Raw genomic sequence first — 144179 nt, 5'->3', positions numbered from 1 at the left:
AAAACTGAAGAAATTTTATTTTATTTTTCAAGAAAATTTCATTTTATTTTATTTTATTTTTCACTCCCTGCCCCCCCTGCCACCTCACCTCCTTGACCAAGCTCTCCACTTCTCTGGGGGAGAATAAAAGTCATGCATATTGATTGCCAATAAAAAGCCAATCGTGTCCTCTACACCTGGCGTGGGAAACCTATGGCTCTTGTTCCAGTCAAGAACACAGAATATCATCTGTGCTCCAGACATTCACTCACCAGTCAGACTGTTTGATTAGGAGCCAGGGAAGAGCCGTTTGATAATTGATCCAAGACAGTATAAGGGATGGGCTAATTATCTACTGTAAAGCTGTCTTATTATCAAGTAAGACCAGAAAACAGTATATTTAAGACCATGGTGGCTTATCTCTTTTTACAAATGCCTCAACTACCAAAGTCAATATAAAAAATATTCACAAAATTGCTTACATTGTTCATTATGTTACTCGGTATCACTATTTAAGGATTCCACCCATAAAATTTGTAGAATTTTGTGCCTGGAAGTATCTAAAGAGTTTTATGAAAATGAAAACTACATAATCCATTGCATATGCCTTTATCCCTTTGGCTGCCGGGAAGCCAAGGGATACAGTTAAAGTAACACTAAATCAAATTCAGTAATCACTTTATGCCAAATTCTTGGCACAATTACTATAGTCCTTTGTTCTAACAGGCTTCTGATGTATCTACTTAAACTTTTTGTAACTGTGACTATCATGAAACACTTTAAATCCTTTCTTGAAAGCAGGTAAGGTATTAATTACAAAATTAAATTTTCACTGCCAACTTAAACATCAGAGAGCATTTGCTAAATACATAACTTTAGTAGAAGTGATATTTTTAAAAAGTATATTCTAACATCACATAAGGTTTGAAAAGTAATTCTTAAAAAAAGTCACCAGCTCACCACCTAACAATCACCAGTACCATTTTTGTATTATATCACCTAATAAGCAACCAACAGTGCAGCCGTTTCCCAAAGCCACACTTAGGACTAGCACGTACCCTCAAGCAAAGAAGGATGTTATGACCAGACATGTATCTAATAACTTAAAAAATTATTTAACTATATTAAAAATAAAGTGGTACACATAAACTAGGACACTGCCTTGTTTTACTGTACATAATTCTAATCCCACTAATCAAGACCAATCTTTCCCTCCAGTTAGTGCTATGACGTACAGACTTGCATAAAGCCTTTAAAAAAGCCCATGAAGTACACTTAGATTATACAGCTCGGTCAATAAACAGTTCAGTGAATCCCGAAAAACCTTAATATTATTCTTATGGTTTCCTCTAAGAGATGATAAGTTAGGCAGTGATGGATGGTAGAAGAATTGATGGTGTTTCTGAAACCTGTTTGCTCTTAATATCATCTATCACCGCAACGAAGAGTAGCGCCAGCCGGCATGCAAACACAGCCATAAATAAATAAATTAATAAATAAATTTATATATATATATATATATATATATATATATATATATATATATATATAAATCATCTACCAGGTGGAAAGACCCGGTTTAGCAATTGAAAGGGTAACAATCCTTGTTCTTCCCCTCTAGCCAATGGTAGGTCCTCCAAATGGCTTTGGGCCAATGATTCTCCCAGCTGTTCTGGGGAGGCCAGATGACTGGCTATGTCCATCCAGTGAGAAAAACTGGCTTCTCCTTTACCCTTTCCTTTAGCATCAGACATAATTGCATCTGACAAGCACAAAATGTTAAACATAAAATGGAAATAAAGTGAATCTAAAAGTGCCTTTTGATTGGTGGTATTCTTAAGAAAATCTCAAGAATTTAGATGGATGTTGGCACGTGCAAAATATATGGGATTAACTAACAAAGGTTATAGTTCTTAGGAAAATCCTAGGCAACCAAGGTTAAAGTCATCCCCCTCTCAGCCTATCCAGAGTAACCAAATAAACCAAACTTATTTAACAATATTGAGTCCAAAAATTTAGTACATATAACAAGAAAGAAACAGACTCACAGATATAGAGAACAAACCAGAGGTTACCAGTGGGGAGAGGGAAGGGGGAAGGGGAAGATAAGGGTAGGGGATTTAAGAGGTACAAACTACCATGTATAAAATAAATAAGTTATAAGGATATATTGTACAACACAGGGAATACAGCCAATATTTTATAATAACTATAAACGGAATATAACCTTTAAAAATTGTGAACCACTTTGTTGTACACATGAAGCATATAATATTGTACATCAACTATACCTCAATAAAAAAAAATTTAGTACATTCAGAAGTTTCAAAAGCCAGATGAATACTGTAACAGCAAAAAATTTAAAGAAAATACTCAGAGTTGGGCAAGTTACTTAACCTCTGAATCTTAGTTCCTTCATCCATAAAATGGGGATAGTAAGAGTACCCCCTCAGAGCAGTGTTGAGGGGATTAAATATTAGATGTGTATAAAGTGCACAGCATAGGAACTAGCACATTTTAAGCATTCACTATTTATTAATTAATATCATCATTGCTGATAGCAGAACTCGTTCAACTTTTCTAGAAAGCAAATTTGGCAATAGGTATTAAAAAGCCTGAGAGGGACTTCCCTGGTGGCACAGGGGGTTAAGAATCCGCCTGCCAATGCAGGGGACACGGGTTCGAACCCTGGGCCAGGAAGATCCCACATGCCGCAGAGCAACTAAGCCCGTGCACCACAACTATAGAGCCTGCGCTCTAGAGCCCGTGAGCCACAACTACTGAGCCCATGTGCCACAACTACTGAAGCCCGCGTGCCTAGAGACCATGCTCCACAACAAGAGAAGCCACCGCAGTGAGAAGCCCGTGCACCACAACGAGTAGCCCCCGCTCACCGCAACTAGAGCAAGCCCGCACGCAGCAAGGAAGACCCAACGCAGCCAAAAAAAAAAAAAGTCTGAGAAGTGGTGTATACCCTTTAACCTAGTAATTCCCCTTCTAGATATTTATCCTAAGGAAATAATCAGAAACAGTCAAAAGATTTACATTCAAGAGTTTTCACATAAAAGAATCAGATCAAAACTTTTAAATATGTAATAGAGACTTGCTTATCTAAAATTATAGTAAAACCATGACAAGACTATACAGCTATTTAAAACCATGTAGACTAAATATTAAGAGAAACTACTCAAAATATATTGCTGAGTGAAGAAAGCTATAAACAACCTATCTTACTTTTTTTAAAAAGTACATAAACAAACATCTGGAAGTTCATAAATCAAATGTTAAGTTTATCTTGGGTGGTGGAATTATTTGGGATGTCTTTTCTCCCCTCTGTCCTCTTCTATATTTTCCACATTTTCTGCAATACCATCACCACCCCTTACCAACACTGTGAATTTGTTAGACAATTTTCTAATAACTTTACTCCTATCTCATTTAATTGTCACAATAGACTCTGGGTAGATGCTACTTTAGAGATGAGATTACTGAGGCAAAGAAAGGCTTAGGATTCAAACCCAGCTTCTCTGATTCCAGAGCCTGAACCTTTAACCTCTCATAGCTATTTGTGTGTGTCATACACCCACATATATGTATGTATGTTTCCTCAAAAACAGGACAGCAGGGGCTTCCCTGGTGGCGCAGTGGTTAAGAATCTGCCTGCCAATGCGGGGGACACCGGTTTGAGCCCTGGTCCGAGCACTGGTCCAGGAAGATCCCCCATGCCTTGGAGCAACTGAGCCCGTGCGCCACAACTACTGAGCCTGTGCTCTAGAGTGCGCAAGCCACAACTACCGAAGCCTGCGCGCCTAGACCCTGTGCTCTGCAACAAGAGAAGCCACCTCAATGAGAAGCCCTCGCATGGCAACGAAGAGTAGCCCCCGCTGGCAGCAACTAGAGAAAGCCTGCGCACAGCAAAGGAAGACCCAACGCAGCCAATAAATACATTAATTAATTAAATCTATATATATATGAAAAAACAAAAACTAAAAAACTGGACAGCAAAGGATGATCCTGACTTCAGAAGAAAGCTACTCAAGAGAGCATCAACCCCTGAGATTCAGCCAAATTGCTGCAAAACGGTCTCATTGAGGATGGGCTCTGCAGTTCCCCATCTGATGACCCAAAGCACCTACTGAGCTGCCCTGTCCATGACCTTTAGATCCCAAGAGTCACACGGGGCAGCAGTTACCACTTATGCAGTGCAGAAAAGCCAAAGGTTGGGGGAGGGAGGTAAGGGGAAGCTCCATAAGCAACATATTCGATTATGTTCAATGAAGATTTCAGAACATCTAAGGAACCAAAAAGCTAATGATTAAGCCAGAAACAAGGCAACTTAACCAGTCAGCAATTTTCCACATTGGGCTTAATCTTATCCAATGTTTCCAAGCATGTTACTGTCCAATTGTTTAAAAATGAATTCAGGGGCTTCCCTGGTGGCGCAGTGGTTGAGAGTCCGCCTGCCGATGCAGGGGACACGGGTTCGTGCCCCGGTCCGGGAAGATCCCACATCCCGCGGAGCGGCTAGGCCCGTGAGCCATGGCCGCTGCGCCTGCGCGTCCAGAGCCTGTGCTCCGCAACGGGAGAGGCCACAACAGTGAGAGGCCCGCTTACCGCAAAAAAAAAAAAAAAAAAAAAAAATGAATTCAGCTTTTTATCTCAGGGAAGTACATTGGGACTCCTGCTAATTCCGATAAATCAATCAGTAGAACATTAAAGTGTTCTCCCCCTCCCCTCTCCCAATATAGCCTCAGGTCCTGATGTGTTGCACTAGGCAGAGGGTCCACAAAGAAAAAAAAGTCTTTGTATTTTTTCATGAAGCATAGGAAAAGGACTTAATAGTCACAGTTCTCTAAGGGGAACCAAAAAAACCTCTAAATGAAAAATCATTCTTGTCCCCTAGCTATAGTGCCACTTGCAAAGTCTGGTCCTGTTTTGTTTTATTACAGCCCATGAGTCATAATGCTGTGGTTAAAGCTAAAGACAGCAGCTCGGCTAGCCTTTCGACTAAGGTACTGCCTGGTTACAAATGGCATCAGTGTTTGCACTATCATTTGCATCACAACCAATGGTACAATGATCAAGAATCCAGAAGGAAGCTGTCCACTACAGATGAATGCTCTTATCAGCAGAGTCTACAAAGGATAGGGGGAGTTACACTTTGGTAAACAGTTTAAAGAAAGAAAAAAGGGAACAAAAGCATTTAGGAAAAAATGTTCAAAGCAATCTTCACTAATTTAACTGATTCATTAGGTTTGGTGTAAACTTTCCCCTTAATAGAGGACTGACTGTAAGACTGTGGGCACTGCTCTGATTTGATCAACAGGGTACCAACGAGAAACACAAAAAAACACCTAACAGAACCAGAACATGCTATGTTTAGGTGGAAGGGGTATTGAACGGATCAGGTGACCAAGCTATCTCTAAGATGGCCCCAAGGTGCAGGAGCACGGTAGAAGTGCGGGGAAGGTGCAAATTTAATTAGCAAAGCAATGAAAACAATTCATTGCAATGCTCTATGCATTCCTGGCCTTCCACTCCATGACCTTTTCTCGATTATCTTAATATTCAGGGATAAAACTGTTTCCTAAATCCCCTGCACAACGTTAGAAGTGGGCAAGTTCAGGATAGACTTTGGTACTGAAAAATATGCTTTTGTATTGTCTAGACCAGTAGCTACACTTGGGAAGATCAAGGATTCCAGAATTAAGGTTCCCTAAGATTTTCTGGATGGCTCAAACTGAGATGCTGGCAATCAGGATGCAGTTAATGCATCATTTTATCCGAGCAACTAGATTTAACTTAAGTATGGCTCCGAGTCTAAAGATGTGAAAAGCCAACCCTTGCCAATCGAAGGGAAGTCCTCAGTATTAATTTTGGCGCCCTCAGTACATAATGTCAAATTCCCTCAACAGGAAATCCGACCGACACCGTTTCGAATTGAAAAGCTACTTCTTAGACTCTAGGAGAAGCACTACGAGGGCGCAGTACGCAGTAGGATCTCCCAGGCAAGCTGGTCTAAGAGCTGAAGAGAACCCAATCTGGTCTGGATGGCTCAAAAGCGAAGCGACAAAGCCACGTGTCCCCACTGCCGAGCCTAGGCGTCTTTTCCCTCTAGCCACTCTAGGCAGCGTTGGGTCCTCCAGCCCTTGCCTTCAAACCCAGTAGCTTCGCCTCCTGCTCCATCTTGACTCCACCCAACCGCACGGTGAGAATGAACGTGACCCTCCCGCGAGAGGTAAAATAACGGAAACAGCCCGTGGGGCACGCTTGCCACAGAGCTGCCCCGTACCCCACCCCCCAAAGCCGGCCCTTCAGAACTCACGCGGTGGCCCCATCCCCCTACCCTCTGCTGCCCAAGTGTCGCCTGGCCGCCCCGGCAGGTGAGGCCGGTCGGGGTCCCAACTTCATCCTCACCAGGTCTCCTGGTTGCTGAATTTCTTAGTCACCACCTTGCCCAGCTCCAGGCCCAGGCGGTCGGCAATCTTCTGGGATAGGTCCTGGTGGGAGCTGCCGCTGAAGATTTTGATATTTGGCATCTTGGCCAACTACCCTAGGCACTCTCTGCTTAGTAATCGCTGCTGCCGCCGAGACCCGAACCGAGTCGGCCCAGAGACTCAGTACTAAGCACTTCGCATTGCTACTCCGCCATCTTACATTCCCGCCGGCGCGCGGCTCTAAATTGCCTAGCGCCGGGTAGGCGGAGTCAGCGGGGAAGTTTACACCCCGCCCTTTCCGATTAGCTGAGCGCCGGCGAGGGGCGGGTCCTTGTTGTAGTTCCGCCTACCCCCGGCTGTCTCAGGGATTGACTGGAAGCCCTGAAGGGGGCGAGGCTAAGGAATCGCCCCGCCCCCTATAGCGAGGCAGTCCGAGAGGGCTGACTAAAAAACGCTGAGATACCCGCGCTTGGCTGGGGGTGGAGGGGTGCTGGTGACGCGTAGGGCCAGATCTTTCCCGCAAGTCACGCTTTTTTTTTTTTCTTCAGCACCTGAAAGCAAGCCTGGCTCTGGTTTACAGTTTCTTTTAAAAATATCTGTTTATCAGGATGGCAGCCACAGTTCGTCTGAATGAAGGGGAGATTTCTCAACGTGATTGAGTTTGCATGTTTCTGAACATGATTTTTGTCTTTTTGTAAGGATGGGGCTGAATTAAAGCACGTTTGCATCACAGACAGACGCCCATAGCACAGGCTCATCCAAAGGGCAAACAAGCAATTTCAGTGTCGCCTTTGCCTGGCAGACAAGTCCCAAGGGGAAAGTGACTGAGGGCAGGCTACCTGAGTCATCCAGGGACACTGCAAGAGAAGTCTCATTTTGTTTTCAGCGCTGGGACCAAGTATGTTCAAACAAGTGATGAAGTATGGATTTTCCACGATATCTGGGCAATAAAGTTCTGATTTATCTGACCCTTGGAAAGGAGAGAAAATTTAGAATACTTATGGGACTTCAGATAAAGAACCCCGGAGGAATCAGAAAACCTGGTTTTTGGTCCTGTCTGCCTCATGTTGTCCTCAGCATCATATTCTGCGTGTTACTAATGTGTCCTTTTACACCACTATTTTATTATTTTTATGATGATAACTGCTAATTGGACCAAAGAGGGCCTTTATTCTCACCACATTTTCATTAAGCATATTCCAACCATGGGTTAGAAGTAAGAGAAAAATCATACAATTTTAGAATCATACAATTTTAGTTATGAGTGCCATAATGCTCATAACTACAAGCTGTAAAAATAAAAGGGACTTCAAAAATCATCTAGTCTGGGCTTCCCTGGTGGCGCAGTGGTTGGGGGTCCGCCTGCCGATGCAGGGGACACGGGTTCGTGCCCCGGTCCGGGAAGACCCCCCATGCCGCGGAGCGGCTAGGCCCGTGAGCCATGGCCGCTGGGCATGCGCGTCCGGAGCCTGTGCTCCGCAACGGGAGGGGCCACAGCAGTGAGAGGCCCGCGTACCGCAAAAAAAAAAAAAAAATCATCTAGTCTACTGGCTTCATTTTACATACGGTTGAAACTGAGACCAGAGATGGGAAGGAATTTGTCCAAGTGGCAAAGGCAGAAAATATTTAAAGCAGCATCCTAGCTTTCCCTTCCTGCCATTTTCAGCAGTGTCCGCAGAGGACCTCTCCTTCTGACCTTTTGTCATAATTTTACGAGTTCAGAAATGTAACATAGGCCTAGGTGTATAGGGATACTTGAAGAAGGAAGTAGACTGCAAGGCAGAATATTAGTAGTCTTCCATCATATTTCATTCATCAAAGATTTACTGAGTGCTTCATTGCATACAAGGCAGTACACTAGGCACTGAGGGGACTATAAAGTATTTGCCTCCAAGGAATTTGTTCTTTCAATATTTAATGAAATATTTATTGAATACTTCTAATGCACCGGGCCATGTTCTGGGCACTGAGAATACAGCAGTAAACAATCAGAAATCCCTGCTCTCATAGAGTTTACATTCTCAAACAATAAACATGTAAATGAAGAAATTGTATAATATATCAAGTGGTGATAAGCGATGTGGAGAAAAATCAAGCAAGGAAGTAGCAAAATGTGCCATGATGGTGGTGAAGGGGAGGAGTCTAATTTTAAATAGGATAGTCAGAGAAGGCCTATCTGGGAAGGTGACATTTGAGCAAAGACCTCAAGGAGTTAAAGGAATGAGCCATGTTGATATCTGGGACAAGCAGAGGGTACAGCAAAAACCCTAGGACGGGAGTGCATCTAAGTTGTTTGAGGAATAGTAAGGAGGCTAATGTGTCTGGTGCAGAGTGAGTGTTGGGGCCGAAGGGGTAGAGCACACCAGTAAGAAAAAATAAGATCAGTGAACTAAGAGCAATTGGTGGGAAGGTGCCAACCATGTAGGACCTTGTAGGTCATTTTAAGGAGTTTTGCTATTACTGAGTAAGGGTGTTTACCAAAGAATGACATGATCTGACTGCTCTCTTAAAAGGAATAGAGCGTAGGCAGCAAGATAAGAAGCAGAGAGACCAATTAGGAGATGGCTTCCTAGTAGAGATGAGATTTATACAAATATTTATAAGACATGGCACAATTTAATACACTACCATAGAGAACCCTGTGTTTGGGTAAAGGGTAAGCTGCTGTAACACAGACCCTAAAACACAGTCGCTCAAATAACACAGATTATTTCTCTCTTGCATAACATGCTCCCAGGCCAATGCGACAATTCTTCTCCATGCTAGGTCATGAGCACATCCATGTTCCAGCCCATGGGAAGGAGGAAAGAGAAGAGGCAAGGGATTTCTTTTTAAACAAGTCACGTGGAATTTGCTCATTTCATTTTCCATCACATCCCTTTGGAATGAGCTTAGTCACGTGGCAAGAGCTTAGTTGCAAGTCACACCTACCTGCAGGAAAGACTAAGAAATGTCTTGTTAGGTGGCCCTGTACTCAGGATGCAGAGGAAAAGGGGATTTTGGAGGTACAACTAGACATCCGACCCAAACAAAGTCATATGCAGACTCAGCAGTAAAAAATATCACCTCTGCCTGGGACATCCTGTCCAGATATCCTGGAGGTATTTCTGGCAGTGGAAGCACATGAGCTAGGCCTTGAAGGATGGGCAGGGTTTTGACAGTGATGAAATAAAATGCATATATTGTGGCAAGACTAAATGTTTCTCTGCCCGTTTGGGCCTCCTCCCTCCCTTTTAGTGTGTATTGTGTATCTGCACTAACCAGACCTCCCTAGGAAATAACCTTCCTTCTCAGTCTTGTAAGGGTTCACCATGACCCACTACTCACTTTGTATGCACAGATCAGGATTATGTAAACTGTCAATATATGACTTGATGTATAACCCTATGTCTCAAAAACTTATATATAACTGTGCTTTGACCTTTAATGGGCTGAACAGTCCTCACAGCTTTCTGAAATATTGTCTCCCACATTATAATCCTCAGGTTGGCTTGAATAAAATTTTCCATTTCTTTCTTAATTCGATTAAATTTTTTTTGACAACAGGCAATGATTGGCAGGAGGTGGTTCTCCCCTGGCAGGAAGCAAAGGTGAAGAAGTAGAGGTTTTGAGGAAAGGGAAGTAGTCTGCTTTGGCTGGAGTATCAGGTACCATGTTGAGATTTTATTCTGCCCGTGGTGGGAAGCCACTGACTACTCTGGAATAAGGGAATGACATGATCCTAATTGTGCTTTTGGTAAATTTAACTGTGTGAATTAATAATAGGGAAGAGATCGGAGGCAGGCAAATCAGGTTGGGAGGGTAAGTTAGTAATGTCCTTAATTGGGCCAGTAGCTGTAGGGTTTAAGAAGAGGGATGAGAGATGTGAATCTCAACCTTTTGGAAATCATGGACCCCTTTGAGAACTTTATGAACACAAGGGACCTTCTCTCCAGATAAATGATCAAAGAGCCCTGTGCTCATTAGATTAAAACTAATAATCCCATTAGGGCAAAAACTAAGTAATCTAATCAGAGAATTCGAGAATATAAATGTATGTGGGAAAAATGCTGTTGTCTTTGTTCCTTTTGTCTCTACCTAGAAAGGTAAGCAATGTTAGGGCATGGGAGATAGGTGTCTTAGTCCATATCTAAGGTAAGGTAGTCCTGAGGAGAAAGTTTAAAGGAGACTTGAGTTAAAGTCATCTAGGAAAAAAATGTCCTCAGACCTTTAGGGATGGATGAACGTGGACAAATTAGGCCATCAGAATAGGAACAATGTGTGCGAAGCTGGCATAAGGATCCTAAGATGTGAGGTTTTGAAAAGAGTATGCTGAGTTATATGTAAATGGTGATGGGTTCTGTAAGTTTGATATCATTCAAAAGAAATGTGCTGTGGGGCTTCCCTGGTGGCGCAGTGGTTAAGAACCCGCCTGCCAATGCAGGGAATACGTGTTCGAGCCCTGGTCCGGAAGATCCCACATGCCGCAGAGCAACTAAGCCCACGCGCCACAACTACTGAGCCTGAGCTCTAGAGCCCGTGAACCACAACTGCTGAGCCTGCCCTCAAGAGCCCGCGTGCCACAACTACTGAAGCCCGCGTGCCTAGAGCCCGTGCTCCACAACGAGAGAGGCCACCGCAATGAGAAGCCCGCGCACCGCAAGGAAGAGTAGCCCCCGCTCGCCGCAACTAGAGAAACCCTGCATGCAGCAACGAAGACCCAACACAGCCAAAAATAAATAAATTAAATTAAATTAATTTATTAAAAAAAAGAAATGTGCTGAGATCCTTCTATATGCCAGGGCCTCTGGAGGGTGGGTATACAGAGAATGAACAGTACACAATCCTTTCCCCCTAGCAGGCAAGACAGATAGTTACAGAAATAAGGTTAAGTATGGGGGGTGGGGAGTGAGAAATGCAATCAAATTGAGAGGATGTGCGAAGGGTCTTGCAGGAAATGGGCCTCCTAAGACCAAGGATTGCAACCTTGAGAAGAGGGTTGTTGCAGAGAAAGAAGGGGTGCAAAAGGATGGTCATGTCCCAGGTCTCAGGTGAATCCCTGGGACGAGCTGCCAAGTATGGGTTCTTGGCTTTGCGCAGGAAAGAATTCAAGCCATAGTAAAGTGAAAGCAGGTTTATTTAGAGAGATACACATTGACAGAATGCAGCCCGTCTCAGAAAGTGAGAGCAGCCTTGGAAGAAACATACTTGACAGAGTGTGGGCCCTGAAATATGGGGTGGTTAGTTTTATGGGCTGGGTAACTTCTAGGCTAATGAGTGGGAGGATTATTCCAGCTATTTTGGGGAAGGGGTGGAGATTTCCAGGAATTGGGTCACCGCCCACTTTTTGGTCTTTTATGGTCATGGCGCTCGTGGATGTGTCTTTTTATTTTTTTGGCCTCGCTGCACAGCATGAGGGATCACGCAGGATCTTACTTCCCCAACCAGGGATTGAACTGTGCCCCCTGCAATGGAAACGTGGAGTCCTAAACACTGGACCACCAGGGAATTCCTGGGTGTGTCATTTAGCATGCTGACGTATTACAATGAGCATATAATGAGGCTCAGCTTCTAGTGGAAATAGCATCTTCCACCATCGGCGTAGTTGGTTCTAACCAGTTTATGTTGTGTCCTCAACGGCTATGTCGTTCTTTTAAAGGTTGTGCACTGCCCCCTTCCTGACTCAGGTTTATCAAAGGCCCTGGGGAAGGCGAATGCACAAGTGGGGTGAGGTGAGGTGAGGGAAGGTGTGTTGGGAGCTGAGGCCAGAAAGGCAACTAGAAGCCTTTTATGTATCAACTTGTCTGGGCTGTGGTCCCAGTTCCTGAATCAAACACTAATCTGGGGGTTGCTGTGAAGGTATGAGGCTTCTCTAGTTGAGGCACATGGACTCTACAACACACGCAGTAGTTGCGGTGCGTGGGCTTATATTTGCCCCGAGGCATGTGGGATCTTAGTTCCCCGACCAGGGATCGAACCTGCGTTGGAACGTGGATTTCTAACCACTGGACCACCGGGGAAGTCCCGGTATTTTGTAGATGTGATTAATATTCCTAATGCTTGTCTTTAAGTAGAGGAGATTTTCCTAGACAATTTGGGTGGGTCTGATTCAATCAGTTGAAAGGTCTTAAGAGCAGAACTGCAGTTTTTCTGAGGAAAAAGCAATTGCAGCCTGCCCTTCCTGATGGCCTGCCCACAGATTTCAGACTTGCTGAGCCAGCCACACAAAGGTATAAGCCGATTCCTTACAAGAAATCCCTTAATATACACTTCCTACTGGGTCTTTTTCTCTGGTTGACCCTGACCTATACAAAACCAGATTGTGGAGAGCTTTTTTTTTTTCTTTTCTGTACGCGGGCCTCTCACTGCTGTGGCCTCTCCCGTTGTGGAGCACAGGCTCCGGACGCGCAGGCCCAGCGGCCGTGGCTCACGGGCCCAGCCGCTCCGCGGCATGTGGGATCTTCCCGGATCAGGGCACGAACCCGTGTCCCCTGCATCGGCAGGCGGACTCTCAACCACTGCGCCACCAGGGAAGGTCTGTGGAGAGCTTTGAATACCGGTTTCCGGGTGCTGAAGGTAAAGGGCTGGAATCCTGATCCCCAAATTGGAGAGGAAGGGAGGAGCAGGAGCAGACTATTTTGTTCTAGAAAAGGCTGAGGAATGCCCTCTTGTCCATATTTCACATTTCCAACTAACTCCAAAGCTCAGACCACTGGGAGAATTTTGTAAACACCCACCTCCTTGGAAGGGCCCCCTCCTTTCCCCTCCCCGCATAGGGTAGGTATGGCTTTGCTTCCTTTTGAAATTCTAGGCATTATAGGAGGGTCTAAATTCATCCATTTATTCAATCAGTCACTTCTTCTGTAGGTATTTCTTCGGCAGCAACTATGGGCAAAATAACAGTGCTCAGCCTTTGGATTACAGGAATGAATAAAACACGACCTTTTCCTTGAGAAGCTTTACAGACTCATAAATGACTACTTAACAGCAGGCAGAGAGAAAGAATTCCCCCTGTAGGACTAGAAGGAAGGAGTTGCAGCAGAATCTTTCCTGGGCCTGCCACTTCAATCCCAGCGCGCAGGACTTTTTTTTTTTTTTTTTTTTTTTTTTTTTGGCTGCACCGCGCGGGCTTCTGGGATCTTCCCCGACCAGGGACTGAACCCTCGCCCCCTGCAGGGGAAGCGGAGAGTCTTGACCACGGGACCGCCAGGGAAGTTCACGCAAGGCTCCTTCTAGCGTCACCTTTGACTAGCTGGACCTCCTTGTCATCTTCAAGCAACCTTTCCTGCTCCTTTTGGGTATTAGCATTTCTTTCAAGACATTTTCTCTTTTCTGTCTACTGCCTATGTTCAGATTTTTCCCTCTGGAGGCCAATGTGGCCTGTCATTATTCATATCCTCAGCTTCGAATTTTCAGCCAACTCCTAATTCAATGCCAAATTGATGGCAGGTGGGCGTCTCTCTTTTGTAAGCACATCAGAGGGCTTTCAGGCCACCAGAAAGCACATCACATCTGTAGAGACAGCCCAGTGTGCTGCAGCCCACGCTGAGAGCACCAGCTCTCAGGAGTCAGCCCTTGCATTAGGACCTGGACTCCCAAACTTATGTCCTCTGTGTCTTCAGCAAGCATGCAAGCTCTTTGAGGCCAGAGACCCTGCATTTCCCACAGCCTCTTGCACAGACCCTCAAAGTAGATGCATTTTATTTTATTTATTTATTTTCACTTGTGGGAGTTTTTTAAAAGGTTTTTTTTGATGTGAACCATTTTTAAAGGCTTTATTGAATTCATTACAATATTGCTTCTGTTTTATGTTTTGTTTTTTTGGCCACAAAGCATGTGGGATCTTAGCTCCCTGACCAGGATCGAACCCACACCCCTTGCATTGGAAGGTGAAGTCTTAACCACTGGACTGCCAGGGAAGTCCCTGGATGCTTTCTATTTTATTTATTTTATTATTTTTTTTTAACAGGGAAGTCCCTGGATGCTTTTTATTTTATTTTTTAAAATTATTTATTTATGGTTGTGCTGGGTCTTAGTTGCGGCATGTGGGCTCCTTAGTTGTGGCATGCAAACTCTTAGTTGCGGCATGCATGTGGGATCTAGTTCCCTGACCAGGGATTGAACCCTGGCCCCCTGAATTGGGAGCTCGGAGTCTTAGCCACTGTGCCACCAGGGAAGTCCCCTTGGATGTATTTTATTTTATTTTATTTTATTTATTTATTTTTTTTACATTTTATTTTTTATTTATTTATTTTTTCTTTAATATACATATATTCTATTCATAAATTACACATATATACCACTGTAAAAATACATCTTTTATGTATAAAACATATACAGTCGTCCCTTGGTATCCACAGGGGATTGGTTCCAGGATCTCCACAGATACCAAAATCCCAGGATACTCAAGTCCCTTTTATGAAATGGCACGGTATTTGCATATAACTCACACACATCCTCCTGTACACTTTAAATCATCTTTAGATTAGTTATAGTACCTAATACAGTGTAAATGCTATGCTATGTAAATAGTTGCTGGGTACATGGCAAATTCATGTCTTGCTTTTTGGAACTTTCTGGCGTTTTCCCAAATATATTTTTTTTTTATTCATTTATTTTTAATGACTTATTAGAACAAATACCTATAGATATCATTATATATGATATATAAATTAATTATACAATATATCATGTATTAATTATTAAAACATACTCTGGTAAATATTATATATTCAATATGAAACAGGAGGAAAGGGGGCAGGGCACAACCTTTAAAAGAATTACATAGCCCGAGGACACAACATAAACTGATTAGAACAAAATAGGTCCAAGATGGCGGACGAGTCTACTTCCACTAGACCTTGAGCCTCAGTATACACTCATTGTAACACATCAGCAAGCTAAGCGACACACCCACAGGTGCCACGACAGTTCCAAGGATGACCATAAAGGTCAAAAAGTGGGCGGTGGCTCAATTCCTAGAAATCCCCACCCCTTCCCCAAAATAGCTGGAATACTCCTCCCACTCATCAGCGTATGAAATTACTCACCCCTATAAAACTAACAACCCCATACCCTGGTGCTGCCCTCGCCTTCTTTTTTTTTTTTTTATTTTTTTTTTTATTTTTTTTTATAGGTATACCTGGATTTAATTCTCACTTCTACCGCTTGGTAGCTGGATAGCCTTAGGCAAGTTTCATATCTCCCTGAAATTCACTTAATTCAGTCTGTAAAATGGCATAATAACTTATTATAGCATCCTTTTAGGAATTTTAAATCAGTTCTTGAAATAAAAGTACACAATATATAGACAAGTATGGATTCCTCAATAGATGTTTGACCTTTCATTTCTCCAGTATCCCACCCGCATCAAATAAAGAAAAATACTTTTTAAAATTTACGAATATTTCATTGTTGTAAAGTTAAAGCCATAAAAATAATCAAATGGCCTACTATCATACCATTAGAAGAAAAAAAAAAAAAAGGTGTTCATGAGAGTTCCATATTAGAATACAAGTTTTCCTTAGGCACCTGTTTATGTATGCTATTCTGCTCTTTACAATAAATAATTAAATTTAAAAGACTTAATTCCTCACTTTTAAGACCTTATTAGTTTACAAATTACATATTGACCTATGCTAAATTTTATACCGACCCATGCTAATGAATTCAGTACAGAAAACAAAAAACACTGCACTCAAGCAAACTACATATATATATATATATATAACTTATATGAGAATTGCTACTCCAGCTTTCTTTTGGTTTCCATTTGCATGAAATACCTTTTTCCATCCCCTTACTTTCAGTCTGTATGTGTCTCTAGGTCTGAAGTGGGTCTCTTGTAGACAGCAAATATATGGGTCTTGTTTTTGTATCCATTCAGCCAATCTGTGTCTTTTGGTGGGAGCATTTAGTCCATTTACATTTAAGGTAATTATCGATATGTGTGTTCCCTTTCCCATTTTCTTAATTGTTTGGGGTTTGTTATTGTAGGTCTTTTCCTTCTTTTGTGTTTCTTGCCTAGAGAAGTTCCTTTAGCAGTTGTTGTAGAGCTGGTTTGGTGGTGCTGAACTCTCTCAGCTTTTGCTTGTCTGTAAAGGTTTTAATTTCTCCATCAAATCTGAATGAGATCCTTGCTGGGTAGAGTAATCTTGGTTGCAGGTTTTTCTCCTTCAACACTTTCAATATGTCCTGCCACTCCCTTCTGGCTTGCAGAGTTTCTGCTGAAAGATCAGCTGTTAACCTTATGGGGATTCCCTTGTGTGTTATTTGTTGTTTTTCCCTTGCTGCTTTTAATATGTTTTCTTTGTATTTAATTTTTGACAGTTTGATTAATACGTGTCTTGGCGTATTTCTCCTTGGATTTATCCTGTATGGGACTCTCTGTGCTTCCTGGACTTGATTAACTATTTCCTTTCCCATATTAGGGAAGTTTTCAACTATAATCTCTTCAAATATTTTCTCAGTCCCTTTCTTTTTCTCTTCTTCTTCTGGAACCCCTATAATTCGAATGTTGGTGCGTTTAATGTTGTCCCAGAGGTCTCTGAGACTGTCCTCAGTTCTTTTCATTCTTTTTTCTTTATTCTGCTCTGCAGTAGTTATTTCCACTATTTTATCTTCCAGGTCACTTATCCGTTCTTCTGCCTCAGTTATTCTGCTATTGATCCCATCTAGAGTACTTTTAATTTCATTTATTGTGTTGTTCATCGTTGCTTGTTTCATCTTTAGTTCTTCTAGGTCCTTGTTAACTGATTCTTGCATTTTGTCCATTCTATTGTCCATTCTATCTCCAAGATTTCGGATCAACCTTACTATCATTATTCTGAATTCTTTTTCCGGTAGACTGCCTATTTCCTCTTCATTTGTTAGGTCTGGTGGGTTTTTATCTTGCTCCTTCATCTGCTGTGTGTTTTTCTGTCTTTTCATTTTGCTTATCTTACTGTGTTTGTGGTCTCCTTTTCTGCAGGCTGAAGGTTCGTAGTTCCTGTTGTTTTTTGTGTCTGTCCCCAGTGGCTAAGGTTGGTTCAGTGGGTTGTGTCGGCTTCCTGGTGGAGGGTACTAGTGCCTGTGTTCTGGTGGATGAGGCTGGATCTTGTCTTTCTGGTGGGTAGGTCCACGTCTGGTGGTGTGTTTTGGGGTGTCTGTAGACTTATTATGATTTTGGGCAGCCTCTCTACTAATGGGTGGGGTTGTGTTCCTGTCTTGCTAGTTGTTTGGCATAGGATGTCCAGCACTGTAGCTTGCTGGTCGTTGAGTGAAGCTGGGTGCTGGCGTTGAGATGGAGATCTCTCGGAGATTTTTGCTGTTTGATATTATGTGCAGCTGGGAGGCCTCTTGTGGACCAGTGTCCTGAAGTTGGCTCTCCCACCTCAGAGGCACAGCACTGACTCCTGGCTGCAGCACCAAGAGCCTTTCATCCACAGGGCTCCTTAATTTGGGATGATTCGTTGACTATTCAGGTATTCCACAGATGCAGGGTATATCAAGTTGATTGTGGAGCTTTAATCCGCTGCTTCTGAGGCTGCTGGGAGAGATTTCCCTTTCTCTTCTTTGTTCTCACAGCTCCCAGGGGCTCAGCTTTGGATTTGGCCCCGCCTGTGCGTGTAGGTCGCCGGAGGGCGTCTGTTCTTTGCTCAGACAGGACGGGGTTAAAGGAGCCGCTGATTCGGAGGCTCTGGCTCACTCAGGCCGGGGGGTAGGGAGGGTCACGGAGTGTGGGGCGGGCCTGCAGCGGCAGAGGCCGGCGTGACGTTGCAGCCTGAGGCGCGCCGTGCGATCTCCCGGGCGAGTTGTCCCTGGATCCCGGGACCCTGGCAGTGGCGGGCTGCACAGGCTCCCCGGAAGGGCGTGTGGCTAGTGACCTGTGTTCGCACACAGGCCTCCTGGTGGCGGCAGCAGCGGCCCTAGCGTCCCATGTCTGCCTCTGGGCTCCGCACTTTTAGCCGCGGCTCGCGCCCGTCCCTGGCGCTCTCTCAAGCAGTGTTCTTAATCCCCTCTCCTCGTGCACCAGGAAACAAAGAGGGACGTAAAAGTCTCTTGCCTCTTCGGCAGGTCCAGACTTTTCCCCGGACTCTCTCCCGGCTAGCCGCGGTGCACTATCGCCCTGCAGGCTGTGTTCACGCCGCCAACCTCAGTCCTCTCCCGGCGCTCCGACAAAAGCCGGAGCCTCAGCTCCCAGTCCCGCCCGCCCCGGCGGGCGAGCAGAAAAGCCTCTCGGCTGGTGAGTTCCGGTCGGCCCGATCCTCTGCGCTGGAATCTGTCCGCTTTGCCCTCCGCACCCCTGTTGCTGTGCTCTCCTCCGCGGCTCCCAAGCTCCCCCACTCCGCCTCCCGAAGTCTCCACCCGCGAAGGGGCTTTCTAGTGTGTGGACACTTTTCCTCCTTCACAGCTCTCTCCCGCTGGTGCAGGACCCGTCCCTATCCTTTTGTCTCTGTTTAGTTTTTTCTTTTGCCCTAACCAGGTACGTGGGGGGTTCCTTGCCTTTTGGGAGGCCTGAGGTCTTCTGCCAGCGTTCAGTAGGTGCTCCGTAGGAGTTGTTCCACGCGTAGATGTATTTCTGGTGTATCTGTGGGGAGGAAGGTGATCTCTGCGTCTTACTCTTCCGCCATCTTCCCGGAAGTCCCCCCTTGGATGTATTTTAAACGCTTAAGGATTTGAACTGAAAAACTGGATTTACACCGAAGATATATTAGGAGGTGAGTATTAATGGCTTTTCAAAAGGATTCACTTTAGGAGTCCTTTGAAAGAGCGAAGGGCATACATGTAAATCATGGTTTTATTAACAAACGAGTATCTTTTTTGTGTGTGTGCTGTGTGGCATGGCTTGTGGGATTTTTAGTTCCCTGACCAAGGCCCTTGGCAGTGAGAATGCAGAGTCCTAACCACTGGACCACCAGGGAATTCCCAACAAAAGTCTATCTTAAAAGCAGCCCTGCCTGTTCCAGAAGATTTATCTCACAAAACAAAGTTCGCTGTTTTACCTTAGGATTTGCCTGGACCCTTTAGATGCATTTCACTCTCCTAGGGTGCCTGTGAGTTGGTTTCCTGTGAATATAGGCTTTATTGTACAAGTTCAGTATCCCAGTGAGTTAGAATCATCTGGGGATTTAAAAGAGATGGGAGATTTCAGCCCCCCTTGACAGAAGGGAATTAGATGAAAGCAGCAGGGCCAAGCAGGCTCTGTGGTCTGTTCTGGTGCTTAACTTTTATGAGTTGGGGAGTTCTCCCAGTTTAATTACTGATCTGAGGAGTGTTTGGGTGATGCTAGAAGTACTTGCCTTTGTCCAAAAAATGTTTAATGTAGAGAAAATGTGCTTTTTTTAAAGCTAAAAGGCCCTCTAGTTCAACCCACTCCTTTTATATGGCAAGACACTGATACTCAGAGAATGGAAGTGAATGCCCAAGGTCACACAGCTAGTTCTTGGAAGAGCTGCAAGTAGAACCAAAATCTCCTGGCACCTAATGCAGCTCTGTTAACAGAGCCAAGCTAGCGTGGGCTCAGGGCTGCAGAAACTGCAAGTCAGATCAAAGCCTCTTCCATTGTTCAGCAGGAGGAACATCTGTCTGTTTTCGACTTGGCTCTTTGAATTTTTCCAGGTCCCTGGAGGCATACATGCCTGCTGTACCAGGTTAGAAAAGGGGCAGGAATGCTTGTCTTTGCTTCTCTTTCCTAGCAATTCCCCTGTCCTTGGGGGCCAAGGGTCATGCCACTGCCATATAGCATTTTTTCCCCTTTTTTCCTATAAACTGTACTAGGAAGCAGGAATTGTAGTTACCTCCAAGAAACTGCAAAACAGCTTGCCCATACTGCAGATTTATCTTCCAATTTAAATGAGGGGAATTCCCTGGCGGACCAGTGATTAGGACTCCGCACTTCCACTGCAGGGGGCACGGGTTTGATCCCTGGTTGGGGAACTGAGATCCTGTATGCTTTGTGGCTTGGCCAAAAAAAAAAATATTTTTTATATGAGGTAGGGAGAGACAGGTGGGCTTCTGAGTTTACAAGTGGGCAGGCTGAGGGATTGAGTGATTAGGGTTCTAGAGAAGGCGAAGAGAACACTGTTTACCTTGGTGGCTCAGACCCTCCCCACTGGCATAATCCCATCACTGAGAGAAGGGATTTCCAGCAGCCCCGTTACCAAGGTCACAGGCATGCATACCAATTAAAATATCAGATTCATTGCGTCCTGCATTGGATATGACTAAATCTCACTTTGTAGGAAGCCCTGAGGCACAGCATTATTGCTCTGTGTGTTAATCAGATGGCTCAAAACCAAACATATGCCCATAAGACCAGTTTTTACTTGGGGAGAGGAAGAGGTCATTTTGAAGGGAGAACAGGCCTAGAGGGTTATTACCATGTAGGGCATTGAGAAGCCAGAAGAATGCTTGAGGGCCCAGGACATCCTGGAGAGAACAGGGGGTAGGGAAGGAACCAGGAGGTGGGAATCGAAGCCAGCTTTGCCTTCTAAGCCATCTTGCCATGATCTGAGAACTGAACTACCCCTGCCCCCCACCATGGGTCTTCAAAAATCGTTTCTCCGGCTGCCCTTGGCATGCTGCCATAGGTTGGCAAACCGCTAGGGTGGGAGTGGGATGCACGGGAACTAAACACTGGGCACGGTAGCTAGAACTCGAAGCTGTCACCGGGAAGCTGGCTGAGAGTTTGGAGTTGAAAGCCGTTTCCTGTGACCTAAGCCTAAATGATGAAGAAAACCGAGAAGTTCAAGCCTCCTTGAATTATAGCTGCTTCTAGCGAAGAGGATGAGAATGAAGAGAGGAGAGGAGGGTGTCAGAGATACAAGCTGGGGTATTGGCCAAAGGCCAAGCAGAGTCTTGGGTCTGCCTGACTGTGTCCACCCCAGGACGTGGGTCTTTACTGAGGTAGCAGGTGGGCTTCCCAATTTCAAAAGAAAGGCCCAAGAGGGAGGAGGCAGGCCTCAAATATGCCTTTTTTAGGGGAAGGTGGTTTTGACGGAAAATAATGGATATTTGAAGGAAACAGACACCCAGTTTTCTAGTGCTAGGCTCTTGGTGCAAGCTTAATTAGTTTCTGTGGACCAGCTGCAAACGGGGCGGTTCAATTTGTACTTGTTAAGCTCATATGGCTAGGATTTGGGATTTTTATAGCGGTTTTATTCAGCACCACATCATTAATCCTCCGAGCCTCAGAGAGAGGCTGAAGACTCAGTCATCTTCATTTTAGAGAAGAGACCCAAGCAGGTGAAATGACTTGTATCCCATCATATGGCAAGTCAGCGGCTGGGCTGAAGATATGAACCAAGCCCTGATTCTAGGGGGAATGGCTCACCTTAGCCCACATGGCCTCCCTGCTTTGCTTGCTCATTACAGATGCGGAAATCTCGGCTGGCACAGAATCTGGCTCCCCTCAGTCTGTGCCTGGAGCTGACCCTGTGCTAAAGTGTATAAGAGGCAACACTGGGACTGAGAAGGAGGCTTTGATAACGCTGCCCCATCTCCTTCCTGGCATCCTGTTATGCCAGGTCTCTCATCCCCAGAGAAGTGCCTGACCCCTACCTATGCCCAGATCCATGGAAATAGGCCAGTCCTAGATGTCCTCCCCTTGGGGCCCACACCACTAGTTAGTTCATCTGATGGACCCTGAGTGTGTCCAGCATTTCCACCAAAGCATCTCTGGGGTAGAGGAGAGTGAACCTGGACGCTGGGAAGGTGGACATGGGAATGAAACCAGAAGTATCAGGCACAAGTCTCAAGTGTCTTTGAAATGATGTTTTCTTTACAGGGTGTGCAACTTCTGCATTCCGATCCATATTTTTACATAAAAACATTGAAGATATCATTTGTGTGATATTTGCCTCCAAAATCTTTGAGAAAAATGCAAATGCATAAGGAGTATGGGTCACAGCCTTGGGAGCTCAGACCCCAATTTGAGGAACACAGGGGGGTCCCCTCATTTTGATGGTGCCTTTTTGGACACAGCTGCTCTACCCACAAATTTTCATGCACAGATACCACTCCACCCCCTGGTTCTGAGAGGCATGTGGCACTAGGGCCGCCTGGTGAAGAGAGTCAGGTGGGCTTGCTGTATCCCACACCTTACACCCCAATGTTACCAATGTCTGGTTACCCACAGGCTGCCTGTACCCTGAACAACTGTTACAGGTTATCCTCTGATGAGTGTGGCTGCATCCATGCCTCTGTTTTCAGGGGAAGGGCTTCAGAGGCGGCACTGGGCTGAGTACTGCAGGGTAGCAGGTGAAATCTTGGGCTGGGCTTGGAAACCAACTGGCTTACCGCTTACCAGCTGTGTGACCTCAGGATAGGGATTTAGCCTCTCTAGGCTTCAGCTTTCTCCTAAGAAAAGTGGATATGCTCATAGTATCTCTCTCAAAGGATTGTTAAGGCGATTAAATAAGATTGTGGGGAATTCCCTGGCAATCCAGTGGTTAGGACTCTTTTTACTGCCGAGGGCACAGGTTAAATCCCTGGTCGGGAAACTAAGATCCTGCAAGCCTCTCGGCATGGCCAAAAAAAAAAAAAAAAAAAAGAAGAAATAAAACTTAAAAATAATGAGATTGTGGGGCTTCCCTGGTGGCGCAATGGTTAAGAATCCACCTGCCAACACAGGGGACACGGGTTCGAGCCCTGGTCCGGGAAGATCCCACATGCTGCGGAGCAACTAAGCCAGTGCGCCACAACTACTGAGCCCGTGTGCCACAACTACTGAAGCCCACGTGCCTAGAGCCCATGCTCTATAACAAGAGAAGCCACCAGTGAAAAGCCCGCGTACCGCAATGAAGAGTATCCCCCGCTCACTGCGACTAAAGAAAACCCACATGCAGCAATAAAGACCCAACACAGCCAAAAATAAAAATAAATAAATTTTTAAAAAGTGAGATTTTGCATGTAAAGTACTTAACACAGTGCCTGGCATAGGGTAAATGCTTGTACACAGTTGTTTGTGCACATTTAAGGGCAGCAGTCAAGTTTTCTGTGTTGTGCAAGGCTCCCGACCTACTACAGCCACGTATCCCTTTCAGCCGAAGCAGTGAACATAGGAATGAGGAGTCAACATGCAGAAGGACAGACATCACAGACAGGAGGGCAGGGAAGCTCAAACTGAGCACATTGCTAAGTGGTAGGTCTAGAACCTGCAGCTGGAAACGTCAGCGAGGGTGTCAGAGGATGTCCCTGTGATGCTGGGAGCGTGGGCAGCACTTGATGCGTGGGCACGTGGTCATGAGTGGGAAGCAGTTGCTAGAAACCCAAAGTGAAACAAGCAGTTCTGTACTTGTGAGAAGGCAGGCCTCCATAATTTCCACCTAATGGTGGCTTCCAGGAGGTCAGGGCATTGAAACCAAGAGACCCGCCTGGAATCTGGAATCCAGGACATTTTGCCCCGGCCCGAGATTGAACCCTCAGAGGCCATTTCCTCCCACTCCATGGAGGACCTCCTCCTTGCTCCAGACACACCCACACTCTGGCTTCCAGCCTACAGGATGGGGCATGGGGTGCAGTTATTACTGCCATCCTAGTGGCTGTTTGGAGGAATTTGATCCTAAGACATTATGCTAAATTCATGCTTCTTCCCAGTGCGGGCAGCTGATCCTTCCCCGCCCCTTGGGCAGTAAAGCTCTGGCTGAGGCAGGTCCTTTCAAATCATTGTTGATGAAATTGCCTATTATCCGCAGTGCCTTGACAACAGCTTGGAAAAAATGTGACTGTCCCAGCACCACAGGCATCCTGGGCCCACACCAATAGCATGAACCCATTTTCCTTGAATGAAATGAAGTTGGAAAGGCAGGAGTCAGGCTCTGGGGATTTGTGTCAGGTATGGGATGGCTGGAGAGCTTCAGCTTCAGGCTCCAGCTCAGGCCAGAGCTGGTGAGCAAGATACTGGGGGGAAGATGTCCCTGCCAGCCCCCACTCAGGGCTCCCAGCTCTGCAGAGAAAGGCCCTGGGACCACAGAAAAGGAGCTTGGGGAGTTGGCAAAGCTTTTGGAAAGTAGTTGGTGAAACTCAGCTGAGTGCGTGGGACGCTGGGTGATGGACCTGTCTCCTCATCTTTGATAGGAGGATGCCAGGCTGCCTGGCCTCGTCCAACTGCACTGACCTGGATTAGTCATTCCCAGAGGAGAGAGGACCCTTTTCACGAGGTACAGAGGTCTGGGGGGACTCACTCACGGCAGTCATCTCATTCAACACTCATGCATTCAACAAATACTTATTGAAGAACTACTATGTGCCGGGTGGGTACCGGGTGGGTGGGTACGCAGAGTATAGAACCGAATAAGAATGCTTTCTGACTTTAAGGAATTACCAGTGTAGTTCAGGAGCCCAAGTTTCTGGACTGTCCAGTCAGGTCGTCTTGAGTGGTGGCAGGCCTCACTTTATACTGGCACCAATTTCCTGAGTCCCAACATGATGTTGTGGGACAGTATCCCTGGCAGGCACATCCCTGATGGGCAGCTCCCAGTCTGACTGTGTTGTCTCTGGCTCCTCCTCCATGCTTGGCTTCCAAACCACTATATATATATTTTTTTATTTTAAAATTTTATTTATTTATTCATTCATTTATTTTTAATTTTTTGAATTTTTGAATTTTATTTTATTCATTTTTTTATATACCAGGTTCTTATTAGTTATCTATTTTATACATATTAGTGTACATATGTCAATCCCAATCTCCCAATTCATCCCACCACCACCACCCCCCTTCCCCCCTTGGTGTCCATATGTTTGTTCTCTACATCTGTGTCTCTATTTCTGCCCTACAAACCGGTTCATCTGTACCATTTTTAGAGATTCCACATATATGCATTAATATACGATATTTGTTTTTCTCTTTGACTTACTTCACTCTGTATGACAGTCTCTAGATCCATCCACGTCTCTACAAATGACCCAATTTCGTTCCTTTTTATGGCTGAGTAATATTGCATTGTATATATGTACCACATCTTCTTTACCCATTTGTCTATTGACAGACACTTAGGTTGCTTCCATGTCCTGGCTATTGTAAATAGAGCTGCAATGAACATTGTGGTACATGCCTCTTTTTGAATTATGATTTTCTCAGGGTATATGTCCAGTAGTGGGATTGCTGGGTCATATGGTAATTCTATTTTTAGATTTTAGGGAACCTCCATACTGTTCTCCATAGTGGCTGTATCAATTTACATTCCCACCAACAGTGCAAGAGGGTTCCTTTTTCTCCACACCCTCTCCAGCACTAGTTGTTTGCAGATTTTCTGACAATGCCCATTCTAACTGGTGTGAGGTGATACCTCATTGTAGTTTTGATTTGCATTTCTCTAATAATAGTGATGTTGAGCATCTTTTCATGTGTTTGTTAGCCATCTGTATGTCTTCTTTGGAGAAATGTCTATTTAGGTCTTCTGCCCATTTATTGAATGGGTTGTTTGTTTTTTTAATATTGAGCTGTATGAGCTGTTTATAGATTTTGGAGATTAATCCTTTGTCCATTGATTCGTTTGCAGAGTTCGTTTGGAAGAGTTTGAGAAGGATGGGTGTTAGCTCTTCTCTAAATGTTTGATAGAATTCACCCGTGAAGACGTGGTCCTGGGCTTTTGTTTGTTGGAAGATTTTTAATCACAGTTTCAATTTCATTACTTGTGATTGGTCTGTTCATATTTTCTATTTCTTCCTCGTTCAGTCTTGGAAGGTTATACCTTTCTAAGACTTTGTCTATTTCTTCCAGGTTGTCCATTTTATTGGCAGAGTTGCTTGTAGTAGTCTCTTAGGATGTTTTGTATTTCTGCGGTGTCTGTTGTAACTTCTCTTTTTTCATTTCTAATTTTACTGATTTGAGTCCTCTCCCTTTTTCTTGATGAATCTGGCTAAATGTTTATCAATTTTGTTTATCTTCTCAAAGAACCATCTGTTATTTTTATTGATCTTTGCTATTGTTTTCTTTGTTCCTATTTCATTTATTTTTGCTCTGATCTTTATGATTTCTTTCCTTCTACTAACTTTAGGTTTTGTTTGCTCTTTGTTCTCTAGTTCCTTTAGGTGTAAGGTTAGATTGTTTATTTGAGATGTTTCTTATTTCTTGAGGTAGGCTTTTATTGCTATAAACTTCCCTCTTAGAACTGCTTTTGCTGCATCCCATAGGTTTTGGATCTTCGTGTTTTCACTGTCCTTTGTCTCTAGGTATTTTTTGATTTCCTCTTTGATTTCTTCAGTGATCTCTTGGTTATTTAGTAACGTATTTTTTAGCCTCCGTATTTTTTTTTTTTTGCGGTTTTTTTCCCCTGTAATTGATTTCTAATCTCATAGTGTTGTGGTCGGACAAGATGCTTGATATGATTTCAGTTTTCTTAAATTTACTGAGGCTTGATTTGGGACCCAAGGTGTGATCTATCCTGGAGAATGTTCTGCGTGCGCTTGAGAAGAAAGTGCAATCTGCTGTTTTTAGATGGAATGTCCTATAAATATCAATTAAATCTATCTGTTCTATTGTGTCATTTAAAGCTTGTGTTTCCTTATTAATTTTCTTTCTGGATGAACTGTCCATTGGTGTAAGTGAGGTGTTAAAGTCCCCCACTATTATTGTCTTACTGTCGATTCCTCTTTTATAGCTGTTAACTGTTGCCTTATGTATTGAGGTGCTCCTATGTTGGGTGCATATATATTCATAATTGTTATATCTTCTTCTTGGATTGATCCCTTCATCATTATGTAGTGTCCTTCCTTGTCTCTTGTAACATTCTTTATTTTAAAGTCTATTTTATCTGATATGAGTATAGCTACTCCAGCTTTCTTTTGATTTCCATTTGCATGGCATATTTTTTTCCATCCCCTCACTTTCAGTCTGTATGTGTCCCTAGGTCTGAAGTGGGTCTCTTGTAGACAGCATATATATGGGTCTTGTTTTGGTATCCATTCAGCGAGCCTGTGTCTTTTGGTTGGAGCATTTAATCCATTCACATTTAAGGTAATTATCAATATGTATGTCCCTGTTACCATTTTCTTCATTGTTATGGGTTTGCTTTTGTAGGTCCTTTTCTTCTTTTGTGTTTCCCACTTAGAGAAGTTCCTTTAGCATTTGTTGTAGAGCTGGTTTGGCGGTGCTGAATTCTCTTAGCTTTTGCTTGTCTGTAAAGCTTTTGATTTCTCCGTCGAATCTGAATGAGATCCTTGCTGGGTAGACTAATCTTGGTTGTAGGTCCTTCCCTTTCATCACTTTAAATATATCATGTCGCTCCCTTCTGTCTTGGTGAGTTTCTGCTGAGAAATCAGCTCTTAACCTTATGGGAGTTTCCTTGTATCTTAGTCATTTTTCCCTTGTTGCTTTCAACAATTTTTCTTTGTCTTTAATTTTTGTCAATTTGATTACTACGTGTCTTGGCGTGTTTCTCCTTGGGTTTATCCTGCCTGGGACTCTGCCCTTCCTGGACTTGGGTGGCTATTTCCTTTCCCATGTTAGTGAAGTTTTCGACAATAATCTCTTCAAATATTTTCTCTGGTCCTTTCTCTCTCTCCTCCTTCTGGGACCCCTATAATGTGAATGTTGTTGTGCTTAATGTTGTCCCAGAGGTATCTTAGGCTGTCTTCATATCTTTTCATTCTTTTCTCTTTACTCAGTTCTGCAGCAGTGAATTCCAGCATTCTGTCTTCCAGGTCACTTATCCGTTCTTCTGCCTCAGTTATTCTGCTATTGATTCCTTCTAGTGTATTTTTCATTTCAGTTATTGTATTGTTTATGTTTGTTTGCTCTTTACTTCTTCTAGGTGTTTGTTTTTTAATTATTCTAGGTCTTTGTTAAACAATGTTAAACATTTCTTGCATCTTCTCGATCTTTGCCTCCATTCTTTTTCCGAGGTCCTGTATCATCTTCACTATCATTATTCTGAATTCTTTTTCTGGAAGGCTGCCTATCTCCACTTCATTTAGTTGTTTTTAAGTTTTTTTTTTTAACATAAATGTATGTATTTTATTTTATTTATTTTTGGCTGCATTGGGTCTTCGTTGCTGCATGCGGGCTTTCTCTAGTTGCGGTGAGTGGGGGCTACTCTTCATTGTGGTGCATGGCTTTCTCATTGAGGTGGCTTCTCTTGTTGCGGAGCATGGGCTTTAGGCGCGTGGGCTTCAGTAGTTGTGGCTTGTGGGCTCTAGAGCGCAGGCTCAGTAGTTGTGGCACATGGTCTTAGTTGCTCCTTGGCATGTGGGATCTTCCCGGACCAGGGATCGAACCCATGTCCCCTGCACTGGTAGGCAGATTCTTAACCACTGTGCCACCAGGGAAGCCCCATTTAATTGTTTTTCTGGGGTTTTATCTTGTTCCTTCATCTGGTACAAAGTCCTCTGCCTTTTCACTTTGTCTGTCTTTCTATGAATGTGGTTTTCCTTCCACAGGCTGCAGAATTTTAGCTCTTCTTGCTTCTGCTGTCTGCCCTCTCCCAAACCACTTTAGCCACGACTTTTGCAAACATGAGAAAAAGCATCTGTGCCCAAGCTGTGGAAGGAAGTTACTCATCAGGGCTACTGTAAATGGTTGTATAGTTTGTACAACCGGCCATCAAAGTAAGTGGGGCTGAAATTACCAAGACCTGTGCTCACAGGTCTAGCATCACCCAGAGGACTGGTTTTTTTTTGTTGCTGTTGTTTTCTAATTCATCACGGTGGGTAGGTCCTGCAGGGAGAATCTTTTTCTAGTTGGCACAAAGGCATCTCATAGGCTAGAGGGGACCTGTGATTACCAGAAGGACCTAGAACAGGAGAAATAGAATCATCACCCACCATTAGGTAACTCTCTGAAAAGCCAGAGAAGTCAGCTCTGCTTAGGGTCCTGCTGCTTCTATTGTATGGAAATACCCTCTCCCAAGAAATCGCCAGAGGCCATTGCAAGGGATTGGCTAGCCTGAGCTACAAGGCAGTCAAGCTACGTTCTGAGGTGACTGGGAACGTTTCAGAGGGAGAGGCCCCATTTCCCAAAGCAATTTGAGAGCTGACCTGAATCCCTATCTCCCAATTCCCAGGCTGTCCGGTGCTGAGGAGCACATTGTTTTTATGTGCCCAGCCCACCCATCAGCTCTGAGGTCACAGCCATGGTGGCCAGGTGAGCCAAAGGACCCAAGGTCAAGAGAAAGGAGTAGACAGTATCCAACTCCCGTGACCAACAGGAGACTTCTAAGACGGGCAAAGGGGAGGCGGGAGGAGCAGGATCCTCATCTCTCCTCAACCACCAGGGCCCAGGTAGATGGGCGCAGAGGCCTGGGGGAGCACCCAGCAACCAACAATTCAAGGACACAAGGACACCCACACAGAGGCATTGCAAAGGCTTATTGGGATAGTAAGATGAATAGATTTAATCATTCTTGTTTGAAAAACAAGACATAAATTAGTATAATATAGAATTTATATATTTTATGTAGTATATATACTATATACAGACATTAGAAAATATGTTCTCTCCGTGAAGCCGAGGGAGAGGTGAAGGATGGCGGTGGAATGAATGACACAGGCGGGGCCTGAGTGGTGAAGGGGCAGGATCAAGATGTTGGGAGAAGAGGCAGACCACGTCAGCAGGCAGGGTCGTGGTGGTTGCGGGGGGCAACGGTCCCCCACTGGCTGCATCTCTGGCCCATTAAACAACTTGGTCCTGTGGGAGGAGAGGCAAGGAAGAGGGGGGCTGGCTTTTGCAGAAGGAGCTCCCCTAATCCTTGCCGGGAGGAAGCGCCACTCGGGGGGTCCTTTATCGCACTCGGGGACACCAAGGATGGGTGGGGGTTAAGCACAGTGTACATCTTTATAAAACTCACATAAGAACGGAAGGTTTCACGTAAGCCTCTCACGGAATGATGAAAGAGAGGCAGACACAGGGCACGAGCTTGTGGGAAATGGGGGGTATGGAGAGGTGGATGAGAAGCAATCTATACAGAAGAAACATTGGCTTTCTTTGTTCCCTACAATGGGCAATTAGTAGGGACTCCGTGTCTTCACTCCCAGGAACGCTGTAGTGGGGGCGGTGACGGCAGCAGATGTGTGTCAAGGAGGATGCTAAACAGTGTGGATTCCCTTCCAGATGACTCCGGGGGAGTGGGGGGGGGGGAGAGAGAGAGAGAGAGAGAGAGAGAGAGGTGCCGGACTGCACCAGGTAAGGCGCTCAGCTTCTTTTCTTAGAGAGACAAATCCACAGGGTCAATACACAGCCAAAAGCATATACTCAGGGTTAACATATCACGCTAGCTTCCAGAAGTTTAAGATATAGTCATCAACAGCCCCCCTGACCCCTCCCCCCCACCCCCACCCCCCACCCCCCACCCCCCATCTGTAGCTAAGTCGGACTCCTAAGGACAGTCTGTCTGGTAGAGAGATGTTGAGAGGAGCCGCACGCCGGCAGCGACAGCCCCTGCGCTGGGCTGGGCCAGGCGGGCTCTGAGGCCTGCGCTGGGTCTCCCCAGGGCAGACGTGTTCACCAGGTACCTTACCCAGAATGAGCGGGGTGATCCCAGATGCTTGCTCCCTAGTGGACTGAGCCGCCCTGCCTGTCAGCGAGGGGCAGGGCACTTTGGGGATGGCTGGTGTGGAGCTACTGGGCCCGGGGGCGAGCGCTCCCTGAGGCCGCCAGCCTGCTGGGCCGGCCACAAACAGCTGAGCGCGGCTGTTTTCTGCAGACCCACTACCCGGGCACAAGCCCTCCGGGGTGGCTCCTGCCGAGTTAGTGAGCCCAGGGTGGGTGGGCACGTCTGGACTGCGTGCCCGAGCCTCTCCGCTCGCTCGGCGCTGTGGCCTGCTACTACTGCCACTGCTCCCCAGAGGGGCACAGGAGCCAAGAGGAGCTCAAGGCCCACGGGCCCCCTGCTTCAGGCCCGCCTCCCTCCGGCTACCACGATGGAGCAGGAAGTGGACCCGACGTCACGTCTCAGCCCTAGAGAAGAGAGGCAAAACAGATCTGCAGCGGGCGTGGTGACGGGGGAGGGGGGGCCTTGGCCCTCACAGTGACGCCCAGAGGCCAGGGAAGGGGTGAGGATACCCAGGGTGGCAGTTGCCCGGAGCCCTCAGGGACAGCCTCAATGCACGGAGCTGTCACTCCCTGGAGACTGAGGGCTCTGGGACCCTGACTGGCCCAGCAGACACCTATACTCACCACAAGATGCAAAGACCACAAAGCTCAAACCTGGGGCCACGGTTGGGGAAGGGGGGCAGGCCCGGGCAGATGGCCTACTTGATAAGGGTTTTTAAGGAGCGGGTGAATGTGCTCATAACAGTCGCTGAAGTGGGGGAGCCCGGCGTGTGCCCCACGGCTGCTGCCTGCTGCTGCTGCTTAAGGCTCCGGGCGGTGGACTCCTCGGCTGCGCGCAGCAGGAAGGTGTAGTTCCTCACCACCTCTTCCACCTTGGCCAGCAGCTCTTGGCGCTGGGCCTCAGAGCGCACGATGAACACCAGCCGCACGAACGTCTCAATGAGGCTGCTCAGCACCTGGAAGCTGCCCGTGATGGCCGCCAGCATGTGAGTGGGGCTCTTGTCCACGTTGGCCACGCGGCGGCAGGAGGCCCGGAGCTCCTTGAACTTGAGAGCCAGCTCGAGCTTGTACTCAGAGATCTGGGAGACGTAGGGCTTGGGGGCGCGGGCCTCGGGGCTGGCCACGCACTGCCTCAGGACCGTCAGCAGCTCGTTGGTGTCCAGCCGGGCGGCCAGGAAGCCGTCAGGCAGGCCGTAGGCATGGGCCCGCAGGGCGTTGATCTTGGCCAGGCTCCCCTCGAAGGTGGACACCCGCAGGTCGATCTCCTGGGTGCGGGAGGCCTCCGGGCTGCTGCAGGTGGCGGCATCCAGCACCTGCAGGGTCCTGCTCACCACGGGCACCACCTGTTCATCCAGCTTCATGCCGGGCAGGATCTTCATGGGGATGGAGTAGGAGAGCTCGTCCTTGCCATCGCTGGTGTCATCCGCCATGTCGCACTTGCGGTAGTAGAAGCAGTAGCGGATGGAGCAGCACTTGCCACTCTCACTGTCCTCGTCCAGCTCCGCGGGCTTCCGGTACACCTCTTCCGGCAGTGAGAACACGGCCATCTGTCTGGGGCCTTTGGTCTCAGGGGCAACGTGGACGTAGGAGGGGTCTCCCAGGGTCGGGGATTCCAGTGACATGCTTTTGGGACCCACGCCTAGGGGGAGGCCTGCCTCTACCTCCCTGGCCTCCCTGGGCAGCATGCCCAGGGGTGGGTGCGGGTAGACGTCCGAGGTCAGCGAGGCCCTGTCGCCCTGGTCCAGCTCACTGATGCTGTAGCGGCGCATCAGTTTCCTGTAGTTGGGAGCTCCTAGACACTCGCCCCCCGAGGCACATGTGGTCAGGCATGAAACCCCGCTCTCAGGGTCCGATCGGCACTCTCGGGATTCCAGGCTGGTGGAGCGCATGCGCCGGACACTGGTGGGGCTGCCGAGGCTCAAGCCTAGGCCGGCCTCTGGCTGCCTCTGGGTCGGGGGGACCCTGTCCCTCTCCCTCCCCCGGAGGCCGGGCACCGGCGTCTGGGGGGCCTGAGGCCGGGCCCCCCGGCACATGCGCTTGCAATCACAGCTGCGCCTCTGCTCTCGGGACATGCCGGGCCCCTGCTGCACGGGGCTGCTGCGGAGCTGGCAGCTGCAGCGGCCTGGAGCTGGGGGTTGCAGGTACTCGGTGCCCGACAGCTCCCCCTGGCTTGGTGGCTTGAGAAGTTCCTCAAGGAACTCCAGCTCATACTGCTTCACCTTCTGCAGCTGGGCCTGCCGCTCATCGGTCTCCTTCTTCTGGCGGGTTGGGAAGGTGGCGGAGAATAAGTTGCGGAGCCGGAAAGGGCCCCGGGACGATTTGGGCTTGGTGGGGCCTTCGGTGGCCAAGTGGGCTCCCTCCAGGGTCGTTTCAATCTTTCTGGAGGGCATGGTGCTCACCTGCCGACTGGCAGCCTGAGGCCTCAGCGGGCTCTGGCCTCGCTGCTGACAGCTGGGGCTCTGGCCTCGCGGCGGACAGCTGGGGCTCTGCAGAACCATGCGGTAGCCGGCTCGGGGGACCAGGCTGGTGTCTTCAAGCTTGCTGCTTTGGAGGGTGCTCTCCAGCTGCCCCTTCTCCCCCTGGCCGGAGACGGTGCCCTGCTTGTGCAGGGAAGGCTTAGCACCCTCAGGCCCGCCCTTGCCCGCCACCTCCCCGGTACCTTGCTTGCCCACTGACTCTCGACTCACTCGAGAAAGATAGCTTTTGGGAGGGAAACTTTGAATAGGCAGCCTGTCCTCTTGTGAGGAGAGGTGCAGGCTATCAGCTCGGCTGCCTGTGGGCGCTCTGGAGCCGGAAGAGACTTCTGGGCTCAGCTGCGGCTGGGAATTCCGTGAGGCCTCTGGAGCACTGGGACTCATTTTGAACTTAAGATTCTTATTGGCACTGCCGCTCATCATGCTAACTTCTGGCCTTCCCATGCTGACCTCTGACCTCCCCATGCTGGCCTCTAACTTCTCCCCACTGTTGGGGGTGCTCCCCAAGGCCCCGCCAGGGGCAGACAGACTCTTAGTATGAACTACCTGCTGTAGGGCGGCCGAGATGATGGCTGGGGTCACACTGCCCTTTGGGTCCAGGATAAGCTTGGGGCTCAACCTGACCTCCTTGGGCAGGCTCTCCCTTAGCTCAGAGACCTGCTCTTCACTGAGGGACGGTGTGGCCGCCCTCAGTGACATCTCTAGGCCCGCCCGAGTGTGGCCAGGCCCTTTGTCCTCAGGAACTGGGGACAGCAGGCTCAGATTCTTCTGCTCACTCAGCTGAGGGGACAGTGCTGGGTGCACAGCCAGGGCGTACGTTCGCTCGTTCTGTGGCTGCGCCTCTGACGGGGGCACCTTCCTCCGAGCACCAGGGGCGCCAGGACTCTGGCCTGTGACAGCTGGCTGGAGGGATGGGTTGGGATCCGGGCGCCCGAGAGAGTAAGGGGCCGTGAGAACGGCCTGGGCTGCACAGCTCTGGATCCGGAAGGGCAGGTCCTTGCGGGCCAGGAGGCTGTCCTTGTTGAGATGCTGGGCCAGGAAGTAGGTGGTATTCTGGTGTTGCTTCATGGCTGACATCACCTCTGACATGTCCGTGAGCTCCGAAGAGTTGGTTTCGTGGCCCGAGTCCAGCGACGATTCAGGGGTGATTGTGGCCAGCACAATCAGACCTGGAGGGACAGGGATAGGGTCTGCAGCATTTACTCGTGTCAAGTCCTTTCCAACCATATGTAGAGTCTATGAGGGTCAAGGTTAGTCAGCAGGATTTCAAGCTGGAAAAAACCAGTCAGGCCTGGGGGGCCTGCAGGGCTGAGGGTGGGAGGTCGGGAGGGGAGGGGACAAAGAAAGGCAAGCTGGGAGAGGGGTGATGAAGGGCTGGAATCCGAGAGAGAAACAAAAGAGGCCTAGAGAAGATCTGGGCAGTTTGATGGCAAATTAACATGCAGATCACAGGCAAAACAACATGCTAATCATCACTATTTTTAGATTCAACAGCTAGGAAATTTTTGTTAATTGTCCTGAAGAGAGCCAGCAAAGAGAGCTCCCTCTCTCTCTGGCCCTCCTCATCTGGCCAGGCCTGCCTACAGTCCCTGCAGCTGAGGCCATTTAGCTGAGCTCAACCTGGCTATCACATGGGCCTCTAGCCTGGGAGCAGCCAGTGCTTGGAGCTCCAGACTCTGAGCAAAGAGAAATGCCAGGCCTGGGGGCCGAACACATGGGGGCTGCCCGACACCAAGGATGCGCTCACATACAGAAAAGGCAGGTACTCGCTCTGGTCAGCGAGGCTCCCTCTGACCCCAATTGCTTCACCCTCTCTGTCCACACTTGCCCTCGCCTCACAGGCTTTCTCATATGCCTTATTCCTCCCTATTTCCTTCCTGTCACTGTATCACTGACCTCTTTGTTTGAAGGCATATGTGTGTGGAAGGATGTATGTGTGACTATGGGTGCATGTCTGACATCTGTGTTTGTCTACAAGATGGATGTATGTGGGTCTATAACAGGGAATAGCATGCATGCTGTATAGTTTGCCCACCGAATAATAATAACAATGATAGTGGCTACCACTTACAGAGTCCTTACTATGTGCTAGGAAGCGTTTATGTACTTTGCATGAACGATCTCATTTAATCCTCGCAACAACCCTACGTGATAGGACTATTGTTGTCAAATCCATTGAAGATGACAAAAGTGAGGCTCAGAGAGGGTTAAGTGCCAAAGCAAAGGTGACACTGAAAGTGGTGAAGAAGCCAGGACTTGGATGCGTCTGAGAGCCAAAGCTCTTAGGCGGATAAAGGTCTCAGCCCTGAGCGGTGAGGGCTCCTGGCTCCCCTGATCCCAGGTCCCTAGGTGGTTAGTTGGTCATTTTGTTTTTCTTCCAGTCATATGCATGCTGGATGTTCTTTGCCTGTCTTCTATATGTCTCACAATCTTGCTCTGATCCTCCATCCTGGCCTGGCTCCGTAGCTGTCACGGCCCCAATCCCTGGGGTCCATCGGCAAGACATTTCCAAAGCGATAGGAATGGTGAGAGCCAGAGCTCTAGCGGGGGCTGAGCAGTAGATCCCTGCCGCAGCTTCGTCGCTCCCCCGACCCTACCTGAACTGTCTCTGGCCCATCCACTGCCCTGACACACCACGCTGACTTTGACCTCTGCTTGGGAAGAAGAAATGTCACCTGCTGGGTCTGCCTGGCCAGGAGAAGGAAAGGGAGGCAAGAGGGAGGAGGAACGCACTGTTACCTGCAGTCTGAGGGGCTGGGGGATGTGGTCCATCCTCTGAGGCTGCCAGGGCTTCCAGAGCCTGCAGAGTGGACACCAGGGCATCATCTAGCTCCTGGGCATGATCTCGGACTGTCCGGGTCTGCACGCTGTCAATCAGTGTCACCGGAATCTCATCGTACAGGAGCCCACGCAGGTGGCGTCCTTGCTCCTGGCTCTGGACGGCCCGGCGCTTGGGGTCCTCTTCATCAGAACTGTTGTCTCGGAAACCAGGAGGTGGGGCAGCAATGGAAGGCAACAGCGAAGTGCTCTCATCTTCCTCCTCTTCCTCCTCCTCACTCCCGGGGGGTGGGAGGGACATCAAGTCTACCATATTGTCACGAGAGGAGCCAGACCTCCCACCTTTGCGAGGGCCCAGCTGCTCCTGGAGTTTGGCTTTGCAAGAGTCACAGTAGAAATTCAGGGCTTCAGCCCCAAGGGAATTGTCCAAAGTGTAGGAACGGGCCCTGCTGGCGCAAGGCTCATGGTCTAGGCTAGCTGCATCAAAGTCATCAGGGATCACATAACCTTGGCCAGAGCTCTTGGATGTGGGGTCAGACTTGGTCCGGGGCCTGGTCTCCTCAAAGAAGATTAAGTTCTCATTGACATCTGTCCGGCTTTCCTGATCCTTCCTTTGTTCCCGCATGTGGAGGTAGCAAAAGCTGACAAGCTCAGAGTCGGCAGGCGGGGGCGTGCAGCGGCTCGACTTCCTGGGGCTGGTGCCCATGCTGCCCACATAACTACTCTCCTTTTTCCCCAGGTGGCCCCCAGTGACAGGGCGGTGGGCGCTGTGCATGTAATCTAAACCCAGAAAGAGAATCAACACATGAGCCCTGGTGCTGAGGACTGTGGCTGAGTTTCCTTGGAGTCTCGGGCCTGGGTCTCTGGAGCCCAGCTGGGTGGTAGGTACTGAGAGGGAGCACTATCTGGCTGCTAGAGAGGAGGGCAAGGGGCAGCCATGCTGCTGCTGCCCCTGAAAGTAAAGTGAGTGGAATCAAACGGCCTGGGCTGCTAATAGCCCCATCACCTGTGAAATGGGAAAAGGCATGGGCTGGGGTGGGGGTGAACACCTTGGTATCTGGGCACAGCTGGACTCTTACACGGGTATGTCTGGTCTGAGAGTCAGCTGTAGGGTGAGGTTTGTTTTATGTCCCCCCTGGAACTGTCCCTGTCTCAAACCCCAATCTATTCAGAATCTGAACCACCCCCAGTGCTCTGTTACACTCGTGTTATGCTGGATCTCTTGAGGCAGAAGGAAATGAATCTGACAGGTTAGGAGTGGTTCAGTGGGCAAGTGTAAAATAGGCTAGTACAATCCCAAGAGTGTGTATTTCAAAGAGGGTTTTCGATGGAGGGACCCTAAAATAGAGTTCTACTAGTAAAATTCAGTGTATCTGAATGTGTAAAGCATATGAGGGATACGCTGGGATGTGGGAGGAGGGTAGGGGGAGCATTTTTGTCAACTCCTCAAATCATAGCACTTCTCTGTATTCATACAGGGCTAGGCTGCCTGCTCTATATACATGTGGCAAAATGTTCTAGTCAAAAGTTTTTAACGATGGTAAGTGTGTGCATCTGAGAATTATCCACAGCAAATGCTTTCTTTCTGGTTTCTCTCTTTTAGTCTGTTTTGGGGACCCCTTCCCATGTTATCTGTGAGAATATACTCAGACAATGCCAATTCCCTTTGCTATCAGCAGACAGACAGACAGATGGCAGGCATTAACTTAGGCTAAGGTCATAAACATGATCCTGTTTAATCCTCACAACAACCCAGTGAGGTAGGTGCTATCATTATCCCCATTTTACAGACAAAGAAACTGATCCATTCGTTTTGTGACTTACACAAGGTCACATGAGTTGTGAATGGCAGTATGGATTCTTTTTATTTATTTCTTGGCCGTGCCACGTGGCTTGTGGGGTCTTACTTTCCCGACCAGGGATTGAACCTGGGCCCTTGGCAGTGAAAGCACAGAGTCGTAACCACTGGACCGCCAGGGAATGCCCTGGCAGTCTGGATTTGAGCCCAGGTTTGAGGGTCTACAAAGCCCATGTTTCTTTTTTTTCTTAAACATCTTTATTGGAGCATAATTGCTTTACAGTGGTGTGTTAGTTTCTGCTTTATAACAAAGTGAATCAGTTATACATATACATATGTCCCCATATCTCTTCCCTCTTGCGTTTCCCTCCCTCCCACCCTCCCGATCCCACCCCTCCAGGCGGTCACAAAGCACCGAGCTGATCTCCCTGTGCTATGCGGCCGCTTCCCACTAGCTATCTATTTTAAGTTTGGTAGTGTATATATGTCCATGCCACTCTCTCACTTTGTCACAGCTTACCCCTCCCCCTCCCCATATACTCAAGTCCATTCTCTAGTAGGTCTGTGTCTTTACTCCTGTCCTGCCCTTAGGGTCTTCATGACCTTTTTTTGTTTTTTTTTTAGATTCCATATATATGTGTTAGCATACGGTATTTGTTTTCCTCTTTCTGACTTACTTTACTGTATGACAGACTCTAGGTCCATCCACCTCACTACAAATAACTCAATTTCGTTTCTTTTTATGCAAAGCCCATATTTTTTAACCATTACCCTATAGTTCATCATGATTCTTAAGATGCTGGGGGAAAAAAGTCTCAAATGCCCTTCAAATTCCAGCTGGACAGGGTCAATGTGTCAGTGTTGCTTTTTATTAGTGCTTACAGTCATCACAAAAGCATGGTGCTGTCACTTAACAATGGAGCCGTGAAATACATGAAGCAAAACCTGACTGAATTGAAAGGAGAAATACACAACTCAACTGCAACAGTTGGAGACTTCAATACCCTACTTTCAATAATGGATAGAACAACTAGGCAGAAGATCAACAAGGAAATAGAGGACCTGAACAGCACTATAAGCCAACTGGACCTAACAGAAATCTATAGAGAAAGGGGGAAGATGGCAGAAGAGTAAGACGCGGAGACCACCTTCCTCCCCACAGATACATCAGAAATACATCTACACGTGGAACAACTCCTACAGAACACCTACTGAACGCTGGCAGAAGACCTCAGACCTCCCAAAAGGCAAGAAACCCCCCACGTACCTGGCTAGGGCAAAAGAAAAAAGAATAAACAGAGACAAAAGAATAGGGACGGGACCTGCACCAGTGGGAGGGAGCTGTGAAGGAGGAAAGGTTTCCACACACTAGGAAGCCCCTTTGCGGCCGGAGACTGCAGGTGGCGGAGGGGGGGAAGCTTCGGAGCCACCAAGGAGAGCGCAGCAACAGGGGTGTGGAGGGCAAAGCGGACAGATTTCCGCACAGAGGATAGGTGCCGACCGGCACTCACCAACTCAAGAGGCTTGTCTGCTCACCCGCCGGGACGAGTTGGGGCTGGGAGCTGAGGCTCGGGGTTCGGAGGTCGGATCCCAGGGAGAGGACTGCGGTTGGTTGCATGAACACAGCCTGCAGGGGGTTAGTGCACCATGGCTAGCCGGGAGGGAGTCCGGGGAAAAGTCTGGACCTGCCGAAGAGGCAAGAGACTTTTCCTTTCCTCTTTGTTTCCTGGTGCACGAGGAGAGGGTATTAAGAGCGCTGCTTAAAGGAGCTCCAGAGACGGGCACGAGCCGCGGCTAACAGCGCGGACCCCAGAGACGGGTGGGAGATGCCAAGGCTGCTGCTGCCGTCACCAAGGGGCCTGTGTGCGAGCACAGGTCACTCTCCACACCCCCCTTCCGGGGAGCCTGTGCAGCCCGCCACTGCCAGGGTCCCGGGATCCAGGGACAACTCCCCTGGGAGAACGCACGGCATGCCTCAGGCTGGTGCAGTGTCATGCCGGCCTCTGCCGCCGCAGGCTTGCCCCGCACTCCGTGCCCCTCCCTCCCCCCGCCGCCTGAGTGAGCCAGAGCCCCCGAATCAGCGGCTCCTTTAACCCCATCCTGTCTGAGTGAAGAACAGACGCCCTCTGGCGACCTACACGCAGAGGCGGGGCCAAATCCAAAGCTGAACCCCAGGAGCTGTGCGAACAAAGAAGAGAAAGGGAAACCTCTCCCAGCAGCCGCAGGAGCAGGGGATTAAAGCTCCACAATCAACTTGATGTACCCTGCATCTGTGGAATACATGAATAGACAACGAATCATCCCAAATTAAGGAGGTGGACTCTGAGAGCAAGATTTATTATTTTTTCCCCTTTTCCTCTTTTTGTGAGTGTGTATGTGTATGATTCTGTGGGAGATTTTGTCTGTATAGCTTTGCTTTCACCATTTGTCCTAGGGTTCTATCCGTCTGTTTTTTTTTTAATTAAAAATTTTTTTTTCTTAATAATTATTTTTTTATTTTAATAACTTTATTTTATTTTACCTTACTTTATTTTCTTTTATCCCCTTTCTTCCTTCCTTTTTTTCTTTTCTTTTTTTTTTGCAGTACACGGGCCTGTCACTGTTATGGCTTCTCCCGTTGTGGAGTACAGGCTCCAGACGTGCAGGCTCAGCGGCCATGGCTCACAGGCCCAGCCACTCCGCGCCATGTGGGATCTTCCCGGACCGGGGCATGAACCCGTGTCCCCTGCATCGGCAGGCGGACTCTCAACCACTGCGCCACCAGGGAAGCCCTCTTTCTTTCTTTCTTTCTTTCTTTCTACTTTTTCTCCTTTTATTCTGAGCCGTGTGGATGAAAGGCTCTTGGTGCTGCAGCCAGGAGTCAGTGCTGTGCCTCTGAGGTGGGAGAGCCAACTTCAGGACACTGGTCCACAAGAGACCTCCCAGCTCCACATAATAACAAATGGCGAAAATCTCCCAGAGATCTCCATCTCAACACCAACACCCAGCTTCACTCAACGACCAGCAAGCTACAGTGCTGGACACCCTATGCCAAACAACAAGCAAGAGAGGAACACAACACCACCCATTAGCAGAGAGGCTGCCTAAAATCATAATAAGTCCACAGACACCCCAAAACACACCACCAGACGTGGACCTGCCCACCAGACGACAAGATCCAGCCTCATCCACCAGAACACAGACACTAGTCCCCTCCACCAGGAAGCCTACACAAATCACTGAACCACCTTTAGCCACTGGGGACAGACACCAAAAACAATGGGAACTTTGAAGCTGCAGCCTGCAAAAAGGACACCCCAAACACAGTAAGATAAGCAAAATGAGAAGTAAGAAAAACACATAGCAGATGAAGGAGAAAGATAAAAACCCACCAGACCTAAAAATGAAGAGGAAATAGGCAGTCTACCTGAAAAAGAATTCAGAGTAATGATAGTAAAGATGATCCAAAATCTTGGAAATAGAATAGAGAAAATGCAAGAACATTTAACAAGGACCTAGAAGAACTAAAGATGAAACAAGCAATGATGAACAACACAATAAATGAAATTAAAAATACTCTAGAAGGGATCAATAGCAGAATAACTGAGGCAAAAGAACAGATAAGTGACTTGGAAGATAAAATAGTGGAAATAACTACTGCAGAGCAGAATAAAGAAAAAAGAATGAAGAGAACTGAGGACAGTCTCAGAGACCTTTGGAACAACATTAAACGCACCAACATTCAAATTATAGGGGTTCCAGAAGAAGAAGAGAAAAAGAAAGGGACTGAGAAAATATTTGAAGAGATTATAGTTGAAAACTTCCCTAATATGGGAAAGGAAATAGTTAAGTCCAGGAAGCACAGAGAGTCCCATACAGGATAAATCCAAGGAGAAACACACCAAGACACATATTAATCAAACTGTCAAAAATTAAATACAAAGAAAACATATGAAAAGCAGCAAGGGAAAAACAACAAATAACACACAAGGGAATCCCCATAAGGTTAACAGCTGATCTTTAAGCAGAAACTCTGCAAACCAGAAGGGACTGGCAGGACATACTTAAAGTGATGAAGGAGAAAAACCTACAACCAAGATTACTCTACCCAGCAAGGATCTCATTCAGATTTGATGGAGAAATTAAAACCTTTACAGACAAGCAAAAGCTGAGAGAGTTCAGCACCACCAAACCAGCTTTACAACAAATGCTAAAGGATCTTCTCTAGGCAAGAAACACAAGAGAAGGAAAAGACCTACAATAACAAACCCAAAACAATTAAGAAAATAGGAATAGGAACATTAATTACCTTAAATGTAAATGGATTAAATGCTCCCACCAAAAGACACAGAATGGCGGAATGGATACAAAAACAAGACCCATATATATGCTGTCTACAAGAGACCCACTTCAGACCTAGAGACACACACAGACTAAAAGTGAGGGGATGGAAAAAGATATTCCATGCAAATGGAAACCAAAAGAAAGCTAGAGTAGCAATTCTCATATCAGACAAAATAGACTTTAAAATAAAGGCTACTAGAAGAGACAAAGAAAGACACTACATAATGATAAAAAGATCGATCCAAGAAGAAGATATAACAATTGTAAATATTTATGCACCTAACATAGGAGCACCTCAATACATAAGGCAAATACTAACAGCCATAAAAGGGGAAATCGACAGTAACACATTCATAGTAGGGGACTTTAACACCCCACTTTCACTAATGGACATATCATTCAAAATGAAAATAAATAAGGAAACACAAGCTTTCACTGATATGTTAAACAAGATGGACTTCATTGATATTTATAGGACATTCCATCCAAAAACAACAGAATACACATTTTTCTCAAGTGCTCATGGAACATTCCCCAGGATAGATCATATCTTGGGTCACAAATCAAGCCTTGGTAAATTTAAGAAAATTGAAATTGTATCAAGTATCTTTTCCGACCACAACACTCTGAGACTAGATATCAATTACATGAAAAGATCTGAAAAAAATACAAACACATGGAGGCTAAACAATACACTACTTAATAACGAAGTGATCACTGAAGAAATCAAAGAGGAAATCAAAAAACACCTAGAAACAAATGACAATGGAGACACGACGACCCAAAACCTATGGGATGCAGCAAAAGCAGTTCTAAGAGGGAAGTTTATAGCAATACAATCCCATCTTAAGAAACAGGAAACATCTCGAATAAACAACCTAACCTTGCACCTAAAGCAATTAGAGAAAGAAGAACAAAAAACCCCCAAAGTTAGCAGAAGGAAAGAAATCATAAAAATCAGATCAGAAATAAATGCAAAAGAAATAAAGGAAACAATAGCAAAGGTCAATAAAACTAAAAGCTGGTTCTTTGAGAAGATAAACAAAATTGATAAACCATTAGCCAGACTCATCAAGAAAAAAAGCGAGAAGACTCAAATCAATAGAATTAGAAATGAAAAAGGAGAAGTAACAACTGACACTGCAGAAATACAAAAGATCGTGAGAGATTACTACAAGCAACTCTATGCCAATAAAATGGACAACCTGGAAGAAATGGACAAATTCTTAGAAATACACAACCTACCAAGACTGAATCAGGAAGAAATAGAAAATATGATCAGACCAATCACAAGCACTGAAATTGAAACTGTGAATAAAAATCTTCCAACAAACAAAAGCCCAGGACCACATGGCTTCACAGGCAAATTCTATCAAACATTTAGAGAAGAGCTAACACCTATCCTTCTCAAACTCTTCCAAAATATAGCAGAGGGAGGAACACTCCCAAACTCATTCTACGCGGCCACCATCACCCTGATACCAAAACCAGACAAGGATGTCACAAAGAAAGAAAACTACAGGCCAATATCACTGATGAGCATAGATGCAAAAAACCTCAACAAAATACTAGCAAACAGAATCCAACAGCACATTAAACGGATCATACACCATGATCAAGTGGGGTTTATTCCAGGAATGCAAGGATTCTTCAATATACGCAAATCAATCAAGGTGATATACCATATTAACAAATTGAAGGAGAAAAACCATATGGTCATCTCAATAGATGCAGAGAAAGCTTTCAACAAAATTCAACACCCATTTATGATAAAAACCCTCCAGAAAGTAGGCATAGAGGGAACTTTCCTCAACATAATAAAGGCCATATATGACAAACCCACAGCCAACATCGTCCTCAATGGTGAAAAACTGAAAGCATTTCCACTAAAATCAGGAACAAGACAAGGTTGCCCACTCTCACCACTGTTATTCAACATAGTTTTGGAAGTTTTAGCCATAGCAATCATAGAAGAAAAGGAAATAAAAGGAATCCAGATCGGAAAAGAAGAAGTAAAGCTGTCACTGTTTGCAGATGACATGATACTATACATAGAGAATCCTAAGGAAGCTACCAGAAAACTACTAGAGCTAATCAATGAATTCGGTAAAGTAGCAGGATACAAAATTAATGCACAGAAATCTCTGGCATTCCTATACACTAATGATGAAAAACCTGAAAGTGAAATCAAGAAAACACTCCCATTTACCACTGCAACAAAAAGAATAAAATATCTAGGAATAAACCTACCTAAGGAGACAAAAGACCTGTATGCAGAAAATTATAAAACACTGATGAAAGAAATGAAGGATGATACAAATAGATGGAGAGATATACCATGTTCTTAGATTGGAAGAATCAACATTGTGAAAATGACTCTACTACCCAAAGCAATCTACGATTCAATGAAATCCCTATCAAGCTACCACTGGCATTTTTCACAGAACTAGAACAAAAAATTTCACAATTTGTATGGAAACACAAAAGACCCCGAATAGCCAAAGTAATCTTGAAAATGAAAAACGGAGCTGGAGGAATCAGACTCCCTGACTTCAGACTATACTACAAAGCTACAGTAATCAAGACAGTATGGTACTGGCACAAAAACAGAAAGATAGATCAATGGAGCAGGATAGAAAGCCCAGAGATAAACCCACGCACATATGGTCACCTTATCTTTGATAAAGGAGGCAGGAATGTACAGTGGAGAAAGGACAGCCTCTTCAATAAGTGGTGCTGGGAAAACTGGACAGGTACATGTAAAAGTATGAGATTAGATCACTCCCTAACACCATACACAAAAATAAGCTCAAAATGGATTAAAGACCTAAATATAAGGCCAGACACTATAAAACTCTTAGAGGAAAACACAGGCAGAACACTCTATGACATAAATTACAGCAAGATCCTTTTTGACCCACCTCCTAGAGAAATGGAAATAAAAACAAAAGTAAACAAATGGGACCTAATGAAAGTTCAAAGCTTTTGCACAGCAAAGGAAACCATAAACAAGACCAAAAGACAACCCTCAGAATGGGAGAAAATATTTGCAAATGAAGCAATTGACAAAGGATTAATCTCCAAAATTTACAAGCAGCTCATGCACCTCTATAACAAAAAAACAAACAACCCAATCCAAAAATGGGCAGAAGACCTAAATAGACATTTCTCCAAAGAAGATATAGACTGCCAACAAACACATGAAAGAATGCTCAACATCATTAATCATTAGAGAAATGCAAATCAAAACGACAATGAGATATCATCTCACACCAGTCAGAATGGCCATCATCAAAAAATCTAGAAACAATAAATGCTGGAGAGGGTGTGGAGAAAAGGGAACACTCTTGCAGTGCTGGTGGGAATGTGAATTGGTACAGCCACTATGGAGAACAGTATGGAGGTTCCTTAAAAAACTACAAATAGAACTACCATATGACCCAGCAATCCCACTACTGGGCATATAGCCTGAGAAAACCATAATTCAAAAAGAGTCATGTATCCCAATGTTCATTGCAGCTCTACTTACAATAGCCAGGAGATGGAAACAACCTAAGTGTCCATCATCGGATGAATGGATAAAGAAGATGTGGCACATATATACAATGGAATATTACTCAGCTATATAAAGAAACGAAATTGAGCTATGTGTAATGAGGTGGATGGACCTAGAGTCTGTCATGCAGAGTGAAGTAAGTCAGAAAGAGAAAGACAAATACCGTATGCTAACACATATTGTGGAATTTAAGAAAAAAAATGTCATGAAGAACCTAGGGACAAGACGGGAATAAAGACACAGACGTACTAGAGAATGGACTTGAGGATATGGGGAGGGGGAAGGGTAAGCTGTGACAAAGTGAGAGAGTGGCATGGAACTATATACACTACGAAATGTAAATTATATAGCTAGTGGGAAGTGGCCGCATAGCACAGGGAGATCAGCTAGGTGCTTTGTGACCACCTAGAGGGGTGGGATAGGGAGGGTGGGAGGGAGGGAGACGCAAGAGGGAAGAGATATGGGAACATATGTATATGTATAACTGATTCACTTTGTTATAAAGCAGAAACTAACACACCATTGTAAAGCAATTATACTCCAATAAAGATGTAGGAAAAAAAAAGAGAAATCTATAGAATATGTCACCTAACAGTAGCAGAATATACATTCTGCTTAAGTACACCTGAAACATTCTCCAGGACAAACCATATGTTAGGTCATAAAATAGACCTCAATGAATTTAAAAGGAATGTAATCATATAAAGTATGTTTTTTGAGCACAACAGAATTAAATTAGAAATTAATAACAGAAGGAAATTTGCGAAATTCATATATGCGTGGAAATTAAATAAAACATTCCTAAATAACCAATGGGTCAAAAGAGGAATCAAAGGAAATTCGAAAATACTTGGACATGAATGAAAATGAAGACAGTATATGAAAACTTATGAGATCTAACTAATGTAGGGTTTAGAGGGAAATTTATAAACACCTACATTTAAAAAAGAAGAAGGATTTCACATCAATTACCTGACCTTCCACCTTACAAAACTTGAAAAAGAAGAGCGAACTATGGGAATTCCCTGGTGGTCCAGTGCTTAGGACTCGACGCTCTCAGTGCTGTGGCTCAGGTGCAGTCCCTGGTCAGGGAACTAAGATCCTGCAAGCCACACAGCGCAGCCAAAAACAAAACAAAACAAAACAAAACAAAGCAAACAAAAAAACAAACTAAACCTAAAACAAAGCAAGCAGAAGGAAATAAATAATAAAGTATAGAGGATACAAAAATGGAGAAAAATAAATGAAACTAATAGTTGGTTCTTTGAAAAGATCAATAATAATAACAAACCTTTAGCTGTACAGACCAGGCAAAAAAGAGAAGATTCAAATTACTAAAATCAGGAATGAAAAAAGGACATCACTGCTGACTCTACAGGTATGGAATCATTTATAAGGTGAATATTTTGCATAAGCTTATGCCAACAAATTAGATAACCTGAGATAAAATGGACAAATTCCTAGAAATATACAAATTACCAAAACTGACTTAAGAAGACAGAAAGTCTGAATAGGCCAATAACAGGAAGATAAACTGAATTAGTAATTAACTCTCCCCAAATCAATCAATCAAGTCAGCCAGTCAGTCAGTCAGTCTGTCAGTCCAGGCCCAAATGGCTTCACTGGTGAATTTTGTCAAATGCTCAAAGAAGCATTTATAGTAAATTTTCAAAAACCCTTCCAAGAAATAGAAAAGGAAGGGATACTTCTCAACTCATTTTGTGATGCCAATATTACCTTGCTACCATAACCAGACAAAGACATCACAAGAAAACTACAGACCAATATTTCTTATGAATTTAGATACAAAATATAGATCTCAACAAAATACTAGCAATCTGAATCCAGAAACATATACCAAGAATTATACACCATGACCAAGTGGGATTTACTGCAGGAATGCAAGGTTGATTTAACATCCAAAAATCAATTAATATAATATACTATGTTAATAGAACAGAGGACAAAAGCCACATGATCATCTCAATAGACACAGAAAAATCACTTGACAAAGTCCAACACCTTTCATGATAAAACTCGACAAAATAAAAGGGAACTTCCTCCACACGATAAAGGTTAACTATAAAAAACCAAAGCTGGGCTTCCCTGGTGGTGCAGTGGTTAAGAATCCACCTGCCAATGCAGGGGACATGGGTTCAAGCCCTTGTCCGGGAAGATCCCACATGCCGCAGAGCAACTAAGCCCGTGTGCCACAACTACTGAGCCTGTGCTCTAGAGCCTGCAAGCCACAACTACTGAACCCGTGTGCCACAACTACTGAAGCCCATACGCCTAGAGACCGTGCTCCGCAACAAGAGAAGCCACCGCAATGAGAAGCCTGCGCACCTCAATGAAGAGTAGCCGCCGCTCACCGCAACTAGAGAAAGCCCGTGCACAGCAACGAAGACCCAACACAGCCATAAATAAATAAGCAAACAAATAAATAAATAAAAACAAAGCTTAACATCATACTTGATGGTGAAAGACTGAAAACTTTCCCCCTAAAATAAGGAAAAGTCCAGGATTTCCATTTTAACCACTTCTATTCAACACCATACTTGGATTTCTAGCCAGGACAATTAGACAGTAAAATGAAATACAGTCATCTAGACTGGAAAGGAAGAAGTAAAACTATCTCTATTTGTAGATGACATGATCTTATATAAAGAAAAATCCCAAGGAATCCACTAATAAGCTATTAGAACTAATAATCTCAGCAAGGTTACATACAGGATAAAAGCTTAATATACAAAAATCAATTGTATTTTTATGCACTAGCAATAAACAATCTAATTGTAAAATTAGGAAACAATTCTATTTATAATAGCATCAAAAAGAATAAAATACTTAGGTATAAATTTAATAAAAGAAGTACAAGACTTGTATACTGGAAACTACAAAACATTTGTGAAAGAAATTTGAAGAAGATTTAAATAAATGGAAAGACTCTATGTTCATGGACTGGAGGACTTAATATGGCTAAGATGGCAATACTTCCCAAATTGATCTATAGATTCAACACAGTCCCTATCAGAATCCCAGCTGACTTTGTAGAAACTGATAAGGTAATTCAAAATTTCACATGGAATCACAAGAGACCCAGAATAACCAAAACAATCTTAAAAAGAAGAACAAAGCAGGAGGACTCATACGTCCCAATTTAAAAACTTAACTACGAAGCAATGGTAATCAAAACTGTGGTACTGGCATAAGACTTAGACATTATAGGTTATATGGAATAGAACTGAGAGTCCAGAAATAAACTCTCTTTTATGGTCAAATAGCCCAATTTAAAAATGAGCAAAGGATTTGAATAGATATTTCACAAAAAAAGATATGCAAATGACCGATAAGCACAGGAAAAGATGCTCAACATCACTAATTATTATGGAAATGCAAATCAAAACTACAGTGAGATACCACTTCACATCCGCTACAATGGATATAATAAAAAAGATGAACAATACATGTGTTGGCGAGGATATGTTGAAATTGTAACCCTCCAACATTTCTGATGGGAATGTAAAATGATGCAGTCACTTTGGAAAACAGTTTGCAGTTTCTCAAAATTAAACATAGAACAGCAATCTTACTCCTAGATATAAATACCCAGTAGGAATGAAAAAATGTGTCCCTACAAAAACTTGTACATCAATGTTTATAACATCATTATTCATAACAGCCAAAAGGTGGAAACAACCCAAATGTCCATCAGTTGACGAATGGATAAACAAAATGTGGTCTATCCATACAAAGGAATATTATTAGTCAACAAAAAGAAATGAAGTACTGATACATGCTGCAACATGGATGACCCTTGAAAATATTATGCTAAGTGAAAAAAACCAAGCTACAAAAAGACCATATATTATATAATTCCATTTATACAAAATGTCCAGAATAGGCAAAGCTATAGAGACAGAAAAGTCAATTAGTGGTTGCTTAGGGCTGGGTGGGGGAATGGGAATGAGTGCTAATGGGTACAGAGTTTGTTTTAGAAGGGGTGTAAACATTCTAAAACTAAATTGTGGCAAGGGGCTTCCCTGGGGGCGCAGTGGATGAGAATCTGCCTGCCAATGCAGGGGACATGGGTTCGAGACCTGGTCCGGGATCCCACATGCCACGGAGCAACTAAGCCCGTTGCTACTGAGCCTGCGCTCTGGAGCCAGCGAGCCACAACTACTGAAGCCCGCACACCTAGAGCCCATGCTCCGCAACAAGAGAAGCCACCACAATGAGAAGCCTGCGCACTGCAATGAAGAGTAGCCCCCGGTCGCCGCAACTAGAGAAAGCCTGCGACCCAACACAGCCAAAAATAAACAAACAAACAAATAAATAAACAAATTTATTTTTTTTTAAATGTGGCAAGGGGCTTCCCTGGTGGCGCAGTGGTTGAGAGTCCGCCTGCCGATGCAGGGGAGAGGGTTCGTGCCCCAGTCTGGGAGGATCCCACATGCCGCGGAGCGGCTGGGCCCGTGAGCCATGGCCGCTGGGCCCGCGCGTCCGGAGCCTGTGCTCCGCAACGGGAGAGGCCACAGCAGTGAGAGGCCCACGTACCAAAAAAAAAAAAAAAAAAAAAAAAAAAAATGTGGCAAGGATTGTACAACCCTGTGAATATATTAAATATACTCAAAAACACTGAGTTGTGAACTTTAAATGGGTGAATTTTATGGCTTAGAAATTATGTCTAAATAAAGTTATTTTTCTTAAAAAAAAGCACAGCCCTGGGTACATGATGAACTCCCAATCATTATAAAAAGAGCAAAAATGTGCTCTGTACTTGAAAGGACCTTATGGGGTTTATCTCACACGAGCCTGTCAATCCCTCATGAGGCAGGAACTATTATTATCCTCATGATCACACAGCTGGGACATGGCAGAGCAGGGACTGGAACCCAAGTCTTTCTGACTTCAGATCCCAACCCCTGCTGTTTTCCATAAGCCATGTTGCCTCTCTATACAGTCAATGTAACCACACTGAGTGGGTTCAGTTTAGATCATAGTGGCTGTATCTAGGGAACTCTGGGTCAGCTGGGGGAGTAGTATGTAATGACCTCTGTGCCTTAGGTAAGAAGTGCTCTAGGGGAGCACTGAGCCAGGAGCACAAACTATCAGTTCAGGAAGTCTACCCGCAGGCACTGTCCATGGGTCCTCACCATGTACCCGTGCTAACTCCCTGTGACACAGCTGAACAATCAGCATAGCCAGCCTGGCAATAAGCTGCCATCCGAGGTGGCTCCCATGGGCGTGTCCAATAAGCAGGTGGTGACTTCTCTCAGACAAGATCTGGAAGTCTAACGGTGGCTTCCCTCCCTGCAAGACGGAAACATCTCCCAGCATCAGGTTATCAAGGCCAGGTGATGCGCAGCCTGCCACTCGGTATTGTGATTTGCAGATCCAAGAAGCAGCATGGGGCTGTGTGGAGGAGAAAATGTGCCTGGAAAAGCCCAAATCTCCTCTGGACAGAAGGTTAGAAATGCCAGTAAAGCCAGGTGCGGTAGGCTGATGGCTGGGACAGCATGCCTCTCAGATTGTGAATCTGCTGTAAATTGCTCATCAGCTTTCCCCAAGAGGGATGCCCTAGTCTATCGCTCTGTACTCAGCCACTCGGAAGGCTGACTTAAAAGAAATGCTTGCAAAGAAACAGGACGGTGATCCAAGTAGATCAGCATATATATATGCTCAAATATATATCGCACACACACACACGCACACACACACACACAGCACGATGTTGACCCAACCAGCTTTCTATTACTTGGCCTTGCTGTATTCTATAGTCCGATGATCATTACTGGTTATAATGACCTAGAAGACTTGGAATACGTTCATGTTCTTTCTGAATCATCATTAAAAAAAAAAGAGTCTGTTATGTTCAGTCTAGCTTTAGCACTCTGCATGTTGTGGAGTTTTAACTTCATGAAAATCAGTAAGCCACGCATGGGCTATGTAGTAGCCTTTAACCAATATTCAATTCACTAGACCAAACTGTTTTCTAACCATGGGAGAAAATGTAGAGTGAGTTCCTCCAACTGTGGTCCCAGTTGGGGCCCCCAAAGCCTTATTTTCCTGGATTTCCCCAGGACACAAGTGAATTCAAGGCTGGAGAGATGGTAGCTGCCTCTGGATTTCCCACCAGCGGTACAGCTGGAGAACTGGTATTTGTCTGAGCCTTTCTCAAGCCCAGGTGTTGTTCTGTTGTGTCAGCTGAATTTCCCCTAAATAAATGCAAATGTACTTACTGCATTGACATTATCCCTTTAATCATCTGTCCGTATTCCCCCACTAGATTGTAAGCTCAGTGAGGGCAAGGACCACGTCTGTTACTCATGGCTCTATCCGCAAGGCCTGGCACATAATGAATAATCGAGAAATAGTTGTTGGGTGAATAAATGAAATACCTACCGTGGGGAAACTACTGATAAAGCCTAAGAGGTAATCCCTTCCATCCCACTTCCCCATTTTCCTATTGTTTTCTCGGTCTCAAAGGAGAGGTGATGCTTTCCCTTTTCCACTTGTGGGTTTAACAGCATCCTTTTGGCCCAGCCGGCTGAGCATTGAGTTGGCTAGCTGGCAGCCAGCGGCTGCAGAGGAACGAGAGTAGAGGGCCGGCCAGAGAGACCAGGCCCTGAGTAGGCTGGAGTTTTGGCCCCCGAGGGAAAAGCCCCGCTGAGGTTGGCAAGATTCCTGTTTCCGATAGGCCTTTGCTAAACAACAGGTAGCACTGGGGCTTCTGTTCTGATATGAAAGTGCGGGCCAATGGAGGAAACCCATCTCAACTTTGTACCAGGGACTGATGGTCCCTCACTGTAACCTGGGCAGAGGTCTCCTCAGTGGTGCCGCTTGCTGTCCCCCTTGCCTGTCCTTGGGGCCATGGGATAAGATGTGCATACCAGCCCCCGACAAGCGGAGCTGTGAGGCTCACCCTGTCCCACTGGCCAAGAGCACTGGGTGGCTGCTGTTGAACCCAGCATCTAACAGTCCCAAATGCCACACATCTGGGCCCCAAGCGTGGACTCAGGGCCTTGGGGAAGTGAAGCACTGCAAACAGCAGGGACACCACCGTGGTCCATGTGGCTCCTGTATGGACAGAGAGGCCTTGTGCTAGAGGCAGCCTGAGCCCCCGTCACTCTGCAGGCCCAAGGAGGCTCTCAGGAATCAGGGAGGGGCTCTAAAGCCATGCCCGTCATTTCTAGAAGTCTCCTTTCCAGGCTGCAACACCTCCAAGAGAAATCGATTTGCCTTTGGAACAGCTTCCCTTTTCCCTTTCTCCCTCTCTATCCTGCTCAGTAAGAGGTATCATTGGGTGTGATGACAGAGAGCAAGACCACAGGGGACACTGACAAAGCTAATGCCGGCCTTGCTTTCCTCTGGCCATCTGAGATTTGATAGTACAGATGGCCACCCGCTTCAGAGCTATTCACCTGGAGGCGTGTGGCAGCTCAGCCCCTGGGCTCCTTCTATTCTAAGTCAGTTCCTTTGCTTCTCTATGTGAAGCCTCCTTCATATGCTTTGAGGCCACCTATCCTTTCCCACATCTGTGCTGGATTGCCTTCTAATTCCTGCGGACGTGACGAGATGTAAACGTGGGCCTGTCACGACGTTCGTGATGAAGAGATCATGAGGTGAGAGGGTGGGTGTAGGTACACGGCCCACGGGGTGCTGGTCATCCATCAGGAGTGTGTTTCTAGGGGCTTCCCTGGCGGTCCAGTGGTTAGGACTCCGCGCTTCCACTGCAGGGGGCCCTGCAGGTTCGATCCCTGGTCGGGGAACTAAGATCTTGCAAGCTGTGCAGCATGGCCCCCCACCACCAAAAAAAAAAAAGGAGTGTTTCTACTCTCAAACTCCTCGCTCTAGATCACATGGGACCACGCCATAAACCAAGACAGCTTTGAAGAGAGAAGAAAGAGTCAAGCAGCAAGGCAAGTGGATGGAGCCATCAGCACGTGAGGAGGGTGACTCCTGGGTGGTCAGTCTCAGCTTCCACCCGTGATGTTTGGGTGCAGGGACGGGGAAAGCCTCGGGTCTAATACGTAGAGTACCTGTTCTTTGGGTCTCCCCCTTCTCCTCCTACTCTGGTTCGGGGCAGCAGCATCTGGACTGGGCCGATTTGTCCTGAGGCCCCTGTTTGTGTCATCACCAGGACAGCCCTGAGGGGTGGCTGTACTGAGTTGCCTAACTGGGAAGCCTTCTGTTTGGGGGCAGCACTTGACCCTGTTTGTTCTCAGTGATCGTCCCCTCCTATCTCCAAGCCTCCTGCTGGATTGCATTCTGGGCCTGCACAGCCTTTCCTATCCCAGCCTTCCATGGCCTCTTACTTCAGGCAGCTCTGTCAATGCCGACTCTGATGGACAAAGAAAGGTTTTAGCTTCAGTTTCCACCTCCACTTTCAACTAAGCCAGAACACCCGTGCATCTCTCTTAGATCACTGTAGCTCTAAAGCTTTGCCTTAGATCCAATGCAATTCTCGAATTGGCTCTACGTATTGCTCGTTTGCTATTTTTATCTTACGTTCCTTGATCAACTAAGACACAAGGTATTGTCACAGGCATCCTTTGTGGGACAGGCCCATCTGAAGGCCAGCTGTCTTTTCCACTGTCTTGTGCCACGTAGGACGCAGTGGTACAGCATGGGCTCCTGGTAAACCAGGCGCTGGCAGAATGGGGTGAGCATTCCATGTCTCCAGGGTCCAAAGGGCCTCTGTTACACTGAAAACCGAGACTCAGCCCTACCTGCCTTGATCATTGGAGGTGGGAGAGGCTGGCTAGCAGGCCTGGAGAAGACCATCTTCCTGGAATCCAGCAGGAGGCGGCAGTACCCCGCAATCAGGCAGGCAAAGTTGGTGGCTTCGGGCCACTCCATCAACAGCACCAGAGGCTGGGGGAGACATGGGAGGAAATGTGAAGACACAGGAAGGAGCGGAGCAGGTGCGTGTCCAACAGAACAACAGCAAAGGCAAGATGACTTGCATAGTTATGAGAACATACTTTCTGAACCCCAAACTAAGGCACATAGCCTGACAAATAATTTCTTCTGATTTGAGAATTCATTTATAGTAAATTCTTACCCAGGTATCAAAACTAAATCAACCTTTAATTACACATTTAATGAACCACTTTTACTGAAAAAGACTAAAATATAACATCACATGACTGCTGTGTGGCTGTTTGGGTTTTTTGGGGCTCAGCAGATGTGCAGGCCTGCCGGGAGAGCAGGGCTGAACCTGGGAGTCTAGGCTAGGTTGGGGAACATCCTTGACAGGAAGTTCCTCAAGTGCACAAGCTATCTCTTGCTCATCGCTATAACCCGTTATGGTACCCAGAACAGCCCCCCGGACATGGACACTCTGTGCAACCTGGTTCTCACTGTGTCTTCTGGGCCACAAAGTCTTTATGGTCTGCAGTCCTGCTCAGACCTTCATGCTCTCCCCCCCGTTTTCTTCTGTTTCCCAAAGTGCTCTCACGATGTTAACTGGTGCTCCTTAAAAGAGTTCCTTGGTCAAATACGTGGTGAAATGCTGAGTTAAACAAAGCTATGCAGATAGTTATACTTATGGGAATTCTCAGATCCTTTAATATATTAACGTGCACTGTGAAACTTCAAGAGGGCTTTAGTATTCCAACTTTTTCCAATTATTTGATGGAAAAATCTATTTTCATAGAACATCTCATGGTAGTAGGGTTGCTTTTTCTGTTTTGTCTTGTTTAACCCACGTTGGAAAATACTAGCATACCCTGTTGACTTCTGTTCCTGACCGTAAATCAGTCAAATTAATCTTGGCGTTAGCTAGTTGACTGCTTCAGAGACCAGGCAACGATATACCCAAAAAATCAGTACCTTTTTAAGAAACCTTCCCAATATCTGCATTGTAATTTTATGGTTTGAAAATAAATCTGGGTCAGACTGAAGTCAGCCATGAGAGTATTCTCCCTGCCATAGGGCAGTGGCCTCCAGATAAAGACCACTGAAGACTGGCTGAAGAGGGAGCCATAGGGTCATGGGGCATCTCGTCTTTTGAGGGTTCCCGGACCAGGCATTAAGAGCTAAAAGAATTAAGAGCAGGGAATGAGTCTCTTCTCTGACTAGTGAGGGGTGAGGAGTGAGGTGAGGGGTGATTAGGGCCCCCACTAGGGTACTGGCAGTAAAAAGGGACATAATGAAGACTTGATGGAACTTGGTCACCAACTAGACTAGCCTTCTTTGGCTGGATCATCACCTTGGGAACAATTCTGAATCCAAACCAGCTCAGCTTTTAGCTAAAGTTGTACCAGTTTTCTTTGCTATTTCTCAGGATCCTGACACATAGCTTGAGTTGAATATTTTCAGTTCATATAGACCAGGGGTTGGCAAACTTTTTCTGCAAAGGGCTAGATCGTAAATATTTTAGGCCTTGTGGGACACACGGGCTGTGTTGCAAGACCTCTGCTATTGTAGTGTGAGAAAAGCCATAGATCATCTGTAAGCTAAACAAATGGATGTGACGGTATTCTAAGAAAACTGTTTCCAGAAATAAGCAGTGGCGGGTCAGGTTTGGTTCGTGGGCCATAGTTTGCCACCTGATCTAAGAGAAAAGCTTCTTTCCAGTTAAATACAATTGTCTGTATTCATTTTCACACCTCTCAGCTTGTTTCATTTGTCAACAGTGATCTCCTTGTCCACTGGAAATTCTTCTCTTGGCTTCTGTTTCTGTGAGGTGACACTGTGCTGTGGTTCTATAATCTCTGACCACCTCCATCTCTGTCTCTCTCTTCTTGTGCAACCTCCCCACTTGATGTCCCAGGCTCAGTGCTCAGCCCTCAGTTCTCCACGAGGGCATCAACTTTCACTTTTGAGCTGGGGATCCCAAAGTCACCATCTCTAGTCTATTTCCCCCTTGAACTCTTCCTATCTCAGAGCTCGTACAGTGCTGGGTCTATATCGTACAATCTTGTGCTGGATCGAATCCTCTCTTGAGTTGTTTAATAGTTATTGTTCATCCAATTCTACAGCACGCCACGATAAGGCATTCGGATTCTGCCCCACAGGCAATGAGTTAGCGATGCTCCTATGGAACTCATTCAATACCATCAGGAAAAAAAAGGAACCATCCATACTCGGAAGAGCAATGTCTCCTTTCTCCAGTGAGAAAGGGACCAGGGATGAGACGTTACCTTTGGGTCATCATTTGGAAGGGGCAGAGGGGATGTCTGTACCTCCAGTTAATGCATGCTTCTTAATCACAACAGAATGGTCAACTCTGGGTACAACAAAGTAGAGACAGAAGGGGAATAGAATGGGGGTGGGGGAGAATAAGATGCCCTTCCTTTCTGCCTCACCCCCTACCACCAATGACAGAGGTTTGGGTATGGATAGCTGCTACCGCCATTACTATGAGGTCCCAAGACCTGCTAAGCTGGCCTCCAGAGCGTTCACAGACATCATGGCCGTCACTGCTGCCACTGCTTTATTTCGGACCCTCAACATCTTCCTCCAAGGCCAAAACTTCTCAAGGTATATGTGAATGGGTCACAAGTGTGCTGAGATCCTGAGCCCCTCGGCTTCTGGGTCCTGTTGCCTCTGGCCACAAGGTGCCTCATCTGTTTATTCCAGTGGGTCGTACAAATTGTGGCATTTTCATGATATGGAAAAGGTGGGGACACACTAACCTCAAGACCTTCAGTAGCCTCCTGATCGGCCTCTCTGCTTCTAGGCTCTACCCACTTCACCTCCATATTGCTGCCTGAGTGTCTTCCTAAAACACAACTCTCACTTAAAATCTTTAATAGCACATCACCTAAAACCCACTGCCTTCCAACATCACACAAAGCCTCTTGTGACCCAACCTATAGCTCCAAGCATATCTCCCACTAACTCTGCCCTCCTCCCGCCACCATCCCTCACCGTATGCTCCAGCAACACCACCTCATTTACAGGGTGCTAGAGAGGCCTTGTCGTTTTACCCATTCATACCTTAACCTATGTTGTTCCCTCTGACTGAAATGCTCCCATGCCCCACTCTGTCCACCCAGCAAGCTGCTACGCACTGGCTAGATGGCTCATGGACCACGCGACCCGTTGGGATGTGCAGCTGTGCATCCCAGAATGGGGCCAACGCAGGTCCTGCCCTCGTGGAGTTTATGAACCATCAGGAAATAAGACATAAATGAAGGGAATTTCCTGGCGGTCCAGTGGTTAGGACTCAGCGCTTTCACTGTGGTGGCCTGGGTTCAATCCCTGGTCGGAGAACTGAGATCCCACAAGCCTCGTGGTGTGGCCAAAAAAAAAAAAAAAAAAAAAACAAAGACATAAATGAAATAATCACACAGAGGAATATGATTGCAAGGTATGATAAGCACTATGAAGGAAAAGTAGAGAGACCTACCAGAACACAGAATACCCTGGACTGGGGGATGGGTGGATGGGTGGGTGTGAATGTGTGCATGTGTGACTACTTTGGTTTCAGAAGCTGGAGGGAGCTTCTTTGAGGAAATGGCATTGGCTGACAAACAGAATGAGAGACCACTGGACCAAAGCACAGGCTGACTGGCTGACTGACTGATGGACAGACTGATAGACTAGCTGGCTGCAGAGTAGCCTGACTCGCTGATGTCCTTGCTGACGAGCTGTCTGCAGGACAGGCACAATGCCTCCCAGCCTGACATCCTGACTGGTTAGCCGCCTGGCTGGCTGGTCTGCTGGCCGATGGACAGATCGGAGGCTGAGTGCCTAACTGGCTGATGGACTTAACTGTCTGCCTTCAATTTCCCCTCTTCTCTCTTACCCCCAATACAGCCCAATGTCGGTAATAAAACAGCATGAAGGCAAAACCTTGTGCCCAGAGAGGGCCGAACACAGCCCGAACTGGTTCAGCACAGCACATCAGCAGCCTCTTGTCTGCATCCACCCACAGCCCACTGGGTCCCAGCACCGGCCAAATGCAGCTGGCAAAAGGGACACAGAAGCAATTTTTGCCAGCAGGGGTAAAAATCAAATCAAAGGCAGGCAAGCAAAGAGACTGGATAGGTTTTCTTAGAAACCTTCAGAAACAACATTTTATTTTAAATAGAATTTTAATGATCATGACGTCTAATGTAATGCTTGTCCCGACAGAAAGCACGAGAGCAATGAGGCTCAAACACGAGAAGAGGAGACACACTGGACCGCAAGAGATCCCTTGGGACTTTCCTTTGATGGTTTACTTTCCCCCCTTACGGGCTCCTGTGGTAATGGGGTATGGTAGTGGCCCAGAGCTGTCTCATTCCCAGACTGTGCTGTCTCCTGAAGAAAGATATTTGCATACTACCTCACGTTTGCCCCACTAAGAGCAAGTAAGCTGAGTGAAAACTGTAACTAAATATGCCCAGGCCATCTTCAAATGGAAAAGGAGAAAAGGAGAATGGAGTTGGAGGCATGGCCAGCCCTGAGAAGGTACAGCAGGCATTAATTTGACATGCTCTAGCCCCATCTCCTTCCTGGGGTGCCCTGGGAGCTCAAACACAGCCAGCACTTTGGGATGCCAGCTAGGGAGGGGACTGGCTTTGGGGTAGCCTTACCTCATGCTAGCATCCCTGAAAACAGGGAAACAAAATCGGAATCCAGGGGTCTGGAGGAGTAAGTGTACAAGATGACGGTCCTTGAGTCCCAGGGGACCGGTACCTTTGAGTTCTTGCCTCCACAGCACTCACTCAGCAAAGTGCAACCTTCTCGTAGCCCCCTCCATGCACCAACACGATGTCCTGTTTATCCTGCGACGTAGGCTCTCACCTCTTCACCCACCCACGATTTGGACCGTCCGTGTGCTGCGTGCGCAGCACTGTCGTTCAGTGCACTCAGGATATAGGCAGCAGGCAGTAAGGGTTACGTATGACTTATGCTTTGTGTGTGCAAGACAGGAATGTGTAAGGGGATACGCGTGCACTCTTAGTGATTCTACGTTTCATCCTCACTCTTTCTTTTCCATTACCACTGCTATTCCTCCAGCTCAGGCCCTGCCCTTGTCACTTCACACCTGCACTAGCACTACGATCCCCTCCCCGCCTCCCTGGCTTGGCACTAGCCTTGCAGACAACCATCTGGTACATTGGTCCCAGTCAGCTTCCATCCTGTCACTCCTCTCTTCAAGGGCCTACAGTGGATTCCCACTAGGATTCTCAATTCCTCAGACTGGCCTTCGAAGCTTTTCACCAGCTTCTTCTGCCCACTGCCAATCTCTCTCCAATCTCTTTTCTCGTTATTCTCCTCTCCAGTCAAGCAACTATGCTTATCGACCTGCACATATGGCTTACTTATTTCTGTGCTTACTCTCTTCCTGTGAACACATCCCACTTCTCCCTGCTAATCCATGCCTATCACTTCAAGATCCAGCTTCAAATACCCTCTTGTGGGAAGCCAGTTCTGGTTAACCCCTTCCTCTTCTTTTGTTCCATGTTCCACACCACACTTACCTACAAAATTTTACTTCATATGAACTTCTCCTCATTGCTGTTTTGCTTCGGAAAAATAACAGGTCTCGTTTGTTGACTACTTACTCTGTGTCAGGCAGTGTCCTAAGACGTTTTACCTACATTTTCTCATTTAATCCTGAACGACAACCTATGGAGGAAGGCACTCCATTTTGCAGTTGAGGAAATCAGGGTTCACAGAAGTTAAGACACCTTTTCAAGGCCACACAGCTAGGAAGTGGTAGAGCTGGGATTTGAACCTGGTCTGTCTGATTCCAGAACTCCATACATGTTCCAATGTGGTGTGATTAAGGCAGGTCATGTGCCTTTGTGAGTCTCCCCACTAAGAGCGAGACCCCTCCTGGGCAGCATTCATGCCCACAACTGTGGCCAGATCACTCCTGGAAATGAGAATAGTGTTCCTCACTCAGGCAACATCCACTGACCCTGCTTGGGCTGGTTCCTCCCAGAGCTTTGGACCCAGAGGTCAGTGGTTCTCAAACCTGGCTGTACTACAGAATCACCTGGGAAATGAAAAAGAAATAAATCCTGACGCTCAGGCTGTACCCTGACCAATTAAATCACAATCTCTGGGAGTAGGGTCCAGTCATCTGTATTTTTTAAAAGCTCTCAAGGAAATTCTATTGCGTAGCCAACATTGAGAATCACTCGTAGAACATAGGAGACTTGGTTGGAAAGGTGTTTCTAGTTTTAAACCCTTTTTATTTCTCAGGAAGCCATATCTCCCCTGCATGTCTTGTCTTTCCTCCCACGCTTCCCTACCTGTCCGTTTGGCTTTTTACCCAGCAACATCTGAGGAGGGCAGCAATCATTGGTTGAGGTAGTGGCCACAAGCCAATGAAATATCAGCTCCGGGCAGGTTCCTAAACCAATGGGAAGCCTGTGAATCACAGGTGGAAAACTTAACATATTAAAGCTTCCTGGGTTTCACAAAGACACAAATAAATAATTTGCTCTTTTAGAGAGAGCAAACGTTCCACCTGTTAATCTGCTAACAATATCTCCCCCCGGGAAATCCTTTAAGAAAGGAAACTTGCACCTCCTCTAAGAGCATCCGCCAGCTGGCAGGCAGGCCTTCCGCCACCCACACTGGTCACTGGGTGTTGAAACAGGAGAGCCATGGAGGAGGCGGCTGACCACGGCTGTCAGACTCTGTACAGGCGACAGCTGCTTGCCAGTCTGAACGAGCTGATCTATGGGAAAGGTTCTAAGATTCGAGAAGAGCTGGACCCTGGGAGGTGAAATGGGGACGAGGTTCTGCCTGCTCCCTGTCTCCCCAGGCCCCCTTGGTTCTGTCCACATACTCAGACACCCTCTCATCCATGGATCCAAGTGTGCACGCCTACGGCAGAGCTCCCTAACTGGCATGCACATATCCCTTCAGCCTCGGGGGCAGCCAGGCGGGGCCTGGGGTGGCCAGAGTCCCCGGGGCTGGTCCATTTAACCCAGTGTCCTGCATGAATATAATTTTCTCTGTGTGCTGTGACACGAGAAAGATTGGGAAGCAATGGCCTGGGAGGTAGCTCCGAGTTCCCCAATCCCCCTGCCCATTGCTGAAAACCTGTCACAGGTTGATCAGACACTTTCTAGCCTTCCCTAGCACCGCCTGATCTTAATATGGGGTCAAGACAGTGTCCCAGAGGGTTGAGAACAGAAAGAAAGATGAGTCCCCAAAGGCCCAGGGTCTGAACCACTTCAGAATCACTGAACCTCACCTAATGGGTTGACACTCTGTTTCTCAAGTTTACTTCTTCCTCTGTTCCCAAGGCCTGTTCCTGGGAAGAAGTAGCCCCTCGAAGCCGCGCTTACCTTGGCATCCATGATGCTGGTCTCCACCCGGGCCACGCCCTGGTTCTCCCGGAACAGCTGGATCTTGCTGATCTTGCTGAACTCGGACAGCACAGTGGTGAGGTTGGTTTTGAGGTCAATAACATGGCTGATGCCGTGACGGGGTCCCACTAGGAGGGTGGTGGCCGACTGCTTCTCATCCTGGTGCCCCAGCGTGGTGGGCAGCATTCAAAGAAAGAAGGGCAGAGGAAGTGAGGAGAGGAGGCGGGAGGAGGAAACAGAAAACAGGCGTTGGACCGGTTCTGCTGGAAGGTCTGGAAACATCTGGAGCTCAGTGCCAGGACCAGAGGACAACCTCGAGGGGAAAATGGTCTGGGATGCCCCTGTTCTCAGGCCAGGGCCCCGGATCATCGGTCCAAATGGACACATTAGCCTCAGCAGAAGGGAGAGTGAAGAGGGCAGCAGCAGGGCTGGTTCTAGCAAAATCGTCAAATAGGTGAGGTTTATTTTGGCGCCTTGGAAGCACCCTCTTCCTACCAAGCCCCAGGGATTTTCCCTTTGTTGCCTCAGGCCACTCAAGGCTCCCACCTGGTGCTCTGTCTGAACAGGTGGCATCCTGTGTTTGGTCTTTACCCTCCCTCACCAACAGCCACTTGAACTTGCACTTCTCACCTGGTGCTGAAAGCTGAAGTGACAAAGTAACTCTGCCCAAGGTGTCAAAGGTTGACTGGGCGCTTAATGACTGGAGGAGTGGAGGGGGACCTCCCTCCCTAAGAAGGTATTTGCCCTTTAATAGGCATTACAGCAGTCTTACCCCAGAGGAATGACCTATAAGAATTTCAGCACTGGGCTTTCCATAATCCTCAAATCCCAGTATGTAAGTGGCCACCTCTGCGCCTGATGGACTGGATTCCCTTAAGTGGTCGTGACAGGCTCCTTGACGCCATCAAGCCTGAGCCCTCTGCCGGCCCATTCCCTGGCATTAGCATCATTCCCGAGGAACCTATTCCATCTGCTCTAGACGCTTCGGTAAGCGGCTTTCCATCAGTTGCCCCACGAGCATGACAGTGTGTTCCCCAGAGCGTGACAAGCACCTGGATCCAGTCAGCAAGATGATTTGAATTTCCTTTCACCGAGGCTCACTAGGGTAAACTAGCCTGGGGCACAGTCTTAGGGGGACCACTTGTGCCCCGCTGGAGAGGAGCGTTGCTATAGTGAAGGCCCTGGCAGGGAGGGGGGACGTCTGGGCTAGGGGATTGAGGGAATATGGGTAAGAGCAATGAAACAGGGCAGGGGTCGGCAAACTCTGGCCCACAGGCCAAATCCAGCCCTCTGCCAGTTTTTGTCCAGCTCACGGACTAAGAATGGTTTTATACATTTTTAAATGCTTGGAAAAAATTCAAAAGAACCGTATTTTGTGACATGTGAAAATCACATGAAATTCACATTTCAGTGTCCCGTAAACAAAGAGATATTGGAACACAGCCAGGCCCATGTGTCTATGCGTTGTCGACGGCTGCTTTCATGCTGCAACGGCAGGGCTGAGTAGTTGCGACAGGGACCTTCATGGCCTGCCGGCCAGGCCTAAACTATTCACTTATCTGGCCCTTTATAAAACAAGTTTGCTAACCTCTGAAATTGAGAAAAGGGGGCACAAAAGAGCCTAGAGGGATACTGTTAACAAATATAGCCTCCTACTTCACATTTTATCTTTTCTTTTTGTCCGCATCGCGAGGCTTGCGGGATCTTAATTCCCCAACCAGGGATCGAACCCAGGCCCTGGGCAGTAACAGCGTGGAGTCCTAGTCACTGGACCGCCGGGGAATTCCTGAAATTTTTTATTTTATTTTTTTGCCTCCTACTTTCACCATTTTACCAGAGGCGGGACCAGAGCACCACGGGAGGGAAGAGGGAGAAGAAGGAGGAAGAGGACAGAGCATGCCACCTGAAGGATCTAATGGAGTCTCTCCTGTCCCCCCAGCCAAGGACAAGCGCCCCTGAAGGGTTCCCTCCCCCTCGCTGCCCTCACTGACCAGGCCCACAGTGTTGAACAAAACGCCCGTGAACGTCGGAAGTTCATTCAGAATTCGAAGATACTGGAGTTTGGCCTGAATTGCAGAGCCCTGTGGAAACAACCGACTCAGAAATATGAGAAACTTGAGGTGCACAGGAAAAGCAAACCCATGTTCGCAGGAAGGAGGGTCAACAGCTTAGGACAGGCACTAGTCAGACCAGTCAGAAAGCCCCACTGTGGGACGCTCGGGAGAACCACAGGAAGGTTCCAGTTTGGACAGCTCTTGCCAGACTCTAGCATCCCATCTCCCTTCCTAAACCCTCCTCCTATCCCCCGATCTTCATTCCTGAAGAATCCAGCTTACTCATTTTGTTCCTCGGTTAATTTTGACGCCTTTCCCCAACTCCAACACCCCACGACATCTATACCTCTCTCCTGAGATCCCTGATGGCCACTAGGTACTGGCCCTCCCCAACTGGGGGTCGCACTCAGTACCTTTATCCTGAGCACCTCTAAGTCCCGAGCCTGCTCTTCCTCTGGCAGAAAAGTCTCCATCGGTGGTACCCGCATCCCCCGGGCACTTGAGCCAGAAACCTGTGAGTCACACTGGACTCTTCCCTCAGCCTCTCACCTGAGGGCCACCAGTCACCAGATCATCTTGATTCTACCTCCTAAGTCCCTCTCCACCCTACCCATCCCTCTTCTCTAGCCCCGTGGTCATTGCCTGGATGTCCCCCACTTGCATCACGGTGGCAGCCGGGTTACCTTCAGTACTAACACTCCTTTCCCTCCATCCCTCCACATTTTCAGTTAGAGGGAACAGCCTAAAACATAATCACACCACTGGCTGCTTAAAGCCTTCAGTGGCTCCATGCTGCCTACAGGGTGAAGGATAACCCCTTTCCACGGCACACGAGGCCCTCCGTGAACAGGTTCCTGCCAACCTCTTTGGCCTCCTCTCTTGCCCGCACCCCACTCAGGCAGCTTCCTTGAACCCTCCGCACTGGTTTCTGCTGATCTCTTTGGATCTCCCTGCCTGGGAAAGTCTTCCTCCCCGCAACTCATCTAGACAAACTTCTATCTGTCCTTTAAGACCCAACTCTGGCATCAAATGCACCGATTCCTGGCCTTTTCCATCTCCTCCAGGCTGGGCTGGCTGCTGTTCCTCCGCGCTTCCAGGGCACCTGCACTGGTCGCACTGTGTTGTGACTGCCTCTTGTTTCCCCACCAGCCTGTGCCTGACTTGAGGGCAGAGACCGGGCCTTCTTCATCTTTGTATCTCCAGCCCAAGCACTGGGGGTGGGGGGCGCTCAGAAAAAGTGTTTGCTGAGGAGATGGTTGGGAGCCCTGAAGCTCTCAGCTGGGAAGAAAACAATCTGATTAAATATGCACAGCAAAGTAGGAATGGCTTAACTCTCGGGGGAAATCTGCATCTTAAAAGAGAAGCTAGTTGGTAATGCAGGGAATCTGGCATGGGTGGAATATAAGGGGGCAACTGTGTCCAGTGTCTCCATCTGCATGTGGATTCTGGTGCCCCTCACCACCCGCCTGCCTCCTAGGCAAGCAGACTGAGCCTTGCAAGCCTGAGAAGGGCCTGTGGGGTTGGGAAGGCAGGGAGTGGGAAAGCGCGGGAGAGCACAGCAGTGACCTGAGTCCTCCACCCGCCACCCGGCGACCCATTCTCCAGGTCAGGCCTTGCCCCATGGGGCTGGGCTTTTATCTCCCAGAATTCCCTGTACCAGGGCTGATGAATTAGAAAGCTGATGAGGGACAGAGCAGTTGTTTCCACGGGAAACATGTCTCCCCAGGGTCCAGTGCTGTCCACACCACAAGTGCTTCATCAACACTGACTAAATGGGTGGAACGACCCAAGAATATTCTCCTCCTGCACCTTTGTCCCTTTGCTTTGAGGACCCTGGGCTCTCCCAGTTACTTGCCACTGAGCAGTCTCTGGGGGTGTCTCAGGCTTGGGGAAAACCCCTCTCCACAATCATGCCCCATATCTGGCCAAGCTAGATGTGTATCCAAGTCAAAAACAGTGGGAAGGGTTCCCCAGAAGACCACACCTGCTGGTAAAGCACACAGGAGTCCCCCATGGCCACTAGTGCCCGAGCAGGGTGCCCGGTGGCCTACTCTGGATACCTTGGTGCTGCTGGAAGGATGTGTTTGGTGCGCCTTCAGCTGCTGAGAGAGAGATTTCCGGAGGTTCTTCTCTTTGATGCCCTGTAGGAGGGAGGGGGGAAGAAAGGGTTCCAGGCCCCACTCCTTCCTAAAAGCAGAAGAAAAGTAAGAAATTAGAGAGACAAGGTGAGACAGAGAAAGCAAAATGGTAAGACAGAAACTAGCTGAAATCTGAGACAGAGATGGAGGAATGGAGATTAGGAGAGAGAGACAGAGAGGGGCTGGAGGCAGGCGAGTAACATTGGCCACAGTTCTCTAGTAGAAGCTGTAGCCCAAGGGCATCCTGGTCTAGGTGTGAGGAATTCCAATTCTCACTCCCATCCCAGGCCCACATTCCTAAAACGCAGAGCACAGCTCAACCACTGCACCTTCTCCCTACACAGCTATTTGCCCCCATCCGGAAGGGCCCTGGCGCAACTCACTCCACATTCTTGAGTGAGATCTTCTGACTAGGTCGAGTAGCTGAGACAGTGATATAGATGTGGAGGGCAGCAAGGCCCAAAAGCATCTCTGGCTTGGAGTCCATTCCAAAGCGTTCTCGGATGACATCGTTCCGACTCTGTGAGAGAGGGCAGTCCAAACCCGTCAGTTAAAGGAGACGTTCCCTCCCCACCCCCCACCCCACCCCACGGACTCCCTTATATCCTAGAAAAAACTCGTGGTGTAAGTAAGCATCCTAGATCAAGCGGAAGAGGAAGATTCTGCCCTTGGGGAAGAGGTAACAGAGGAACCTCAGGTCTCAGAGACACTATTTGCTTCATTCAGCGGATACTGGACAGCCCCCTTCTCAGTGACTGGTACACACAATGGCAAGGCACAAATGGTCAGAACATCTAGGGCGCTGCAAAAGTGAGACATGGCAACACTCCCTTTCTTTCCTCCTGTTACAAGAAACCTTTCTGCCTTTTCTCTGGGGCCTATACTCACCGCCCCCCAGCCCCAGCCATCGGAGGCTCCTCTACCAGCTCAGATGGGAACAAAGGAAAAGAGACATTGGGAGGGATTCTCTATAGGTCTCTGGCCCAGAAGCCCACATTGAGAGATGGATTGCAGGGATGGGGCAGATATTCTTTCCTTGGGGTCTGCAGATCAAAGCAGTGATGAGTCAGTCTTCCCTATGCTATCCTAAAAAGGGTCTCCTGGAACTACTGGCCAAAGGTATGACAACCCCCAAACCCTGAAGGTCAGAATCCCAGCTATCAAGGATTCAGCCTTGGTTAGACCAGTTGCCCATTGTGCTGAGGTGAAACCAGGATGAGCTAAGAGACTAGAGAGCCACAGTGGTATCACTACAGCATAGGAGAGAGTGTAAAAGGAATACTCCATCAGTGATCATCTATGCAGAAAATCCAATGGAATCTACAAAAAAAAACCTACTAGAACTAATGAGTTAGCAAGGTTGCAGGATATAAGATCAATATACAAAACCAACTGTATTTCTACATGCTTGCAACAATCAGAAATTAAAGTTAAAATCAAAACCATTTACAATAGCATCAAAAAACGAAATAATTAAGGATAAATCTGTCAAAACATGTGAAAGACCTGTACATTGAAAAGTAGAAAACACTGCTGAGAAAAATTAGAGAAGACCTAAATAGATATATATTGTGTTCATGGGTTGGAAGACTCAAACCAATGTATAGATTCAACACAATCTCAATCAGAATCACGGCAGGTTTTTGGTAGAAATTAACAAACTAATTCTAAAATTCACATAGAAATGCAAAGGACCTAGAATGGCCAAAACAACTTTGAAAAAGAACAAAGTTGGAGAACAAACATCACCTGATTTTAAGACTTAATATAAAGCTACAGTAATCAAACGAGTGTAATGTTGGCATAAAGATAGACACATAGATCAATGGAATAGAATGGAGAGTTCAGTAATGACCCACACATATACAGGCAACTGATTTTTCACAAAGGCACAAAGGCAACTAAATGGAGAAAGGATGGTCTTCTCAATCAATGGTGCTGGAACAATTGGATATCCATACGGAAAAAAGAAGAACTTTGGTCAATACTTTGTACCACATATAAAAGTTAACTCCAAATGGACCACAGACTTAAATGTAGAACCTAAAATGATAACACTTCTAGAAAAAACTAAGAGCAAAATCTTTGTGACCTTGGATTAGGCAAAGACTTCTTAGATATGACATCAGAAGCACAAGCCATAAAAGAACAAATTGACAAATTGGACTTCATCAGAATTCAAACTTCTGCTCTGTGAAAGACACTCTTTGGAGACTGAAAAGACAAGTTAGAGACTGGGAGAAAATAATTGCAAATAACATACAAATGACTTGTATCCAGAATACACAAATAACTCTCAAAACTCCATAATAAGTAAACAAACAACCCCAATTTAAAAAGTGGGCAAAAGAGTTGAATAGACACTTCACCAAAAAAGCTGTATGATGACAAGGAGGCACACGAAAAGGTGTTCAACATCATTAGTCATTAGGGAAATGCAAATGAAAACCAGAATGAGATACCCCTGCATGCCATTAGAATGACGGAAACTTAAAAAATACTGCTAACACCAAGTGCTGGTGAGGATGTGGAGAAACTGGGACTCTAACACACGGCTGCTGCTTACATAAAATGGTACAGCCACCTTGGAAAACAGCACTGGAGTTTCTTCAAGAAATTAAAGAAAGATAGATCTACCGTATGAATCAAGTCATTCCGTTCTTAGGTATTTACCCAAGAGGAAAGAAAGCATATGTCATACAAAGACTTGTACGTGAATGTTCACGGAAGTTTTATTTGTAGTAGCCAAAACATGGAGACAACCCAAATGTCCATCAGCAGGTGAACTGTAAAGAAATTTTTATACATCCATACGACAGAACACTACTCAACGATGAAAAGGAATGAACTACTGATACACACGACAACATGGGTGGACCTCAAAACCATTATGCTGAGTGAAAGAGGTGAGATCAAAATAAGTGTTCACACCGTACGATTTCATTTGTATAAAACTGTAGAAAACGCAAAGTAATCTGCAGTGACAGAAAGCAGGTCGGTGGCCGCCTGGAGATGGGAGTATGAATTACAAAGGAGCCTGGGGAGGCTTTTGGGGGTGTTGGATGTGTTTAATATCTTGAGTGCGGTGATGGTTTCGTGGATATAAACATATGTCCAAACTTATCACACTGCCGTTTTAAATACGTGCAGTTTGCCGTGCGTCAATTAGACCTCACTAAAGCTGTTCAGTATAGAAAAGGAAGACAGCTGAACACATCATCACAGAGGGGAGAGAGAGGGTGGACAAGGTCCTGTCACCAAATTCCAAACTATCTGAACTAAACATCCATCTCTGCACCCAGCAAACATCCACTCATCTTTCAAGGCTAACAGCACGCATGCATCACTTCCTCTGTGAAGCCTGCATCGTGCCCCTCCCAGGGAGAGTTGGCAAATTGCTTCCTGAGTGCCCCTACTGACATTGTACCCTGCCATCCTCATGGTGCGTGCCTGTCACACTGCCTTTATTTGTGCACATATCTGCCTATGAGCTCTAGCGATCTAGGATAGTTCTTTGACCACCTTGATTGTCAGCACCTAGCACAGGGCCTGGCCCAGAGGAAGTGCTCAGCAAACGTTTCTGGATGAACTGAACTGGGAACCATCTCCTTCGTGGAGCTCGGGATTGGGGATTGGGACCTCCTGTTACTCAAATGCACTTGTTAAACCAGGGTATGCTGTGAAGATGCCAGAGTTACTGGGGTTGCTTCCTCCTGAAAACTGATAAGATCTGTCTAGACAAACAGACAAGACTTGGAGCCAGAGCCAGCTCAGGTTGCCAGGCCAACCAACTTGACCATGGCCTACAGTGGTAGCAGAAAATAAGAGAGCCTTCAGAGCTACCTGAAGGTTGGAAAAACTTACATAGCGACTTCATTGTGATGGCAGAACAGCCTGCCAGCTTGTTTGTCCATTGGTCTGTCTGTCTGTGTATCCCCAAGCCAGACTCTACCTGGATGTAGAGGTACTCGAAAGCAGCAGGATCCCGACGCAGCAGCTCCACCGGGTCTTTGGGAAAGAAACTTATCCGGAAGAGGCATTTCATTCCATGATAGTGTGTCCGCTGCACTACCTGAATCCCAGGGGTGAGAGGTGGGAGGAAGAGAGAGCTGGGATCAGTGGCTGGGTGCCAGGAGTCAGCTCGGCGGCTCTTCAAGGCAGGGCCTGGCTGATTCCAATTACCACTGGGGAAAGTGATGAGGAGCTAAGTCTTTTCTGCCCTTCTGACCCAAAGTGACTAGAGTTTTCGAACCACTTATCCACGACTTGGCCTTTATCAACAACCTAAGGCCCAGGACATGAGGTAGGAAGCAAGGGCTCCTGGCAACTTCTCTGACTCTTCTTGCTGCGGGGCTAACGCCTTTGCCTTGCAGAGGGGCTCAGCCTCAAGCAAAGGAAGTTGCTTATGAGAAAGCAAATCAAAGACTTAAAATCCCATTTGGAGGTGTAGCTGAAACAAGTTGGCAATATCCCAGTAACTGCTGAAGCTGGGATAGGTAATGAGGGTTCATTATCCAATTCCTTCTACTTTGGTGTATATTTGAGATTTTTTTGGAATAAAAATGCTTAAAAATCCCATTTGGAACAAGAGACCAGTTGGATCCACAAGGCCCCTTGAGGGGTGGGGGGGCGCTTAGGCCTCCCTCCAGGCAGGACACCCACCTTTCCTTCACAGGTGGGAACCTGTGAGTCTCTGAACTGCATCTGGCTGAGAGCTAAACTTGAAGAATTCTTCTTTCCTAAATCCTTTCATTTTTGCGTGTCTGATTTCAGCTTTTGTTTCGCTTCCTTCAGACATTTCTTCCCAGCCGTCCCTCTCCAACTCCTTCCCTCCCTCCCTGGGAATATATATTTTTTTAAAGCAACTGAGAAATTATTTATTTATTTGGTCGCGGCACGCGGCATGTGGGATCTTAGTTCCCTGACCGGGGATTGAACCCCCGTCCCCTGTATTGGAGGCGCGGAGTCTCAACGACTGGACCACCAGGGAAGGAAGTCCCCACTCCCTGGGAACACTGATTGGCCCTGGTTGCCTCTCTTGCTCTCCATGGTGCATCACCACTGGTAAAATACTATCGAGCAATCCTGGATTTCCTTGGCCTTTTTCCAGAGGCTGGGAAGATAAGACACTTTCTCCTACTCTACTTTGGAACTTGACACGGGTGACATGCTGTCCATGCTTGGTCGCACCCAGCCCGTTCCCAGCCCACATGTGTCCTAGCCTCAGAGGTCTCACTAGACTCCACTCGCTCATCCTTCCATATTACAGCCTTCACCCTGAAGGTAAAGTTTCCCCTCACAGGAGGAAAAGTCTAGCAGGACCTCCAGGAGACAGTGGAGTTGACACTGCTCAATTCAGTCTTGCATGCGGTAAATCACCACCCCATGCTTTCCCCACTAGTGACCGCCAAGACTTAACAACTGTCATGCCTTTCTTAGGTCACAAGAGACATTTTACGGAGTTTTTTTTTTTTGGCTGTGCTGTGTGGCTTGTGGGATCTTAGTCCCCTGACCAGGGATTGAACCCGGGCCCTTGGCAGTGAAAGCACAGAGTCCTAACCACTGGACCTCCAGGGAATTCCCAAGAGACATTTGAAAAGGCCTCTATGGGTGGGTCATAAAGATCTTGATTGAGAATTGGGACTTCTGGGAGCTGGCTGAGCATATCATGATGAATTTTCCAGAAGGAGAGTACTTGGTGGCCTCTTCTCTACTAAAGGCCATCTGCAAAGCTATCAGGCCAGGACAAAGGAGTTACTTACATAAGCCAGGGGCTGCTTGTCCTGGAGAAGCAGGAACTTGTGGTTCTGTTCTGGCCCGGCATATTCAAGGACAAGGGCAAAGTGCTCAATGTACCTCAGGGAAAGCCGGTCCTGTAATGTCACCATGACATCCTGTGGAAGACAAAAGAGCCTTGAGAGAGAGATCCCTTCCAGCTCTAAGATACTCTAAGCAGGACAGGACCCAAAATGGGAGACGGGGACTGAACATCCAGAAAGATAGTCCTGGGGAGAAGGCTGAGGCTGGGAAAGTGGGCCAGACAGAGACACTGGCCTTTATGGTAGCCCAGGCATGGCGCTCCAGGATGAGGAGAATGACCCAGGAGTGCTGTTCAGAGGCCTGGGCCCTGGGGAACACCACAGGTGCAGGGGGTGGAGGGAGGTATTTCTGAACTTGGCCGGGCCAGGCATATGGCAAAAGAAGGTCATGGCCCTTCCTCCCCCTCTCTCTCCTTTCATTCAACAAATTGTCTCCTGAGTGTGTCCTAAGTGCCAGGCACTGTGTTGGTTCTTCCCTCAGCTTCTCACATGAGTCAGAACGTTCACTCTGGTTTGTCCGGCAACTTAGGAATTAACAAAAGCCAAAGCCACAATTACATGATTAAAAAGTAGACGATTTCTGGATTCATAACCTAAATTGAATGACTGGAGTTACTGGCAAAATGTTCATCTTTGATTTAGCTGGCTTTGAGAGACGATCAATTTAGCAACTTGAAAAATGCATCCACGCAGAGGAACAATGTCATGTGTTTTATGTACAGTCATGAATTTGACTACTTCTGCACTCTGCTCCGCTGCCCTACTCTTGATATTAGGGTGTCTGGAAGCAGATCCATGGGGGCTGCCCACATGTCAGTTTTGAGACTTCTACCATCTATTTGCTGTGGCTTCAGCATACACTGGCTTCCAGCGTGTGTGTTCGTAGAATCGGCATCGCTCAGCCCCCGAAGGCTGGAAAGAAGCAGGCTTGGGAATGCGAAGCTCCCTTCCAGCCAGGGTTGCCAAACAAGCCCCTCAGTGAACATTGACAGCTGTTTAGCTATTCAAATGTTAGGCTGGAAATTGGTGGGTACTTGAGAATATCTCTTTGTATTATCCAAGTAGTCACAGAGGCGCCAGTGTTGCTGAAGTGCTGGCAGGGAGAGATGAGATTTTCTCTGCAGTTCGGCTGCTTTGGGACTGTGGACGGCCAAGCTGGTGATTGCCAACCGGTGTTACAAGTCTAACAGCTCCCATGCCAGGCTGTCAATTCACCCAGGTACCTCTCTGGGACAAGCGGCCTGGCAGCCTGTCCAAGTTCCAATGAACAGCCAGTGCACCCTCCCTGAAGTCATGGTAAGGTCACAAGCCAGGGGACGCTGCTGTCCTGGAAGGCTGGGGCTACCTGGAAGCACTAACAGCGGTGACATTGTGAGGTGGGAGGACGCTCAGAGGAGCCTCCATGGGGAAAGAGAGGAGTAAATGCTCCAGTGTGGAGACAGATCGACAACGGACATACCGGTCCATGATTTAACACAAAGGAGGATTCTGACACAGAGAGATACCCACATCTGGAGGAGGGGAACTTGGACACCCCTGGGTGGCCTAGTTTCAATGTCCCTCCCATAGACGGAAACTTTCGATAGTCAAGAGACCATTCTGCGGCACCCTAAGGAGTGTGTTTTGGTCCTAAGTCCCCTGGGGGACCCACCCAGGCCTAAGCCTTCCTAAGAAACTCTCGGTTCAATCAACACGGGTTAGGCCCAGGCTTTTGCAACTCGGGCGCTACTGGCACTTTGGACAGGACAATTCATCATTCGGGGACTGTCCCATTCCTTGCAGGACATCTAGCATCTCTGACCCCGAGATGCCAAATGCCAGTAGCATGCCAAACCATGGGGATGACCCCAAATACCCTCAGACATTCCTAAAAACTACCTGGGAGGGGACAGTGCCAACCCTAGCTGAGAACCGCTGGCAAAGCCAATTCTGAACACCTGATAACTCCTCTTAGGGAAAGTTTCCTGGCCCAGGGCTTGCTTTATTTATAGGGTTGTCTTAGCCCCAGCAGGGGCACCTCAGGACATTCGTGGGCCAAGGTGGGTTTTCTGGGCAGGCAGCACTGATTGCATGGAAACATTCATTCTGGGGATGGCATTCTCTTTCTGGAGAGAATCCAGAAGAAGCAGGAGCAGATATTTCTATCCCAGAGCAGAGCTGAACCTGAGGGTTAATAGTACATCGCCTCTCCTCCTCAGGACTAAGGGAATAACTACAACTTCTAGATGCCTGGCTGAGCCGTTAAGAATCAGAGCTCATTAATTGCTCTTCCTGGGAAAGGAATAGCCAAAGGGACTGTTGGTGGACTTTTCAAATCTTGGTTCAGTGCTTAAGAGCTGGCTGGTATTTAAAAAGCAAGCCATGGCTAAGCTAATCTCCTGAGAGATGGTTTGTTGATTTCTGTGTGTAAACTTGCGTAGGTGTTATTGTATCCATTTAAATCACTTTTGCTTTATAAATGGTTTAATGATCTTCATACTCCTTAGCTCCTAAGCACTCCTTGAAGGACGCAGTGTAACATGGACACGAAACAGTTAGCAGATGTGTGCACACATGCATGCATACACACATGCATGCACGTGTACATGCGTGCAGGCACGCACACACATACACACAAACAGTCACTAGCACACAGTCGGGCATTCAACTTTCCCTCACCACAGTCATCCGAGGACTGTATGTTTTTGCAACAGGGTGCTCCCAGAAGCAGGAGTTCAAAGACCAAGACCACCTTGCTCTGGTAGCAAGCAGCTTGGTGCAGACTCAGAGGAGCCCAAGGACCAGCAGTGGTGTGTGCTCCAGAGGAGAGCACCTCCTAAGAGAGGACAACACCAATCCGGGAGAGGAGACCCTGTGGGTACCTTAACAGTGGTCCGGCCATCAAACGTGAACGACTTGATCTGCCCATTTTCTAAGAAAACCTTCAGGACATTGGGGATGAGGAGAAGAGCTTCTTTCTTCATCATCTTCTGTGAACAGGCAGGGAAAGGACAAGGAGGGGGACTCATTTAGAAGGAGGAGGGAAGCCAGAGGAGGGGCGTGGAAAGGAAGAGAAAGGAGTGAGTGAAGGAGACAGGGAACCAAAGGTATGGAAGGACAGAGATACAGAAGAAAGAACCCATCAGTGATAATGTTAACGTGGAGACCAGAACCGAATTCTCCAAGAAGACACTGGGCCATATCCAAAGCTCACCCTTCATTCGATGTCACTGCACATCCACAGTCTACTGTGGCTCAAAGCTCCACAGCTCAGAGGGGGCTTGGCCCATTGAGACCACCACACTCTGAAGGGCTGATGGAAGGCCTTAGGAGCCTGCCTCGCTCACCTGCTCCTATCTCCTGACTCCTGCCTTTCCACCTGGCCCTTCACACATCGAGATCACTTCCATGTCCATGCCTTTGCTCTGCCAGTCTCCCTCCCTCAAGGCATCCTAGGTCTTCTGTGACCTGGCCCCTGCCTACTTTTCCAGAGTCGTATCTTACCATTCCCGGTACCCACAGTGCTCTTTCATGCCTGCATACCTCTAACAACTCATCATTCAGGGACTGCCGTAATCCCTGCAGGACATTTAGCGTCTCTGACTCTGAGATAATAAATGTCAATAACATGCCAAATCGTTGGGATGACCCCAAACACCCTCAGATGTTCCGAAAAGCTTTTTGAGAGTGGGCGGTACTGACGCTGATTGAGAACCACTGGCAACGCCCATTAAAAAAATATTTAATTAATTAATTTATCTGGCTGCACTGGGTCTTAGTTGCGGCACACAGGATCTTCACTGCCGCGTGAGGGATCTTCACTGCGGCATGCGGGATCATTTAGTTATGGCACGTGGGATCTACTTCCCTGACCAGGGATCGAACCCAGGCCCCCTGGATTGGGAGCACAGAGTCTTAGCCACCGGACCACCAGGGAAGCCCCCAAAGCCCATTTTCGAACACCCGGGGCTACAGCAAGCGCAGAGGACCAGGGTCTAGCCTTACACTAGTAGTGACCTGGCACACATACGCAAATCCACTAGAGAACAACAATAACACCAAATCAAACCAACAGGTATAAGATAGCTAAGGTTTCCCAGATGAGGTGAATTGGATTTTGATTTTAAAGGAGGTGGCAGGCGTGGACTATTAGAGAGGCCAGACAAGAACAGTCCAGATCTAGGGACTGTCACGGACAAAGTATGAAAACATAAGCAAGTCCTCCTGGGTCAGGGTGTGGTAGGAGGAGGGGGGTGGTGCTATCGTGACATCAGATCATTTCGTGATGGAGTCAAGCCACAGTGGGGAGTGATGGGATCTAAAGTTGGAAAAGTGACTCCCCGGTTCTCTCCCTGATCCCGAGACGCCTCGCTCCCGCCAAGCCCAGAGGCCCCGGATTCCCAGGCTGATGACGCTCAGCGGTGGCTGGTTTTATTTAGCACACTGGGTTGGACTCAGATAATTACTTAATTGATCGTGCTTAAAAATAAAGCTGGCAAGGAACACCCACAGGATTTATTTTTGCTCTGGCTACTTAATAAAGCGCTGGAACACCAAGAGAAAGGGATGATAGGGTAGCTGGGAGTCACCTGGGCCTGGACTCCCCCCGGGACCTGACCGGTGGTGAAGCTGCTACGGTCCACACTGGGGTGGTGGTGGTGGGGGTGTATTGTGACATCATTTCCTGAGCACAGCGAGAGTGAGAAGGTTGATCCCTGTGTCTCTCCCAGACAAGAGCTTCCACCATGCTTGGTGGCCTGTCCGGGAGCCTGTCCTGGAGCGACCGAGTAACCCTGGGGGACTTCTAGCTACACTGGGGCATTTATGTGCAGACTGGTCTGCAGTGGGGGCCGGCTTCTGCCTGTGGCTAGATGTGACATGTGGAGAGGGGAATCATGGGTGAGGAAGGGGGAGTGGGGAAGGGAGAGGAAGAAAGAGGAGGAAAAAGGAGGGAAAGAAGGGGAGGGGGAGGAGAGGAGGGATTCTTCACTGGGTGGCCTGGCCTTGGTGGGTTACTCGGTGATGCCAAGACGGGATAGGTTGTACCTATCTGTACTCTCCAAATTCAAGCCTCACTTCCTCTGGGTGTTCAAGGGTTCAGGACACAGATGTCCCCTTAGTGACTTGGACCTCAGGATCTGCTTTACTCCGATCCACAAGGACTCCACACCGCTCCCTTTCCTCTCTGCTCACTGGCCCCGGCTTCTCTTCAACCTCTTCTTCTGTGACCGACACAGAGCTCAGCCACCAATTATTCCGATGGCTTAGCCAATGGGGCCCAGTTGTCACTTGGGCTTCACAGCCTTCCTTGAACAGGGATGGAGGAGGGCCTAGGTGGAGTTTGGGTATGAGAGTCAGGGAAATGGAGACGGAAGACACCTCTGTCCTCTATCCATCCCTTCGTCTGGGTGGCTCTGCCTCAAAGAACTATAGGGGTGCCTGGCAACCCACTGATTTCTCCACTCAGGCTGGGCCTCCTAGCCTGTCTCAGCTGCAGCTGTTCCTCACTACAGAAATGCCACGGGCCTCCCGAGAGCCCAGCCCAGGACAACCTGTAAATGCACACAGTGCCTGTTAGCTCCGGCTGTCCTTCCCTCACCCACCCCCATGGGATATCACCAACTTCTGCGGATTCCTAGAGGACTCGGAGTTATCCATGGCCGCTTAATACACATCTTTCTGCGCTCCACCCACCTCTTCTCATTTGCTTATCTGGAACAGATGGCTCAGTTCACGTTAACCCCACAAAGCGGTGCGAAAGAGTGGGCTGGCCATGACCCCCCAGATTGGCCGCTGCATGGCATGGGCGGTCAAGCATCACCTGCTCCTCGAAATCATACCACCCTGCAGTGGATTCTATACTGTCTCAGTCTGAGCCGCTTGTACTCCCAACATCACTGGGAGGTATCCAGAGGCAGGGAACAGGCATTTATTTTGCATCCCTTGTAACGCTGGGAACACAGCCGGTGCCTACTAAAAGCTCTGTGACTTAATGAGTCTATATCATTTCCCCCAGGCTGCTTCACCCTTCATTGCACAGTCTTCTCCAATTGAGACCTGGAGCTGTGGGATCACTTCAATGTGAAGAGAGCTCAATGTCACCACCTCTTCAGAAAACCACTATTTCCTTCCTTCAAGTAGCCAAACGATGTTTATGGAGCACTGTGCTAGAGACGGAAATTTCTTGAAGCACCGTGAGGATCCTGAGAGTATTGATACATATCCCTTCTCCCCACAATGCCCAGGGCTTCTCTGGATGCCACACACCCCTCACTCAATACCCACCCAGAGTCCCGAGGTCCCCGCTCCAACCCCTTCATCATAATGCCGTCCATTCTGAGGAGCAGCAGATGAGCAACTGGCCCAGAGCGAGACCTCGACGGCCAGGCCGACTCTGGCCAAGGGCCGCGGGGAGGAGGCCGAAGCTGCACTTACTGCATCTGTTTCTCCAATTACCACCTGCTCAGAAAATCGGACCTTCACGGGATTGGATCTCAGCTTGGCCTTCTTCGCAGCACTGATGAAGGCGGATTTGGGGGACTGGAAAAAGAACAGAGAGGGCTGGTGAGTTCTCCATCCCTGGGAAAAACCTGACCTTTGCTGCATGGGACTTAAGATGTCTCCGTATGGGTACCCTTTGCCCTGCTGATCAATAAGCCAATAAGTAAGTATTGATTCCCTACTAGGTGCAAGGCAATGTGCTAAGTGCTTCCTTAGGTGACTGGTATGTTCTCTGTAAGCTGGGCATGAATCGAATTGGAGTAAGTTGAATCCCATTATTAATGCTCTAGGCCTAGGGGAGTTTGCAAAAATTCTTTGTAATAACATGCATTGAAGTTTTATATATTTGATTTTCTTAATGTGAGATATACCTAAATGGTGGTTTTTATTACATCTGAATATGAACATCGCAAAGGATTTACAGAAATAATCTTATTCACTTCAAAGATATGCCCTGCCCCTAGGATGGAGACTCATAGAAAATATTATTTTAGATGTGGAAGAAAGGAGGCCTAGCCCTCCAAAAGGATTTCTCCACTATTTCTACACTATTGGGGAGTAGAGCCATTAGGGATTTTACCCAGGTGTCCTGGCTTCCTAGTTCTGGGCTCTCCACTTTGTTCATCCAATTCTATAAGAAATGCTCAATCAGCTAGGCTCTCCAGTTTTCGAAAGCTCCCACAAATTCAGCAGGACGCATGGTTAGCAAATGCTGGAAACTAAGTCTTTCCTGGGTGGGCCGTGGATGTGAGGAAATGCAGGAGTCCTGGTGAGGGGCACCCTCATGTCTTTGGGGGCATTTATTCATCCGTGTGACAAATTTAGGGAGGGCCCACTCTGTACCAGGCACAGTTCCAGGTGATGAGGGATCCAGCAGTGAACAAGATGGGCAAAACTCCCTGGCCTCAGGGAGCGCCCATCCTAGCAGGGACAGACAGACAGACAATAAACACAGAAAAATCTCTTAGGTAGCAAATAAGGACACGAGGACAAATCGAGCAGAGTGAGGGACTACAGCAGAGACTGAGGCCGTGAGGGTGGGGAGCGGCCGGGGTGTTATCTTAGACGGGACAGTCAGGGAAGACCTCTTCCAGGACGTGACATTTAAGCAGAGGCCTGAAGGAAGTGAGGTTGAGACCGCCATGAGGACATCTGGAGCAAGAGCCTTCCAGGAAGAAAGAACAAGAAAGTCTCTAAGGTGGGAGGAGGACTGGGGTGCGTGGGGAACAGCCAGGAAGCCCAGTGTGGCCGGAGCGGAATGACTGAGCGGGGAGCCGCAGAGGAGTCTGGGGGCTGGATCACGTAGGGCCTTGTAAGCCGTGTCAGGAACTTTGGATTTTGCTCCACAGGAGGGTTTTGAGCAGACAGGGTCTGACTTGCATTTAAAACGGATGCCTCTGTCTGCTGTGTGGAAAATAGTACAGGAGGGTGGCAGCCAGAGGAGTCTGTTCGGAGTCTACTGCAGGAATACAGTTTAAAATATGATGGAGGCTTGGGCCAAGATGGTAATAATGGCGCTATGATCCCAAGTGAGTGGATTCTGGCTAGATTCTGAAGATAGAACCAAGATGCTATGTTGACGGACTGGTTGTGGGAGGTGAGACAGAGGAGTCAGCTGGAAGAATGGAGATGCCATTTACTGAGATGAGGAAGGGGGAAATCAGGCTTGGGGCTCCTTCAAACCATCTCCCCTACCAGTCTTGACGTGGAGCCTGCGAGCGCTACAATCAAGCATTCCTTTGTGTGAAGGCCCTGAAGGGTCCCCACCAGCTGGGAAGGCAATACATTAAGCTATTTTCTGCCATTAACGCTGCGGTTGGGATTCATTTACTAGATCAGCCACAGGAGGGCAGGGCCCTAAGATAAAGACACACCAGCAACAAATGTCCTCGTCAGCTCTTGGGCCCTGGTCCCAGCTGTGTTCTCTTCCGGAGCCGACAATCTCACTCCCCACAGAGGGCAGACTGCAGAAAGCCAGAGTCTCAGTGCTGGCTAGAGGGCAGAAACACCGGAGGGAGGAGCTTTAAAAAAACCCCGGGGCTTTTAAAACATTTTTAAATTCCTGGGGATGGGGCCCAGGTATTGGTATCTTTTTAAGCTTCTGATGATTTCAAAATGCAGCTAAGGTTGGGAACCACTGAGCTAAAGGAACCTTAGACTTCTCCTCCTGAGCCACAGAGACAATTTGTTGGCAGCAGACAATATAGCACAAGGAAATCCAGGGCTGGAGATCGTTGCAGAAAGTGATTACAGTATTGATTGTTCATGGAAGTCGAGAAATGCCTTTGTGTTGCACAACTTGGTGCTCAAATCTTGGGTGGAGGCTGTGGGCTGTGGCAGGAGCAAAGGGAGGGGGCAAGATAGAAGGATCTGTACTTCTGTTCAGGCAGCTCTGCTTGACTGTCTCCACAGTAGTCACATTTACACCGGAGGTGCCAGACACAAGGTAGGTGAACTCTGTTCTACCTGACAGCCGCCCTCTCTTTTCTCTGTGATCATCCGTCATCGAATGCCCTCGTGCACAGTGTGGAATGAGGCATGTCTAGAGACCTGAATGGGCCATTTAGTCCACCCTTCATTTTTACATAAGAAACGGAGGCCAGGGAAGAGGATACAGTTTACTCAATGCATCAAAATAACTGAGTAGTGGAGCAAAAAACAGAACCCAGATTTTCTGAGTCTTGGATTAGCCATCATCCCCCACAGCGGACTGAAGCTGGAAGTCCATTCCTGGTCTTTCGTTCACTGGTCTGGTTCTACCTTGGTCCTAGTGAATGGATTTGAACAAATGAAGAACCCTAACTGGTACCCTCTTAGGTATCACGTATGGAGAGGGGACAGCCTCCTCGCTATCCTCAAGGATTACAGTCATTTCCAGTGTCTGTTGTACAGCTGTTTTCAGCTTGTTTGTGCCTCATTCCTCATTGACCCTTGTCCTGTTGGTTTCTAAGACTCCATCCTATTCTCGGTCTTCAGCCTTGATCACTGATGGTGACTCACTCGTTGCCAGCTGGTCTCTGCTACATGTCACAGAGTCATGTCTAGCTTTATGCTGCGACACAGGTGACACCTGTCTTGCAGTGTGACTTGAGGGGCTCTCAAAGGTCACCCTGTCCCAAAGCATCTTCAAAGTGCAAATATGGGGAAGTGTGTGTGTGTGTGTGCGTGTGTATCTCACATAGATTATAATCTTAAATTCTAAAAACAACTCATCCTGGTAGATTCGATTTTCTTTATTTCACCAGGAGAAAATGAGGTTCTGAAGTGTTGTGACTTGCCTGAAGCTGCCCCATTAACAGAGTTGGCATTCAAACCCCATCCAACTGTCCCCAGAGCTGGAGCTTCCTGCACTACACTGCACTGCCCCCTACCATCTCCATCCTCTGGACGGCTCTGCAGGACAGCTAAAACAAGAAGACAGAGCATCGTCTTGTTTGACCTCAGCTGGGAATGTGCATTGGGAGACTCAAAATTTTCACGCTGTGTGCATGTCAGCAAATGACCAGGAAACTGCCGTGAGTATGGATTTTGGAGTCACAAATAAATTTTAGGCAGTGGACGAATCTGCAAATACGGAATCTGTGAATACTGAGGATCGACTGTACGTGTATGCAAGGCTGACATTTGGTTGGGATGCACTGGTATGGCCATACGTGTTGTAAACTATTGAGGGATTCTCTCCCACTGATTGGTAAGTAGTCAGCGCCCTAAGCTTCCTGGGTGCCACCTGACCTCTCCCCTGGGACCTCTTTATAAAAGATCAACTAAAGGGTTAACACCTGGCACAGTTAGACGGCCTGTAAGACTATGCTCCAGTGCCTGTGGCTGGCTTACATTTTGATTGGAAGGCCCCTCCTGTACAGGTTGCTAATTGTTCTACCTATCACTCCTGTTTTTACAATATACACTCCTGTGTATATGTGCTCACCCACTTTTCAATGTTTCTAGGGTTTAGAGAGCACAAGGCCAAGAACTAGAATGTAAGCTCTCTGAGAGTAGGAACCATGTCTGTCCTGTGCACTGCCATATTCCAAGCCTGGAAGAGTGCCTAGAATAGTAAGCATTCAGTAAATGTTTGGTGAACAAATGAATGAACTAGGAACTCTCGTTGAGGTTAGTCAGGCAAAGGTGTTTGGAAGACATGAGTCTCAAGGACAGAAGTCTGCAGGGCAGTGAGAACTAAGAAATGTACAAAGGAGAGAAGGAAAGCAGCCTGGCCATGGCAAAGAGGCCATGGGATGGGCAGTGGGGGCATAAGAACTGGGGGACAAAGGGGTGTTGGGGGCACTGGGATGAGAGTTGGGACAGAGATGCAGGGGGATGTTAGGCTCTTCATTCTGCACCTAAGTTTGGACACTTGAGTTTAGTTTAGTTTTAGTTTAGCTTGCTATGATGGCTGGAAGTTGGATTTCCTTCGTTCCTCCAACAAATACTTATTGAGTGCCTATTCTATGCCAGCTGCTGTTCCAGGCGCTGGGGATACAGCAGTGAACCACAGCCTCTACCCTCGTGGAGCTGACATTCTATTGAGGGAGACAGACAATAAACACCTATAAGTATAATATTTCATGGGAATGTAAAATGATACAGCCACTCTGGAAAGTAGCCTGGCAGTTTCTTAATAAATTAAACATACATTTAATATATGACTGAACAATCACACTTTTGGGCATTTGTCCCAGAGAAATGAAAACTTAATGCTCACACACACAAAAACCTGTACATGAATGTTTATAGCAGCTTAACCTGGGCTAGCCAAAGTCTGGAAGCAACCCCAATGTCCTTCAATGGGTGGATGACCAAACAGTGGTACATCCATACCATGGAATACTATTCAGCAATAAAAAGGAGCAAACTATTAATACAAGCAATGGCTTGGATGAATCTCAAGGGCATTGTGCTGAGTGAAAAAAGCCAACCACCAAAGGTTACATACTCTGTGATTCCATTTATATAATATTCTTGAAAGGATGAAATCACAGAAATGGAAAACAGACTAGTGGTTGACAGGGATTGAGGGTGGTGAGTAGGGGCACCATAAAAGGGCAACATGTGGGATCCTTTCAGTGATAGAACTGTCCAGTATCTTGACTGTGTTGATACACGAAGCCACACATGTGATAGAGTGACACTGAAACTTACACACACATTGTACTGACATCAGTGCCCCAGTTCTGATATGGTACTGTAGGTATGTAACATGTAGCCACTGGGAGAAACATGGTAGAGGATGTCACTGTACTAGCTTTGCAACCTCCTGTGAATCTACAATGATTTCAAAACAGAAAGTTAAAAAAATATAATATTTCAGCTCTGCTAGGAAAATTAAGCAGTATCAGGAGATAGTGGCAGGTAGATTCTATCTTAGAAAGGATAGTCCAGGAAGGTTTGTACAAGGAAGAGACATTTGAGGAGACCTGACTAACAAAGTAACCCACAATGGGTCTCTGATCAGAGAGGTAAATTCCAACCACGGCACAAGCATCATTTTTTGGGGGAACTGGTAGCCATTTTCATGGCAGGTGATTGGGGAGTGAGGGCTGACTGCCCACTGCCCACTAGGCAACTAATCATGTGCAGTAAGGTGGGGAGGGAGGGGCCTATTGGTAACACCCACTGAGGGGTGGAGCCTGCAAGCCCTGAGACAGGAGAATTGGAATTGAGAAAGGCCTAAATACCAGAAAGCGTGTGTGTATGTTTGTGTGTGTGGTTCACATTGACACAGAAGATGGCTGGGGGCCATGAGGAGAGGCAGTAAATGCCAGAGTTTGATTTGAACCCCGTCTTCCAGACTCGTGAGCCCATGCCTTGCATCTATGCAATGCCTCTCACTTTGCACAGAAATGTCATCTCTCTCTGGATAACCTTTCCCTCCATCTGTGCCTGGGAAATCCTGCCCCATCTCTCAAGGTAGAGCTCAGGTGCAGCCTCCTCTGTGAAGTCTCCTCTGATTTCACGTCTCCCATCCCCAACAGATGTGACCTCCCCTGTGGCTATGGGATGGGGTTGGGACATAAGTGCTGGGGTGCAGGGTAGAGTTGGGGACACTGGAAAGGGACAACTAGGCTGGAGGTGGGAGGAGGGCTCTGAGTTTTGCATGCAGAAGTTTTGCACCCGGGTTTGTGAATTTGAGTTAAGATGACTAAAAGGATGTGACCTAGCAATGGACACTGGGCCTTCTGATTTCAACTTTTGAGAAGAAGGGTCTGGGGACTTTCACTTTTTTTTTTTTTTCTTCAGTACACGGGCCTCTCACTGTTGTGGCCTCTCCCGTTGCAGAGCACAGGCTCCGGACGCGCAGGCCCAGCGGCCATGGCTCACGGGCCCAGCCGCTCTGCGGCATGTGGGATCTTCCCGGACCAGGGCACGAACCCGTGTCCCCTGCATCGGCAGGCGGACTCTCAACCACTGCGCCACCAGGGAAGCCCGACTTTCACTTTTAATAAACAGTCCTGGTGACTATTATGATCAGGCAAGTTCAGGGAACACTGTTCTAGTCTAAATCCCTCAATTTACAGATGACGAAACAGGTTCAGAAAAGGGAACTAACTCACGCAGGGTCACATAGCCAGTTAGTGACTGAACCTGGACAAAGATGAACCTGTTTGTCCAACTGTACCTCCCCAGCAACTTTACAGTAAATCCCCCAAAACAGTGCTGTGTGTCACATATTGTAGGCCATTTAGTATACACCTCTGTGAATGAATAAATAAGATTAGCATCCACCATCTGCAAGGATTAAGGGAATTGGACACTGGACAGGGAACTTTTGATGGGGCACAGCAAAAAGGAGGTAGAAAATATGTCTGGAACTGGGGCAGGGGTGGGGCAGCTTAAGTGGGGCAAAGCAGAGAGCACAAGACAGAACAAAGAACTGTGTAGTCCTTCAAAATCCTCAAGTCTGGGATGTGAGTGTAGACAAGATGTTCCGAAAGTATGCTTCTAAGTTCACTCCTAAATCCCTGGCTCACAACAATGTTGGTCTTCGTCTCTCTCCTCCCCTTCTCCCATGGCTATAACTTTCCGATATGGGGATACTCTTGTCTCAGTCAGGAGGAAGGGCGGATGGCAAAGAGGCTCACTCACCTGATGAGTGTGCAGAACTGTAAGAACGATGAATTCCTTAGCGTTCCTACAGAGAGAAGAGGGAACAGGAGAGTAGTGTATCATGCACTGGGTACTCAGCTAGCACAAGAAGCAACACCAGAATTCTCCCCTGGGCTGCATTCAGGTACATGGATTAGGACAGAGGGCAATCTAAATATGTGCATGGCTGCCTCGCCTGCCATCATTTGTGGCGGCTGACATACACCATACATATAGGTTCACAGGCGTCTGAAGATGGTATTACCATTATCTCTGGGGTTGTCATTTTTCAGGTCTTTTTTAATATTCCTTCTCACATTCTCTCTGTAGAAATCCTCAAACCCTAGGAGCAATTTTATCTATAGACTAAAAAGTTCTCAAGGAAAACTAAAGACCTGAATTATGAAACTCAAAGGGAGCACAGTCAGAGTCCTGGGAAATGTGTACCATGATTATTGGCAATTTGGTATTTAAGCAAGAGGAGAAACTGAAAGGAAAAACCCAAAGGAGGTCATTTGGTCATCATGACTCATACTCAGCAGATTTGTTTTAATTGAAGGACCAAAAAAATGAGAGCCAGGAAGCAACAGATGGAAGGCAAGACTCTCCAGATAGCAAATATTCAAAAGGATGAAGAATTTGAAACTCTTCAGACAAGAATTACGCCAATGATCCAACAAGCTGTGAGGTATGAAAATTCTCTTCCAGGAATACATAATCCTTTAAAAGAACTGAAGGAATGGAAAGAGTTCGCCTTGAAGGAGCTTCCCCTCTCTTTGTTGGCCTTTTTCAAATGTTTCTGGGAACAAACGTGTTCAGGAAGCAGAGTCAAGATGCCCTTGATTCTGGGTATTCAAGAAAGGCCAAGGCTCCCAGCTCAAGGACTTGGACCATTTCCCATATTCAATGAGGCAGAGTCCAGGGATGAATCATCTGCAGGGTCTGGGAAGCTCCCAGGGGAAGGAAGGAGTTGTATTCCAGGGAAAACACCATAGAAAATCCTGTCTCTTGACCAGGGCAGGTGCCTAGTGTAAATCGGATTATGTGACTCCTGTACTCTGGCCCCTGCCACGTCTCCCCATGTCATGTAGAGCAAAGCCAAAGTCCTCGCAGTAGCTACAACTCTCCCCCTTCTTTACCCCACTCCACACGCTGGCTTCTCCCCTGTTCCCCAAACACACCAGACACACTCCTGCTTTAGGGCCTTTACGCTGGGTTCTTCTTGCCTTCTCTAACATCCTCATTTTCTTCAAGTCTTTTTTTTTTTTTTTTTTTTTGGCGACGCTGCGCGGCATGCAGGATCTTAGGATCAAACTTGTGCAGTGGAAGCATGGAGTCCTAACCACTAGACCGCCAGGGAAGTCTCCAAGTCTTTCTTCAAATGTCACCTCCTCATTGAGGCCGACACTGGCCGTGCTATTTAAAGTTGCACTCTGCACCCCTGTGCCCAGCATTCCTGATCTTCTTTATCCTGATCCCCTTTCTATTCTTCAATAACATTCATCAACTTCTAGTATACTGTACAATACTTATTTATCATGTTTATTGCTTATGGTGTGTCTCCTTCCACTAGAATGTAAACTCCAATGGGCAAGGATTTTCATCTAGCTTATTCACTGCTGTATATTTAGTGCCTAGAACAATGCCTCATGCACAGTAGACACTCATTATAATAAATATTTACTGAATGAATGAATGATCTGCTAGCCCCTGAGGTTATCAAATGAGTGAGCTCTGTCTTGACCCAGAAAATGCTCTGGGCTCCCTCACAAAATCAGGCTACCTTGTTCTGGGGTGCAAAGATATCCACTAGAAGCAAAGCAAAGACTTCCGAGGGGTCAGCCTGAAAGAACGCCAGTATACCCTGATGGGATTGAAAGAACTCACCCCATATTGGTGTGGTGGTGGAGTGTGAAGGGTGAAGGGTGGAGAGTGGGGGAATGCAATGGACAAACTGAACTTGGAGAAGAGACAAACTAAGGGTCATCAGGGACCAGACACATTCCACGATATTAAGCTGGAGGGGGAGCATGTAAAGGAAGACCTGCTCTGGACTTCAGGAGGGAGTATTGCAAACCCCTCCAGAGCTAGCAAGGGGGTACCGCTCCTCTGCCTTTGAAGGGGAGGGAGGGGGTCTGGAGGCAGGTGGGCTTTGGGAGAACAAGAAAGACAAGTGGGATGGAAACACTCCAAATCAAGAAGGGTTGAGGAGACGGACGCAGAGATGGAACAGACTACAGCAGGCAGAGAGGGAGAGCGGAAGAGCGAGCACAGGGTTCCATTTGAGGGGAGACAGCCCAGGTCCTCCAAACTGAGGTCAGCCCGTGGAATCTAGAGCCATCGTCTCTACCATCTCATTCCTTATCAACACGTGTATGCAAGGGGGCGTGGGGGTGCTGTGTGTGCATGTGGTGGGCATGTGGGAGTGCCTACGGTATGTGTATGTGTGTGTGTGTGTGTGTGCGCGCGCGCGTGTGCAGGCATGTTTGTAGTGCATGATGTGTGTGTGTGTGGTATGTGGGGGGTGTGTGTGTGCAGGCATGTTTGTAGTGCATGTGTGTGTGCGCGTGTGCAGGCATGTTTGTAGTGCATGATGTGTGTGTGTGGTATGTGGGGGGTGTGTGTGTGTGTGTGTGCAGGCATGTTTGTAGTGCATGTGTGTGTGTGTGTGGTATGTGGGGGTGTGTGTGTGTGTGGTGCCACGTTTTGTGTGTGTGTGTGTATGGTGTGCATGTGGGTGGGTGTGTAGTATGTGGTATGCATGGTGTGTATGTATGTGGTATGTGGTGGCATGGTGTGTGTGGGAAGGTATGTAGCGGCATGGTGTGTGTGTGTGTGTGTGGTATGTGGTGTGTGTGTGTGAGAGAGCAGGCATGTTTGTAGTGCATGATGTGTGTGTGTGTGTGGTATGTGGGGGGTGTGTGTGTGTGTGTGTGTGTGTGTGAGTGGTATGTGGTGGCTTGGTGTGTATAGAGGTAAAGGAGAGGAAAAGTCAATGTGATTACTCCACGGACAGAGGGTGGTGGTCCTGCTAACACCCCTTTCTCTCTCTCACCTGCCCCCATATGGGGAGGGCACTAAGGGGTCACACACACTGTGAGCAAAATCCACAATGGCAGGTTCCCTCCTTCAACCCACTGGCCAGGGATTTGGATTTTCTTCTTGTGTTTTTTTTAGGGGGGGGATGGGAAACAGTGACTTGGTCACATTGTACTTATCTCAGAATGTCCTTTGAATGGCTTGTTTGGTTCTCACTGCTCACTTGGTCTGTCTCATTGGTCACTCATTGTTCTCATTGGTCACTCACTTGTTCTCATTGGTCACTTACTGCACAGCAAGTTGAAAACCAAAGGGCATGGGTAAGGGGAGTAGTTGGGTGGAGGGAGGTGAGGTGAGCTCTGGCAGGAGGCTGTCCAGTGATGTGAGCGGTGATGTCTGCTCACATCACTGGACGAGGCTAAGCCAGAGTGTGTGAGGGCCCTTGGGCCCCGGATGTCCTGCGTAGCCAGGAACCCTGGCTCAGGCTGCCCTTCCTGGGAGGGCTCCTCTCTCAGGGCCAGGGAGAGCTGTGGCAGCCATGGCTACGCCACTGGTGGGATGGGGAGGGCCGTACTCAGCTCTTGCCAAGGCCCTATTACCTGATGAGTTCTATGAACCTCTCCCTGGGGGCTTCGCTCACGTCCTCCTCATTAATAGCCACAATCTGGTCACCAGCCAGGAGCTTGTCCTCAGAGGGGCCTCCTGCAGAGGAGAGGAGACAGGCGTGAGGGTTGGGAAAGCGCAGGCCTGGGTGGGAGGGAGTTGACACTGCCTGAGGGAGCTGACGTGGGTGCAGGCGACGCTGTGGGCCGCGTGGCACCAGTGGCAGGGCCACTGTTTGAGCCCCGGGCCACTGCTGCCTGTTGTGGATGGAGGGCAGAGGACTGGAGAAAGAGAATGGAGTGGCCCTCCTTTGGCTGGGAGTGGTGTGGTAGCAAAGGCCTGGTGCTCAGACGAGGTTCATGTGTGCTTCCTGGCTTGGGTCTAGAGAGGAGCACAGACTTCCGTTTCACCAGGAGGGATCTGCTTGGGCACAGAGAATGGCTTCCAGACTATTGGAGGGGCTACAGGTGATGGGAGGGGGCGAGGAATCTTCTTACTTGAACAATATCCAAACTCACTGGTCTGGAAGGATGTAGGCGCTCACTTGCCTGGAGACAAGGGGATGGACTAAAAGACCTGAAGGGTTTATTTTCTTTCACCTCTGAGACATGCTACTCTCCAAGAAATGAGGGGAACAAGGCATAGACCCTAAATCACAGACACTTGGAAATTTCCTTTCCCTCCTTCCCATCTCTACTGTCAAGGTTTAGAAAGCAGACCTGCCTGAGGGCCTTACCTTCCTGTTTGGGGTGAAGGGTGGGTTTGAGGGGTGCCCCGGGCTATGCTGCTCGTGGTGTTTAACAAAGACCTTCTTGGAGGAAAGCTTTTTAGAGATTCAGGGAGAACGAGAAGTTGGACCCAGCTTAACTCAAACCTGAAAGGGATGTTCAACGACATGCCTCTCTCAAACCAGCCTGGACGCTTACTGGGATCCACTCAAAAGGGCCAGATCCCAACTATTCCTCTCTCTACAAAGAAGTGTGCTGCGCAAATTCCACAAACATGAACAACAACAAGGCCACTGTGTCACCTGAGCACAGCTCAGCGGCTCTGCAGAGTGGGGCCTGTGTGCTAAGTGTGGCTCAGCCAGCAGGCCCAGTCTCCTGACAGCACAGTGACTTCAGAAATGGGGAGCATGGTGGTGAAGAGTCCACTCTTTGCAGCCAGCCAGCCAGGCCCAGACTCTTAACCTCATATCTGCAATTCACTAGTTGTGGACGAGACATTTAATCTCTCTGAATCTTTCTTTCCTCATCTGTGAAATGGAAACGTAACATCATGAGAATGTTGGGAGGATAAATGGGATGATGAATGTATAGCACTTAAAACAGCTGATTGATGTTGGTAAGAATTCAATAAATGGTAGTTATCATATCCTCCAAGGGACAATTCCTTCAACTCATTTCATTCCTCCTATCTACTTCTGCCAATTATGCCAATCTTTTAGGTAGAGGCCACTCTACCTATTCCCTCCCTCCCTTCTTTGCTTCCTCCCTTCCTTCCTTCCATCCATCCATCCCTCCTTCCTTCCTTCCTTTTAATGGAGGAGCTCCTCATGGAACTCAATCTCCATCACAAGCCTTGGTCTCTGATGCAGTCGTAAGCTCAGTTTACTACTATTTTCACGGAATGGTTTGTTGGCTTCTTCAACCATAACTGTTCCTCTATAGGATGCATCTTCTCTTTTCTTGCTCTCTCAAAAACAAGTTCTCTGCAATCAGCCTGCCGGCCCCGTGGCCTCCTGTGGTCTCCCCTGTGGCTTTCCTTCTCTCCACCTTTCCAACCCCTTCTTCTACATTCTCATACCACCTGCAGCAACCTTATGAATTCTGTCTCCTCTGGAGTTAAACCAGGGGCTCCTGGTGGTCTGTTACTAAGTTTTATCTGGGTCCCTCTTTCCCAGGACAGATTTGATTTCTGATCAGAGACTCAAAAACCTTTCGCCAAACTGCATGACTGACTCGGGAGCCTTAGGTCAGCCATGAACTCTTGTACTGAATTGCTTTTTTACTTTATGCCCTCTAGTTGAAGAGCGAGCTTACAAAAATCTTTTTCTTTTCCTTGGAGGATTGCAAAATTCATCAAATTTCTGCTAGACCAGTTTGTACTCCGGCTGCTCCTCTTGACAGAGCGAGAAACTGTTGTAAACATCTAATGCCTCAGGCCCAGCAAGTCAGGAATAGAGCTCCTTTCGGTCTGTCTTTTCTGTCAATGCCGAGCAAGATTCAGAACAAAACAGTGCTCAGGCCCTTTCCCATTTCATTCGTGACAGCAGGCTTTACAGTTCCGGTGGGGTTCTCGTTTGGTCCACCCCGCATGGTCCCATTCAAGCCCTGCTCCCCCCGCATGACATCACACAGGCTTAAGTGCAAATCCTAGCTCTGCTGCTTCCTAGCAGAGTGACCCTGGACAAGTCATTTCCCTTCCTCTATGCCTCAGTTTCCTCATTTGTAAAATAGGAATGGTATTACTTACCTTGTGGGCGCAGCTGTGAGGATTGAACAAGATGATGTAAAGCACACAGTAGTACCTACCTCAGTGGTAGGTGTTGTATTGCCACTGTGGCATTCAGAGATTTCACTCTCCTCTCCCACCTATGGTCTATATCCTGACTCCAGTCTTTAATGGATGACCTATTTCATGAACGTGTACTAGTCTCCAGAGCCTGATGGCTAGATTCTTGGGGACAGGAACTCTGTCTTGTATTTCCCTATAACCTTGCTGGGCTTAGAGTAGGCGATCAATACATATTTGTTGAATTGAATCGGATGAGTATTCCTCATCCAAGGCAGTATGGCTCTCCTATGAAGGTTCTGTGCAAAGGGAAGTTTTATTAAGACCCAGACCCTACTAAACCATCAGCTACAGCCTCTGTCTAGAGCCCAAGCAGCCTCGGTGGTGTGTGTGGGTAAGTCTTAAAAGCCTAGCTCCGTCACACAGGTACTGGTTGGCAAGTCTTCACCCACTCTTCATGAGTTCCTTGGCAACACGGTATACCCGGGTGCTCTGCTCTTTGGGGCGATGTGTGGGTGTTGGGGGGTAGGAGCCAGGGCCACGGGGACACTCTGAGGGACACCTACCTGGCCTCACAGATCGCACCACCACAGGCCTCTCACTGCCGGCCACGAAGCCAAAGCCATATATAGGGTCCCGGTGAATGGTCACTTGTCGCAGCGTCTCTGCTGGCAGCTGCTCACATTCCATATCATTTGCGCTCTCTTCCTGTATCACATGACTGAGGGGAAGGGGAAGACGGGAGCAAAACAAGACGCAAAGGCAACTGAGCCTCAGAAGCAGCTGGGAGGGACGCCGATAAGGGTGCTGCCCATGGCACCAGGGAGTTCACGCACATCACTTCCTACATCCTCCGGCACCAGCAGAGGTGAGGACTGCCTCATATTTCAGACTGGAGAAAGAAGAGTCTAGAAAGGAGAAGCCACTTGTCTACAGGGCCAGGGCCAACAGAGGAAATTGGCGCCACGGAGCCTGACATTAGAGTCAGTCCTAAAAAGGACTAACAGCTAGTTAGTTCAAAAGGTTATCACCCATTGAAGTGGCTATTAACTCCCTAAGAGAAAGCAGAACCTTGAGGGAAGGGACCACAAAACAGGCAAGGAAGTGGGGAAGGAATGTGAAGTCATTTCAGAATGTGGAGCACCTTCAGGAAGTCCTTGTGTAATCTTAAACTTTAATGTCCCTTAGGTTATATATAAAAATAAACTATTGAGATGCCATATGTAAACAAACGGGCTCATGTGGAGGACCCGCACCTACACAACCGTGCATAACGCCAGCTTATTTCAGCTAATGGGATAGCTGGAGAGCGGCTCCCATGGGCAAGAAGGGGAGCTGCCTCCTGTGGCTGCCGGAAGACCGAACCCAGACGAGCTGGGAGAAGAGAAATCTCTGCCTCAGGACTCGGGGGAGATTATAGATAGCACTCCTGATGCTGACGGCGCAACTTACTGAAGCTTAGGAATTACACTAGGACTTTACAGAGGGTCTACAGTAAGGGCCAGGGTGAAGCATCCTGAAGCCAAGGATGGGTCTGAGCTCACTATCTGAATGAAGAGCCCTAAGGGGTGAGGGCGTGGGGGACCCTGGGCTTTGTGAAGGCACTGTGTGCAGGGGCAAGGGAAGAGGCAAAAAGGGGAACGAATGGCCAGCAGGCAGGAGAGGGCAGGTGGAGGTAGAAGAGAGCGGACCAGACCCAAGAGGCCCAGAGCCTCAGCCCCCTGAATTGGCCTAATAAAAGGGATTGAGTTTCCTAGCCTAGGTGTGTATATTCTCAAAAATTAAGCTTCCAGGCAGTGCCCTTGTGAACAAGATACAGAGGGCCAGGAGCTAATTAATCAAACTAGTGTAAGGTTTGGAAAAGAAGTGGGAGGTTCTGACACTGTGAGAGTGATTGTTGACTAGCGAAGAATCCCAGATTCCTCGGGAGCAAGTGGTTGTAAGCAATTAGGTTGTTTATCAGGACGCAGATTCGGTAGGTTTAGAGTAATCGTATAAGAGAGAAATTCACAGTCCCGGGCTTGTCTCTCTCACAGAAGAACTCAGGCAGGAAGACGGACTGTGGCTGGTCTGACTCCGACCACATCAACTCTGGCTGCACTCACGCTGGCTTGGGCCCTGTCTGGTGCCCCTGAGGGAGGTGGAAGGAGCTGCTAAGATGAGGTCAAGCCTGCTGAAGATGAGTTCAGAAACTGGCTCCTTCCCTCTCATGCTGGTAAGACAAATGGTCACTCTTCAACAGAAAGTCACTTGGAAGCTGGAACCTGGCTGGCCGGTGTTCTGGATAGGGACCCTCCCAGGACAGGGGCTCAGTGAGGGTGGCCTCAGGCTGGCACCTCTCTCATTTCTGCTCCTGGTAGCAGGCAGGCAGGCACTTGGCCTCGAAGGGAGCCAGAGAACATCTTCCTGTAGCCGCCATCTTGCCTCACCCCTACAGCTGCTTCCCAAACGAGCCCTTTGCCTCCTGTCATCCGACCTCAACTCAGTGGCACTAAAGGGGCCTATTCTTGGGATGACACCAGCTCATTTCCGCCAAGGGCACCAGCCAGGGCAATCTGGACGATGAGAGCCTGTCGGGCTGCACATCCTGGGGCATGGGGAGCAGGGACACTGCAAGGAAGATCCAGGCACCCGTGGGAGTGCTTGCTACCCTGTCCTGCATGCAGGGCCCCTGGGCCACTGCAGCCTCGGTTTTGCTGCCTTTTTCTTTTTCCAAAGCTGATGACACGCCAGTCTCCATTGGGCCTTGAGGCACCACCAATCCTCGTGAAAACAGACACTCCTGGTGCCAGGGGACCCAACAAGCTAAGAGCCTTTTGTGACCCAAGTGTTCTGCTTTCCTGTTTTGACTATGTTACTCCATCAACAGGTATTTATCGAGGGCCTACTCACACAGCTGGAGCTTTGGGGGGCCCAAGAAGTTACAGATCTCTGCCTTCAAAGATCTTCCAGTCTAGGGCTTCCCTGTTGGTGCAGTGGTTGAGAGTCCGCCTGCCGATGCAGGGGACGCGGGTTCGTGTCCCGCTCTAGGAAGATCCCACATGCCGCGGAGCGGCTGGGCCCGTGAGCCATGGCCGCTGAGCCTGCACGTCCGGAGCCTGTGCTCCGCAACCAGAGAGGCCACAACAGTGAGAGGCCTGCGTACCACACACACACAAAAAAAGATCTTCCAGTCTAGCAGGGGGCGCGGGGGGAGAGGGGGCAGGTCAGAGAGACAAGTGTACACTGAACAAGAGAATTAGAGTGGTAACTGAGAATAGTATATGAAGTCCACGATTAAGGCCCAAATTGTGTGTTCAGAGAAGGGGGTGGAGGACCAGAGAGGGCTCCCAAGAGGAGACGGGAACCGTGCTGGATGGCCAGGAAAGGGCAGTGATGGGAAGAGTGACAAGAGGCTAAGCTCTGTCTGTGGGTGGCCCCCATCTCCCCACAAGGGACCCGGCTATTTCTCCCACAGTCACAGGCATGTCTCCAGGTGCGACTGGAGCACATTTGTCCCCGGCTTGTCCCTAACAGAGCTGGACTACCTGTCCCTAATTGGATCCTCCCCCAGTTCTGCAAGCAGCCATGTTTTCACACTGTCTGGGCCTTCCCAGCTTCTGTGGTCAGGGAAGAAATACCTCCTTTAACTGACCAGAAGGCCATTTTGCAATGCAAATGGAAGCTGTCCCTGCCCTCATGGGGTCTGCATCTTTCAGTGTCTGCGGCTCAGTCCCTCTGAAATTTGCTGAGTGCCTAGAGACTTGGGAGTGACACTGAAGTCAAGCGGTGACGGATGATGGGAGCTCAGCTGTCCACGGGTCACATGACTGCCATCCTGGGGGAAATACGCACTTTGAAAGATGCTTGGCTTCTGCCTTCTGGTCCCTTCGAACAGGGCAACCCTGAACAAAACTATGAAGCAGCCAAAGCTTATGGTCCTCTCTCCCCACCCTCTGCCCAGCTTTGTTTCTGGGATCTGCTATTTTCTTCTGTTTGCCCCAAAGCACGCAGTGCCTTCAATCTGTCCCTTTCCTACCCAAGGCCCCCAGAGGTGTCCCTTCACCCTGCGCCAGGCTTGCCCTCTCTAGTCAGTGACCCGGGTAAAGGTCTAGTCTTTTATCTTCTGCCAAATGATAACAACACCTTATAGCCATGTGTTTTTTTCATTTTTACACCCATTACCTCATCAGAAAAATGGTGCTTTCACATCCATTATGGCCTCACACTCGCTAACTGTCCTGCCAAATAGGCTAGGTCTCTGATCCTCCTCCAGCCCAGACTCCAAGGTGGAGGCCAATGAGGGCCTCGGCTAGAGCCAAATTTCTTGCACAGGGCCCACAATCCCAGCACCCACACCCACACCCACTCAGGGTCCTGGACCCTCTGGCTATTCAGTCTCCATCGCAGGGTTGGCCCAACCCTGCAGCCAAAGCTCTCCACATCCTGGCTGAGTCTGGACGGCCAGCCCACATCTTAATTCATCTGTCTCTGATCCCAGTCACTCAGTGTCATTGGGAGAATGAAATGACATCATGGTTACAGAAACACTTTGGAAGGCTTAATGTATCACGTAGATGTAGAGGTGGCAATGTTACTGGTAGCATCATTCAGCGTGACTGGAGGGGCAGAGGACGGGAGCTGAAGATAAACTTCACCTGCTTCCTACAATCCAGGCCCTTCCCCCATCAACTCCTTGCCTCTAAGTGGCAGCCCCATGATATGCTCTGCCCCCTCGTTTTCCAGGGAACTGTCCCAACGATTAGACGACCTGCCTCCCTGTGGACACCCTGACTCCAGTCCTTCTCGGGGCTAAATTCATCTCCCCATCACTGTCCAAAGAGGGACTGGTGGCTGGAGCTCATGCTGACAACTGTTGCTAGGCAGGATGTGGCTGAAGGACAGGTGAACTGAGAAGAAGATGGATTGATTCTCAGCTGCTGCTCTCTCCCCTGCACTTTTCGGCAGGAAGCTGTTACATTTCTAACAGCTAAACTCCCAGGCATCAGCTTTTAGTTCCTCATCCCTCCTTGCCTTTGGCTCCTTTTCCTTTACATTTGGTTAGCTCCTTGGGGAGTCTTGTCACTCCCCTTGCAACTGGCAGGCAATGGAGCCACATGAGGACAATTAGCTCTCTGATTCCAGTCACAGGAGTCTGATTCTCCTGGAAGCTCCAGAGATCCTGCATGGCAGCTGGGACCCCAGGAGATGCCATCTTCTCCTTGTGGCAGGGATGGGAGCTCCTTCCCTGGGACTGTGAAGGAGCTTCTCTGGGTGTCGCCTTACTAGGACCTTGAACACTAACCCTTCTTCTGCTAAAAGAGCCCTCAATGGGATCCTTACTCTAGCAGTGCAGCTCAGCCTTGAGTGTGTATATGCACCACCTGGGGGTATTGCTACAGTAATTCTGATACAGTAGGTCTGGAGTTAGGTCTAATTTTCTAGCAAATTCCAGGGTGGTGCCCAGGCTGCTTGTTCATGGACCACACTTTACAATGCTATTCTCAGACGATGAGAGGGCCACAGTTACGTGGGAAGGATGAGGTGCTTTCATTCTGTTGGATTACAGCACTGAAATTAAAACACAAATCCTGGGAGGGTAGACAGCAGAAGCAAAAAGAACTACAATCCTGCAGCCTGTGGAACGAAAACCACATTCACAGGATGATAGACAAAATGAAAAGGCAGAGGACTATGTAGCAGATGAAGGAACAAGATAAAACCTCAGAAAAACAACTAAATGAAGTGGAGATAGGCAACCTTCCAGAAGAAGAGTTCACAATAATGATAGTGAAGATGAGCGAGGACCTCGGAAAAAGAATGGAGGCAAAGATCGAGAAAATGCAAGAAATGTTTAACAAAGACCTAGAAGAATTAAAGAACAAACAGAGATGAGCAATACAATAACTGAAATGAAAACTACACTAGAAGGAATCAATAGCAGAATAACTGAGGCACAAGAACGGATAAGTGACCTGGAAGACAGAATGCTGGAATTCACTGCTGCAGAACTGAGTAAAGAAAAAAGAATGAAAAGAAATGAAGACAGCCTAAGAAACCTCTGGGACAACATTAAACGCAACAATATTTGCATTATAGGGGTCCCAGAAGGTGAAGAGAGAGAGAAAGGACCAGAGAAAATATTTCAAGAGATTATAGTCGAAAACTTCCCTAACATGGGAAAGGAAATAGCCACCCAAGTCCAGGAAGCGCAGAGAGCCCCAGGCAGGATAAACCCAAGGAGAAACACACCAAGACACATAATAATCAAACTGACAAAAATTAAAGGCAAAGAAAAATTATGAAAAGCAGCAATGGAAAAACGACAAATAACACACAAGGGAATCCCCATAAGGTTAACACCTGATCTTTCAGCAGAAACTCTGCAAGCCAGAAGGGAGTGGCAGGACATACTTAAAGTGATGAAGGAGAAAAACCTACAACCAAGATTACTCTACCCGGCAAGGACCTCATGCAGATTCAATGGAGAAATCAAAAGCTTCACAGACAAGCAAAAGCTAAGACAATTCAGCACCGCCAAACCAGCTCTACAACAAATGCTAAAGGAACTTCTCTAAGTGGGAAACACAAGAGAAGAAAAGGACTTACAAAAACAAACCCAAAACAATTAAGAAAATAGTACTAGGGACATACATATCAATAATTACCTTAAATGTGAAAGGATTAAATGCTCCAACCAAAAGACACAGACTGGCTGAATGGATACAAAAACAAGACCCATATATATGCTGTCTACAAGAGACCCACTTCAGACCTAGGGACACATACAGACTGAAAGTGAGGGGATGGAAAAAGATATGCCATGCAAATGGAAATCAAAAGAAAGCTGGAGTAGCAATCCTCATATCAGATAAAATAGACTTTAAAATAAAGAACGTTACAAGAGACAAAGAAGGACACTACATAATGATCAAGGGATCAATCCAAGAAGAAGAAGATATAACATTTATAAATATATATGCACCCAACATAGGAGCACCTCAATACATAAGGCAAAACTAACAGCTATAAAAGAGTAAATCTACAGTAACACAATAATAGTGGGGGACTTTAACACCTCACTTACACCAATGCAAAGATCATCCAGACAGAAAATTAATAAGGAAACACAAGCGTTAAATGACACAATAGACCACATAGATTTAATTGATATTTATAGGACATTCCATCCGAAAACAGCAGATTACACTTTCTTCTCACATGCACATGGAACATTCTCCAGGATAGATCACATCTGGGTCACAAATCAAGCCTCGGTAATTTTAAGAAAATTGAAATCATATCAAGCATCTTTTCTGACCACAATTCTATGAGATTATAAATCAATTACAGGGAAAACAAAAACATAAAAAACACAAACACATGGAGGCTAAACAATACATTACTACATAACCAAGAGATCACTGAGGAAATCAAAGAGGAAATCAAAAAACACCTAGAAGCAAATGACAATGAAACCACGATGACCCAAAACCTATGGGATGCAGCAAAACCAGTTCTAAGAGGGAAGTTTCTAGCAATACAATCCCACCTCAGGAAACAAGAAACAACTCAAATAATCTAACCTTACACCTAAAGGAACAAGAGAAAGAAGAACAAACAAAACCCATAGCAGAAGGAAAGAAATCATAAAGATCAGAGCAGAAATAAATGAAATAGAAACAGAAAACAATAGCAAAGATCAATAAAACTAAAAGAGGGGCCTTTGAGAAGATAAACAAAATTGATAAACCTTTAGCCAGATTCATCAAGAAAAAGAGGGAGAGGACTCAAATCAATAAAATTAGAAATGAAAAAGGAGAAGTTACAATGGACACTGCAGAAATACAAAGCATCCTAAGAGACTACTACAAGCAACTCTATGCCAATAAAACGGACAACCTGGAAGAAATGGACAAATTCTTAGAAAGGTATAACCTTCCAAGACTGAACCAGGAAGAAATAGAAAATATGAACAGACCAATAAAAAGTAATGAAATTGAAACTGTGCTTAAAAATCTTCCAACAAACAAAAGTCCAGGACCAGATGGCTTCACAGGTGAATTCTATCAAACATTTAGAGAAGAGCTAACACCCATCCTTCTCAAACTCTTCCAAAAAATTGCAGAGGAAGGAATACTCCCAAACTCATTCTACGAGGCCACTGTCACCCTGATACCAAAACCAGACAAAGATACTACAAAAAAAGAAAATTACAGACCAATATCACTGATTAACATAGATGCAACAATCCTCAGCAAAATACCAGCAAACAGAATCCAACAGCACATTAAAAGGATCATACACCATGATCAAGTGGGATTGATCCCAGGGATGCAAGGATTCTTCAATATACACAAATCAATCAATGTGATACAACATATTAACAAACTGAAGAATAAAAACCATATGATCATCTCAATAGATGCAGAAAAACCTTTTGACCAAATTCAACACCCATTTATGATAAAAACTCTTCAGAAAGTGGGCACAGAGGGAACCTCCCTCAACATAATAAAGCCCATATATGACAAACCCACAGCAAACATCGTTCTCAATGGTGATAAACTGAAAGCATTTCCTCTAAGCTCAGGAACAAGACAAGGATGTCCACTCTTGCCACTATTATTCAACATAGTTTTGGAAGTCTTAGCCACGGCAACCAGAGAAGAAAAAGAAATAAAAGGACTCCAAATTGGAAAAGACGAAGTAAAACTGTCACTGTTGGCAGATGACATGATACTATACATAGAGAATCCTAAAGATGCCACCAGAAAACTATTAGAGCTAATCAATGAATTTGGTAAAGTTGAAGGATACAAAATTAATGCACAGAAATCTCTTGCATTCCTATACACTAACAACGAAAAATCAGAAAGAGAAATTAAGGAAACAATCCCATTCACCATTGCAACAAAAAGAATAAAATACCTAGGAATAAACCTACCTAAGGAGGTAAAAGACCTGTACTCAGAAAACTATAAGACACTGATGAAAGAAATCAAAGATGACACAAACAGATGGAGAGATAAACCATGTTCTTGGATTGGAAGAATCAATATTGTGAAAATGACTATACTACCCAAAGCAATCTACAGATTCATTGCAATCTCTATCAAATTACCAACGGCATTTTTTATAGAACTAGAACAAAATTCTTAAAATTTGTGTGGAGACACAAAAGACCCTGAATAGCCAAAGCAATCTTGAGGGAAATCAAAGGAGCTGAAGGAATCAGTCTCTCTCACTTCAGACTATACTACAAAGCTACAGTAATCAAGACAATATTGTACTGGCACAAAAACAGAAATATAGATTAATGGGACAGGATAGAAAGCCCAGAGATAAACCCACACGCCTATGGTCAACTAATCTATGACAAAGGAGGCAAGGATATACAATGGAGAAAAGACAGTCTCTTCAATAAGTGGTGCTGGGAGACTGGACAGCTACATGTAAAAGAATGAAATTGGAACGCTCCTTAACACCATATACAAAAATAAACTCAAAATCGATTAGAGACCTAAATGTAAGACCGGGCACTATAAAAGTCTTAGAGGAAAACATAGGCAGAACACTCTATGACATAAATCACAGCAAGATCCTTTTTGACCCACCTCCTAGAGTAAGGGAAAGAAAAACAAAAATAAACAAATGGGACCTAATGAAACTTCAAAGCTTTTGCACAGCAAAGGAAATTATAAACAAGACGCAAAGACAACCCTCAGAATGGGAGAAAATATTTGCAAAGAATCAACGGACAAAAGATAAATCTCCAAAATATATAAACAGCTCATGCAGCTCCATATTTAAAAAACAAACAACCCAATCAAAAAATGGGCAGAAGACCTAAATAGACATTTCTCCAAAGAAGACACACAGATGGCCAAGAAGCACATGAAAAGCTGCTCAACATCACTAATTATTAGAGAAATGTAAATCAAAACTACAAGAGGTATCATCTCACACCAGTTAGAATGGGCATCATCAGAAAATCTACAAACAACAAATGCTGGAGGGGGTATGGAGAAAAGGGAACCCTCTTGCACTGTTGGTGGGAATGTAAATTGATACAGCCACTATGGAGAACAGTATGGAGGTTCCTTAAAAAACCAAACACAGAACTACCATATGACCCAGCAATCCCACTACTGGGCATATACCCAGAGAAAACCATAATTCAAAAAGACACATGCACCCCAATGTTCATTGCAGCACCATTTACAATAGCCAGGTCATGGAAACAACCTAAATGCCCATTGACAGAAGAATGGATAAAGAAGATGTGGTACATATATACAGTACAATATTACTCAGCCATAAAAAGGAACGAAATTGGGTCATTTGTAGAGACGTGGATGGACCTAGAGACTGTCATACAGAGTGAAGTAAGTCAGAAAGAGAAAAACAAATATCATATATTAACACATACATGTGGAATCTAGAAAAATGGTACAGATGAACTGGTTTGCAAGGCAGAAATAGAGACACAGATGTAGAGAACAAATGTATGGACACCAAGGGGAGAAAGCGGGGGTGGTGGTGGTGGTGGGATGAATTGGGAGATTGGGATTGACATATATACACTTGTATGTATAAAATAGATAACTAATAAGTACCTGCTGTATATTAAATTAAATTAAATTAAATTTAAAGAAAAAAGAAAACACAAATGCTTTCTTGGAGAAAGAATACATAAAGCCATGCAAACAAAGAACTGATTGCCTGAATCAGAAAAGGAAAGAACAGGGAGGGCTCTAAAAGTATATGAAATAAGAAAAGTAAGGTTGCATTAGGGAAAAGGAGAGACAGAGCTGGAGAGATGGCGCACCGTTTAGCCTTACTGAAGAGTTTGGTCATCAAAAGAACAGCCTGAGGACACACAACATCTGGGAGTAAGTTGAGGCAGATGCTGAGAGAGCACGGTACTGAAAACAACAGCTGCCATTCACTGAGGACTCGCAATGTGCCAGGTACGGTGCATATACTGCCTCGATCCAGCCTCGCGACAACCCTCCAAGTAGGAGATATTATCGCCATTTTACAGATGCGGAAACTGAGAATTTGTGAAGAGAGATTAAGTTAAACTTGCTCTGGAACACCCAGCTGTATACACTGTGGTGGAGCTACAATGTCACCCCAGGTCCATCCAAATCCAGAGCCAATTTTCCCACATGATTTTGGCCAAGAACCCGTGGGCTAAGTAGAAGGCAATGAGTAGACGCGGGGGGAGAGTCAGCAGACCGCTCCTCTGCCAGTGAACGGAGGGCCACGCCAGTGCTCTCTGTCAGAGCAGCCTGCCTTGAAGCCACCACAGTAGAAGGGGCATATCAGAGACTCCAGCCACAGAACTGACTTCCTACCTGCCTATGAGTCCACCTTCCCATACGGGAGACTCAGCCCAGCGGGCCTCACATGCCTGTTAACTTCGGTCAACACCAAAGAGAAGTCCACTCAACTCTGGTCATCCCTCAGAACCCAAGGATTCTCATCCCCGTAGGAGTCTGTTCATCCCCTAATGCCACACTTCTCTTCTCTTCAAACCCTTCCGCTGTGCCCTCAGGAACTCTTGGTCAACAGCAACCCCCACTATATCTTTCATTTACTCTCCGAAAGTGCACTTTCACCTTCTTTCTCAATGGAAGCCTGGTCTATTCCTTGAGGACATCATTTGCCCGCCAGCCCTCTCAAGCAGAAGCTGGATTATTTTCCCTCTCAAATCTCAAGACCTTCAGGGCCTGTGGCGGGCGGAGGTAGGTGCAGGTGCCTCCTTGCTTGCCAGTGCCATTCCTCCTTCCTCTGCCAAAAATCCTGCTCCCTTGAGGAACATGCCTGCCGCCCACCTCTACCACTCTATCTCCCTCCCCACTGCTGTCTATGATATCCTGGGTGGTCCCCACAACTCACTGAGGACTTCAGTTCCTAGTCACATGGGATCTTCCCCTCTGCTCTTTTTATTTTATTTTATTTCTGGCCACACTGTGCCGCTAGCAGGATCTTAGTTCCCTGACCAGGGATCGAACCTGCACCCGCAGCACTGAAAGCGCCGAGTCCTAACCACTGGACCGCCAGGGAATCCCCTAACTTTTTATTTCATTGTGGGAAAATGTACACAACATAAAATTTACCATTTTCATCATTTTTTAAGGACACAGTTAAGTGGCATCAAGTACATTCATATTGCTGTGCAACCATCACCACCATCTGTCTCTGGAACTCTGTCATCCTCCCAAACTGAAATTCTGTATCCATCAAACACTGATGCCCAATTCCACTCTCCCCACTGTCGCTGGCAACCACCATTCTATCTTTCTGGCTCCATGAATTTGACTACTCTAGGAACCTCGTATAAGTGGAACCATACAACGTTAGTCCTTTCCTAACTGGCTGATTTCACTTAGGCTAGTGTCATCAACGTTCATGCATGTTGTAGCATGAATCAGAATTCCCTTCCCTTTTAAGTTCGAGTAATATTCCATTGTATATGTGTACCACATTTTAGTCATCTGTCAATGGACACGGGTTGTTTCCAACTTTCGGCTATTGTGAATAATGCTGCTGTGAACATGGGTGTACAAATATGAGTCCCTGCTTTCGCTTCTTTTGGGTATATACCCAGAAGGGAAATTGTTGGATCATATGGTAATTCTATGTTTAATTTTTTGAGGAATTGACATACTGTTTTCTACAGTGACTGTACCACTTACATTCTGTAATAAATGTATTTATTTGTTTATTTATTTATTTTTGGCTGCGTTGGGTCTTTGCTGCATGCGAGCTTTCTCTAGTTGTGGTGAGCGGGGGCTACTCTTTGTTGATGTGCGCGGGCTTCTCATTGCAGTGGCTTCTCTTGTTGTGGAGCATGGGCTCTAGGCACGAGGGCTCAGCAGTTGTGGCGCGAGGGCTTAGTGGTTGTGGCGCATGGGCTTAGTTGCATGTGGGATCTTCCCGGACCAGGGCTTGAACCCGTGTCCCCTGCATTGGCAGGCGGATTCTTAACCACTGCGTCACCAGGGAAGTCCCCCATTTTACGTTCTGAACAGAAATGCACAAGGATTCCAATTTCTTCACATCCCTGACATACTTCTTACTTTCTATCTTTTTAATATTAAACATTTTTTTGATAATAGCCACCCTAATGGGTGTGCCCACTCCAACTCTTGATACCACCATTGGTGAATTCAACATCCACAGGGTGATGAAGAGGCCTCCAAAAACTGCTTCCTCTACCTTCACTCAGTCACTCGCTCCATCATTACACCTAGATTTGGGGTCGTCATTAGATACTCGACCACCTCCCCAATCTCCCTTGCCAACATCCCACTCTGTATTCCCCATCTATCCTGCCAGTGTACCTCTGCAGGGACTCCCACTGCAGGACTAATCGAGATCACTTATTCACTTGTTATTCCCTTCCTTGGAAATCTGTTCCTCCATTCTTTGCAGAGCCAACACTTCATTCACCCTTCAGGTCTCAGCTTAAATGTCATCTCCTCAGAGAGGCCTCCCTAAGCACTTGCCCCTAGTTATTCACTTTCTGCTCTCCTTCTTATTGTCACTTCCCTTCATGTTCACATCATTCTTCTGCAAACACCTTCAACTTCCTTACTTCCTCTTCCTCTGCTATTCTTCCCTTGCAAACTCCACTCCTCAATAAACTCAACCATATGCATTATCCATGCCTGTATCCAAGTAGCTAAAGGCAGCTGGAGAAAAACCACACACTTGCGTAGATAGCTTTCACTTTGTACCCATGGTCTCAAACCTGGTATGGGCTCTCAATGCTATCTGGCCACTATTTTCTCACTCTCTCAGATGACTCTTTCATAGCTCCTCCTCTCTCCTAGATCTTCCTTCCCCACCTCCCCATTTGTCCCAACAAGTCTCAGCTGATGACCTTATTCCATATGTTACTGAGAAAACAGAAGCCATCAAATGAGAGCTCCTTTATCTTACCACCACCGAATCTACACACCACCCTGTCTGCACCTGTCCCTGTGTTTGCTTTTTCCCCTTCTACTAAAATGGAGGATCTTTCTTTTCTCCTATCAATGGCAGATCTCTTCAGTTATGCTCTGGTACCATAGAGGGTACTCTTAACTTCTCAAGGATTTTACTCCTTTGGGCATTCACTCTCTTCCCTAAGTCATCAATCTCTTCACCTCTCCAGAATCGTGCTAGCACACTGATGGAAACCATCCATCCGTAAGAAAACTAACAGAAACCACCTGGCTCCACTCCACAATCCCCTTACACAGCCCCACTTCCTGCCCCCCTTCATGGCAAAATTGCTCAAGAGTTTTCTACACATATTTTCTCCACGTCTTCGTCTCCCACTTGGTCCTCAAGCCACTCTAATCTGGCTCCCACATCTTTCAATTCCACCGAGTCACTCTTGTTAAGGTCACCAACGGCCTCCATGGTTATCTCTCAGCCCTCAGCTTACTCAGCCTCTAACCAGCTTTGGACACAGTTGACCACTCCCTCCTTCTTGGGACACTCTCCTCCCTTGGCTTCTGTGATTGCTTCCTGACACCCAATTACCCTTCTGCCCACTTTTTCTTAGTCTCCTTTGTGGGTTTCTCCTCCTCCACTTAATCACTGGATACTGTGGTTCTTCTCAACTCGGTCACAGGCCTGCTCTTCTGTCTCTACTCTCTTTCCCAGGTGACCTCATCGGTCCCCTAGCTTGAAATACAATCTATCTATGTGCAGACAACTCCCAAATTTCCAATTCTACCCACACCTCTTCTGTGAGCTCCCAAACTCCTACATTCCAATGATCTACTCTGACATCTCTGCTGCCGTGTCTCACCGGAATCACAAACTTAACATGTCCAAAACTGAACTCTTGATTTTTTTTCCCCCTCAAGCCCAGGTCTCCCTCAGTCCTCCTCATCTTAGTACATAGCACCATCACCTCTTCAATGACTCAAGCCAGAAACCTCAGAGTCATTCTTGAGTTCTGTCTCTCCCTTTCCCTCACCCCCCACCTCTAACCCTTCAGTAAGTCCTTGCAGCTGTTCTTTCAGAATCTGAGCAACTCTCTCCATCTCCATAGCTGTCACCCAGTTCAAGCCACCATCATCTCTCCCCTGGATTGCTGCAGTAGCCTCCTTCCTGGTCTCCCTCTGTAGCCACTGCTGCCCCCTTTTAAGCCTGGTCACTACAGATATTGCAAAAGCCCTAATCAGATCCCGTCACTCCCCTGCCTAACACCCTTAGACATTTCCCACTGCAAGTGAAGAAAATCCAAAGTCCTTTGCCGTGGCCTACGAGGCCCTGTTGTGCTCTCTTCCTTGCCAAACTTCTCTTATGCTACTCATACTCTTGCCTAGGACAATCTGGCCCCACTGGCCTCCTTTCAGTTTCTGAACACATCAAGTTCTATGCTACCTCGAGGTCTTCTCACTTCATACTCCTTTTTCCTGGAAAGCTCTCTCCCCGTTCTTCACGTGGCTCATCTTTCATCCTTCAGGTCTCCATGTAAATATCACCTCCTCACAGAGGTCTTCCCTGAGAACTCTGCCCCTTGATATTCCTAACACTGCAACCCGATCTGTTTCCTTCGTGAGACTCACCAGGCCCTGTAATTATAGATTCATTTCTGTGATTATTTGGCTGTAAACCCTGTAAGAGAATTGACTATGTCTCTTTTGTTCAACAGAGTATCTCTGCCACCTAGTATGTACCTGGCACAGAGTAGGTGCTACAATAAATATTTTCTTTTTTATTTATTTATTTTTTGGCCGTGCCACACAGCATGTGGGAATCTTAGTTCCCCCGCGCCCCCTACATTGGAAGAGTGGAGTCTTAACCACTGGACGGCCAGGGAAGTTCCAATTTTTTTTTTTTTTTTGGCCGTACTGCACGGCATGTGGAACTTCCCAGACCAGGGATCGAACCCATGCCCCCTGCAATGGAAGCATGGAGTCTTAACCACGGGACCACTGGGGAAGTCCCATATTTTCTAAATGGCTTGATGGATGCACGGGTAGGAGTGATTTTGAGGTATATGGATTAGAATCCTCTGGCCATTCCATGCAAACCATTATCAAATGCCTACTGGTTCTGCCTCAGCCTGTGAAAGATAGGTTTCTAGTTGGGGAGTCTGGTCCACGGGAGAAACCCTTCAACATCTCTGCCCAAAGACAAAAATAGGGAGAGAATGGAGTAAAAGGAAGAGTACAGGAGGGCTACAGTCTAAGAAGAAGTGGGAGCCAGAATGCCTCCAGTCCTTTTAGGAGTACCAGGGTGGGAAATCTAACGGCTACTTTCTTTAAAGAGCAAACAACTCCTCTTTCGGGATGGCCAGAGGCCCAGGGGGTGGGCAGGATGACTTTGGATAGATAGTCTTTTCCCTTCCTGAGAGCCTCCTTCTTTCCCTCCAGGTCTTCATGGCCCTGCAACTTCCTCCTTAGCTGAGCCTGGAGAGGGATCTTCTGGAAAACCTGCTGGCGTCTGGATTCGTTTTCTGGTTGTCCAAGCAGTTGCTTTTCCCTTGAGGGCTGGAATGGAGGCACCTGTCACCTGTTCTACCAGGTCACAAGGGAGCAGGTAGAGAGACCAAAGCCATTTGTCCTTCCACAAATACCTGGGAGACTGGAGTCACCTCACAAAAGACCGACCCCATGAGGCTTCTGAGAGGATACTGCAGAGGACCCTCTTAACAGCCGACCCCTCCCCTCCCTACTTCTCCCCCCCCAGGGGCTACACATCCAATAGACTCAAACGTGTTGTCTAATAGGCCCAGACACGCTCTTAAACCCTCCGTGCTGGGGCTGCCAGCCCAGTGACAGATGTGAGGCTCATGCTATATGGCAGCGTGGGTCACCAGGTCTGAAGCTGCTGACACTGAGCTGTGGCGGAGTTAGTGCCTGCATTATAGACCCCACTCACCTGTCACTGGCAGAGGCAGTGAGGGGGACTGGAGCAACGAAACACTCACGGGAGCTTGAAGGAGTTGTCATGTCACTCCAAGGGGCTCTGGGCACCCCGCCTCCACCCTCCACGTACCACACCAAGTATTTCTAAAGTAGGCAGAGACAGAGATTGACCGAGCCAGAGGGGGGAGGTGAGGACAGGAAGGGAAGACGGCTGAGCAGGAGAGGGGGCCAGACAGAGCCAGGAGGGAGGGGAGAGGCGAGATGAAGCAGAGAAACCCAGACAGAAGCGCAGAAATGAGACAAGAGGAGGGCCTTGGAGACAGTGAAGGAGAAAGGACAGGCCTGGAGAAGGCAAGCCTGGCAGAGAAACTGTGCCCGCCGACTCTCATTTGCCTTAGCTTTTTTTGGCGGCCCAGTCCTGTGCCTCGCCTGCTCTCAAAATGCCCTCGAGCTGTCCCCAGCTCTGCCCTCAGGCTCCGGCAGTGGGCCACGCAGTAATGAGAGCCTTCTGGTATAGGACTCCGGGCGATCAAGCTCTTTGGGGAAGGGCACTGCTATTCTGCCACACTGACAGCAGGACGGCACCCGCCCCATTTCACAGCTGGGGATGTGGCGAGCAAGGGGCAAATCCGAAAAAGCCTGAGGAAGAGGACCCAGGACACCGTCTCAGCTTGGGCCAATTCCCCAGCCACCAGAGGCTGTAATTTTCTTGCAAAAGAGAATGAGATCAAGAGGAGAAAAGGGGAAAGGGAGAGAATTCCAGAAGGTGAGAGAGAATGGTCATGATGGGAAAAGTGGAGTTGGCAGGGAAGGGAGCGGTAGGCCTGAATTCTTCCCCTCAGTGAGCACATCTCTCCGAGGCCAGGCTGGGCTGCAGAGCTCTGGCACAGAATACTAAGCCGGCAGAGGGTCCCTGGCCACCCAGATCTTTCTCTCTTTTCAGATCCTAGCCTCTAGTCTGCCCAGGGCTGAACTGTAAACAAGGTTTGGAGGCCAGATAGGGGGAGCAGGTGTGGACAGGAGCTGCTGGGAACATCCCAACAAGTAGCTTTCCCCCGCAGCCAAAGACCCAGGGCTCAAACAGCGGCCCTCTGGGGGCTGCTTGGCAGGCGCCGGCTGCACAGGGTTCCAGGCAAAGCCTCCTGAAGCCAAACGAGGGCCTACTCAGTGGGCTGGCTGTGCCACCTCCCTCCTCTCTGTGAGGCTGCCAGGCAGCGATGATGGGCCGGGCCGCCAGCCTGGGAGGCTCCAACCCCTGACTCTGGTCAAACAGCTGGAGAATCTCAGAGTTGCCGGGGACTTGGGAAGTTATTTATTTCGCCCTTATCCACTCTCTGCGGATTTCCAGAAGCAGCAGGCCAAGGCTTTCTGGAGGACTGCAGCTGGGGATTACAGGAGGGGTCAGATTTGGGCCCGTAGAGAGGGAGGGCACGGAGAACTGGCCCAGAGACAGATGGGGCGGGGGCGGGGCTGGAGGCACGAAGAGGACAGCCCGAGTGGGAAAGGGGTGCTGGGGAGAGGTGGACTGGGGGAGCAAGTGGCTGGAGCTGACACAGGGAGACAGCGAGCACGTAAACCTTCTCCTCGCTCCCTCTCTCATGTCTGGCTCTGCTGGGGCATAAGGTCCCCTCCCCAGTGCCCCCTCGGGGCAAGCCAGCTTAGTCGTAGCTGGACAGAGAAAGGCACATCCTTCCCACTGCTTTGCCTAGATGGCCCATCTGCCCCCTCCTTGCCTGAGATGATGCGAGTGGTATGTGAAGCCCAGGCACCATGCCTAGCAGGCAGCAGGCAAACCTCTTGTGAGGGAGCAAACCGAGCAAGGCGCGACTTCCGCCCTGTGCACCAGCTTCAAGCTCTGTCCGTTGAGTCAGGGGGAGGGGGGACAGGGCAGAAATCTGGCCAAGAAGCAACTTAACAAAAGAGGCTACGTGAGCAGAGGCCTGGTAAACTCATGTCACCCCGTTTGGAGATGTCCAGAGATGCAAACTACAGCCTCAGGGCAACGAGACACCTTTTATTCTGCCTAATTGCCTCTTCCTGCTGAGAGGGAGGAAGGAATTAGAAGGTCTTTCCTAAAGCACAGGGAAGATCCTATGGTATCAGAAAAGGGGAAGCAAGGTTGGTGAACCCTCTGCCTAAGGATAAAAGTGAAGGGCAAGAGCAGGTGCTGATTTTCTAGCACCAAACACTCCGCACCTCTTTCATGTTATTAGTTGGGTCCCCCTGTCAGTTTCGAGGATGTGAGTAGCAGTAAAACTGCAAACCTCAAAGGGCTTGTAGGCTTGTCTTTGGGTGAAGGTGGTAAGGTGATTACGCCATATTCTGCAACCAGGCTTGGGGAAGACAGAATCCTAGGGAATCCCAAGAACCCACAGGCTACGTACTTGGCAACACAGATTCAATGATGGACCCCAGACTCAATTCACTAATTCTGGTTTTCACTAGAAAACCAGACCCAGACATTGTAGAAAGACCCAAAAAGGGTAAAGAAAAATACCTACTTTTTTTTCACCTAACCCTCAGTTACCCAGAACGTGCTACTAACCAGAAAAGCCCTTCCCCAAGCATTCAGGTTTTGGCATTACGGTGTATTTGTATTTTTTCAGTGATTAAAATCCACAGAACTGGGACTCTCTGTTACAGCATAATGCCAGCTCTGCTCCCACCTGCCTTCTTGTAAGGGGAATAATAGCAGAGTCCCTTGCTGTGAGTCAGGGACTCCCTCCACCGGCTCTTAGATAGCATTCATTCATATACACAACAAAAATGTACTGAGCATCTACTATGTGCCAGGTACAGTGCCAGGCACTGAAGAGAAACTAGGGCCAGTCTTTCCCCTCAGGGAGGTTGCAGTCTGAGGTGGGGGCAGGTATGTCAACAGACAGATAAAAAATCATGTGTCACCTGGAACCACAGGGGTCAGCAGAAGATGTTATGGGAGTAAAGAGAAGGGCCATTGCCCCCTCCCCATGACTCCCACCAGACCCCAGCACCACCCCAAGCTGAGTGGTGAAAGTGAACAGGAGCCCAGCAGATGGACAAGGCAGAGAAGGGCATTCCAGGAAAGGAGAAGATTCAGTAAAGAGGGAAACCTCTAGGTATTTAAGCCACTGTAATTAAAATAAGTCATTGAAAAAATGCAGGGGCTTCCCTGGTGGCGCAGTGGTTGAGAATCCGCCTGCCGACGCAGGGGACGCGGGTTCGTGCCCCGGTCCGGGAAGATCCCACATACCGCGGAGCGGCTGGGTCCGTGAGCCATGGCCGCTGAGCCTGTGCTCCACAACGGGAGAGGCCACAACAGTGAGAGGCCCGTGTATCACAAAAAAAAAAAAAAAAAAACAACTTTCTCTATAACACACCATTGTAAAGCAATTATACCCCAATAAAGATGTTAAAAAAAAATGAAAAAAATGCAGGCAAAACTGAAGTGAATCTGTAATTTCTAGCCACAGGAATGAGGGCAGAGGACTAGTGCTACCCAGTGGCTCCTTTTGTGCAGCCTTCTGACATGATGCGCTGAACTCAGGAGAGGCCACAGAGACGACCAGGGACACAGCCCAGCACTGGATTACCAGCCACACATCCTATGCACCACCCAAAAGCTACAAGTGGAAGACCCCCACCTCATGGGAGGAGGCAGGAGGGGTGGACCGCCAGCAGATACACTGAAGTTCAGGCATAGTAATGGAGACCAAAGCCACGAAGCTCACACGCTGTTATGTCCACACCGAAGAGGGTCTGTGGAAGCCAGCTCTGTGAATGGGTCAGGGCTAATGGTGGGAAATTACAAACATCCCCACTGCAGGGCCAGACGTGCCTCAGGAAGAGCCCCTCGGAACCTGGCCACATTCTGTTCAGTTCACAGGGGCCATCCTGGGGGAAGGAGGGACAAAAATCAATAGGAATAGCAATACTTCTACACAAATGTCTTCTGCAGTCTCTGCTACTGAAGTCCTGGCCGAAAGAGAAGCCCCCTTTCCCTCTGCAGGAGGTGGGAAGATGGCTTTGCTCAGCATTGCAAATAAGTTTCTAAAAATGTTTCAGAAAATAATTCCTAACAGTGGTACTCAGATAGAGCCATAATGTTGGATTAACAGCTCCAAGCCAGCAGACCAGACACTTGTCCAATTAATAAAACTTATAAAGCAGAACAACTTATTGATGTTACAGGCACAGCACTTAGTGCAACGACAAAACCCAAATCCATGCAGAACACTCCATGTTCTTTAGGAAGCCCTTTCTCCACCAAGCTGCACAATCCTTTCCTCAGTGCAAACAGGGGGCTGGGGAATGGAGGGAACAGTGCAGGGCTCTGGACAACTGGCGGAGGACGAGATGGCTCAAGGAGTTGGCACAAATCTGCCAAAGGTGAGATCTAATCTGGACTTTGGAGGCAGAGGATCTGGGCTGGAATCCGAACTCTGTGGCAAGTTACTTAACCTCTTGAGCCTCAGTTCCCTCATCTACAAAATGGGGTTCATGATAGTACCTATTTCAAAGTACCTACATGAAGATTAAATGTGCACAGTAAGTGTTGAATCACTAGAGGCTATTAGCAATCACGATTATCATCGTTATGTTTAGGTACTAATAGGATCTGCTGTCCTGTTACAGTCCACTTGGTTTGCCTCTCTCCACAGAATGTAATGAGGATGATTTGAAAATTGGTTCAAATCTCTTTGGACCTTGGGCCCTGACTTCAGATCTACAGAATAAATAAGCTGCACTGTGGGGAAAACAAAGCCTGTGTTATTACTTCATTAAAGTCAAATTCTCACCCTATTTCTAGTGGTTAACAGTCGGGGTGCAGACGTAAGAAGTGGGGGTGTGGAACACGGTGGGGGGGAAGCCCAGCTCTGCTTTTCACCCGCTGTGGGACCTTGGGCTTGTCCACCCCTCAATTTCCACCACCTCAATCTCCTCATCTGTAAAATGGGGAAAATATCGGGTTCTACCTCACAGAGTTGTTGTGAAGATTCAACACACATAAAGCACTTACAACTGTGCCGGGTACACAGAAAGCACCGAGTGAATGCCAGCTACAGTTCTGACTGTACACGAATTCTCATTACTACCTAAAGAGGTCAGCACGATGCTTGGCACACAGTAACAGTAGCTATTATGATCATCAGGACTCTTGGTACAGGTGAGAATCTGGGGGGCGGGGGTGGGAAGCATAAGGGAGATCTGGGTCTTCTCTAAGAATGGGACTCTGTGACTTTGGATAAACTCACCTTTGCGATCTCAGACACCACCGTCCCCCCCACCCTAGATTTTTACACAGCTCAGGAAGAGAAAGTGACAGGTACGGGCCTGCATATTCCCACCTGCCAAGCTTTCTACAAATAATGCATCACCTTGTCGGGCGGGCGGTCTTGTTTCTCAGCGCCGAGATGCTTCGTGAACGCTGAGGCCACGCGAGGGCAGGCCAGCCAGGGTGCGCCGGCCCTGGGGAAGCTGCGCCTAGAAGCCCCCGCACTTCTGACGTCGGGCTCCCGCGGGGGTGCGGAGCTTTGGGACAGGGATGCTGCGGGGAGGGCGGGGCTCGAGTCCCCCAGGGGTCGCCCCTGCCCCCGCCGGCGTGTGCCTCTCGGCTTCTAGCTCTCCTCCCCCCTCGCCACCGCCACTTCCAGAGGAAAACTTTCCGCTCACGCCGCCACTTTTCCACGGGCGTCCAAACCCTCGGCCCCGCGCATCTTGTCTTCCAATCTCCTCGCGGGTGGCGCCGCGATGGGGCACGAGGGTGGCCTGTCAACCCGAACGGCTCCTTAGGGACTGGCGGTGGGGGGCTGGCGGATGGTGGGGAGGAGGGATGTCGGCTCCGGACGCGCCAACTCCGTCCACGGTCCATCGACTGCGGGAGCCCAGCGGGCGCGCACCCGGGACGAGGGACCCATGCCAGCGCCGCCCGGAGTCGCTGTGTGGGGCTGGCGAGGACCCCAGCACCCGGCTGCCGACCCCCCAACCCCACACACCCCGGCCTCATCAGCTTGGGCGCCCCGCTTTCTGGTCCTTTCCCAGGCGATCCCAAACCCGGCTGCGCGGAGCGCGGTACTTACTGTCGAGGCCCCCTGCGGGCCGGGGCTGGGCGGCTGCCCTGCCCGGGGAACCCTCTGGCCACCCTCTGGCCGTCTCCCCCTCGCGCTGCCCCGGGCTGTGCCCAGTGCCGACGGTAGCGGCAGCGGCGTCTGTAGGAAGAGAGAGATCACGCCTGCCTTAGAAACCCAGCCCCTGCTGTGACCAGAATCTTAAAGAAGGAGGCGACTGGCTCGGCCCCAGAGCCGCGGCTGAGCTGAGGTGGTGAACTAGCGAGGCAGCTGGTAAACACAGCGTCTGCTGCCTCTCGCCCGCCCCTCGCCCGCAATCCGCCGCGGAGAAGCTCCCCCCTCACCCTTTACCCTGGACAGGCCCCCGCAGGGGAGCCGGCGAGGGGGTCTCCAACTACAGTGACGTGCGGATAATCCAGCTGCCACTGGGTGAGCACTTACTAAGCGCCGGGCACTGTGCTTTCCATCCATTTTCTCACCTCAGCACCCTCCCCATTGTACAGAAAATAAAACCGAGGCTCAGGGGAGCAAAGGAAATAGACCCAAATGCAGGAGCTGGTAGTGAGTGGTGGGGGAGAGATCGGAAACCCGAAGGGTCGCAAATTCAATGCTGCCTGCCTCAAAAGCCACTCTGTGCCACTGCAAAGCAATTATTTGAATACCCGGGTCTCCACCTCCTGTTCCCCCATTTTCCTGCCAGGACTAGGGACAGGTGGCAACTCCAGGCCAGTTTGCTGGTGGAGGTGGGGTAGGGGCCCTGGGAGGTAGGATCCTGACTGCAGTGCCTGGTGCCACGGAGCGGTCATCCCTTTTTACCTCAGACAATTCACCTACTACGTGCCAGGCCTTGTGGAAGACAGAAAAAGGTCTAGGAGGTAGTCTCGGCCCAGGTGTGATCCAAGAGACAGGCAGTGAGCCTGTGAGGTGTGGGTTATGCTAGAAGGGTCAAAGGTGGCGGGTGCCGAGGCCCTAGAGGAGCAAGTAACCAGTGTCCTCAGACACCCACCGCAGAACCTTGGGGAACCGCTGGCGGGGATCACACCACCCACTCCTCTTTAAAGGATGAGTGGAAGGCAGCCTTGTTGGGAGACTGAGCCCCGTGGCTTCTCTCTGGGAGCTACCCTGCCATGGCAGTGAGATCTGTGAAATGGGAAAGATCTCTTACTCCTTCCTTCCTGGTCAACATGATGAAATAACACCGAATTCCTGCCCTTGTATTCTGATCATAAAAAAGAGAGCAGTTTTAGAAACTGTATTCCTCCCTGCCTTGCCCCTGCTTATCCACTCAGTCACTCATTTGGCAAATGTTTATTAGCATCTACTGCGTGTCAGGTACCATGGTAGGTGCTGGGCACCTACCAGTTCTATGGGGGAGTCTACATGGGAGGTGGAAGGCACACAGGGCTGGCAGTTAGGAAACACATTTTAAGTCCTAGTTCTTTGACTAAATAGCTGTGTGACCCTGGGTGAGTCATGTATCCTTTCGGGACCTCAGTTTTCTTGTTGGTCAAACAGGGATAATAACACCTTCCCATCCTATTTCACAGGGGTGTTTTGAGACTCAATGGAGACGATGGATGTGAAGGAGCTTTGAAAAGTATAAAGCCACTAGACAAATGTCAGGGATTAGTCTGTCTCCAAGGTGGGAGGGGGCTGCTGGGAAGTAAAGCTTAAGAGAAATCCTGGCTGACTTTCCCAAATGGATTGCACTGAATTCCATCTTCCCCAAGTCACTGATTCTGCACTCAGGCAGAAGTCTCTGCTCTGTGAAACATCATCTTCCGTCAGCAGTGCCCATGACACCAGGGTTAGTGATGACCTGGTCTTAAGCCAGGGAGATTGTTTGGGGAACCTGAGTGGAACCAGGGGGACAGTTTTGCCTCTGGGTCTCTAATTCCTGTTAACAGCAGCATCCTCCCCCCAAATCGAGCCCGCCGGATGTGTCTAGATAGAAACCGCTTGAGGCCCCCAGAGACACCCTTTCAGGAAGCACAGGGCTCACGTCAGACAGCAGTGGTGGCCTTGAGGGTGGATGCTCTCTCTGTTCTTTTGGAAGCTAGGGGTTCTGGGTTCAGCCCAGATGACTGAGATCTGCAACAGAACTAGGGGAGCCTCTGGGAGGGTCTTCAGTGTGCTCAGTTCAGCCCTGCAAGCAACCTCAAATAGCCCTATAGTCTAAATTGTACTACTACACTTGTTATGCAACACACAGCTACAAGGCAAATTCCCAAATTTCCAAGAAGCACTCTCCCCTACCCCCAGCTACCCCAAGTAAACACACAGTCTAAGGAAATACAGGGTCTTACCAGGCAAACGGCTTCCAGACAAACCTGCTAGCCTCCTTCCTTCTTCCCTCTCCCCCTTCCCACCAGACTGTCAACATGAAGCCCCTTCCATATAAAAATAGAGAACCGATGCAGAAAAGGGAGGGCTCTGGGGACCATGGCCGGGCGAGTCCAGAGCTGCACTACACAGCTCTGGAGCCAAACCAGGATGGAAGTCAGAGGGAGAGACAGAAAGGAGCCCGGACTTGGGCCAGGGCACCTCCAGTCAGCAGGCCCCTGGGGGGAGGTGCAGACTCCCAACCCAGCATCTCTTGGCAGTCTCCAGGCGCCTCTCAATGTCCTCATAGATTCCGTTGTCACATCCATCTCGCCCAGGCTGCTCCTCTTAATAAAGTGCCCCTGCGGCCACGCCAGACGGCCCGATGTTATCCTTCTTCACTCTCCCACCCTCCTCCCCAGCGTGGGCCACACAGTAGTGATTCAGGTCTCCTGGGTCACAATACAGTCTCCTGGGGAAACGCTTCCTGAGTGCCCAAGCCAGGGTGTGACGAAGCTTTGGGTGTGGGTGTATCAAGTACTCCTTCCTTGCCCCCTCAGAGTGGCCTGGGCCCTGGATTCAGAGTCTCAGCCTGCATCTTCCTCCCTGGGCCAGCTGCCACTGCTCTCCCCCCAGCTGTATAACCTGAGTCCAATTTGCAAAGCCCTTCCTCGGTGATTGTCAATAAATCCCCCATCTATATCCCCCTGAAAGACCAGAAAGCTTCAAGAGCCAAAGGAATGAATCACTCATGGTGAAATTTCAGGCACAGTGACAGGCAATCGAGGAGACATATTTGATCACATCATGTTTACCTATGTGTAAGGCTGGCCCTGAGGATATTCTGGCATTTTCCCTCAACTATAATGAAGACTTGGAATAATAGCAAAGGAAGCCACAGAAAACACACCAGGCTGGGAGCGGGGACATCTTGCTGCTCATTCCAGCTCTGGCGCTAGTTAGATGTATGGCCCTGTACTTTCCCTTTCACAGCCCTGAATGCCCTCCAACTGTCCCCACCTCCTTCAGATCCAGCAAGTAAAGGGTTAATGCCTGGCCCAGCAGGGGCTGATCATTCTGCCTGGTCAGCCCTATAGGCCATATAATTAATATTTGTATTATCACCCCACTCTAGGATTCCACTCTAGTCTCACACCCCTTCCAGGCCATTTCTCTGTGAAGATGTGTCAAGGGCTTTCTGGACCAAGGTATGCCCCACTTCCTGCCTCTGAGGCACGTGGGTCCTGGTTGTTTCACAGAAGGTAGAAAAGGAAGGGAGCAGGGGTGTTGGGGGTGACTGGCTCTGCAGTTAGTAGCAGCTGCCCTGGTGACTCTCTGTCCTGTGGTCTGGATGCACCTGCCAGAGGATGAAACCAAATGTGTTGAAGTTGGAGGGACGCTCCTTTCGACTATTACCTGAACGGGGCATTGATTCTGTACCCCTCCCTGGCCTCCCCCCTGCCCCTGCCACCTCACCAAGGCCTGTCAGGAGCTCTTATCTGCTCCCCAGGCCTACCTGGGGTGCCTGCCACCATTTCCTTTCCCTCCTTAGTAGATGACCACTTCCCTTCTGCTCTTAGCCAGAGCCAGCCTCCTCAGCATTGAAACCCCCCCTCCCTTGGCCTGTCTCCCCGCCCTCTGCTCTTCTACTTCCTCTTCCCTGCTGAGGCCTGGCTGCTCCAATGGGTGCTTTGCCCCTGTGGTGTGAACGTTCTGTCCTGGCAGGGCCCGGTGTTAATTTGCTCTCATTTGTGAGCTGCTTTGTTAACCTAAGTGGCCTTTTCTCGATGTGTCGTGCTTAGTGCTGCCTCTGTTACCTCCCCACCACACCCTCCTTAAGCTTGTAATAAGAGGCCCTTCCCTGTGGAGAAGGGGTTGGGCTTTTTCAAAGCCCTTTCTGGTACAGGCTTTAGTAGCTCAGTACATCTTCACAACCACCTGAGGAAACACAGCGAGTGGGATTACTGATTCCTGCGGCAATGATGAGGAAACCGGGGCTCAGGAGAGCTGAGAAGGCCTGTCTGCTCGGAGATACAGTGTGATGGCCGAGCAGGCCTAGAACCACAGCTCTTTTCCATAGGACCCCGCGTGCTTATGTCACTCATCTTCGACACTGTTCTCTGAGGCCCCAACCAAGACCCCACAAAGGTCACATATGCACACAAGCCCATATGCAATTTTACTTATGAATCTGTGAGGGCTCATAGGACCTCTGAGGGTCAAGCCCCCTGCATCAGTATTTTTTTAAAGCTGCAAGGAGTGAGAACCACTGCTTGAAAGGAAGGTGTGAAAATTAGAGATGAGAGTGTAAAAGTTTTAGGAGCCAAGAGTTTTCTTAAAAAAAAAGCCTTGGGTGTCCCCGATAAGAACTGAAGGGAGACTGGGATGGGAACTATGGCCTAGCTTCCCTGCCTCGGTTTACTCCTTTCTGCCTGAAGGAAATCATTCTGCGGGCCTTCACCATCCCTCCCCAGCCCTGGACTGGCTTTGTAAATCAGTCAGCCCTGATTTTGCTGTGTGAAGGGACATTAAGAAATGCACCTCCCTCTCCATATATACATATTGGCTAACTGCTGGGTAAGCACATCATTAGTATCTTCTGCCTATAAAGGTGAAGCTGAATTCCCCTGAGTAAGGCATGGGGGTCTCTCTTGAGGTGAAGGTTAGAGACTTTCATGTCAATCACCTAGAAAGAGGTGCTCCTTAGGTAAGACACGGGAACTCCTAGGAATAATAATCCACCCAGATAGCTATCGTGGATTAATCACTTAGTATGTAATAGGCTTTCACTTACACTTCCTCAATTAATCCTCAGACTCATCCTTCTTTTACATATTAGGAAATTGAGGCTCAAGAAGTTACATTACTTGCCCAAAGGTCGCCCAGCTAGTAAGCAAGTATGTTTTGTTTGGCCAGCTCAGTGTTTTCAAAAATTTTACAATTTACTGCTAAGATTTATAAATCCTCAGATTTCATACAAGAATCAGGATTTCTGACTTCTCTTCAGAAATCCTACCTGGCAACCCTGGGCCTTAAAGTCCCACCTAACCAGGATCAGCTGGCGCTAAGCAGCAAAAGCCCTTCTGGATGAGGGATGTGCTCTCCCAGTGCCCCCAGCCCCCATCATTCCTTCTGTCCTCTAATCATGGGGCCAAGTGTCAGCTGCCGTTTAATATTGTTCTTGTAGTGCTGTGTTCCTGGTTTTATTTTTTATTATTTTTCCACTTTATTTTTTAAAAAATTTATTGGAGTATAGTTGCTTTACAATGTTGTGTTAGTTTCTACTGTACAGCACAGTGAATCAGCTATACGTATATATATATCCCCTCTTTTTTGGATTTCCTGTTTTTATTAAAAGAATAATAAAGAGGAAAATGAAACATTTCTTGGGCATACATCTAATCTTGCCCTAGTGAATACATTTACTCCTTTAGGTCTGGCCCTGTAGGCATCTGTGCCTATGATCCCTCCACGCCATTCCTGTGCACTGCCTCTTTAACGTGGGGAGAGAAAGGCTGGGCACCCCAGTTTGGGAGGGCACTTGTTGGTGGTTGGGACTATAAGTGCTCTCTGGTCCATGGAGGTGGGCTGGGAGTTAGGAAGGAGGAATGGGTCCCCAGGGGACCCCAACAGTGAAAGATGACTGAGCGATATCTTCTAGGGCCGATTGTCTAGTCTAGCTTCCTGGCCGTTATCTGTGAAATGGGCGTAATGATAATAATAGTACCATGTCTACTTCATGGGCATATTAGGAGGATTAAAATGAGTATATGTGTACATATACATTTAGAATCGTGCCTGGCTCAAAGGAAGTGCTCAACAAACGTTAGCTATTTTCATTATTATTATTCTCCATGTTGGTTTCCCGGAATCTTGTCATCTCCTAGCCTTTGACATATGAAACTTTCAGCCTGATCTAAACAATACTGTAGAGTATTGAAAGAGCCCTGGGATGCGTCAGTGTTACAGGGGAAGGTGAATCTCACTGATGCTTCTTCCCGCTGAAACCATCTCTTTCTAGTGCCAATCGTGGAGGTTCTGGGTGACATTTTACTAAGTGAGATGACATTTCCTACTCTAGGGAGAAGGCAGCCTTGCCTTGCACACCAGAATGCCCTCCACCACCTTGTCTACCTGGCAATCTCCTACACATCCTTCTGGACTCAGCTCAAATCACTTTCTCTGGGAAACCCTCTCTGAGCCTCATCTGCCTCCCCAGGTGGAGTTACTATAAAAGTCTACCCCTCATTAGAATATGAGCTCACTGAGGGCAGGGCAGGGCATGACTTGTCCACTGGATCCCCAGTGCCCAGAACAAGTATAGGTGCTGAGTAAATGCTGGTTGAATGAACTGGGAGAAGGGGGATGTGGGGAAAAGAAAGGTTCAAGCCATGTCCTGGCTACTGTAAATAGAGCTGCAATGAACATTTTGGTACATGACTCTTTTTGAATTATGGTTTTCTCAGGGTATATGCCCAGTAGTGGGATTGCTGGGTCGTATGGTAGTTCTATTTTTAGTTTTTTAAGGAACCTCCATACTGTTCCCCATAGTGGCTGTATCAATTTACATTCCCACCAACAGTGCAAGAGGGTTCCCTTTTCTCCACACCCTCTCCAGCATTTATTGTTTCTAGATTTTTTGATGATGGCCATTCTAACTGGTGTGAGTTGATGCCTCATTGTCGTTCTGATTTGCATTTCTCTAATGATTAACGATGTTGAGCATTCTTTCATGTGTTTGTTGGCAATCTGTGTATCTTCTTCGGAGAAATGTCTATTTAGGTCTTCTGCCCATTTTTGGATTGGGCTGTTTGTTTTTTTGTTATTGAGCTGCATGAGCTGCTTGTAAATTTTGGAGATTAATCCTTTGTCAGTTGCTTCTTTTGCAAATATTTTCTCCCATTCTGAGGGGTGTCTTTTGGTCTTGTTTATGGTTTCCTTCGCTGTGCAAAAGTTTTTAAGTTTCATTAGGTCCCATTTGCTTAGTTTTGTTTTTATAACCCTAAGTGTCCATCAACAGATGAATAGATAAAGAAGATGTGGCACATATATACAATGGAATATTACTCAGCCATAAAAAGAAACGAAATTGAGTTATTTGTGGTGAGGTGGATGGACCTAGAGTCTGTCATACAGAGCGAAGTAAGTCAGAAAGAGAAAAACAAATACCGTATGCTAACACATATATATGGAATCTAAGAAGAAAAAAAAAAGGTCATGAAGAACCTAGGGGTAAGACAGGAATAAAGACACAGACCTACTAGAGAATGGACTTGAGGATATGGGGAGGGGGAGGGGTAGGCTGTGACGAGGTAAGAGAGTGGCATGGACACATATACACTACAAAGCGTAAAGTGGATAGCTAGTGGGAAGCAGCCGCGTAGCACAGGGAGATCAGCTAGGTGGTTTGTGACCACCTAGAGGGGTGGGATAGGGAGGGTGGGAGGGAGGGAGACACAGGAGGGAAGAGATATGGGAACATGTGTATATGTATAACTGATTCGCTTTGTTATAAAGCAGAAACTAACACACCATTGTAAAGCAATTATACTCCAATAAAGATGTTAAAAAAGACAAAAGAAAAAGAAAACTGACTAATGCCACATGTTGAAAATTATATGTTTGAAATAGTTGGTGAAATAAATCATTTAATTTCAAAAAATATATAAAAAAATTTAAAAAAAGAAAGGTTCAAGGCACATTTTCGGGGGGCTCCCTGGCTCCCAGCAGACCTTCTAAGTCTGCTTCTGTGTGGCTCCCTAAATTCTTCAAACCAGCATCACAAACTCTCTGTGCCCCTCCCAGGCCTATTTTAAGGCTCACCTGTAAGGTAGATGGATGTGACCGTTTTTTGGAGCCTTCCCCAACTTTCAGCATGGCCCTGCTCCTTTGAACAGCCCCTCACTATGATGGACCCATGAGCTTCCATCCCCTAGGCTGTTCAGGGTGTCCCCAAAGCATTGAGCACTTCCTGGGGCATCCCTCGTGAGCATCAAAACTGAGATGTTTTATGTCCCCATAAAACATGTCAGGCCCTGCTCTCCCACTAGGTCTTCCTTCCCAGATGAGCTATCTGAATCTCCGATGCCCCCAACCAAAGGGGATTTTGAGCCCTGGGAGGCTAGCTGGGGAGCCACTTCTGTGTGAGTAGGGTTCCAACAGTAATACAGCTGGGGTGAGATCTGTATTATCAACCCTGCCACCCTCCACTAACAATAGCCCAGGGCAGCCATGGAAACCCCCCTCCCAGCCCTGCTCAGCAGTCTCCCCCAACTCTGCTCAGTGTGATCCTGGTCACCATCTCCTACCCCACTGCAACTTCCCTGCCCCATTTCCTCTGGATGATCTGAGTTCCTTAACCAGGAGCAACCTGTCTGCGTGCAAAAAAACAACTTGAGAGCCATTAACGGGAAAGAGCATCTTTCAGAAAAGCCAGATGATTTTAAAGCATTAACGGACACCTTTGCAATTCTGTCTCAGGAGGAGATGATGTCTCGTAAGCTGGCACTGGGCTGAGGACTGCTCTGCACAGCAGTCCTCCAACACTGAGAACACGTGCCCTAGAACCAAAGATATGCCAGAAGAGCCAGGTGACATCGAGGAGCAGTGAGAAAACCCAAAATGTGAGCTCCCGGAGTGCCAATCCCAATGCACGTGTGCGTGCACATGCACGCGCGCGCGCACACACACACACATCCAGAGACACAGGCGGGGCCACACATTGGCACAAAAACACCACCCACACTCTTGCTATAAGACCCACGTGTGATTTGCCAACAAATTGCAAATTAACCTCCTAGTGAACAGATTAATGATATTCATGGTAATTTACACTCCAAGTTTCATAGCAACAGACTTTGAGCATTCTGGTTGCATAAGAATTCAAGGATTTTCAAGTTCCTGGAGACACTGTAGTAATTAACCTGATAAGCCTATGCAAATTAGCCCTAATTTGACACTGTCATTTTTGAATCCAATATCCAGGGTATTTGCCCAGAAGGTTTCCTGTCGCCGCTCCAACTCCTTGGCTTGAGGTGCTAAGCTGACAGATGCCAGTCTGCATTTGTCTATGCAAATGAGGCCCCAGAGCAGAGCTCCCCATCAGGCTGGAGAAGGGACTGGACATGGGATCCTCGCACGGTGATGAGAATGGAGTCAAGGCTTCTAGGAGAAATGGGGAGGGGGCTCCAGTCAATTTGCACACTACTGACAGCTATCTTTTTAAGATCCTTGGTTTGAGGACAAAAATTACTGACTTGCACAAGAGTTTGAGCTTTTCACCTGAAGGTCAGAAGGAAGCCTCTTTGCGGCCTGTTGCCAAGTGCCATTGGAGTTTTTATCTTTCCAGAAAGATCAGCTTCTAAAAATGAAACCGAAAGCTGGGGTTCCCCGTTTCTTCCCTGGGAAGGTGAAGTTTAATTGGCTCTATTTCCCATTTTGAGCAAAAAATCACAGAACGTACTCAACTCCCTCATCAAATCAATCAGCCTATGGGCACAGCGTGTGTGTTCTCTCCATGGGTGGACTGGTTCCTGTCTGATAATGGCCTCAGAAGGTGGCCACTCCTCCACCCGCCCCCCACAGAGCTCCATCCTTGACCTCCTTCTTGTTTGAGCTCTTGAACCACCAGGAGTCACTGAACCCCCGGGGTAATCTGCCCTGTGCTTCGCGCTCTGCAGGGCACAGTAATGAAATGTCACAGAGGACAGTATTCTTGGCCCACTGGCTACCCACTGCTGCCCCCAGCTCAGCTCTCCCCAGGACCTCAGCTGGTTGCTCATGGTGCTGCCACCCCACAGATTGGTTTAGAAACAGCTTTCTGAAGCCCCGATTTGGGGGCAGGGGGTGAGGACGGAAATAGTGCAGAGAAACTGTCCAGGTCACCCAGATCCAACCTGCCCCTAATGGGCTACCATCTGGAGCTCAAAATTCTCTGGAATGCAAGGCCAGGCAAGGTGATGATCAGAGCAGCCTTACCACTCTAGAAGAGCTAATACTTGCACGTCATAAAACACCTGAAACAAATACCAGGGCCTTTCAGTAATATATCTTTACCTGTCTTCCTCAGTAACCTTTGGTTAAGTCAGGATTTCAGAAGTGTTGGAAGGTCACCTGTGTAACTGTTGGCTTCCTCTCTGAATGCATACATCAAGCCACCAGTCCAAGATGATGCCACTCTCCCTCTTGTCTACTTCCCCTTCTCACCATGTCCACATCCCTATTCACCCAGCTACCAAGCCCTCTTCTTTGACTGCCAACAACACTTAGTGTCCACCACACTGACCCCCAGAACTGTATGCCCAGGACTCCTGGGCTGCAGCATACTGCAGCACATCCATACACTTTGAAGCATTACCTGTGGATATGTCAATCAATAACCGTACTATGATGATGATGGTGATGATGATGATAATAATAATAATAACAGCTTCCATTTGGGGAGCATTATACTACATGCCAGACGCTTTACACGAGCTTGACATGCAACATCTCATTGCATCTTCATAACAACCCTGTGAGCTTGGTACTGTCGTTAGCCCCGTTCTGCAGAAAAGGACACTGAGGCAAAGGTTTAAGCAACTTGCTCAATATCACACAGGTGATACTTGGCAGTGCTGCAAATCAAACGCTAGCTGACAGACGCCAGAGACTAAGCATTTAAGCACCATCCTAAAACATCTCACACGTGTATGTACCACTATTTTCCAAATGTGAGGCAGATGTCATAATGATGAACAAAATTACTTTAAAAATATCACATATTTAGATTACTTTGTGGTCATTATGTGTTTCTCAATCAATGGATACTAAGAGTAAAATAGCTATAAGAAGTGTCCAGAATATGGGTCGTTGGCTTTAGCCAGATTGAGAACCATGGGTATTTTGTGCATAGAGTATTCCCACCCCAGGTCCTCTCACCCATGAAGGCGCACATTCTTTTTTCTGCTCATCTTCTGTTTTATCTCAGAGGACCTATGTGTCTCTGTAGCTAGGATGCAGTGGGGAGCCATGTTTAAAGCTATCTGTACATTCATTAAGCAAACATTTATTGAGCTCCTACGACCTACCAGACACTGTTCTAGACACGGGGGACGCTGCAGCGAACGACGTAGCTAAAAAATCCCTGTCTTCGTGGCGCTTGCCTCCTAGTGGCAATATACAAATAAATAGGTAACATTACATGATATTTTAGAGAGTGAGAAAGTGCTTTAGAGGAAAAATGAAGCAAGGAATCAGGGATGAGTGGTTGCCATTTTAAACAGGGTGGCCAGGGAAGGCCTCTGTGAGAAGGTGACAACTGAGCAGAGTCCTGAAGGGAAGGAGCGAGCCCTGTAGCTGTCTGGGGGCAGAGCCTGCCTGACACAAGGAACCGCACAGGCGCAGGCCCGGGGATGGAGTGTGCCTGGGGTGACCAAGGACTGCGAAGGAGGCGAGCTGTTGGAACAGTCTGTCTACGAGAATGTTGTATGTAGAGAGGTGGATTCAGAAATGGGCTCTGTCATTATCTCTCCAAGTGGCCTATGAGGGCCACCTTAACCTCGGCTGGTTTGCAGGACTAGCTCAGGGCAAAATTATGAGGCAAACGCTTCTGCCCATCACTCTTCAACTCCCTAGTCCTTTCTTGTTTCCTCCTCGGGAGCCTATTTGCTCCCATCTCCCCCAGCATTTGGGGCCTCTCCAGTCCCCCAGCCTGAGAAATAAAGAGTACGACTTGGGGGTCCCAAAGATCTGGGCTTTTGCCCCCTGGTTCCGCCTCTGGGACTTGCTCTGGGTAAGTCATGTACTTCTCTGAGCCACAATTTCCTTATTTCTAAAATGGAGATAATAAGGTATTGGGAGCATTAAATGAAATAAATGCATGTAAAATGTCAAGGCCTGTGCTCAAGAAATGATAGCTGCTATTTTCATTCACACCCAGGTATAAACTATAGAGACAGTCTGTGTGCCTTGGGACCCCTGAAAGGCCTGTGGATTTCTTGCAAGGAAAATTCTCAAATACACCAATTGTGGGTTGTCAGCAGAGAGAGAAAAAATGCGAGTAGAATCACTACTGTCGGCAGTGTCCTAAATTTTTAACATTACAAATGGGTATTGATACTTAGAAAGCTTAGGAGCTACTGGCATCAATTGGCAATGTCAGCATCATTGAGCAGGTGGGAAATTCAAAGGAAGCCTTGGATCTTCTGATCCAGCGTGAGGAGGTGTTTCCAGAGTCTCTTCCCTCTTTACTCTGTTGCTTCTGCTCACATGGGAGAGTGGGAGAGGTCAGAATCATGGTTCTAAACCCAGAGTGGGCAACCTCTGGGGTTGGCAGGCCTTCCAGCCCAAAGGGCCTAATGGTGTATGTCTCTTTTGCTTTCACACATCTCTAAGTACCATCCCGCTGCTCCTGTTACCTCCTCTTCCTGTACTCTGAGCAAACATTCCTGGCCAGCCAGAGAAAGTGGCCACTGAGAGAGTGCTTGGTGATGACATCCAGGAAACGTTGCTGAGGGCTTTGCCGTGACCTAACCAGAGCTTGGGCATGTCGGTCCCTTACTGTACAGAACGGTTGCAACCTGGACAAGTTTCTCACAAATCACAATTTCACATATCAAAGCCTATTTTCCGTTTAACTTTGAACATAAAATTGGAGATGTGTTTCTCAGAGGAGGAAAAAAAATGGGGCCTGAGACTTAATAAAAAGCACGTTTATGAATGCAATGCAGCAACACACTTGAAAATCACAAATGTGAGCGGAAAAAAAGGAGAATTTTCTTATAAAATATTAACAATGCCCTCAAACGAGTCACAAGATCTGAATACAAAATAGCTAGCGTTATTTCGATGTTTGGCACAATAGCTTAAAGGCCCTAAAGAAAAACAACAACAGCTTAACTGAACAGAACACACTGGACTGAAAAGTTGCCCTATAAAATTGCCTTTCTAACGTTTTACAGCAGGGGACCAGGCACGTTCTTTGGAGGCTCGGATCCTGAGCTGTAGCACTCTGGAGAAGATGCTGGATTTCAGAAACGAACAGGTTGATCTGGCCCAGAGAATAGACAAAGCAGCACAGCGGCGGCGATGCTTAAAAAGGCCCCAGGAAATGAGTTAATTGGGATCGTAGAGGTATAGGAAGACTTTCTGGTAACACAAGTCTTGAAACTTCTGTAAAGTGAGGCTTTGGGTCATGTACAATGAATCAGTCCCCCAATTTCTAACTGTTGCTCTGGCTAATGTCTTTCTATGGAGTCTCTAGACAATGAGAAATTCCTATGAAGGGCTTTCTACCCTTGGCACTTCCCCCAAAGTATGTTGCAAGGAACACCGATCCCAGAAGAGGCTCCATAAATGCGTTTCATGGACAAAAAAGTGGGAGAAATGCCTGGTTCTCTAAATCAGTGCTTCTCAAATTTTAATGTGCATACAAATCGACCGAGGATATTGTGACAATGCCGATTCTGACTCGGAAAGTCTGGGGTGGAGGCCTGAGATGTTGCATTCCCAGCAAGCTCCCAGGTGATGCATATGCTACCAGTCCTCAGACGACACTTTGGGTGGCGAGGCTCTAAATGTCCTCTTGGAGATTCATGATTCTCATTAGTATGTTAAGGGCTCTGTGAAACCCTGTAGTAAAGTTGAGCTTATCTAACCCAGCATTTGTTAAACTCATTTGTACTCGGAAACCTTTCTCTCTCGTGATACCTATTAATCCCTCACACTCTGGGTACTGTGGAAACCAATTTGGGAAGTGCTGCTCTAGCTAATACTACCCTACCTGGAGTGATTTCACATCATCTGAGAAGTCTATATTTTTGGGTCGTGGCCATAGCCCTCATCTAGGGCTGGTTAATAGCCCTGCAGAGACAAAGGTGTGCCAGGGCTGTGAACTGCCGTTGGTTTTCAAAGACTCCGAGCTCAATGACAGCAAAATACTATACAACTCTATTTACCTTCCTGCCATACTCACCACTTTCCAAAATGCTTTACAACCTTAATGTGGCTTGAGCTGAAATGAAAGGGAAAAGTGAAGAGATTTGGAGCACAGAGGGGCAGGCATTTTCAAAAGAGGAATGAAATAAGATGAGCAAATGGCACTGAAAGCAGACGGGAGGTAAGGGACTCAGGGGTTAGCTGGGGTGAGGAGGAAGGAAGAGGCATCAGTAAGAGATGTCAGTGGGCAGGGTGTCCCAGAAGTGCAGTGAAGAGAGAATATACACTCTATAAAACCCAACCTCATAGAATGAGGAAGAAGAAAATATGAAGAGAAGAGTCTTCTTGTTTACCCGGCTTCCACCTGTACAGGTCTCAGCTATGTATTTTCCCAAAGTTCTGCTATACAAATTGTTTGGCCGGGAGGCCCTCTCTGGGCAGGTTTCTCATTCTCGTGGCATTGGCTGCCAGATGGAAAGGGACTGGGTTGTCAGTTCATGTAGGAGGGCATCTGCTCACACCCGTGGTGGCCTGTCACTCCAGCCCCTATCCCAATTAGCAGATGGGTCCGAGAGAGCTCTCCAATTATCAGAAGCCAGTGGCAGACAGTGTTTCCAAACTGGAAAACAGGGAGGGATGGGAACTCCTGCCCTGGGAGTCAGACAGAGACCACACCTGAGCTCCGCTGCTCACACTAGCTGTGAGGTCATGGGGTAAGTTAGCCCATCGAAACTTCAGTCTTCTCCTCTCTAAAACAGGGTTAAGAATAGGATCTATCTCCCAGCAATTTGGTAAGGAATGATTACGGTGATCCTGGTAAGATGGTTAGGACAGTGCCTGACACAGAATAGGAATCCAATAACTGTTAACTGCTATTAGTATTATTCTTTTTTATTATTAATAAAGGCTGTTTAGTGCAGTTGCTTGGCACAAAGAAAGTACTTGACAAATGATCGCTGATATGATGACAGGATAACAATGACCATGACAATGATGACAGTGATAATGTTGCTGTTCTTGATGGTGAGGGAGCTTGCCTTGCTCAGCCCTGCTTTGGTAGTAGCATCGCAAGGGGGTGTGCTTTGAAAGGCTCTGGGGTCTGATAGTCCTGGGTTTGAATCCTGACTCTGCTACTGACGAGTGGGTGAGCAGTTTTCCCATTTGTAAAATGGGGACGATAATTCTACTTACCTCCCTGTTGTGAGCAGGGAAAGAGATGATGCATGTGGAGTAGGAAGCCCAGTGCCCGGTGCACTGTGAGCACCAAGAGCTGTGAGCCGGCTAACTAGCCACCCAACGTCTGAGAACTTGAGAGAGTTCTGGAGAGCGAAGTGGCAGGAGTCAAGGTGCCCTTACAGTCCAATCTGAGAATCACAGGCCCATAAAAGGTGAACATACACACCACGTGCCTTTTCACACATTACCATTTCACACATACAAAAGGGAAATAACTTGTTCAGGCCCATATGCAGAAACCCACTCGTGAGCTGAGAATTTCCAGTGCATAGAAATTCCTGACTCAGAGCTTAAAGTGTTTGTTTTTCTTTTTTAAAATAGTGCCTTTTTGTTCAAGAAGAGTAGTTCCAAAAAAAGATGACTAAAACCCTCTAGACTGCCAGCAGCAGGCATGCAGGTTTGGGTCACCATCAAATCCAAAACACCTAGTCCAGTGGCTGGCATACGATAGTGCCCAATAACCATCCACTGACTAAAATATTACGTTTTCACCTCAAAGTAGTTTTGTAGCAAGAGTATCTATCTATCTATTTTTCAGGTCATGAATCAAGGACGTTTTTATCGGCACTTAGGAAAGTCCCGTCAAGCCTGCACATGGGCCAAATTTGAATATTAGCCATAAGGGCTAGACACCCACAAGTACACAAAGACTCCCTCAAGTGGATACACAGACAGTCACTCTCTAAATGCTTTGCCAACTTTGGGCCTCCCCTGCAAGACGTGGGCCCTGCTTCTTTGGATGGAAATAGCAGAGCATGCGTCTGTGATCGTTCTCAGAGCCAGTGGAGATACGGCGAAGAGGCCATCCAGGGTCCTTGTCAAAACCAAGTGGATCTGGGGTGAAATTTCAATCATCTCACCAGCTGGCACCAGAATCCCTCTTAAGTAGAGAACGGGGACTGTCTTTAGGAAAAGATGTTGATAAGCTACTTGCCTTGACAGCATTGGTAGGCAAGAGTCAAGGCAACAGAAAAGACAGCATAATGCCAGGTGGTGAAAGTGAACAGAACTTTGGGGTTGGTGGGGAGCAGAGGGGAGAGGAGTAGATGGAGGAGAGAGAAGGGAACTGGGGAACATGCTGGGAAGCTAGAGCCTGACTGGGAAAATGACCAAGGCCTCCCTAGGTCTAGGATTCCTACGTTTACATTCTCAGTTGTTTGTGCAAGTTGTACAACAGAATCACCTGAGGGAGCTTTTTTCAAAACCTGGGATGCCCCCGGGACCTCCCTTCAGAGATTCTAACGTAATTAGTCTGGGGTGGGGCCCAGGCATCAAGGCTTCTAATAGCTCCCCAAGTGATTCTGAACAAGCCAAGGTTTAGAACCACTGCTCCAAATGGAACTCTTTCAGGAGAACCACGTGCTGGGGGTGAGCGATGAGGAGAAGGGAGGCCTTCCCTGGGAATGCAGAGGTCTGGGAGGATGGCGATTTGGAAGGATCTCGATCTGCTGGGCAGAGAGGACCACGGGGACGCCTGGATTACAGGGATAAGTGATGCCCATTGTCTGATTTCCTCCTCGACTGCCCAGTCCTCCCTCCCTGCCCGAGCAATTATGACTCTCGGCTCAGCTAGCCCATTATGCTTCTCCTTGTCACAAATATAACCTCTCTCCCCTTCCCATCAAGCATTACTTGCCCTGGATCCCATTTCTTTGTGAGCCTGATTTTGGCAGGTAAAAGCCAATGAATCCGATACATGAAAACTTTCCTCAGACCAAAAAAAAAAAAAAGATATTTTAACAAAGGTCTTCAGAGGACAATGCCTTGACTCACAGCAATAACGACAAAGCATGGAGAACACATTCTGGGGTGGAAGGGACCTGTGGAGGTCCTCAAAGCACACCTTGTGAGTAGATGGCTAGCCATGAAGCTGATGAATGGAGATCCACGTCTGAGAAATGTCGGGAACAGCTGGATCCATTCTTTGTGGGCGACTGGAGATGGCACCCAGGAAAGGTCCAGGCGTCCCCCGGCTTCATAGGGTTCTTCTGACATCCAGCCGCCAGTGTCTTCCTCCCCACTCCTCCACCAGCCTTTCTAGCTCTTTACCCCTTCAATACAGCTCTGAAGAAAATAAGCTCCACAGACCAAGCTACCCTTGGTAGCTTGGTAGCTCACTTCATCACGGATAAGGCAGGAGTCAGCATTCTAGTGGCACTTTAGCCTCCGCCAGAGAAGACATAGGCAGAGAAAGGCAGATTGCAGGTGCCAATTTCCTGGTTTTTATAGGCCCAGGCCTGAGGGATGGATCATCCTGTGACACCTCCTGAAGCGAAATGTGACAAATGAGTGCTTTTCAGTGGGAAAACCATTAAGCAGGATGGAACCAAGGAGGAACAGTCCTCCTTCCCCTGTGGCCCTCCCTCCGTCCGCTCCTGCCCTCCACACGGGGAAAGCCTAAGATAAGGTGAGGTTTCCAAAAGCCTAGGGTCTCAGAGGCTACCAGTGAGCTGTGGTCACAGCTCCGTTTCCCAGGGTGACTTACTAAGAGGCAGGAGCTTGAAGGGAACAGGCTGTAAACTCCACATCAGAATGAAACCTGTTAGACGAATGGATAAAGAAGATGTGGTACATATATACAATGGAGTATTACTCAGCCATAAAAAGGAACGAAATTGGGTAATTTGTAGCGACGTGGATAGATCTAGAGACTGTCATACAGAGTGAAGTAAGCCAGAAAGAGAAAAACAAATATCATATTTGTGCATATATGTGCAACCTAGAAAAATGATACAGATGAACTGTTTTGCAGGGCAGAAATTGAGACACAGATGTAGAGAACAAACGTATGGACACCAAGGGGGGAGGGAAGCGGTGGGGTGGGGGTGGGGTGATGAATTGGGCGATTGGGATTGACATGTATACACTAATATGTATAAAATGGATAACTAATAAGAACCTGCTGTATAAAAAAAATAAAATTCTAAAATTCAAAAAAAAAAAAAAGAATGAAGCCTGTTAATTTGCTGACCCTTTCCTTCACTGAACTGGGATTCCTGTCTTATTGAACACAGAACTAGAGTGCTTTTTAAATCCTAGCAAGCCAATTAAACCTGGGAAGGAACCTGCATATTTTCTAACATTATTGAACAAAATATAAACACCTACTACATCTGAGCAGTACTAAACATTTAATTTGGTCCAGGATCGTTCTCCGAAGCTGGGAGATGCTTGTTTGGGAACTCTTTCCTCTGCCTCGACCTTTCCCTCTGCTCCCTGGCCCCCCATCTGTCCGGTGTCCCTGTCCCTGAGCTCCCCACCCCCGCAAAGAAGATCTCAACTGACAAGTTCCTGCAGTGGGATCCCTGCAAGGACGCACTCAGCCCTAAACCGGATTCCTGAAGACCCGCCTCACCAGCAGAGGAACCCAAGCTCCACGGCACAAGCAGCCCTTCCATCCCATGGCGTCTGCCCCTTTCCTTCCCCCTCACCAAATTACTTGGTTGGCTTAGCCCACTGGCGTGACTAAATTGGAACACTCTTCCAGGGTGTGCAGTTCTTTCCAAGAAGACTTCAAAGAACCCGGAAGCAGACATTTCTGACTGCGAGCAAACTGATCTGGGGTTCCCTCTGTAACCCTTACCTCTTGGAATGACCAGATCTTCGGCCTTCCCAATTAGCTAACCATCTCCTTTGGGATTTGCACCCACGTCTGGGGAGCAGACTGAACCGTGAGAAGTCCGGGAAGTGGAGGATGGTGCCGAAGCAGGCACTGGGAAAACCAGCAGCTTCGATTTCCCTGAGAGGCAGCAGAGGGACTACTGTTGGACTCTACAAAGCTTGGCTCCCTGTCCAGTTGGTATCCATCTAGAGTTGAACTTGCCCTGGTCTGTACATTCCTTAAAGGACCCAGGCTTGCTGGGCTTCTCTGCACCCCCAGAGGAGCCCCCACCTTCTGCCCCGGCCCCTGGCTCTAGGACCCAGCACCCGACTGCGTCCTGTCTCAATGCCCCTGCTCCTCTTGGCCGAGACCCGAACCCAGCTCCCCTCCCCCTTGCCCCAAGGAAGTCAGCAGGAGCCAGGGATGACGCAGCTTGTCAGGGCAGGAGATTGATGGCCGGCCCTCTGCTTTCTTTCCCCGCCCCTTCTTCCACTGTCTGACTCCTTCCAGCTCTGGGATTTGGAGACGAGGGAGGAGGCAGAGAGGGAAAATGCTTAGCTGTTCCATTCGCATTCTTCTTGATTCAAGGGCTTTTGCTAGTCTTCATTTGAAGGGGTTCAGCTGAGAAGACGCTGGCCTCCTTGTCAGAGTGGAGAGGTTTAGGGAACTGGGCTCCCTCCCTGTCGCCTCCCCCCTGGCTGGCCCAGCGCTGGTTCTGACCCGAGGCCCCTTTCTGAGCCCCCTCTCGTCTCAGAAGCACTTTGGGCAGTTTGCTTCAGGCCCATCTGGCACCATAACCCCCTGGCCTCTGGGAGGGCCCAGAGAGCTCATTTGGAAGCCTTGGGCCTGGGCCTTCACGCAGTGTGGGAGGGGACGCTTTAAGCATCACCAGAAGGAACTGCTGGATCCCAAGGACTAACCTGTCCTCCCCTCAACACGCAGGTTTCTCCCTGCTCCTGGCCCTGCCACAGCTCCTCCGCTGCAGCTCAGTAGGACAGGGTGGGGTCTTGACAGGCACTATGTGGATACAGCAAAGCTGTCCAGCCGAGAGCCCCTGGCCACTGTCGTCCTCCTCGCCCACCTGGCACACATGGTCCCTGGCAGTGAAAAGCACCAACAGGAGGCCTCCATCCAGATAGGCAGGCAGGAGCAAGAGTGAGCTGGCGTGCTGAAGGCAAGCCCCCCGCACCGGGGCCCCGTAGGCCTAGGGGCTGAGTGCTGGCTGCCACCACTGACTACACAGGGGCAGCTAGGAGGGCAGGAAGCAGAAAACTGGGGACACGGCCGTCAGAGTCACGATTCAGACAAACAGTTGGTACCAGACTACCAGGAAGGGAACGGGCTTCCAAGACGTGGTAGCTGAGCCAAACAGGTGGGCAGAGCACAGGAGCAGAAAATGCAGGGCTGAGAGAGCTGAGAAATCTGGGAGTCTTCCTGAGGTGGGCCTGGGGCCCAAGAGACCTGCCTCACTAGATCTCCCGCCCTCATGCTCAGAAGATGGCTAGCAAGAACAAAATGCCTGGGACCAGGGGGTACACAGGGAGGGGGAGAGCCTCAGGGGGGGACTTAGGAACCTAAGGGTGGGTCACCATGGAGCACAGGAGCCCATGGCTGATGGCAGCCAGAGCCGCCAGTAGTCTATTCAGTGCCTTTGTGTAAAAAGCTTAGAAGAAGCTACTCCCTCTGGGTGAACACAGCCCCATGAACATATGGCTTTGTCAGATGAAAAATGTACCCCTTCATCCAGGTGGACTCAGCCCGGCACGAGGGCACATGATTTGCGGAGCAGACTACGGGCGGGATTTCCTCCCCTACTTACCTCTTTGTCTAATCACCTTTATGCAGTTCACAACCTGCACAACTGTATGTGGCAACCCAGACTGCAACAAATAACTCCCCTACTCCTCCACATTGAGGCGCAGAGAGACTGAGCTGCCGAAAGCCTTGCCCACATCCCATCCTCACCGGTTTAGAAGCAAGGAAAGCTGGGTTCACCGTTGGACAGGGACAACGGTGAACCCGGCTGGGGTACCAGACCATTGGGAGGCTACATTGTGAGATGGAGATAGAGAGGCCTTTTCCTTTTTGAGAGAGTTATTTTCTAGGTCCTTCTGCCTGTCAGCAACTTTGCAACTTTTTGTTTTTCTGTGTTTTTTTCTGTCATGGAAGCAATACGCATGTCGTGTGTGTGTGTGTGTGTGTGTGTGTGTGTGTTTTAGGAGTCAACGTTTTTAATGCAATACATACAAAAAACCTATATTTATTCTATCACCAACACTTATCCAGGAATTATTTTATATATTTTTTTAAATTGTGGTGAAGTATACATAACATCAAATTTAGCATCTTAATTAAGTGTCCAGTTCAGTGGCATTGAGTACTTTCATATTGTTGTGCAATATATACATGTCTTTTGCATCCCCCATCTCACCTGCATTCCCCTCCCCCCAGAGCCCCCATGTAACCACCCTGCCCAATAGTGTTGGTATGAAAGACAGCTCTCTGTGGCTCTGCTCTAAAGTAGAACCTAAGTAAGCTATATCATTGTGACAGTGCTCCTCAGTTCCCTTATCTATACATTGGAGGCAGATCAATGTCCCTTCCTGTTCTGAGGGTCTGTGACTATGAAAAGCCCACACCACCCCCTGCCCCAACGTTTGCTTCCTGACCCCTCCTCTCCGGCAACTCAACAGAGGACCCCGTGGCCCTGGAAGCTGGGGTGGGAAAAATTACGAACCCCAGGGCAGAATCTGGTGACCGCTCGGCTCAGAGTTGAAGGGGAGAGTTGGGCCAGGTGCAGCATAGATCAAGCTCCTCAGCCCAGGACCAAGGGAGATAGATGGCTGAGCCCGTAGTCAGCCAGCAGCTACCTACTAACGAGCACTTCACTGACATTATCTTTATCCCGGAGTGGCCTTTCCAGCAAGTCTCTGCTGACAAAGGTAGGGGGGCGGGGGGCGGGGCTTGAGGGTGGGCTGGAGACTGAGCGAGGACCTACTGGATCCTGGCCTGACTCCAGAGCATGGCTACCTTGCTGGGTAAGACAGGGAGGGAGGAGGGGCGAGCCTCTTCCAAGACTGAGCTTCTGTCAGGGCCACCTTGCAAAGATGTTTGAGAGAAAAAAGAACTCTCAGCTCACGGGGGTTTTGCCTGCCAGCATAATGTGTGTTATGATTTATAAACAGAGGACTGGAATAGGATTCAGGGGCTCCACTTGGACTAATTAATTAGCTGGGTGACCTTGGGTAAGTCCCTTCCCGTCGCTGAGTCTCGGTTTCCTTCTGTGTACGATTCGGAAGGAAATTGAACTAGTCAATCATCTCGAGAATTCTATCCTATCCAGGTCTGTCCAATCTCCCACCTGCATTCATTTGTTATGATGACACTGCATCAGGCCCTGCTCACAGCCTGATTTCTTGCAGCCCCAGACTCCATTATTTTGGAACATGGCCATCAAACATGACGTGGAAGGGGATCCAATTTTCAAGAGGCTGAAGTGAGAACTCACCACAGATTCCTTCTGGCCGGCTCTTTTGCAAACCATCCTGTTCCCCTCCCATTAGGCCTCACTGCTTGCTCAAGCGTGCGCCCGCTCTCTGTCTCTCTGTCTCTCTCGTTCTTGCTCTCTCTGGCTTGCTCCATTCTCTTGGTGCCATTTATCCTTTATGGTGATTAATGTAGACACCAGGCAAATGCTGGCCAAAGGAGAATGCAAATTAAGTCCCTGTCCCTTGTGCACTGGGAGGGGCAGTCAAAAGCCCTTCTATCTGTGTCTGCTGAGGAGGGATGAGGCCTGAACCTGGTGGGTCTAGCAAAGCAACAGCAGGGGCAAAGTGACCCTTACAAATTACAGCTTGTCATGTGCTTGGGAGGGCCAGACCCCACCCTAATGGCTCTGTTTGTTGAGTTCTAAACTGACCTTAAGCCCTGCCAGCAGTGAGATGGATAGCACCTTCATACTCCAGCCAAGAACATCTGGAAGGTCCCCCAGCACTGGGCTAGATTCTTGTCTCTCACCAGCAAAGGCTCAAATGGCCGACAGAACACGCGAAGGTAGAGCTGGGTGACCGAATCACAGGTCTTTCCTTTTGACTTCTCTTCTCGCCAAACCTTGGACCACCAAGCCATTATGGATCACCTTTCAGCAAGCCCTTCTGACACCCACCTAGAGGATGTGTATTTTGATAAGATTTCAAGAGTGGAGATGAGTCCACAAAACCAACCAAATGAACAGATGACAGTTTTAGCAACTTCTATTTCTGTGTCAATCAATCAAGGAAGACTCACAAGCATCTCCATGGCCCAGAGAAAGGGATGAGGCAGAAACTGGATAGCCAGTCTCTGAATAACTTAGAGCCCTTGAGATACCCATAAACATGAGCTGTGTTATGTTGCAACCTAGGGACCCTCCATGTGACAACTTTCCTATCACGCACCCCAGGTAACGTGAAGTTTCCAGAGTGGAAAACTGTTTGAGCTCTGCCATCATACCCGTCAACTAACCAACAATGGCCAACCACACAGCAACTCATCATTGCCTCCTTTCCATCACGTGTCCCAAATTTCCACATGCCCTTGAGGCCCGTGACTCATCTCTGTTACAATGATTGGCTGCTTCCGACAACCATGTGTCCATTTCTCCATAAGCCTGCTCATACTAAGAGTTTCTTTTATTCCCTATGTTCTACTACGAATATTTTCAAATATACAAAGCTGCTAAAGTAGCCCTAAGACCAATACAATAATCACCTTTATAGTCATCACCTAGATTCAACATTTATTAACATTTTTGCTGTTTTTGCTTTATCTATCTCTGTATATTTACATATATTTTAATTGTGGTAAAATATCACAACATAATAGTTATCTTTTATTTTTATTTATTTTTTTAAAATTTATTTTGTGGTACGTGGGCCTCTCACTGTTGTGGCCTCTCCCGTTGCGGAGCACAGGCTCCAGACACGCAGGCTCAGCGGCCATGGCTCACGGGCCCAGCCGCTCCGCGGCATGTGGGATCTTCCCGGAGCGGGGCACGAACCCGTTTCCCCTGCACTGGCAGGCGGACTCTCAACCACTGCGCCACCAGGGAAGCCCCATAATAGTTATCTTTTAAACCATTTTTAAGTGTACAATTCAATGGCTTTAAGTACATTCACATTGCTGTGCAACCATCACAATCATCCATTTTCATAACTTTTTCACCATCCCAAACCAAAACTCTGTACCCATTAAACAACTCCCCATATTCCCCAATCCCTATTTATATCTTTTTAAATGCTGTATCAGTTTACTAAGTTTCAAACATCATGACACATCGCCCCTAAACACTTCATCATTCGTCTCCTAAGAATCAGAAAATCCCCACATAATCACAACGTCATTCTCACACTGAAGACAACTAACAATCTGCTATCCAGTTGTCGGGGTCTTCTTAAATAAGCAAAGGGTTCTACATGTAAAATGCGGGGAAGGAGTCACACGCAGTCATTTCATAAACCATGGAGTGCTGTATAAATGTAGGGCATTAATAACCTTATTAGATGATCTTGAAATTTTGGTTCAGCTCTAAAATTCAATTCGTGTTTATGATTTTCCAAAGGGTTCCACCTCCAGATCAGCTGATATGCCAGAGGCAGCTGCCAACCCCGCCCTAGCGCCCCAGGGCAGGGAGACACTCCTGGGGGTGAGAGCCTTCACTCCAGCTGCCTTTTCTACCCTTACGCCTGATCAGCAATCAACGAACATATCAAATAAATCTGTACAAATCCCAGACTGACTCCACAAAGGAGTAAAAAGGCCATATAAAGTAGGTTCTCGAGACTCGGAACACGAAAGGAGCTGTAAGTACCTGGCCACAGCCGAGGGGGCCTTCATCAGCACGTGGAGGACAGCAACAGCCAACGTGGCCGCTGGCCCAGGGAGCAATAGGTCCCAAGGCAAGTGGGGTGCCGAGGGCCCTCCCTCCCCACCTCTAGCACTGCCCCCACCTCTCCTCAAACTAGGTTCTTGGCTCTGTTAGCGCAAATATTTGAGCTCCTTGGTCTCCGTTTTTGTCTCTGGCTCCAGATATCTGTGCACAGTCACCAATCACTTGAGTTTTCAGCTGCTTTTTTCCAGCCATCTTAACAATCAATTTCTGTATGATTGCACGGCTTGGCTTTGCAGTCTAGCACAACCAGACACTGAGTCAAACATTTTCTTTTTCTTTATTTATACTGTGTCTTGTTTCAGAAAGGATTTAAAACGAGGAGACAAACATTTAGTAAACATCCTGGACCAGATGCTCGAAACTGCGCTAGGTGCTGTGGGAAATGCAAGAGAGAACACATGGTTTTCTGGGGGTTTTGTTGTTTCGGTTTGGTTTTTTGTTTGTTTTTACCCTCAGTTGAGTTTACAATTCACTTGGGGAGACACAACTCTCTAAGGAGGCAACTAACCCACAACAGCTCTGGCCCGGGAACTGGGAGCCTGAACACCTGGGTTCTTGCTCCCAGCTCGGCCACTAGCCAGCTGTGTGATCTTGGAAAAATCACCTCACATTCTCTAGGCCTCAGTTTCCTTACCGGTAAAATGAAGAAGCTGTGTATGAGCGTAGAGACAGAATGAAGAGACTGGTAATATTGATTTTCTGAGGGGACAGGATCAGAGGGGCTGGAGAGGGGGATACTTATTTGTTCTTGAAGCTTCTCTGTGTTTTCTGACTTGTAATGAGCACGCATTACTTTTGTGGTTAAATAAATTTAGCATTTACAAGTGGGGATGGATGGAACTTGCTAAATTCTGCTTTGGCTCTAACCGCGGTCTGTGACTATCTGTGGCTCGGACAACACCGAGCCTTTGGCTTTGGGAGAAGGGGAAGCTCACTGATGGCTCTGACAGTCAGGAAAGGCTTCCTAGAGGAGGGGAGACTCCAGGCGGGCCTTGAAGGGTTGGCATGCTTTGGATTGGGAGAGACATGGAGAGGGCATCCTTGGCGTGGGGTGGAGATGGGCAATAAACTAGCTGAGACCGTAACAGAAGACGGAGGACAAAGAGTAGAATAACTCTTTCCCAAGGCCCAGATGCATCTTGGGTTGGGGATGGGGGCATCCCGAGCTGGGGAGGGAGCTTGAGAGCAGGAACAACGCAGCTCAGTCCCCTCCCAGGGGGCAGACGCCAGGCCCACCTGCCATCACAGCAGCTGCAGAATCTGAGTGGCAGAAAGTCTAGAGGCCCCAGCCTGGTGCTCCTGGATCACGGAGTAAGCATAACACTTGGGTATTAGCTAATCAATCTCGTAAATTCATCTCTCTTTTAGTGGGATCTGTCAGGAAGCTGATTAAATGCTGTGCGAGTGGGATTTGGCTCAGATGCTCGTCGGGAGCTTGGGGCTGAAGTTTTTCAATGTTCAGCTCATGCATAAAATTCATAGTTTATCATTACCCAGACTTGCTTCTCTAGAGCTATCCAGATGGGAATGCTTCTCCATGACAGTCCTATCCTGGGTGTGCCGGTTGCCTGGCCTCGCCCCCCAGTTCTTTCTGCAGTAGGTGCTGCCCTGGCCCCCACCACCAGCTCAGCTCTGTCTGCAGAATCACTGAGCCAGGATGCCAACAGCTCTGGGCACTCAGCTGGCTCTTCCTCTTTCCTGGGGCCCCAAAGGGATTCCCTGGGGCAAAGCCAGCACCCTATACCTCCGATGTCCTCGGGCAAAATTGGGGAGTAGGCTGGATGTCTTGAAGGAGAGATGTATATGCCACCACTACCACTCCGTGCCCCCATCCCTGGGTAGATGCCCTTTGGCTGTCTTTTTAGCCTGGGTGCCCCATTCATCCCTGCTTTCCTCTCTCAAGGCCCCAAGTTCCCCAAGTAACCTAGGCCTGGACTCCTACCCCAGAGGCCAGTCCCTCCTTTATCCTAAACCCTCAGTCTAACCAGGTGAAGTAATTCCAGCCAACAGGCCGATGGGAAAGGACCAGGGAGGAGACTGAGCCCAGACCACAACCTTCTTCAGCTTTGGTCTCTCTGCTTCCCTCTCCCCTATCTTCTCCGAAGGGACAATGGTTAGATTTGCCACCAGCATACCTACCACCTCTGACCTTGTTTCCTCATCTGTAAAGTCTCTTCCAGCTCTGCTATTCCCCTTGCTATGATTACACATACAATTCTAGCAGTCCCAATGGAATTGGAGACCCCATGTTCATTCCTACTGTCTTCCCCAGTTTCTAGGTAGCCCCCAAAGAATAATGATACTAGGACCAGCAACTACCGTGCATTAAGCACTCACTGAATGCCAGGCCCTGTGCTTGTCCAGGTCTCAAAGCGGGGATCCCGTATGAACCTGCAGCCTGGCCAGGGGTGGAGGGATGAAGGCATCAACACAGGCACAGATGTCAAACGTGACTAAGCATCGGGTAGGTGCTTACAACTGAACTGGAAGCTAAGGGGTTTGAATGGTGTGGGGCAGTGTGTCCTTGGGGGGTTAAGAAATGGGACAAAAGTCCAATCTTCTGATCCATCAATTGATCATATACACTTTTTGTTCACTTGGCTGTTTGGTAAAAGAGGCAAAGGCTAATGAAATAAGCCTGCATGAGGGAATGATTCAAGTAAGTAATTATCAGGGGATAGTCTGGATTCAGTACACATTTTCGCCTATACTTTCTCCATCCTATAAAAATAACAAAACTCCACCTTACAGACAAGGAAATCGAGGCTCTAATAGGATAAGCCACAGCCCAAAGTCACGCTGCTAGTATGTGGCTGCACCGGAAGTGGAACCTGCATCCTCTGACTTCTAAAAATCAGTGTTCTGACTGATATACCATACTATCTTCCTGTGACCCCAAACATCGGGGCTGACATTTAGAAAGCGAAGTCCTTAGTCATCAAACAGAATCCATTTCACTGAGCCTTACATTCCAAGGCAAGAAAGGGGCCTCAGACTTTAGAGAGAATTTCAACAATGAACTGAAATGAAAACCCTCAATCCACCAGAAAACTGCATTATTATCTGCCCATTCCCAAATATTCTGGTCAACAGAGGTTTCGCTCCATCTATGGATAATTCTCTTTTAGGCATCTGGAAACAATGGCCGAGCTGACATTTCATTGGCTCGGAGATTCTTCTCAAACCAATGATTGCTTCCCCCTTTGGATGTTGTTGAGGAAATAGCAGCTCAGGCTAAGGTTGGGGCAGAGGAAAAAGGAACCGCAGAAAACAAAAACACATTCCCAGCTGGGGCCCGTCTTCCACAGAGCATAGCAAGACACTTGACAGGAGCTCAGGGAGGAAAGAGAGCTGGGATTAAATGGCCTTCACAGGCCAAGTAAAGATCCACTGCCACCCAGACAGCAGACAGAGAGCATAATCCCTTTCACACACACCGTGTGTGTTATCCATGGGTGTGCAATGCGTCTGTGTACTGGGAGAGGAAGTGTTCCTCTCTGGGAGCGCACACACACACACACACACACACACACACACACACACACACACACATTCAAACACATTTGGTGGCCTTACTCTAAACTCAGAGCTAGCCCTGCTGGTGGTGGAGGTGGGCCTGATACTTCTGTAAAATAAGATTCTGGAATATACACCCATCTCTGGGGAGTCTCCCATACCAGGCCTTGATTTGGTCAACTTGTCCTCCTCGGGCGGCTGAGCAGAAAGCCTGCATCAGCACCCCTGCCCTCTACCCCCTCAGAGGCAGTTTAACCTGTTGCAGCCTTTGTAGACCCTTTTGCTTCTTTCCTTTTCTTTACTTCTTGTTATTTGATTTTCTTCAGTCTCATCTGCACATAGGAGGTGCTTTATAAATGTTGCTCATTAGTGGCAGCAGGGCCAAGGGGTGGCTAGGGGAGAAAACAGCCTTCCCCATCATTCTCTAACAAGCACCTGCCCCCTGCAAGCTACCCCCAAGAAATATGCAACCTAAGTGAAAACCATGTGCACAAAGGCAGCTTCCAGTCAAGGCCCCTCAACTCCCTACCAATGAGACTGTTGCCCCTGTGTTCGCCCTGCAGGACAATTGCGGAGGCCACCCTTTCAGGTTTTCTCTGCATTTTGCAATCTGAGTTTGCCCTCCTTAACTTCCCTCCATTCCTCCTGTCTCTCAAACTCCACTCTTCCTTGATTTTCTCTTCCCTTTCCCTTAGCCTCTCTCAACCCTTGTGCTTTTTTTCTTGATCCTCTTTTGACCTCTCAGATCTGCATATTCCTCACCTCACCTGCCTCTCTCTCCACACTAAGCCTCAATTCTGGAATCTTCTCTATTCCTAATTCCTTGCCTCAGACTCCAAGGGTTTCAAGCTCTTCCCTCTCTGAACCTATTGCGGATAAAGAAGAGGATGAGTCTGTCGTGAGCTGTGAGTCCAGGGCAAGTTGTGGCCAGCCCAGATCCCCACCTC

At 47.7% G+C, this 144179-nt stretch overlaps 2 protein-coding genes across 4 annotated transcripts in view; both read right to left on the bottom strand.

Moving 5' to 3' along the window:
• The window catches only part of PRPS1 (phosphoribosyl pyrophosphate synthetase 1), a 20563-nt gene extending 13904 nt beyond the window's left edge, over positions 1–6659 (bottom strand). The window contains exon 1 of the mRNA XM_004281507.4: positions 6397–6659. Within this exon, the coding sequence (XP_004281555.1) occupies positions 6397–6518 (122 nt within the window). The 5' untranslated portion in view covers positions 6519–6659. The remainder of the gene's footprint in view (positions 1–6396) is intronic.
• Positions 6660–30670: 24011 nt separating this feature from the next.
• On the bottom strand, positions 30671–114849 carry FRMPD3 (FERM and PDZ domain containing 3). Of its 3 annotated transcripts, XM_049704346.1 has the most exons (15): positions 114725–114849; positions 92367–92521; positions 89283–89385; positions 85645–85690; positions 78493–78597; positions 74940–75047; positions 72022–72153; positions 70212–70331; positions 66643–66779; positions 66182–66308; positions 64059–64148; positions 62047–62226; positions 54529–54673; positions 36081–36899; positions 30671–34510 (listed from the first exon to the last, which is right to left on the bottom strand). In XM_049704346.1, the coding sequence occupies exons 2-15, from the start codon at positions 92488–92490 to the stop codon at positions 31566–31568; spliced, it is 5181 nt and encodes a 1726-aa protein (XP_049560303.1). In that variant the 5' UTR covers positions 92491–92521; positions 114725–114849; the 3' UTR covers positions 30671–31565. The 3 variants fall into 3 exon arrangements, with proteins under 3 accessions (XP_049560303.1, XP_049560305.1, XP_049560304.1); XM_049704348.1 differs by lacking the exon at positions 36081–36899; XM_049704347.1 differs by lacking the exons at positions 85645–85690; positions 114725–114849 and having other exon boundaries at positions 92367–92391.
• Positions 114850–144179: the final 29330 nt, after the last annotated feature.

Source organism: Orcinus orca, chromosome X, assembly GCF_937001465.1.
Source record: "Orcinus orca chromosome X, mOrcOrc1.1, whole genome shotgun sequence".
Lineage (NCBI taxonomy): Eukaryota > Metazoa > Chordata > Mammalia > Artiodactyla > Delphinidae > Orcinus > Orcinus orca.
Note: the sequence above shows the minus strand (reverse complement) of the source record. Positions and strands in the feature narration are given on the sequence as shown.

Coding starts and splice junctions, on each gene's coding strand:
- FRMPD3 (XM_049704346.1), bottom strand. CDS start 92,490: ATGGAATGTGAGCAGCTGCCAGCAGAGACGCTGCGACAAGTGACCATT. Junction 64,149..66,181: donor ATCCTTCCAGCAGCACCAAG/GTATCCAGAGTA, acceptor TTGTTTCCACAG/GGCTCTGCAATTCAGGCCAA. Junction 34,511..36,080: donor CCCAGCCCCTCAGACTGCAG/GTAACAGTGCGT, acceptor CTGTCCCTCCAG/GTCTGATTGTGCTGGCCACA.